The following is a 144179-nucleotide window of genomic DNA, read 5'->3' as shown; positions in this document are numbered from 1 at the left end:
TCTGTAACGAAGCAGTAGATAATTAACACAACTCGCTAAAGTCTATTCCAGAACAGCAGAAAAATGACTGTTGGAGAAAAAAAAGCAAGGCATTCCTCCAATTAAAACCACCCAATGGACTGACCAAGCAGTGGTGCAGCGGATAGATCATCAGCCTGAGATGCTGAGGACCCAGGTTCACAACCCCAAGGTTACCAGCCTGAGTGTGGGCTCATCTGGCTTGAGTGCGGTCTCAACATCTTAAGCACAGGGTTGCTGCCTTGAGCAAGGGGTCACTGGCTCAGCTGGAGCCCCCAGTCAAGACACATATAAGAAAGCAACAAATGAACAACTAAGGTGTCACAACAATGAATTGATGCTTCTCATTTCTCTCCCTTCCTATCTGTCTGTCCCTCTCTCTCTCTATCTAGCTAAAAAAAAAAAGACGCGATGGCGTCCAGTCTCACCTGGAGTTGACCCCCAAATCCTACAATAGGCAATGTGGTCCCTCCTACCTGATCAGGCCCTCTCTGTTCTCTGACTTCATCTCCTGTGAGTCTTTCTCTCATGTCTTTGTTCCACATTGGCCTCCTGGCTGCTTTTGAACATGCTTCCTTTTTCAGGGTCCTTCCACCTGCTGCGTCATCGTCTTGGAAGACCTTTCTCCAGGTAGCCACATGGTTCCTTCACTCCTTTTAATCTCTGTTCCATTGTCTCCTTCTCAGTGAAGCCTTACAAAGCATCAACCATCCCTCTCCCTGGCATTTTCTATCTTCCTTCTGCCCCCCCCCACACTTACAGCATCTTTCCTACATCTTCACTTGCATACCTATGCCTGTCCTGCTCCCCTTCCTGCTTCAAACATCGTACGCACTCAATTTGTCGAATAAATGAACGAACTTCTGGTTCTTTAGCGGTGAAATTGGTATATTTAAAGCTGTAAACGTTGAATGGGAATAAAATGAGGACGGGACCAGGCTCTAGTCAAGAACCATGTCGCAAACAACACATAAATAGCCGGAGGAATATGAATTGCTATTAAAAGAACCTACCATTGGTTACGATGTGGAGCAAAATTATAATTTAATGCTATTGTAAGCTGGTAATTTTTCACATAAAGAAAAAAAATTAGTTTCATCATCGCAGACTGTACCCCTAACCTTGGCTAATCATCTTGCAAATGCCTGTGATTAGTCACAATGGGTAACGCGGAAGACAGTGTCAGCGGCTCCGGCAGCACCATCCATCACCGACAGCGGGGGAATAACTCAAGTTCCGTGTCCTCCTTATGGTGGGCCAGGAGCATCCATTCTGCGTTCAGAGGGCGATCCAAATCCAAGTCCCTAAAACGCACCCAAATTTTGATAACTACCCTCGGATACAGCTAATGTTATCCAACAAAAACAAGAGATTTGACGTCAGAAAAATCCGTAGCCGACGGGGAAAGCAACCAAATTAAGAGCATAAACACCAGTCCTGCGAGGCAGTCGTGTTGATGGGTCCGATAGAACATCCGGATGGATGGCTACTGGAAGAAATAGCATTGTATCAAAAAGTTAGAAAGTCGACTGATTTTTTTTTATGGAAGTTAACAATTTGATTCCTATTGCCCTTCAATACAAACACCCTATAGTATACCTTTTGGACCCAAAAAAGGTATGATATATAGCTCTGTGTGGAAGCACAGGCGCATCAATTCTCGATGTCATGTTTTAACACTGGCAGGTGAACATAAAGGGATAAGAAGAAGCTCTAAGAATAGTCAGGAAGGTAAAGAGCTAAGGGAATTAGGGCATCTAAATACATTAAAGTTGACAGAAAAAAAAATGTCAACTGTTTGGAGCAAGAGAAAAAAATGGGATAGGCCTCCTGTTTAAATACTGTAATGTTCACAGGTGATAGAACACTAAAATATTTCTATTTGGTCTCCTTTAAGTTGGAAAGGTCCAATTAAAAAAAAAAAAAAGGAATTATAGCCCAAGATAGTTGAGGAGATATTGAAAGGGAATATAGCCACTTTGAGAGAATTTAAGTCCCTGAGAGCAAGCAAATTACCTCCTCAGAAGCCGAAGGACTTTGTAGATGGAATCTGAGCACCACGATTTGGAATGAAGACTGGGGTGGAAGCCAGAGAACTGAAGGAAGCTCTATGCTGCTGTTTTATTTTAATGGGAAACATGTTGACTGTCTTTTTTTTTTTAAGTGGCAGACATAGATCGCAGAAAAATCTAAGAGTAGAATTATTAAGCATAGGTATTTTAAACATCTAGAAAATACGGTAATGATGGTTATGCAGTAAAAAGAGCTTCCACACAGAAAGTCTACACTGAACTAATCTGCATTATCATTCTGCTTTTGGTTCACTGTTAGTCTGTTTTCTTTTCCAATCAGATAGTCCAGCTTTGCTAGAAAGAGCTTCCGGCGCTTTGGAGGCAGGAGCTGAAGATGGATGTGGATAGGAGACCCATCACTTTCTTCCTGGAAGATCTTGGAGACCACATGCCTCTCTCTCTCTCTCTCTCTCTCTCTCTCTCTCTCTCATTTTCTCACAATGCCATCTCAAATTGCTGTTATAAAGATCTTTCAGGCTAATCACAGTGGAGCACCAGGCGCACTTGCTGGCGCAGAGTTGACAGTACTGTGTGTTAGTGGCAGTCGCCACTTCTGTAGCTCTGCCTTCCCTCTGAGAGAGACTGAGCTACAGTGAACTCCTGGCTCCAGCCCTCACCCTGATTGACCTTCTCTGTGTACACGGGAGAAGGCGGCAGGCTCGTCCAGCTCCAACCCTTCACTCTTCTCTTGTGGAACCCGCCTAATTACAAGACACACACGTCGTGGTCGCCTGCCCCGCCGAGCAGAAAGCTTATGCGGGCAGGCGTGGTTCCTGCTCAGGCAGGCGTGTGGTTGCCCCCACTGCCTGTGGCCGGATGGGTACAACCGCCTAACGCAGGAGGATGTCAGGAGGCCCTGAGGGCCACAGATTAAACCCCATTCTTCAGTTTACCCACAATAAAGTGGATGTTCTGATCTGCAATTTCTCGGTCACTGTGGCGGGGGGGGGGGGGGAGGATTGGGGTTTGAAGGTGGAGAAAAAAGTGTTATTTATCAGCCAACTAATACCCAATAAGGTGACAAAATGATGATAAAACTATTAAGTCAGGGATAATGCTCAGATATTTTACACCTGGAACTCAGTTCCTTAACTGACAAAATCTTCTATTGCATCCCAATGAAGAAAACGGTTAAATGAATGCAAACCAGGCAAGTAATAAATTACATAATACCAAGAGGATTGATTAATAATAAAGTTCCTTAGCACTTAAAACACCTGAGACACTCTTAGCTATGTTCTTCACATATACTGTCTTATTCTTCTTAACAGCCGTGGGAGGCAGATAGTGCACTGCCCCATTTTATAAGAGGGGAACTTAGAGCTCTAAGTGATTTTCCCACGGCCACAGTTAGCAAGCAGAAAAATAAGGTTACACACAGCTCTAATTCCAGAGCTCGTGTTCTGATCTAGTGGCCAGCAAACTACGGGCCGAATTCCTCCTGTTGCCTGTCTTTGTGAATAAAGCTTTATTGGAACAGTTGTGCCCACCTGTTGACACACTATCTTGTGTGTGCATGACAATGGCAGAATCGAGCAGTTGTGACAGCAACCACATGGCCTGCAAAGTGCGAAATATTTACCAGCTGCCCTTTCCAGGAAAGGTGTGCAGCCCTCTGCTCTGGTGTAAACCAGGACTTCCTGAGGCGCCATTCCATGCCATAAAAAAATAAATGACTCAAATTTGGTTTTTCCCTTAATGCTGGGTGACGAGATAAAAGCTGGGACAACATACATTACACTTTCGGTCAAAAGCAGGGTCACTTGAAGAGAACGTGCTGTTCAAAATCCACTAGTGAAAGTGTGCAGAAATAGCACCTATCACGTGGTATCAAGTGACTTCAGTTATTCACCCAACAGTGACTCTCCAGAGGGCCAGAAACCAGAGAGAGTCCGCATGAGAAATAAACGTGAGGGCAAGAAAGAAGGCCATGCTGGCCATGCCGTGCCAACAGCAGTAGCAAGTATACCAGGCGCCATGTATTACTGAAAGTTCCTACCCAAGAGTTACTGAGACCATTAGAGATTTCTCAGGATTACACTGACGCTGTCTTTTAAAGGTGCAGGCAGAAGTTATAGCAATTGGTCTTTTAAAGATCCCATCACAAATTGGTCATCTGTAAATATTCTCGAAAGCTAGACCTGTAATTTTGCTCTATGCAAAACAATTATAAAAGACCTTGTTGAACGTGGGCTCCTGAAATATTCCCAAACACAGCCTGTGGATAGCACAAGGCAAAGTGTATTGCCTACTGTTTCCAGAGATAACGGGACCTCCACAAAGCTTTGGTTATGTCTTAGTAGGAGAAAAAGTCAGAATTCATTGAGAATTCATAGTTAAAGGCAGGTCTCTCAGTGTAAGAGGGCTTGAGGGGAATTGAATGAGGATTCAGAAACCAACAGTCCAGGATTGTTGAAAACAGGAAGGCAAGGATTTTTGAGGCAAGATGTTCAAAGAATCTTAGGATGCACACTGTGTGTTGATGCTTTCCACTGAAGTCTGGAGGGGTCTTAGGAAAGACACACCGATGAAGACAATGGAATAGTCAAGTCATGTTAAGGTAAACTGCTATGAGGCGTGAGGGGAATAGGACTTTTAATTCTCAAATGACTAAACTGTGGCTAAGGATCACTGGTTTTAGTTCCCAACCTTACTCTTCATATCAAAAATCTTATCTTCAAATAAGCTATAAGGAGGTAGATAAGCTATATAATGATAGATTGATAGACTATATACCTCTACGATTTAATATAATATTCTCTGATGGGATTCAGAACAGACCTCTCTCAGATAAGCTACTGAGATATTTGGATTATTTTTAGCTAAAAGCAATTGAGATTCTGTGGGCTCAAGAGAAGCTTTTACCTCTTCCCTAAGAAATACAAATTGGGGTTCTTGCTCATAATAGAGTTATCCCCAGAAGAACTTTTTTACGACCAACCTATAGGGCAGTACAAACATATAACTATGGAACACCTGTTCTTCCTACCATCCTGTGATGACCTTCCTCCCTCTGAAGCCCTAAGGCACCTTACACCTCATCCCTGAGAACATCCTATATACCTCATTTCCCTTTCTATCTTTGAACTGTCGTGTGTGTGGGGTCTCTGCCCCTCTGCTGTATGTGGGGTTCCCATGTGCACAAATGTAATTAAGTTTGGTTATTTTTTCGTGTGCGTCTGTCCCATGTTGATCTGATTACTAGACCAGCCAGAAGAACCTAGAAGGAGAGAGAAAAATGTTCTCCTCTCCACAAGTCCATATCGTATTTAATCAGTCTATCAGATTAGTGGATAAGATGCCAGTAAAGAGACTCTAAATATGTGTCATTAGTATCTTTCCTCTTCTTCATTTTGGTGTTTTGCCAATCTTTTCTTCTTCTGTCTCCTGAGCAGTGGCCCTACTTAACTCTTAATATCCTTGGAGGCTTTTTACCAATTGCAAAGAACTTCCAGTCTTGGCAGAGAATTTCCTGTCTCTGCATCTGTAATGGTTCAAAGTGCAGATGGTTAATGTAGATGCATCCACTGTAGTAAAAGGTTGCGAAGGAATTTCATTTAATTCTTTCCACCAAATGCTTGCCCCTAGTAATCTAGAACCCAGGTTTTTCCCCTTTGTGTTATGCAGCTCTTCTGAGATGTGTCACGGATACAAACATTATAAAACATCCTTCCAATTTAAAGCTTAGAGTTTAGTGCTTCCACTTCTTAGCTTTAAGCCCATATTTCTACACCATATTTCTGGTACCAACAAATAATAAATTACAGAGGCATTTCGGAAGTTCCAAATAATTTGCTGTAACAGTTGCGTGAGTGGGAAGAATCCAAAAAGTTAAATACCCAGTGTCACTCCCTGCAGTGACCATTTCAATATGGCTAGTGCTCACCCTACTCAAGGTACGAGTCCTGCGATGTGTGTTCCACCCACCCTGTATGTGAAAGGAGAAAGCATTCCATACTTTCTGTAGGTTTCTGGCATTTCAGCTCAGAGTCAAATTCACCTGGAATATTCACTCTCTGAAGTCATGGGAGAAATAACTCCTGAGAGTTGACCCTCACTGATGCCTGGACCACGTCACCATATCCTAGGGAATGCACCTGTCTCCCCCGGTGGCCTCTTACAGTTGCCTTACCTGACTAGCCCAGCGTTTAGCCTTGACAAACACCCCCTGTTAATAGACTATAACTTCCCAATTATCTGACCATCTCTTCTGCGTTAGCTTGTACAAACTCTCAGTCGCCCCAGTAGTCCCAGCATGCTTCCAAATCACTGGTTTCCCCCTGTTCATTCGGTGGCCGCTCTTGACTTGCCTAAGAAACCATGTTCCATATAAGGAGTCACCAACTCTGTTCTTTTCTCGTATAAGGAAACTGCTTGTACTTGTAATAAAATTAAAACTCAGCTTATCCCAAATTGGAAACTCAGGAAGAGTATCTGAAGGGGACAATTCTGTCCTCTCTTTGTCTGTATGGCGGGCGGGGGCAGGCGGAGGGACAAAGAGGAACAGTATTTGCAGAGGAGAGCTGCAGGACTCCCTTTGCTGTGATGCGTAACCTTACAGGGCTGTGGACTATTTTCAGGCAAAGGGCGAGGGGAGATCAGGCTGGGTGTCTCCAAAGCTCATTCGGGTGAATAAAAACCTACCCTCTTTCCAATTAGCCTTTTCAGCTTCAAGTGCTAGTGGCTGCTCTACCTTAAATGCCTCAAGGAGAGTGTCACCAGAAGAAGTTGAGCAAAGGGGAGGATGTGGTGGGTTGAGGAAGAGCGTGTTGTGAAAAGGCTATCCCAACATTTGTCACCAAGGACCTTTCTTCAGCTTCCAGAGTCTGGCTATTAGTCTGAGGTTCGATGTTGAGAATTATTCTTGGAAAGCCTGAGAGTGACAGATCTTTATTGTGTTCTTGTTATCAAGTTCAGAGGGCCCCTAGTTGGTCATGCCTTTCGGCTGATCTCATCACAGGACTGCCTTTGTAGAAGATCGCATTTTCTTCTGTCTCAAGTTAGATAAACAGTGGGAAAATGAAAGAAAGGCTTCGTCCCAAGTCATCATGATGAGTTGGTTTTATAAGAAGGATGCATTTTAATAGAGAAATAGTATAGATTTTCTGAAATGGGGTCGGCAGATCGTCTTGGGTATAAAACATTCAGAAGAAATTTGCATGACCTTATTGGTTAAATTTAGGTCAGGTAGCCTGAAACAAAGACAGATAATAAATGACTTGTACCACTTGTTAGGAATTGTACCACATTTCTGCCTACTTGACATTTTGGCCCAAAGTGACTTCTGGCTAAGGGCTCAGGAAACATTCAAATTCATTTTAAGAATTCATATTGATTTTGCAGGCTGCTACCAAGAAAACTTCTCAGGTTAGACTCCCTCCCAAAATGGCCCTAAGTGCTTATAATTACATTTCAAATATCTGCTTCAACAATCAGCTCTGAGCCAGCTTTGGTTCCCTTGAATTGACAGACACCCTTCCCACCGACAATACTTCTGATTCAGCTTTGGCTCGAGGGGTGAGAATTCGTCTTTGGAAGCCGTATCTGAGCTGTCACCATTATGTCTTATCAACCCCAGGCAAAAAGCCATCCCTGGATGGTGCAGACTACCGAGCTTGCCCGGACTAAGAATGTTGGAAGAACTGGACTCCAATATTTGCCCTATTATTTTGCCCCCATCCCCAGGGTTTAACATTTTCTTTTTCAACAACTGAAAAATAAAGTTTCTGAATTAATTATTGGGTGGAGGGAAGAAGGAGGTGACAGTCCAGGTCAAGGCCTGCTCTGCTGGTTGCACGGAGAGCAGAAGTCAGTCGACCGTCTCCTGTTAGGAAGTCCACAAGCTAAGACAGCTTTCGTATTTTTAAATGGATGGGGGAAAAAAAATCAAAAGGATAACATTTCATGACGCATGAACATTACATGAAACCCCGATTGCAGTGTTCATGAATAAAGTTTAATCGCAACACAGAGAATTGTGTTGAATGTGCCGTCCATCCCCACTTTCAGCATTGCGGTGGTCACAGAGACTGTAGAGCCGGCAAAGGCTGAAATATTTACCATTTGGCCCTTGGTAGGACAAGCTTACTGACCCTGGCTTCGCATTCTAAAGACAATCAAAAGAGAACCAAACAAAACATAATAAAACACTTTCTCTGGAAGTCGGCCCTCTAATTTTACCAAAGGACAAAATTTTGGTGGAGACTTTGTAAAGAATTAGAATATTTAAAAATAAATAAATGGGCAGAAAGCTGCCCCAGTTCAATGACTTACTGGTAAGGTATCCTTGCATTGTGACTGGCTGGCCACAGAATCCTTAGAAAGGCCTTGGGTGCCATCGGGCATGGAATGTTAAGCTCTGTCTTCTAAAAAACTGAGAGGAGACACAGAGAAAACAACCATTCTCTCTTGATTCCTGCCACAGCTGCAGAGAAGTCAGCTACAGTCTCCAAGCTTATTAGTAAGACTCGGAAGCACCTTATAAGAAGCTGCATCAGGGACAGTAAAGGACTCTGTTGGCTCAGGAGAGGGGATGATAGCTTGGGGGGACAGAGTGTCACTGGGTTGGGTGCGGCGTGCAGGACGGCGATCTGGAGCTTTCAGGGCTGGCGTGGCCTTGTTCCTCTGGGCTGGATTGGCGTTCAATTCCTCTGGTGTTTCAGAGGCCACTTAAGAAAGGTTGATGATTCAAAGTAGCTATTGCTCTTGATCAGGGGTCCCCAAACTTTTTACACAGGGGGCCAGTTCACTGTCCCTCAGACCGTTGGAGGGCCAGACTATAAAAAAAACTATGAACAAATCCCTATGCACACTGCACATATCTTATTTTAAAGTAAAAAACCAAAACGGGAACAAATACAATATTTAAAATAAAGAACAAGTAAATTTAAATCAACAAACTGACCAGTATTTCAAGGGGAACTATGCTCCTCTCACTGACCACCAATGAAAGAGATGCCCCTTCTGAAAGTGCAAGGGGGGCCGGATAAATGGCCTCAGGGGGCCGCATGCGGCCCATGGGCTGTAGTTTGGGGACCCCTGCTCTTGATTAAGAAAGATTTCTCCAAATCTTACTTGTCATTAAGTACGGTAATCTCACTAACCGTAAAACAAGAAGAAATCAAATGATCATAGAGATTTATCATCAGTCAGGTATTACGACATTATTAGTTTTTGAAAGTGCCCAACTTGGGCTTTATTTTCTTATTGCCAACGCTTCTTGTTCCTTTTCTGCTACCTGCTTCTCTCCCAACTCTCAAAAGTTTTAAGTTCTTTAGGATAGATGGTACCTAATCCCTTTTCCCATATATATATATATATATATATATATATATATATATATATATATATATATTTTTATTTATATAAAAATATAGTTTTTAACTTAATAAATCTCATTCTCACCTATGCTTCAAATACAATTTTTATGCTCTGACAATGACTATACACACACACACACACACACACACACACACACACACCGTATTTATTTATTTATTTATTTATTTTGTATTTTTCTGAAGTTGGAAACGGGGAGGCAGTCAGACAGACTCCCGCATGCACCTGACCGGGATCCACCCGGGATGCCCACCAGGGGGCGATGCTCTGCCCATCCGGGGCATCACTCTGTTGCAACCAAAGCCATTCTAGCACTTGAGGCAGAGGCCATAGAGCCATCCTCAGCGCCCAGGCCAACTTTGCTCCAATGGAGCCTTGGCTGTGGGAGGGGAAGAGATAGACAGAGAGGAAGGAGAGGGGGAGGGGTGGAGAAGCAGATGGGCGCTTCTCCTGTGTGCCCTGGCCAGGAATCGAACCCAGGACTTCTGCAGGCCAGGCCGATGCTCTACCACTGAGCCAACTGGCCAGGGCCACATCGTATTTTTTGCTCCATAAGACACACTTAGTGTTTTAAGGAGGAAAATAAGAAAAAAAAAAAAAATTCTGAACCAAATGAGGTGATAAATATGTAATAAAATACCGTATTTTTTGCTCCATAAGACGCACAAGGCCTGACCTGTGGTGGCGCAGTGGATAAAGCGTTGACCTGGAAATGCTGAGGTCGCCGGTTCAAAACCCTGGGCTTGCCTGGTCAAGGCACATATGGGAGTTGATGCTTCCAGCTCCTCCCTCCCTTCTTTCTCTCTGTCTCTCCTCTCTCTCTCTCTCTCTGTCTCTCCCTCTCCTCTCTAAAATGAATTAAAAAAAAAAAGATGCACAAGCATTCTCCCCTCTACTTTTTGGGGAAAAGAAAGTGCTTCTTATGGAGCGAAAAATATGGTGTGTGTGTATATATATATCTCCAGATCATGCTGCAAACTTCCAACTATAATAGGGCCATTCACCACCACCAGTTGACTGTTTCAAATAGACCTTGGCCTCAACATGTCCCAACGACGCTCCTGATCCTCCTCTGCAAACTGCTCTTCCTCCAGCGCTTCCTATCTTCATGAAAACATCCTCACACACCCAGGCAAGTCAAAGAACAGAGGGGCACCTGTGACATCTCCCTCCAAACAATCTCAAAAAGGAATCTTGTGGTGTCTTAAGTATTTTATCATTCACATAGACCTACTTCTCTTCATCCCTATTTCCAGTGTCCGAGTCAAAGCTACCGGAATAATCTCTCATCTCTGGCTAGAGATACCTAATTATTCTGTCGACTCTACTCCTGCACAGTACCCCACCCCCCTCCGATTTCCACCTAGGAGCCAAAAGCAGCGCATACAACTGCAACGTGCATTGTGTCTTCCCTCTGCTCTCCACCCTTCCATAGCTTCCAACTGTTATTAAGGTGAAAAACAACCTTCCTAATGAATAAACACACACCCCTGCCAGGTCTTCCCTTTGCCAGATCTTCCTGGTGTCTACTTCACCAACTTCAGCCCGCAGCACAACTCCCCTCCATTGGAATCCCTGAAGAATTGGTCTTTTCTAATCTTCCCAGATGTTCCCTTTTCTCTGCAGCTGCAGGAGCCTTCCACAGGAGGCACTTGCTGAGCTCAGCTAAAATGATCCTCACCGCACAGCCCCCTCAGGACCACTTAAGTCCCTCAGAGAGGTAAAGCCATGAGCCTCAGCAGGGTCCTGGAGCCTCAGGGGGGTCCTGGAGCCTCAGGGGGGTCCTGGGTGGCAGTCTCGTCCCTGCGCTCCCAGGAATCTCCCTGGTCCCTTCACAAACTTACTCACTTGCCCTCAGTGTCCTGATCTACATTTGAAACGATATTTTAAAAGCCTGGTTTTGGTGAACCCCTTTTTTTTTTCAAAGGACTTCCTTAGGGCAGTAGATACTTTCTTGCTTTATAGGTTTTTCACAGGTAGGTCATGTATTTTTTACACTTAAATAAGAGGCTTTTAAAAGAGATTCTTCTTGAAACAAATAGGATTATATTCTGATGATTTGCTATCTACTAATGTCAAAGATGAAAACATATATATATACAATTTTTGCCCTCAGTCTATTTTTAACTCATTCTGTCTTCTTAAAAAGTAAATACATGCATGTCTAGATTTTTTTAAATCAAATATTAAAAAAAGGTATACAATGAAATACATTTCCTCACAGGCTATCCCTCTCCCAGAGTTAAAGTATCCCTTTATTAGGCTTCTTTGTATCCTCCCAAAGGTACTCCACCATATACACAGTACAAATACACACAAAAGCACATACACTTATAGAAATGAGTATCAACTATATTTCTTTTTTCAAATTAACTAGGAGATCATCACCGCACACAGAGATCCTCCTTTACTCTCTCTCCTCAACTCTTCCCTTGAGGAAAAGTGTCATTTCTGGGCCTGACCTGTGGTGGCACAGTGGATAAAGCATCAACCTGGAATGCTGAGGTTGCCGGTTCAAAACCCTGTACTTGCCTGGTCTAAGGCACATATGGGAGTTGAAGCTTCCTGCTCTTCCCCCCTTTCTCTCTCTCTCTCTCTCTCCTCTCTAAAATGAATTTTAAAAAAACTGTATAAAAAAAAGTGTCATTTCTTAGTGCTTTAATGTAATTTATCGAACCCACTCTCTTTATTTAACTTGCTAATAGACATATGCTGTTTCCAGTCTTTTGTCATTACAGAAAACATGCATCAATGTTCCATGAAGTTGCTATATAAAAGGGTATTAATAGTAAATACCTGTTAATCTTTTTGAAAGATGATACCAGATTAGCCTACAAAAGAGTTGTATCCGTAACTTACAGCATGGTGAGTATAGCTAGTAATAATATATCATGCACTTGAACACTGCTAAGAGAGTAAATTTTTAATGTTCTCAGCACAAAGAAGAAATGGTAACTACATGACAGGATAAAAGTGGTAATCACTTTACAATTTATAAATGTATCATATCAAACCATTGTACACCTTAAACTTACACAGTTAATTATATCTCAATAAAACTGGGAGGAAAAAGCAAAAGAAAAACATATATCCATTTGTATTATTCCAACTATCCAACTATGTAGAAGGAAGTTGGCTCTTCTGCCCTAGATGTTACCAAATATTACCTAACTCTTTAATTTTTTTCCAATTTGATGGGTCAAAATTAGTTTCTCTACTCTTGTCTGTGGGTTTGTTTGCCTGCATTTGATAAAACAGTGAGGCTGGGCATCCTTTCACATTTCACACCTTTTATTTTTATTTCTGTAAGATAGCTATTCATATACTTCACCTGTTGAACATTTTCTTACTAATTTGTAAGGTGTTTTTTTTTCCCACATAACATAGTTGGTGAGGGCACTGTCCCGAGGTACAAAGGTTGCTGGTGCAATCCCCAGTCAGGGCACATACAGAGACAGCTAGATGTGCCCCCTCCCCCTTCCTCTCTCACTGAAATCAATAAATAAAAATAAATGTTTAATAAAAATAAATTATTCCTTTACTATATCTAGTGCAAAGTTGTGTGTGTGTATGTGTATGTGTGTGTGTGTTTTAACAACTTGACTTTGGATTGTTTCACATTATTGGTTCAGGCAGAATATAAAATTTTATGAGATAAAATTAACCTATTTGAGGTTTGTGTCTTGTGGTTTATATGCACACACACACATATACACCTACATGGGGAGTTACACACACATATACACACACACATATATGATTTTTAAAACATTTTATAATATTTTTATACTTAAATCTTTGATCTCTCTTTAATGAAAGAAAGGAGTCTGTTGATAAGCAGTGAGTAATAATAGCTCGTAACTTTAAAGTAATAATTATCCTTTGCCTAGGAAATGTAAAGACCTTCACAGCGGTAATTAAATGGGTGCATGCCTATCCTTCTCAGCTGACAAGTACCCCGAAAGTGGTGACCAAGCCTTTTCTACTCATTGAATTTGCTCTCGGCACTGAGAAGAGTACTTTCACACGGTAAACTCAGTAATAGTAATCATTCATTTATCCAATACAAAGAATAAATTCTAAAAATAATCCTTAATTTTAAAATTATATTAGTAATTTATGAACACTCTAAAACATAACAAACATCATAGAAACATAAAGAAGTCATCAACATTGGTTTGCAAGCCTTCCATTCGGGAGAAAACGTGATGAGCGTCTTGTGACCTTGACTTTCGATGTCCCTCCTACGCGCCGGGCCATTCGAGGTAAAGGCGGCCCAGTGGGCAGCTTCTCTCTGCCATCGTGATGCACAGTGCTTATCTGGGGAAGTCACCCATCCTACACTTGTTCCAAGAGGTGTATTTTCAACCCGGGCCAGGTCAGTCAGAGGACTCCCTTGTCCCCATCCTTCCTTCAGGGATGTGACCCAAGACAGGCGAGTCCCAGCCCTCGCTGGGAACACTGGGAGAGGGAGCGACTGTTCTGCAGGGGATTTACAATATGAAGACAATGTAAGGGTGAAGTCCCCAGCGGCTTTCCAGTTACTTGGTGCGTAGTTCTTTCCAGGGAACAAAGCCACAAAGTGCGGAAGAGATGGAGAGAGAGCGAGACAGACCTGGGGATCCAAACGGAATTCCCTTTTGTTTTTAAACCAGTTGGAGCTGTGTTTCTGTCACTTTCACCGGGAACAGTTCTTGACAAACATAGAAATAGTCGGATAGAAATTCATAGTGTCATGGGAAGGGACCAAGAAACAGGTGACTCTTGACTATCCCCTTTTCAGAGTCTTACTATGGGGAGCAGGGGGGGCTACACAAAGCAAAGAAGAGCAAAAGCAGGAGATACAGTGTTCTTAGCTGACGGAGTAACCAATAACCCCTGAGATTCTCAACTAAAGGGCTGTCACAGCATGTACAGGACAGCACCTTAAACAGAAATTGCCCTCCCTCCTAAGACTCTTTATACAAGGTGGGGCAAAATTCAGTTTACAGTTGTGAGTACATGAAACAGTTTATTCTTCTATTATTATTTATCAATTACTGTATTATTTTCCATAAGGACTACTGTCAAGTTAGTTTGCTCTGCCTCTGTGTATTGCCATATTAGTTGCCAGGCAGATGGTTTTGATTATATACTCCCATTAGAAGGGACTGAGTTTTATATAATGAAGATTAGAGAAGCTAATTAAGTGGATTTAGAACTTAATATTCAGAGCTTTTACAGCCAAACAGGCTTCACTTAGATGAGTAACTTTGCATGATAGGAACAGACATTAGAGTCAGAGGGCTGGGGTATTACCAATTACAATCTAGCAATGAGAGTATCAAATATTCAAATAGATTTAAGGCATAAGTGCAAGTATGAGAAATTTCAAAGCACTGTCAAGTGAGCTGGAGAGTTGACCTCATAAAGAAATATTTTGCGCCTGACCAGGTGGTGGCGCAGTGAATGGAGCATCGGACTGGGACTGGGATGCAGAGGGCCCAGGTTCGAGACCCCGAGGTAGCCAGCATGAGCACGGGCTCATCTGGCTTGAGCAAAAAGCTCATCAGCTTGGACCCGGGGTCGCTGGCTCGAGCAAGGGGTTACTTGGTCTGCTGAGGGCCTGTGGTCAAGGCACATATGAGTAGGCAGTCGATGAACCACTAAGGTGTCGCAACAAAAAACTGATGATTGATGCTTCTCATCTCTCTCCGTTCCTGTCTGTCTGTCCCTATCTGCCCCTCTCTCTGACTCTCTCTCTGTCCCTGTAAAAAAAAAAAAAGAAAGAAACATTTTGCTTAAGTTACAGTTACCAAACAACAATTAAATTGTGGTTATTATTTTGGTAGTAGTCATGGAAAGACACACTAATAAATGGAGAAATGCTCTCCATTCTTTGGCTCATTCATTCATTCATTCATTCATCTATTCATTCGACAATACTTTTGGAGTATCTACTTCATGCCAGGTGCTGTTAAGGTGCTGTTAAGGTGCTGTGGATACAGTAGTCAACAAGATAAAAGCTTTGCCTTCATAGACCATACCTCAGGAGCATCTCAGGTATACAGAACTGAACTTAGAATAGCCACCTATTACTCTGTGTGGTGACGGGCATTCCCTTTCCAAGGGTTAGAACAATTGAGGTAATTACCTGCACAAACAGAACTGTGACAGACCCTGTGGAGGTAATAATGGGCTTGCTTCCTTTGGAATTTTCTGTATAATTGCTTCAATTCCCCATTTTTGTCTTGCTAGTAGAACTATCGAAAAATTAGCTAAAAATGTCCACAGCACTTATTTTGGGGGTATTTAGAAATCTAGAGATGAAAGGAGCTGACTATATATGTATAATTGCAATGTAGTGTAACTGAAGATGAAACACGTTTGTAATTTATAATGTTTATAATGACAGGTTAGGAGTATACAGGATGTTTTTCCCAGTGACCGATTCCATGCATTCTTTCTTTACTTTCCAATGTTACCAGAATGTGGGGACAATTAATGGGTTTCCAATTTTTCAGGTAGGGAAACAGATCTTCAGTGGGTGACTTGTTCAAAACTCATGACTACGTTTCTAAGAAAGTCTGATTACAAGTTTATAAGAGAAAACAATTAAACCTGCGGAGTTTTCCCAGATCTCTGGCTCAGGCTTCCACGTGAACCAAGGGTACAACCTCACACACATTCATTTAACCTCAGATCTTGGCTTCTCTCTCTAGAATAAGAGGCAATGAGCTAAATTCGGGCTCAACTATCTTTCACCAGGCACTTACAATGTGAAAATCATGTGTTAGATGCTTTTGATGTTATCACATTAATTGAATTAAATTTTAGATTAAATATTAAATCGAAACTCACAACAAATGAAGAAACTCAGGCACTTAAGAAGTGAACTTGTGTACGGTAACCCAGCTAAGGATTGAGTTCAATATATATATTAATCCAGATATGCTGATTTCAAAAGTCAATGATTTTCCTTTCTACTTCAGCACTTTCCCCTGTCTTTTAGCATTCTACAATGTCACAGAAAACTACACGCACAGTCTGACTTGTTGACATAGAATCTAAAACAATCCTGGTATCCACAATACATGTGACTGAGTGAAATAATAACTCTAAATTAAAATTTAAAAGTTTAATTAATTTACATAACCAAATTATTTGTGACGTAATAATGTTTGAGGATTCTAAGTGATTCGAGTGTGTTTAAAGTGTATTATAGAAATCCTAGAAGGTATTCAGTGTTTTATTACCATACTGATTCAGAGGTTGATTCAAAGTGGTAATTACTTTGTAAGAAATGTATAATTTCAAATATATCTTCCAATCTGTTCAGCTCAACAAATGGATTTTCATGTTAACTGACACTAAAGAGGAAAAAGGAAATGTTTCTTTTTCCTTTTTTTGTGGGTTGTTTTTTTTTTTAATTTAGACTGAAGGGTCATGATTGGCACATCTGCTGCTGTGCCTATCATTACAAGTTACTAGCTGGTTGATGGATATTAATTATTATACTTGTTACATAGAAGAAAAACTGGTAATAACGCAGATAGCTGATATAACAAGACAGTTTATATACACTAATTAGATTTGGGAAATAGACACTCAGGGAATACTGCTTTTTGGAGAAACCATCTACATCTCTGACATGGATTAAATTTCTCAATTTCCCCAAAGTCTATTGTTTCATCTGTCACGTAATATGTTTTCTGAATTATTTTAAAATATTTAATCCTGCTATAAAAATTATAGAAAAAAGGAAAGAAGAGATGACATTAAATAGAGAAGCATATAGCTTGTGAGCCATGGTAAACATAGAAAGAAAAGAATACATGTATGGTAAGCAGATAAAAATAATGAAACAAAGGTAAACATTGCATATAGGTAGAAAAAGATGCAAGGACTATGTATGCACAAATATTTAAGACTCATCACTATGCACAAAGCATATAAGATGCTCAATAATTGTTGGGCTGAACATCAAATTTCCACTGGTGACATCCAACCTGGCTCACTGTGTTCTCTGTTTAAGAGGCACAAATAACATTCAAAGTTGCTGATTAAGCAAGTTATGATTGTGGCCATGAACAAGCTCCCAAGCATCTTTCTAACAGAACAAGTGAGCTGTTGACTCCAGATATACTAAATTTGTTTGGTCAACTTGCTCAAAGTCAACTCTCAGGGTTTGAAACCACACCAGTAGCAGGGAAGTCCGATGTATCTGAGTTAGAAGACAAAGTGGCAGATAGACTGACGTAGGTATTTCATACGAACATTGTATGACCCAATATTAAGGTGGTGTAAGCTCTCATCTGTTTGCATTTTATTCTTTGTGGATACTCCGTCGCTTTCCCTGATTCACACCATGTGTTTCAAATGGATAGAATAAGCTGTGTGATTAGAGCATCTTAATTTGGACTGTGAGCCTTTCTGTTTCACAACCTCTGTGCTAAAATACCTGGTCATACAGTTGGAGACAACAGTGACATCAAGATAATCCCCCATGTGGCACGGCTGGCTAATCTTTGCTTCATACTTCGTCTTCATATTTAAAACTGATGATAATTACTTTGCAGTGGGGAAAGAATATGCCATTTCAGAAAGATATTGGGTCAACCAGAAAGAGCATTTAACTGTCACAGGGATACATTTCAGACACTGGAGGGAGCAGATAAACAAAAGAATTCATGTTTCAGCTGGATAAAATCAGAGCATTTGAAAGCTGGTTCCAATTCAAACTCCCATTCTGTCTGAAAGGTGAGATTTAGTGACATGTCAAAGGTCACTACTGCTGCTAACTAGGAAGCCAGAACAGGAGCTGAGCTGTCTAAAGAGGCTCGGGAGTTATTTGAGATACTATTGCTGTTTCTATCTGGGTCCTGGATAGTGACCAAGCACACATTCTAGCACACGCTACGTAATAACTAAAAATATAAACCACAGCGGTTACAATTAATAGGTTAACATGAAATGATGCAAAAATAAACAGAGAGCCTGTTTATTAACAGGGTTCACGGAAGTGTCACTGAGGCACGTCAAGTGCTACAACTTGCCATTCTTTCTCCTGCCAAATTCATCATGAAGATACTCATTTCCTTTTGCTTCTAGAAGACAAAACTTGAGTCAATCTTCTCAAGTTAGTTGATTTTAGCTGGGAGTTTATGCCTAGTTATCCAAAATATTTAATTCAAAAAAGCTTTTACCTACCAGCTAATATATGTGAAGAACTGGGTTAGATGTCTGGAACATAAAGATGAGTACGATTATGGAAATCAACACTTTGGATTTCCTACCACATGCCAGACACTGTTCTCGGCACTAGAACACCACAGTAACAGTGGTGTAAAACAGAATACCCATCACCAATAAAAGTAAGTCCAGCGGCCCGAATGGCAGCACCACTATGACCTCAGGGATCCCAGCGGCTTGGGTCTTCCCATTTCCTCTGAATATTTTGGGATTTTCCTTTGGGCTTCTTGCCTTGTGGTCACAAGACCTGTTTCAGCTTCAGGTACCATGTCTTCACAATACCACCTCCAGAGCCAGACGAACAGGGGTGGTGAGAGACATCATCCATAAGTCTCTTTTCATCACATAAACAATGTCCATCCTGAGGCCTCCCTACAGACTTCCCCTCCGACTGGTACTGACGAGAGAACTTTCTGTGACGTTGAAAGCATTTCGTCACTTGTGTTGTCGGAAACAGTATCTGCCAGCCACAGAGAGTCGGTGAGCACTCGCGTCGTGGCTAGCGTGTCCAAGGAAAGGAACTTCTAGTTTGACTTACTTTAAATTGAAATACTCACATGTAGCTAGTGCCGACCGCAGTGGACAGCACAATCCGTCTAGTCTTTTGGCCTAGAACTAGGTTAGAGCCACCAGTACCTGGAAGGGAGGCTGGGAAACGGTTAACATCTTCAGTCGCTGAGAGAGAGAAAGTTTGGTAACGGTTCTTTGACAGCATCCCCCAGTGTCTGCCCCAGAGACTGAGTGAGTAAGACAGAGTGTCGTAGAGCTAGTATTGCGGTGGGGGAGGCCAACGGACATCAAAGTGAAAAACAAATAAATTTAAAAAGGTAGATATCTTCAGGTCCAAACAAGTTCTGTTATCTAAACTTGGTCTCTAGGTAATTGGTCTAGATTCTTGAGTAACATAATAGGGAGTGATTGAAGGTGGGAGGGAGTAATTTAAGAAGGGGGTGGTGGTCGGGAAAAGCCTCTAGGGGCTCACAGTGCAGTAGAGAAGAAAGAAGACTGGCATGTACAAGAAATTGTTAATGAATAGGGTGCCAGATATGTATATATACACACACATATACTTATTACATATGGATTCACACACATAGCGATTACAATGTCTACGTTAGGAAGAAAAACAAAGCATCTTTGAGTGTTTGTTTCCCTGGTATCTCCTACAAGCCTTACATAACATAGCAAGACAGGATCTGCAGCATAGACGCTTTGGAATGTGGTCCATCTAGCATCCCAACAGCAGCAGTTGATGCAATGCAGCTTTACTGAACGGTGTGTACATGAATATGGTTACAAGCGATTTCTCAAAACAGTTTCTATGGTGTGTTCGAAAGTGGGACAATCACAAACCCAGTAAAAACTTTGAAGGGAACTGTTAAGTCCTGCAACTTCAAACGGTAGAATATTCTTGACGCCTGAGGGGAGGAACAGCAGCAGATAGATCTGTCCTGCAAGCAGCTGCCAGGGTTGGGGTAGCTTAATGAAAGTGAAGATTTTGGTGTGACCGAGGATGAGTGACAGGAAGTTTCAGACAGTAACATCCTCTGAGATCTTTGTATGTGTGGATTCACGTACCACATCTTATGAACCCACTCTGGTTCAACGTAACAGAGAGTTGTGCACATTCAAAGAACTACAGTGCTGTTCTAAAGCTCTTTCCAGTTTTAATATTCTGCTATTTTGTGATCTATGATATTTAATTTCAAAGATAGTACGAGTGATTTCTTTCTTTCTTTCTTTCTTTCTTTTTTTTTTTTTTTTTTATGGAGACAGAGAGAAAGAGTCAGAGAGAGGGATAGACAGGGACAGACATATAGGAACGGAGAGAGATGAGAAGCATCAATCATCAGTTTTTCGTTTTGACACCTTAGTTGTTCATTGATTGCTTTCTCATATGTGCCTTGACCGCAGGCCTTCAGTAGACCGAGTAACCCCTTGCTCAAGCCAGTGACCTTGGGTCCAAGCTGATGAGCTTCACTCAAACCAGATGAGCCCGTGCTCAAGCTGGCAACCTCGGGGTCTCGAACCTGGGTCCTCCACATCCCAGTCCAATGCTCCTCACTGCGCCACCACCTGGTCAGGCTTGCTTTTTTTTTTTTTTTTTTTTTTTTAGTATGAGAAAGAAGGAGAGGACAGACAGAGGTACAGGCAGAAAGAGACAGACAGGAAAGGAAAGAGATGAGAAGCACCAACTTGCCAACTTGTTGTGGCACTTTAGCTGTTCATCGTTGCTTTCTCATACATGCCTTGACCAGGGGGTTTCAGCTGAGCCAGTGACCCCTTGTTCAAGACAGTGACTTTGGGCTCAAGCCAGTACCCATGGAGTCATGTCTATGAACCTACAATTAAGCTGGCGACCCCACACTCAAGCTGGCGACCTCGGAGTTTTGAAGCTGGGTGCTCAGCGTCCCAGGTTATGGCTCTATCCACTGTGCCACCACCTGCTCAGGCTGGAGGCTGGTATGAGTGATTTCTATGCAAGAATGACTGAAATTATCCATATCATAAAACATTTCCTCCATGTTTCTCTTTGGAGTCATAGTATCACCTGAAATAGCCTTTTTTTTCCTGATAATTCTATGCTTTACATACTCTCTCACCTATAGTGAAGTAGAATGAGGCTATGTACCAAATTGCTGTCAGTATTTGTGATAAACAAAGTTCAAAAGAGACATGCATTATTCAACAATAGGCTGAAATAGACTATGTGAAAACATTCAGATTCTAAGTTCATGTAAGAATTTGTGGCTATGACAATGATGACATGGGTATTAAAATCTCCTGTAGTGCTACAGTAAGAAGTCTTTATCTTTATAAAGAAAACAGATGATGATGATGATAATGATTTTCTTTGGAAATAAAATACTTGAAATATATTCAAGAGAAATGTGACCAGTTTTAGCCACTTAACACAGAAGCACCAGTTTGCCATCTAAGCTTACTAATGGATTGAAAGTTATTTAATGGTGGTGTCTGCCGATCTCCCACTTTTTCTCCTCATCACTATTGAGACCAGCAGTGTTCAGCTTGGTGGGCACGAGGCACCTTGGGCTATTTAAATTCAAATTTAAATGAATGAAATTCAAATTTAAATGAATGAAAATGAAATAAAGTGAGAAATTATGTTCTTACCTCACTCTAGCTTCAAGTGTTAGACAGCCGGCATAGTCACCATATTGGACAGCCCAGACCTAGAACATTTTTATCATAGGACATAGTATTAGCCAGGGTGCTGTTAGGTCTACATAGTTGAATCTAAGAAATGTTGGTCAAATGAAGTGGTATTTAAATTTAACGGCATAGTGTATGTTAAACGAAGGCCATTTACTTACTATTGAGAAAGTTCTTGTCCTATAAATGGATTTCTGTGGATTGGTTCCCGAAATAAACTCTGTAGGGGCCTTAGGTAGTATTGGCCTTGAAGCCTTAGAGTCAGGCAAGGGTTTTAGAGGGCAGTGTCTAGCTCTCCAAGGGAGTGAAAAATCTCCAGGGCCAAGCAATGTGCTCCTCTAGCCTGTACCCCCTTCCTACTTCTAGACCTTGTTCAAGGCACCCAGGACCCTGGAATGCACTGATGAAAAATTCCCAAGGTTATTTCCAGGCCTGGAGCAGGGCTCTTCCTAGAAGTGTCCTCCAAAGTGGAAGACCAAACAACTTGTGTGCGCACTCCTAGGCCCAAGGGGCAGACCAGGGGTGTGGACAGAGTTTGGTCGAGAGGGCTGGGGTGTCCACACATGCAGAAAGCCCCTCTTGTTCACAATGGAGCTGGCACAGGGAGCAACAGTGATGGAAATGCTTAGGTCAAAGGTTGAGGCGGGGTTCTCTTCTCTCGCCATGTTCCAGGGCGGAACTCCAAGGTATCTGAGAGCTCTGTACACAGGCCTGGCCTTACAGGTTCTTATTAAGGTATATTTCTCAAGGCAGGAGAATAGACTATATTTAATGTTAGTTTAATATACTTCTCGTAAATATTTAAACATAGGGTAAGTGAACCCTGATCTTGCAAAGGTTAAGGCGGGGCAGGCAGCCTTACATAGAAGAGTATGTAATGTATTTAGCTGGAGTTTCTTGGCGAGTTTGCTCACTATTGCTCTAACTGGTTACATCTGATATCACTGGATGTCACAAGGGAATTTCTTTTAAAAGTCTGCTGGTTCAGGGAGGCCTCAACGCGTCTTTTGCAGGAGTCAAAGCCAGAGTTAGTTACTGAAAGCCAGAAACGTCTGGGAGTCCACTTTCTTGGCAAGGAACAAGTTCCCAGCTCTGCTGTATCTGGGACAAATGAGACTACTTCCAGTGTGGCAGGAGGTTTGAAATCCCTTCCTGGGAGAGCGGTGGGAAGGAGAGTCCTTCCGATCTAGCTGGTCTGGGACCCTTTTCGCCTGTCCTTTCACTCGGCATAATCAGCCCTGCTCGGCTGCCACACTCAGGCCCAGCCGGCTCCTCGGCCGAAGGGGGCGGCCGGGGCGGCTTTGTCCGGAGGGTGGCCACCCCGCCTGGAGTTCGGACAGGAACTTTCTCCCGCCGCTCCGGGAGTGACCGTCCTCCCGCGGGGCCCCCACAGCTCCCGCCCGAGGCCGGGGTCGGGCCCCAGGGCGGTGGGCGGGGCGGCCGGGCGCGCGCCCCTCCTCCCGGAGCCGCGAGCGGGCGGCTGGGCGCGGGGAGAGGAGGAGGCCGGGCGGCGGCGGCGGGCGGGGCCGCCGCGGGCCCGGGCCGGGCCGGGCGGGAGGCGGCGGCCACCGAGGGGCGGCGGCGCTCCGGCCGAGCTGCAGAGCGCGCTGCGACCCGCGCTGCCGTGAGCCCGCGGCTCCCCGGAGGCCGAGCGCGGCTGCAGCGGACAAAGGAGCATGCCGGCGCCGAGGAGGGCCCGTCCTCCGGCCGCCATGAGGCTCCGGGCGCCGCCGGGCCCGCGCCGCGTCCCCGCCCTCCCGGCCGCCGGCTCGGCCCGCTAGGCGGCCGCTCGGCCCGCAGGCCCGGCCCGCAGCATGGAGCCGCCCGCGCGCCGACGGGGCCGCCGCCGCCGCCGCGCCGCGTCTGCTGCTGCCGCTCGCGCTGCTGGCGCTGCTGGGCGGGGGCCGCGGCGCCGCGGCGCTGCCCCCGGGCTGCAAGCACGACGGGCGGCCCCGCGCGGCCGGCAGGGCGGCGGGCGCCGCCGAGGGCAAGGTGGTGTGCAGCAGTCTGGAGCTCGCGCGGGTCCTGCCCCCGGACACGCTGCCCAACCGCACGGTCACCCTGTAAGTAGCCCTCGCCCCCGGGACGCGCCCGGCGGGGCTTCCTGGTGGCGGCGCCGCCGCTCTGGGGGCAGCTTTGGAGACGGGTCCCGCCGGCAGCCACGCGCCTTTGTATGAAGGAGGCTGCAGGCCAGGGTGCCGGCGGGCGGAGGGCTCTGCCCGGGCGCCTTTCGGGGGCTAGCCCGCGAGGCTGCCTCCGAGCCGCCTTCCGGCTCCGCGACTCTGCAAAGGAAAAGTTTTCGGGTTCCCAGGCGCGGGCCGGGCGAAGCGCTTCGGTCGCCGCGCGTGCCACGTGGGGATTCGAGTAAACATGCAGTTGGCAGAGTTGCAGCCCATTCATCCTGTGCTCGGGCTTCCAGAGCACTGCGCTGGGTTCCGAGCGCCAGTCCTTAGCTCTGTGCACGTTAAGTTACACTCGGATGCTCTTTTGCAACATAAAACAATATCCAAACAACACAGGATTCAGAACGCTCCTCCTGTGTGTGATTCCCCAATCTCCAGAACTATCTTAGTTTTAGTACGATCAAAGAGCACCTTTTAAAATTGAGTTGTTATTAAGGACCAGAAACATTTGAGATGGAGAGTCTTCACTCCCCCGTTTTCGTGTGTAAGAACTCAGGTTGCGAAACAGAGCACTTCGGAATTGAACACTGTGGGGCTGTTATCCTTCCAGCTGGAGGGATTAGTTTTCGGGTTGAGTTGCCACCTGGAAGGGCAAGTTTTTGGTCTGGTAACTTCAGTCAGTGTGCTGAGATTCGCGGGCCAGTTCGCAAGCGTGGTTGTGCGGATTCCAGCCGAACAGTTGGCCACTGTGACTCTTGATTGTATTTTCTGAACCGTGAATTGGTTTGGAAAAGCTTTAAACTGTTACTAATGGATCTTTTATTAAAGTGAAATATGAGTCTCTTGGCTCTTCCCCTATGTTGTTTTGGTTGGTTTTGTAAAAAAAAAAAAAAAAAAAGACCCAAGAACATTATAAAAAACATGAAGTGCTCCAGGGGAGCAGCAGGACCCATGAAAAACTGAAAATATGGTTTTCAATTTAACCCAAATTAAGCAGGGTATTGGGTAAAATAAATAAAATCTCATTACTGACACCTTCATTTCTGTTCCTTTAAATCACGAAAGGTTGAACACTGAAGTGTGTGTGTGTGTGTGTGTGTTTATGGAGGCATGAAAGTGAGTAAAAGTTTTTGTTTTGTTTGACTCCTTTACCAACACTTGAGCATTTGGTAATGGCAGCAGCTGTATTTATTTATTTGTTAGCCAGATTCTTTGAAGTGGAAATTCGGGGTATGGGACCTTAATTACAGCCTTGAGCCAACTGGAGAAAGCGCCCCTGTTGGAGGTCCCCCTTATTGCTCTCAGGAATTAGTCATGGGACATTGGGGTTCTGGATCAATGGCGCTAAAGCTGATTCAAGTTTAGGTCGAGTTTTTCCAAAGCTTCAGCAGTTCCATCTGTATTGATCAACTACTTGTAAATTGTTGATTTTGCTTTACAGACAGGAGAAAAAAAACCAAAACGATAATGTAGAAAAATCACTTTTCAGAATATTAGAAGTTCAACTTTTTTATTGTTTCTCATGAGCTGATGAAAAGATAAATGCCCGTAGAATGTTATTTTAATCCAATATTTTTGCACCTGAAAGTTCTTTAGATGAAATTGAAATTAATAAAATTTACTTGGCAAGAACTCGTAATTTATTTAAGGATCAAGTAAAGCTGACGTTCTGGGTTCTGGATGAAGTTGGTTCCAGATGTATTGGACGGGTGGAGAATCTTCCAGGCCAGCTCCGTCATTTTCTCTAGGGAGTGAATTTGAGGGTCACTGTGAAGAATGACTTGCCCAAGTTCTCGCAGTGAATGAACAGTGTGTGTGTGTGGGGGGGGGGGCGGGGGGCAGGGGTCCATGTCCTGGATTCTCTCCTGTAGCTCTGATGCTTCTTTTCCCTCTTGCCTTCATTTTTCTTCTTCAACCCAGTGTCCGTTGAGCGGTTCCCCTGGGGAGCAAGCAGCATGTTGAGGTTTGGACGGGGTGTTCGTTTCCCAGGGTTGCAGCAAATTACTACCGACGGGTCTGTTCAAACAGATTTCATCCCTCACAGTTCTGGAGGCCAGACGTCTGAGATCGAGGCGTCAGCAGGGCCACGATCCTTCCCAAGGCCCCAGGAGAATCTTGGTTCTTTCAGCTTCTGACCTTCCTTGGATTGTGGTAAATCACCTGCCATCTCTGCTTCTGTCTTCACATGACTGTCTTCCCACTCTGTGTCTCCGATACTCTCCTTTCTCTTATAAGGACGCCAGTTATTGAATTTAGGGTCCACACGAGTCCAGGATGATCTCATCTCAAGATCCGTAACTTAATTACATCTGCAAAGGCTCTATTTCCAAATAAGGTCACTATCAAAGGTACCAGAAGTTAGGACTTGGACATCACTTCTTGGCATACATGACTCAAGTCACTGCAGGATATAAATATAAATGTAGTCTTTCTTTACCAGGTACTTGGGGAGATATTCGGGGAGAAAGATTCATGAATAAGTCCCAGAACATATGGTAAATGCTCTAATATTGGGGTGTGCTTGTAGCAAAAGGAACCCAGAGCTGGGCAACCAAGATCTCTTTGGGGCACAGTTGGAAGGACGGAGGATCCTGATCCAGTTTGAGAAGGATGAGAAAGATAATTGGGAAGGAAATGGTGAGGGGCTGGGAGGTGGGGGACCCCAGCCTGCCTGCCTGCGTGGAATGGGCAGTGTAGTTTGCAGTGCTATGCAGTTGACGTTGCTGGAATGTCAGTGGCCCATGTCCATCCTCTGCACAGAGTGGTCAGAGGGGAGGCGCTAGGGGCCAGTGGAGAACAGGCAGGCTCCCTGGTTTGAGATTTAGTCAGAGGGGAGGCGCTAGGGGCCAGTGGAGAACAGGCAGGCTCCCTGGTTTGAGATTTAGTCAGAGGGGAGGCGCTAGGGGCCAGTGGAGAACAGGCAGGCTCTCTGGTTTGAGATTTAGTCTTATAGGTATGGCCAGTTGCTTTCAGTTGAAAATGGATGGGGTTGAGAGGATGGCAAGGATAGAACTTATTTTAATAATGAAAAATAAGGCCTTTCCTCCATAGCGGATGAAGGGGACTTAAACATAGCCTAAAGCTCAGACTCTTCAATTGTGAACAACGCTCGTTTCCACATTTATAGAGAGTTGGAGCAGAAATTCTTGGCATGACCACACATGTTCTCTGTATCTCATGTAGCCTTTTGGATTAAGGGATTAAACTGCGTTTATTATTTTTGCATACACCTTGAATAAAATCTTTGCCCCACTGAATGCTTTTGTTAGGAATATGGTAAATAATTTAAATTTTCACGTTGTATGTGGCATGCTGCTCAGTATAAGTTTTAAAAATTCTGAGGACTTGAGTGATAGGGCATTTTGCAGATTTAGCCCTTGCTTTTCCAGATGTTAGTGTTTTCCTCATGATGTTACATGGTGATTGTAGACAAAGGTGTTTTTTGTTTTATTCTTTTTTAAATTTATTTATGATTGATCATGTAACTCAGGGACAAAAGCCAGATTTTTTTTTTTTTTTCTCAGACTGCTTAACAGACTAAAATAGTACGTGAGTTTTGGTTTTACTTTGTGAAACTCATGTTTGTTTGCTATGAGAGAACTGGCCGTTGGAGAACCCCAGACGCCCCAGAAAGCCGTGCTTGTGTTGTTCGGAAACTTAACTTCCTTGGGGAGAATGGACTTGCCCCAGAGAAGAAGGCATTTAGGGAACAATTACAGAGTGTCTGTCATTAAGTCGTAAATCCTGCGCTGTGGACTGACTGTTCCGATGCTTTAGGAAGCCTGAGGAGGGGACGGGTGAGGGGGCGGCAGAGGCACCGATGGGTTGTTTTCATGTTTCCGGAGTTAGAACGTGAGCACGGCCCGATTGATCGGAGGGAACCCTGGGCCTGAGTTGTGGGAAGCAGGCGATCCGGAGTGGAGTGCAGCCACGCCTGGTGCCTGGCCCTGCACGATTGGGAAGGTTTCCGGGACCAGTGGTCAGCCGCGGTATTTCAAACCCGGGTCTGGCTGAGGTCCATCCATCCGGCGGGGGCGAGTGTGCGGCAGGCTGGAGGAGGTGGCCGCGGCAGGCAGGGGCACCCTGGTGCAGGGGACGGGCCTGCGAAGGGGCTGCTGGGGTGGCGGGGAGCACCTGGGGTGGATCTGGTCATAGAAGCCAAGGGGAGTTCAGGTGCGAAGACAGGAATGGGCCCCCCCGTAGAGAGGTGCTGAGATTGAAGAACAGTCAGGACCACGGGGGTTGGCAGCCCCCTGGACCTCCTGGACCCCCTGGACCCCCCAGCGCTCTCCCTGAGCCATAGCTGTGGGCCAGCGGCCATGGAAGGCAGGTGCGGGCACTGTGAAGGGAGAACGCAATGAGGTGGTGATCACAGCGCCCTGATGAGGGCGAAGTCTGGCGTGAAGGGAGGGTTCTTAGGAAGGCATGCGAGTGTCGGAGCAGGTCTGCTCGGGAGAGGAAGTGCGTGATGGGAGGTGAGGTGGGCTGGGAGCTGGTGCGCAGCAGAGGGCTTGGTTCTTGGTGGCAGCAGGGACTTGTCATCGCCACAGGCTAGCAGGGAAGGTGGCGAGCGTGAGCAGAAAGGCAGGAGGGCAGGTAAGGGGCGTGCAGGTGGGGTGCAGGGGGCTTTCCGGCCCCGTGGCCGCTACTTCTCAGCACAGAGCGGGCCGAGGCAGGAGGGCAGGTACCGGGCGTGCAGGTGGGGTGCAGAGGGCTTTCCGGCCCCGTGGCCGCTACTTCTCAGCACAGAGCGGCTGAGGCAGGAGGGCTCTGTACGTGGCGGAAGAGCAGTGGGGTGGTCCTTTGGGGAGGTGGGAAAGGGGGCTGTTGGGATTGCAGACATGTCAACAGGGTGGAGTCATGTCCATTTTCGCTGTGTGATCAGACTCGAAGGGAGGTGGTCTCACAGGTGTTTCTCCCCAGCTACGTTCAGCCTAGAGATGCGCACAGTTTGGATCGGCCAGGTTGCTGCTTTGCCAGGTGAGTACAAGAGACAGGAGCAAGTTCGTGAATACCCCAGCAAGCTACTGGGGCCTGAATTCCCACGGTCAAGGGTAAGGTTTCTACCGTGGAATTCAAGATCTTAAGGTCCGACTACTTATAACGCCAGTGGTCATAGGCCAAGCAGGTTCCCATTGGATGCGGGCAGACAGAAGAACCACGGAGCTGAATGGCGTTAACATCATTCCCGTTGATTAGATTCTCACAAGAGCCGGTGAGTGAACTGGAAACCAACCCTCACGGGCAGGATCGGTGAAACCAGCTGGAGGGCAAGTTCCCACAGCCTTATGTAGGACTGGGAGGCACACACACACACGCGCACGCGCGCACACACACACGTGATTTCTTGCCACATGCTCACGTACTACTCATGCAACGTGCATGCAGCTGGAAAACAAGCGAGCAAGCCTCACCACAGCTGCTTGGCCTCCAGTACCTCTGTAGCCTTATTTCCCAACACAGCACCAAGTGTTTCTTTCCCGCATGTCGAGTGTGGTACCGTTATGTTGTGGGCACAGTGCCGAGTGGTAAGGGTTCAGGGGTGAGAGGACGTGATTCTTTCTCCCAAGGACCAGGCTTGTCCACAGATTCTCTGCTTAACCAGAAGGTGGCTCTTGCTGTCCCCGAGCAGTCTGTGCTTTGTGTCCTGTGTGCCTCAGCGACCTCGGCCGCTCTTACCCGGAGTCCCTGCTTCTGTACATCCTGGGTCCTTCACAGGCCAGCTCAACTGCTGTAAACTGGCTGTCACTATTTCTCTGAACCTGGGCAGGGCTTATCGCAGGGGTCCCCAAACTATGGCCCGCGGGCCGCATGCAGCCCCCTGAGGCGATTTATCCGGCCCCTACCGCACTTCCAGAAGGGGCACCTCTTTCATTGGTGGTCAGTGAGAGGAGCATAGTTCCCATTGAAATACTGGTCAGTTTGTTGATTTAAACTTACTTGTTCTTTATTTTAAATATTGTATTCCCATTTTGTTTTTTTACTTTAAAATAAGATATGTGCAGTGTGCATAGGGATTTGTTCATAGTTTTTTTTATAGTCTGGCCCTCCAACGGTGTGAGGGACAGTGAACTGGCCCCCTCTGTAAAAAGTTTGGGGACCCCTGGCTTATCGTCTGCTCTGGTGTCACCTAGGATGCTGACGCTACTTTCGGAACACCCTTCGGCTCGGAGGGAGGACCGTGAGGCCTGTCCAGGGGGTGCCTGTAGTATGTGTGGGAACGCAATTGATCTTTATCGACCAGAGCAACGCTAAGGAAGGTGAAGCCGTGTGGTGGGGAGTCAGGACAAGTGGGGGCTGGAAGAGGGACGCCAGTTCTAATTTCCACCCCGTTGTGGCAGATGCGAGCATCTGTTCATTTAGTTTAGCTCAGTCAGCGTGTCATAGTTGTAGGAACCCCTCACCCCCAGTTCAAGAAGGGGTATATTCACTCTGTTTACAGTTATATATGACCCCTGTGGTCTTATGTGTCTGGTGAGCACACGTGTAAGACAGTATGTTGGCAGGATGCTCAGAAATATTGCAGAATGTTGGGCAGCTGTAGGCATTTGGCTGATGAGTGTAGGTCTCAAGTTTTTGCAATGCTACGAGCACGTGGTGCCTGACCCCGCCTCGGACTCCTGTTGCTTCTTGCCTGTTCACAGTCCTCCAGCATCGGGAGTATATGAGAGAAGCTGGTGGGTTTGGCAGTAACCCAGAAATCAAAATACCAGGAACAAATGAACACAGCAGCGTTGGGAAATTGTTGCTCCAATCAAGTTACAGTGTCTGTAACTTCTTAGGAGTCTGTAAAGATGGCTTAAAAAAAAAAAAAGCAGGTAACAGCTCTGCAGAGTAACTCAGAATGACACAGGGTGAAGTTTCTTTGATAAGCGTGCTCAGTGACTTCCCGTCCAGCTACTTCTCTGCAGGCAGTCGTTGCAGTGCTGGCTGTCTTCCTGCAGAGGAGTCTGAAAGTCCAGAGAACACAACCAGTTTGTGTGCCAGCATTTTTCTCAAACAGATAAAACTAACGATACAGAGTTCTTTACATTTTAGTCCCTGACGAACTTGGTTTTTGCAAAAATTAGGAAACTGTAGGTGCAAACCTACTCAGTTTTTAATTGTTGTCTGACTCAATTTATTTTAACACTCAATACCATTTTAATGCTTTGTGTATGGTTTAGCTTGCATTTCTGCTCCAGTGCAGACACTTTTAGTCTGAAGAGGGAGTTTTTACAAAAGTAAGCAATGCATCTCCCAAGCAAGCTTTTTATTTTTCCTTTCCATGATGAAACTTTTTAAGAAACGTTGCACGTCTAGTGAGGGGCTCTCCTCCATGTTGGAGATATAATCTGCACCCCACGGGAGGCGCGTGTCTGTCGTGGCCACTTTCAGTATTATGTTGAACCCATTGCCAATATGGAGCTTTTCACCCAGGGAAGCATTTATTGTCCTCTGGGTCCTCCTGTTGAGGGCGTGAAGGGAACAAATGGATGGTTTAAGGGATTGTTACAAAGAGAACCCAGAACAACCCCTCTTCCTGCCCCCAACACCCTGGTCTCATCTCCCTCTTTGTCTGCAAGCTGCAAGCCCAGGTTTGAATTGCGCCTTCCTCATACTTCCTCATACAGCATAGACAATCCAAAGACCAGAATTTACTTTGATACATACTCTTCAACAGTGGCATGCTTGATAATTTGTACCCTACAGTTTTAACTGCTTGCTTTTGCATCCATTGTGCAAACAGTTATCCGTTGCTTACGCCGCCTGTTGTGGACTCAGGTGAGCTGATGTGACTTCTCGTCTCTGGGCGTGACTTTGTGTGTGTGTGTGTGTGTGTGTGCGGGGGGGGGGGTGCTTATTAGACCAACTTTCTCCTAGTCTTTTATGCTAGTATCCCTTCCTGGAACTCTGCCTCTTGCCTTCAAGCTGTACGGTATCTGTCAGGCATCTCTCGGGTTGGACTCGAACATCCGGCTCTTTATGACAAGATTTAGCCTGCATCTTCCTCCACTGTGCCCTCCGCTAAGCCAGCAGGGAGATAGGCGAGTAATTGGTGGGCTTAGAACTTATTAAAGGCACTGGATTTCTTTTTTTTTTTTTTTAATTTTTTTTTTTTTTAGTTTTATTTTATTTATTCATTTTAGAGAGGAGAGAGAAAGGAAGAGAGGGAGACAGAGAGGGAGAGAGGGAGAGAGAAGGTGGGGAGGAGCTGGAAGCATCAACTTCCATATGTGCCTTGACCAGGCAAGCCCAGGGTTTCGAACCGGCGACCTCAGCATTTCCAGGTCGACGCTTTATCCACTGCGCCACCACAGGTCAGGCGGCACTGGATTTCTAACAAGCAGTTGGCAGAACTGGTTTAGGAGTCACCTTGCTAAAGGGACTGGTAGAACTCTTTGTTCAGTGCCCATCCTTGCTCTCCCTGCCTGTCCATCAGCTGGGCCAAGAACTGGCTGCTTGGAAGAGGTGAGGGCATTGAGCCACAAATGAAGCAACGCACAGACAGACAGCAGTGTGGTGACTACCAGAGGGACAGGGACGTGGCAGGAGGTACAGGAGGGCAAACTGGGGATAAATGGTGCCAGAAGGAGTCTTGATTTTGGGCGGTGAACACACAGTACGTATACAGATGTTGTATTAATATTATAGAACAGTACGCTTGAAAACTATATCATGTTATTAACCAGTGTCACCCTGAAAAAGTACAAACAAAGCAAAAGAAAACGCAGAACCCTTTTCCCTGCCTAGTATGTCTTAGACGTCCTGTAGCACACAATCTCATCCTCTGCGGATGGCGGGCAGTTCTTTCCAGGACTTCTCACGTCACGACGTGTGCATAGTAATGATGTTTGTGTGGAGGGTGCTCAGGCCCAGTCCCACGGCCCTGGGCCCCGCATCTCAGCCCAGGGGTCAGGGGAGCAGTTCTCTCCACCTTCCTGTAACCTGGTTGGTGAGTTTGATGTTGAGGTTTTCGGTCTTGCATTGGATTACGTGGGAGCATCAAGAGCTCAGATGCCTGAACCAGGGACCTTATGCTGTATTTTATTGCTTAAGATTGGGGCCTGGCCTTTGGTATTTTTTAGAGCTCTGCAGGGGATTCTGATGTCACCTGGGTTGAGAAGCTGTTGCTTCGTAGCCCAGTGATCTGAAGGGTTAACCGTTGTCACCAGTGGTCATCAGCTGCAACAGAGCAGGTAGAAGAAAGCGCAGAGGAACAAATTGAGGGCAGCTGCCTCGTTTGGGAGGGAGGGGCAGTACCAAGCGGAGCAAAGAAGGATCAAAGTCAAGAGACCTTTTTTTTAGGACAGATAGCTGAGAGCTTTAGCATTGGGCCTCACTCATAGGAGACCAGAAAAACGACTCTTTGTAAAGTGGGGAGTGATGTGCTTGTGCCAGATTTAATATCAACGCATGCTGAACGAATTAACTGAACGGGCCCGACATCATCCAGCAGTTGCCCAAACCAGCATTTGAGGTCCTGATAACTTGGGGAGCGGGCAACGAAGCACACATGGCCCCAGCCTGAGTGCAGTCTGCATGTTTTACTTTAGATTGCAAATTGAGGCTTATTTCCTGGTAAAAGTGCATGAGTAATATGAAATAATAAAGAAGTACGGAGAGCCAATGAGAGGTCCAGTTTTCCAAGGATGTGCTTGCTCTGGGAAGGAATTCTTTTTTTCAGTCTTGATACAAGTTTGATAAATAAAAAGAGCTGCTTTTAATTTGCATTCTGACTGTAAGTAAGAGAGTAATATTTTTGATGTGTCCACGGAAGAGTCATTTATATTTGGCAACCTTCTCTGTAAACTTTGTTTCCAGAAGCCACCCCCCACCCCGGTCCTCTTGAGATGTTTAGAGACAGCTCATCATCCAGCAATATATTTCTTTCATTGTTTTCTTGCTGCTTTGGTGGGGCCTTAAGGAGGCGGGGCTGTGGGCATCCTTGTCGTATTCCTTTTTTTTTTTTTTTTTTAAAGAGACAGAGAGTCAGAGAGAGGGATAGATAGGGACAGACAGACAGGAATGGAGAAATGAGAAGCATCAATCATTAGTTTTTCGTTGCGACACCTTAGTTCATTGATTGCTTTCTCACATGTGCCTTGACCGGGGGACTACAGCAGACCGAGTAACCCCTTGCTCGAACCAGCGACCTTGGGTCCAAGCTGGTAAGCTTTGCTCAAACCAGATGAGCCCACGCTCAAGCTGGTGACCTTGGGGTCTCGAACCTGGGTCCTCTGCATCCCAGTCTGACGCTTTATCCACTGCGCCACCACCTGGTCAGGCCCTTGTCGTATTCTTGACTTGAAGATTGGCAGGCCTGTTGGGCAGATGACACAAGAGATGTCCTCTCTGACAAGGCACAACACGCTTTGCTAGGCTGTGAGTTGGCGTCATCTCGTGTCTCAGGCATCTACTAGTTGCTTTTAGCTCTTTATTGGTCCAGGTGACTGACATTCTTGGTTCTTAGTTTAAATAAAACTTAAAAACGGACATCTGCCTCCCTTTTTTCTTCTGCCCATGTTTTTCCTTCTTCAGTTTACATTATATAATATTTGAATAGTTGTGTGTATTTGAAATGTTTAGTTCTTAAGTAATCGCTATGGGGCGGCGGGGGTGGGGGGTTAGATTTGTGAAATTAGAACATTCCATGGGAAGAAGACTGATGAGTAGTAGTCCATTGTCCGCACAATCTCTGCTTTAGAATTGTTATGACATTGTTGTAGCACATTGGTAGTTCTGCTTTGTAAGTGCGGTTCCCAGCTATTCAGGAATGGTACTTGCAGGCTCGAGTGTCTGCCCAGAGGAGAAGTAAGCAAGCTCCCTACGGAGGATCCCTGGGGTAACCTAAGCTCCCCTGTGCTCCCCTGTCCCGCACTCTCCAGCTCAGAGCACACTGCACAGCCTGTGATTGGGAGTTAAATTCACTCCCTATAGGAACACATTTCTGAAGTGGGAAACAAGGTTCCGAAGATGTGACTCGGCCCCATCTAGCATGTCAGTTTTGTGGAGGTCAGAGCCTTTGTGTGCTCCGAGCTGCAACTGTAGCACCTAGGACAGTGATGGGCATTTACACCAACAGACACTTCTGTGCTGGCCTCCTACTGTGGCCAGCTGGACAGCAGGTTGTAAATTGTGTTGGATGACACTTGGGTTTCAACCCTCCTTCGATTTAATAGAAGGACACTTAGACGGGCCTAAGAGGTGTAACAGGAGAACAGATTTTTTTAAATAACAGTTGTTCAACTTTTCTTTCTTTAAGCCTGTTTGAATCCAAGTCTAATTAAATTGATTCGCTTCCCATCACGATAAGACTTAAAAGCATTCTTTGTTTTTATTGTGCAATTCTCCCCAACGCTTTCTCCCGTGAAAGAAGCAGGAAGAGATGGATGGGTGGTGGATTCGGTCTCCAGGACCGTGATTGAGACGGATGTGCTTTCTGTTGGATTCATCTGCTTTTTTAACCTGCCTTTTGTTTGTTTGTTTGTTTGCTTGCTTGCTCTAAACAAGATCAAGCATTTACAACTCTCCCTTTATGGCCAGAACTCCAGGGCTAGGCTGACTCTCAGTCCCTGAGATCCTCTCCTGCCTCGTGTCTGCTTGTATTACTGCAGCTGTCACCCTGTTTGAAGTTATTTATTTACGGGCTTTGCTCTCTTGCCAGATTGTGAACTCTTGAGGGCGATATCTGTGTCCTCAGCGTATAGTACACAAACGCTCAGGAAGTCTTTGTTTAAAGAAGTCCCATTAGCCCCTCCCCCTTTTTTCTTTCCCTCCTCAGATAGGACTGGGGTAAGAATCTTGCATTAATCTTAACGTGCCATGATTTATCTGTCCTGGACAAAGTATCTAGTCTGAGACTCTTCCAAGCTGGATACTCAACCCACAAGGTCTAGGCTTAAACTCCCCCTCTTCATTTGATGGTGAAAAGTGTCTGTCTTTTATTTTTCCCATTTTCTTGATCCAGTTTCCTCCTACTTCTTGAGAAATTACCACTTACCTTTCCAACATTTTAAACTTTTCCCCTCATCTATGATGTTTTTCCTCAGCATACAGAGCTGTGTCCTGTTTTTCCTCTGCTCTCCCCCAAATTCTTCCTGTTAGCACCACATTGGAGTGGCCACCCCCATCCTTTATGATTAAACTTCCGGAAGAGTAGCTTGAATTCATGGTCTTCATTCCTTTACGTCTCTCTCGTTTCAGTTCTAGCCCATCGCTGCCCAGTGTCTGCCGGCCCTAGATCCAGACACCTTTCATTCACCACCACCTGTGACCTCTCCTGGACCTTTACGTCTCTTTCGTTTCAGTTCTAGCCCATCGGTGCCCAGTGTCTGCCGGCCCTAGATCCAGACACCTTTCATTCACCACCACCTGTGACCTCTCCTGGGCCTTTATGTCTCTCTTGTTTCAGTTCTAGCCCATCGCTGCCCAGTGTCTGCCGGCCCTAGATCCAGACACCTTTCATTCACCACTACCTGTGACCTCTCCTGGACCTTTACGTCTCTCTCGTTTCAGTTCTAGCCCATCGCCGCCCAGTGTCTGCCGGCCCTAGATCCAGACACCTTTCATTCCCCACTACCTGTGACCTCTCCTGGGCCTTTATGTCTCTCTTGTTTCAGTTCTAGCCCATCGCTGCCCAGTGTCTGCCGGCCCTAGATCCAGACACCTTTCATTCACCACTACCTGTGACCTCTCCTGGGCCTTTACGTCTCTCTCGTTTCAGTTCTAGCCCATCGCCGCCCAGTGTCTGCCGGCCCTAGATCCAGACACCTTTTATTCACCACTGCCTGTGACCTCTCCTGGGCCTTTACGTCTCTCTCGTTAAAAGTTCTAACCCATCGCCACCCAGTGTCTGCCGGCCCTAGATCCAGACACCTTTCATTCACCACTGCCTGTGACCTCTCCTGGGCCTTTACGTCTCTCTCGTTTCAGTTCTAGCCCATCGCTGCCCAGTGTCTGCCGGCCCTAGATCCAGACACCTTTTATTCACCACTACCTGTGACTTCTCCTGGGCCTTTTCGCTTGGTGGTCACCACATCTGTTACCACACTCACTCTGTGATTGAATTTCGTCCATTTAATGTCATTTGGGCTCAGAAGCTCTTACAAGGTAACGGCTGGCTTGTCTGCACAGTTTCCCTGCTGGGATAGACCTGGGACCCTCCGCTCCCGGTGAATGGCCCACCTTGTGAGAGAAAGCTCTCAGGAACAGGGGTCCTCCATCTGAACCTGTGAGCAATAGAGATTGTCTGCTTGAGTTGATTTTTTCTTTTTTGTGACATAGAGACAGAGATAGGGACAGACAGACAGGAAGGGAGAGAGATGAGAAGCATCAATTCTTTGTTGCAGCACCTTAGTTGTTCACTGATTGCTTTCTCATATGTGCCTTGACCGGGGCGGTGGGGGGGGGGGGGGCTACAGCACACTGAGTGACCCCTTGCTCAAGCCAGCGACCTTGGGCTCAAGCTGGTGAACCTTGCTCAAACCAGATGAGCCCGCGCTCAAGCCAGCGGCCTCGGCGTCTTGAACCTGGGTCCTCCATATCCCAGTCCGATGCTCTATCCACTGCGCCACGGCCTGGTCAGGTTGCTTGAGTTGATTGCCTTCTTACAGAACCCTGCTTTATTCTTCTACTGTGACTTGATTTTTCAGGGCTCCTTGCTAAAACCAGAAGTGTTTGTGCTGCTGTCTCGGGGATGAAGTTGGAAAACTTGTCCCTCAGATCAGCCTAGAAGTTAGCAACCACAGACTAGGGTGATCCATGACTGTAAAACTGACAGGCCTGCTTTCTTCTTTTCATGGCTATTTGCAGTTTTCTGTTTTATGTATTTTTTCTCTTTTTAATTTTTCAACCACAGTTGACATTCTATATTATGTTAGTGTCGGGTAGACAGCGTCGTGGTTAGATGTAAGTGACATAATGTACGAAGGGGTCTCCCCTGGACGTGTCCTACCCACCAGGCACCACCCGTAGTTCTTATGGTATTTCTGACCCTATGCCCTGGGCTGTTCTCGACGTCCCTGTGACTGTTCTGTAATTACCAATCTGGACTTCTCAGCCCCTCCACCTCCTCCACCCAGCCCCCCCCCCCCCCGGCAGTCTGTTCTCTGTATCTGTGAAGCTGTTTCTGCTTCATTTGTTTATTTTGCTCTCTAGATTCCTCTTCTTTCTTAACCTTTGTAATGTCCTCAGGATCTTGTGTTAGTACGTCCATCATTTCTCATCGTAGCAAATCATCAAGGCTTTCAAATCGCAGGTGTCCTGTTGTCCCTGTGGGTCACAGCAGAGGGGGAGGTTATGGGGACCTTCTACACGGTCTTAGCCTGTACAGGGAAGGCAGAGTGTAAGGCGCCCCCGGCCTGCAGTCGATGCAGAGCCGGCTCCCGTTGTGCCCAGGCAGGTGTTTCTGGGAGGTCAGCACGGCCCGCCCCACTCGAGTTCTCTCTTGTTCTTTCTTAATTTCATTGCTGCGCAGCTAGTCTGTGAGAGTTCGTAAGCCTGTGGTCGTGTTTTATTCTGGCTGAGTTTATGTGCCAGTGACGCATTTGTTTTGCTGTGGGAGGGGCTGCAGGGTAGTAAAGAAATCGAAAGATCCTGGCCTTCTTCTCATTTGTTCTTTCAAGAGAATATTCCAGAAAACACGTCTTAGCTTTCTAATGGAATTAACTTGATAGACCTACTCTTTCCAGTTCTGATCTGATCTTATAGGGACCGTGATTGGGTTACGTAGTTAAAAAGATGTTCTTTCTGATGTTAGTTTGACTTTCTCTTAAAATGTGTCTGGTAAATGTGGCGACCTACCATGAGTAGAGAAACCTATGATGTCTGTAGAATTTCTTGGCCTTCAGAACTTTTATTTATAAGTGCCCTTAAAGGGCATAAGTGTTCTAATAACAACTGGCACTCAGATATTTGTTAGGTGCCAGGTACTGTGCCACATACAGCATCACGATTGTTAAGACACCTTCTTGAGGTTGGTATTGCTCCCATTTTACAGGTGTGCCAACTGAGAGTGAACAGGTAAGTTGGTCCTTCTGGCCAGGATTGTGACCTCTTGACCTGTAATTCTCACTGTAGTTATATCCGTAAACGTCACAGACAAACCTAAATGATGCTCCCTGTAGCAGGAGGGTTGGGGTAAACCTTTGTAGAACAGAAGATGCAGAGAACTGTGTGTTGACAGGATTTCTTTCAAGGGAGCTAAGTGATGGGAAAATGGTAATTGAGGATTTTCACCCAGAGTAGATTGTCCTAGTAGCTAACTGTTAAAGGAAAGAATTTTAACATCCCCTTTTATTGTTTGTCAAGTGGTTAGGGAATGACCAGGGGTGTTTACATTTAGGTTTGCAGTGTAGTACTATTAATCATTAAATAATCAGTCCTTTTCTTACCTGTATCCTTGAGATGGGAAATTTTATCCTAGAATACTAAAGGACCCTATCGCAAACCTAGCTAGCTGCCATGTGTAGATGAGAGAGGTAGTCACATCATTGGGGGGGAGGGGACTTGTGTTTTTGGTAGGTCCTTGTCTGAAGTGAAAAGAAGCCATTTAACTCCAGCTCTCTTTAGGGAGGGTTTACTGCTACGAGTCAGCTTTGTGCCGGGTAAGCAGACAGCTGGCATTCCTGTCCCTTACTTGATAAAGGTGATCGGAACGGAGGATACAGAGGGAATAGCCAGGAGACTAGATAGATAGAGGGCTTCCAGTTGGCTTTGCAACAAAGGAGAATTGTGGCCCTATGCAAATCATTATTGATCTGGCCCTCACTTTCCTGAATAGTAAAATGACGTTTTAAACTAGCTAATCTTTAAGGTCTCTGTGCTGAAATTTTGTGATTTTACGTGTCCTACAGAACCAAACCTGGTAAGATAACTGAGATTTTTTTTTTTAAATCCACAGACTTTATAGGGACATTTAATGAAACTTGGGTCATATTATTAGAACTCATTGACTGCATTATAGTAGTTGTAAATGCAAAGGCTTCTTTCTTGGGGGGTGGGGAGTGAGAGGTGGGTGCTGGGTCTCTGTGGTCCTCAGCCCCTGGCCTGCCTGGATCCTGAGCCTGGCCTGTCTTTCCCCACCATTCCTAGTCCTCACTGCCCCACTCTGCCTGCTCAGACCTGCCCTCACTTCCTGGGGCTGATCCCCTGGGCCTTCTGTTCTCCCTCTGCTGACTGCTTTTCTGTTTGTTTGTTTTTAAGTGAGAGGAGAGGAGAGAGTCCTGCGTGCCTGCGGACCTGATCCACCCAGCAGCCCTCGTTGGGGGCCGATGCTGGGCCAGCCGAGCCACTGGCTGCCAGAGCAAGGGTGGGAGAGAAGGGGAGAGGAAGGGGCAGAGAAGCAGACGGTCCTTTCTCCTGTGTGCCCTGACCAGGGATTGAACTCGGAACGTCTGCTTGCTGGGCCAGTGCTCTGTCCGCTGACCCCAATGGCTAGGGCTTTAATTTAAAAAAATTTTTTTTTCCTCTAAGTTTCTCTCTTCAATATCTGAACACTTTGAGGAGCTGTTTTAGCATTTGAACTCTGGCTGTCTCTTTGAAAATCCCCATTTCTTCCTCTGGAATATAGATTTTTAGAACACATCTTCATCCTAGAAATACAGATAGGAATCGAGGTTCTTAACATGCCAGCTCATGGAGCAGACCAGCCTGCGTGACGGAACTTCTGAGTGCCACAGGACTCTATGCTGTGTCCCCAGTGTTTAGAAACAGACCCTTTTTAGCCTAGTGAAGATACCCTTTGTGACTAGATGCACGCAGACACACACACACACACACACACACACACACACACACACACACACACGGTTTCCCCCCTTTTATTTCCACACGTCGTGAGCATCCTGCAGATTCTTAATCACAGTTACTCTTCCCTGCCTTGCCCCTGCCCCCGGCCCTTTGCCTGTGTCATCACCTATTTATTCTGAGGCCTCCACACCGGTGTTCTGGCTGATCCTGTGTCACAGGAGTTCCCTGCTGACCTCTGACCCCTAACTTCCTCCCTCTAAGAGAACAGGCCAGTCCCTGGTCATGATCCCACCACCAGCTGTGAAGGTGCATTTGGGGTCATCATTGGCTATGATGTCACGTCTGTAGTACCACCGGTCCGGCCAATAGATTCCTGGAGTCCTGCACCAGTAGGTCGATTGGGAGGAGCCATCAGGAATGTTGTGTGAGCTTCACAGGCAAGTGCTGGGACTGAGGACTTGGCACTGGACAAGAAGGTGGTGGCCCTGGAAGCCCAAAACTTTGATAGTGACTAGATTGTTTTGTTTTGCTTTTTTTATTTGGTTTTATACTCAGGATCTCAAGGCTTTTTGTACTGTCAGGGTTTTTTATTTATTTTATTTATTTATTTATTTATTTTTTTGTATTTTTCTGAAGCTGGAAACGGGGAGAGACAGTCAGACAGACTCCCGCATGCGCCCGACCGGGATCCACCCGGCACGCCCACCAGGGGTGATGCTCTGCCCACCAGGGGGCGATGCTCTGCCCCTCCGGGGCGTCGCTCTGCCGCGACCAGAGCCACTCTAGCGCCTGGGGCAGAGGCCAAGGAGCCATCCCCAGCGCCCGGGCCATCTTTGCTCCAATGGAGCCTTGGCTGCGGGAGGGGAAGAGAGAGACAGAGAGGAAGGAGGGGGTGGGGGTGGAGAAGCAAATGGGCGCTTCTCCTATGTGCCCTGGCCGGGAATCGAACCCAGGTCCCCCGCACGCCAGGCCGACGCTCTACTGCTGAGCCAACCGGCCAGGGCCCTGTCAGGGTTTTTGTACTATCTTCCCTGTTTGGGAGTTTCAACAGCTACTTTGAAACAGGGCTCAGCCACCTCAATTTACAGCCTCAAGAGACTTTTTACCATTAGAATTATTTAGATTCTACACTTACCAGGAAGCTCAACCTTTCACTCCTCAGTGATAGTTTCCAAAATCCAAGTATCTTCTCATAGAGAGCGGCTCCCGGCATTCGGACCAGCTGCCTGAGGATCTCTGGGAGATTGCATTCAGGGGACAAGCTAGTTCCCATGTAGTCAGAACTCCTGCAAGTTACTAGAAAAAGACAGACAATCCATTAGAATCACGGGCCAACAATAACAGGTAATGTTTGCTGAGTGTGTTGGATCCTGTCCTAAGTGTGTGAAGTCTTGTCTTAGTTACTTCCTGTATTTCCCAGTGAGGTCATCATTAGTATGATCCCTCTTCTGTGCCCGAGGCAGTAGGGCGTGGACTGGACACTCATTAGTTCCCTGAGGGCACCCAGGCCGGAGGTGGTGGAACCAGGATTTGACCCCAGGCAGTCTGACTTCCAGAGTCCATACTCACAATGCCTTTGGCACATTATAATGGCCAAAGGGCATTTCCAGGCCCTCCCAGAAAGGGAACACAACAGGTTATCTCTGTTGAAAAGGTTCTTTCTCTTCCTGTCAGCCTTTTGGATTTCTACTTTTTTTTAAAAAAAATTAAGTTCAGAAACATTTTCCCTGCTCTGTTCATCTGGGGTCAGTGGCACTTAGAAGTGCATTCCTCTGGTGGCACTTGGCACTTAGAAGCATGTGTGCGGTTAGTCATTGAGGTTCCTGTTTGTATCCTTCGTGTCACTCCCAGCGCACAGTAGGTCCTCAGATATAGTCTCAGTTAATGAGTAGTTGGTCCATCGTGAACTGCAGCTTAAAAAATCAAAGATCCTGAAAGAACTTCAGTATGGGTTTAGTAGAAAGCTCTCCATTCATTTAAAATGGCAAAAATTTTGCTTTTATTATATTCGTAAATATTAAGCATCTAGTGTTATTTATGATGTATCCACACCTTGGAAAACGGGCTGCCTGAGCTCATGGAGCTGATTTGTTCATAAGATAAGATGAAATGTTATTTACTGAACAGTTGTTCATTTCTAGCCAGTTTTGAAAGATATCTACTGTAGCAGAAAAACCTTGTTTTTCTTGAGCTATTTAATTACATGTAAACGTACTGTTCAGTGCTAAAGCAGAAATATAGATTATTTCCTTTTTATTTATGAAACTGCCAAATAAACTGAAATAATCATAAGAAAAACGGTTGTTAGAAAAATGTCAGGTCTTTAATAAAAATGTCTGGAAACTTGAAATGTTATTTAGTGAACCATTTGAGTAGTTGCGGGTGACCATGTGCCCAGGTTGACACCTGTTAGCTTTGTGTAGATATTAATGGCACTCCTTTTATTCTCAGTGTCTGTTTGAATATAAATTATATCGTGACCCTCATGTAGTGTGTCAGCTGTTGATATCCTTGACTTGATGCTTCGTTTTACATAATGGTTCACCTTGCAGAGATGGATGTTGGAAGTCCTACTGCAAACAGCTTTCAGGGGGCTGGGGGAGCACGCTGGACTCCACCCTAATTCCCCAAATCTGTAGACAACACAAGGTGGGACAAAACTAGCTTTACAGTTGTGAGTATGGGAAAGGGTTAGGATTGATTAATTAGTCTGATTAATTTTCCCATATGAACCCCACCCGCTATTAAAACCAAATAATAACAGTGCCCGTGTTTTCATGTTTGTTTGGAGAGTTAGAGGGTCTTTCCTTTATCACGAAGTTCAGAAGTTTTACTAGAATAGAACTGTGTGTACGTTTTCCCCCCATTAGCTTGCCTGCTACGTGGTTCATTTCTACAAGTCCGTCTTCAAACTGGAGACATTTCTTTTCTTTCCTTTTTTTTTTTTTTTTTTTTGGTTTTGGTTTATGTACATATCTGTATTAGACATTAGCCTTTTATTGTGATAAAACATACGCAACATTTGTCATTGTGACCATCTATCTGTAAGGGGCTAGTTCAGTGGCGTTCACCGTGTTGTGTTACCGTCATCACAGTCTATACCCGAACCTTCCAAACCTGCTCATCCTCCCCAACATACACCCTGTGCCAGTTAAATAATAATTCCCTGGTCCCTCACTCCCCACAGCGCTCGCTAGCCTGTAACCTCTGTTCTACCCTCTGCAGAGAGATTGCCTTTGTTTCTGTCATTGTAGCCATGTTTGCCCTGTGGAACGCCTATGATTGTGAGTATGCTTCAGATTTGTTCTTGAGTTGCTTCTCAGTAGTCACTGGCTTTATCTACTGAATTTTAAAAGTCAAGTTAATGCCTTTTCACAAAGTTTTAATTTCCTGTGCTGTCATTGAATCTTATCTCTCTCTATTTTTGAGCAGTGTCACCGGTGGACCGTCTCATAGTCCATGTCGTTACAAGCAGACTTGAGCTTGCTCCCTCTCTCCCACTGCTGCTGGGTCCTTGGGGGTGGGCACCTTTGTCTCCCCTCGGGCCTCTGCACAGGTCAGAGCCCTCCGTGCTCTTGGAGCGTGGTGAGCTTGAGTGATGAGAGGGCTCAGTGGTGCCCTCCGCCCCTGCAGGCGGGTGATAGGGGCACTAGGAAAGCCCACCTGGGAATTTAAATAACGTCAGATCCCCATGTCCTGTGATTCTGAGTGAACTGGTGGAGAAAGAGTTTGGTATTTTTTTTAAAGCTCCTTACCTGATTTTGGTTTGCAGCCAGAGTTGAGAACCCGTGCGCTCCGCCGGGAGTGGGCAGACCGTTTCCGTCCAGGCCCAGGGAGTCCGGGCGGACAGTCAGCTGCAGCTGCTCCTCCCGGTGAACATGGCTGTGTACCCTGCAACTTTGTTTCTCACGGCAGTTCACAGCCTGAGTTTGCTGAGCCCTGATCTAAACCAGCGAGCACAGTTACCCCAGGTGTGGATCGCAGCACCGAAGGCGGGAGAGGGGCTCACGTGACGGTTTATCACGGGAGGCGCAGGAGTGGACTCACTGGCCTGCTCTCAGCGACCACACCCACCCGCCGCCACGGCTCCGTCCGCAGACGTGTAGTTCGACTTTCTGCAAAGGGGGCTTGGCAGGCCGTGGCATCGTGATCGCGGTGGGGAGTTGATCGGTTACATAAGTGTTAGAAATGCTCGTATACACTTGAGTAAGCATCTTCAGTGCAGCACGCAGTGTCCTGTCCGAATGTCTGAGAACAGGGGGCTGATAGAGCAGGTGGTGATTTCTTACTGCCTTTGGTCAGAGGGGTCCGTGGCTGGTGATGTTGTTGAACTTCAGTTCTGCTCTGTGGTCTGTTCTGTTTGTGGAAACAGTGGTTTCCCAGCGTTGGACGCGGGTGCCATCGTCCTCACCTGCCGCTGTGAACTACCTGTACTGGGACGGGGACGGTGTTGTCTCAGTTTTAATCTCATTTTTTAAAAAATATTTGTTTTAAACAGCATCTGTGAAGTTACGGGTTTCAGGTAATTGTATTTACTTTAGCAACATGTTAAAGTAGAAATAAAAAATTAGGAAAAGATCTTCAGGAACCCAACAGCTGTGAGTGGACAGTTGGGCGTGGCGGGGCCGGTGCTGTTGGCCTTGTCCGGAGGCAGCACAGTGGCCGGGGTGGCGGGTGAGCAGCAGCAGGGGAGGAGCCCAGGGCTGACCCTCACCCTTTTCTAGCTGCGATGACGTCCAGTCGCATGGAACTCCCCAGCTTGCGCTTGAGGCACTGCGTGCGACATGCATTCTTCACAGAAGCCCGCCGTGTTTTCTCGCAAATGCCCGATGTCTTACAGTGACTCAGAGGCTCAGGAACTTGTCCAAAGTCATGAAGCCGGATCCTGGAGTTAAGATTCAAATTCAGGTCCTTGTTTCTCACGCTCAAAAATTATTAGGACAGAGAGGAGGCTAGAAAGTGACCCCGAACTTGGGTTAGCGTCGCCAGGTCAGGGAATGGACACCCCCTCCCCGCCATGCACAGGCCCAGCCTTGGACGCCCTTGCTTTGCTGTTGGTGGTTGGATGCTGGACCAGGATGACTGTGGCACCTGAGAACGGGTGTGCTCAGGGGCCCCTGACTGTTTTCCAGGGAACCCGGGGCTCTGCCTGTGGTCGACATAGGAAGTGTTCTGTCCTAACAGGCACCCTTGGTGCTCGACAGCACTCAGCTGTTACGTGAACGGTCGTTGAGGTTTTGGCCGATTCGTCAAGACAGCGTTAGCCCACCAAGTCGGCCCCCTCATCCCTGAGCATCCAGGGAGGAGGGCGAAGAGGAAATAGTGCTCTACTTCTGGGGAAACAGCCCTTTACAAACCCCCCAAATGCATATCCACTGAACCACATTTGTGTACTTCCTCTCCTTTCCTTCCAAGAACTCTACTGGAAATGACAGAAAGAGAAAACCGTAAAGATATGAGCAGACCCGTCACTAATGGGGCTGGAGAAGGAGAAAGGCACTCCCGTGGTCCAGAAGCAGTGGGGCCTCGTGGAATCCGTAAAACAGCGGGGATCAGGTCAATGGTGGCATTACACAGCAAAGGATCTCACAGCCCCGTAGAGGCAAAAGCAGGACGAGCTAGAAAAATGAGTTTTTCCTAATGGGATCCTGGCAAGTTCCCAAGATTTGAAGCTATCGGGAGTGGCAACAAAAGCGGGTGAGGAGAGAGCTCGCCCAGAATGAATGAGCCTGAGACGGCTGTTCTCGTTCGGCTTTCGGGGAGTTTGGCCCCGAGGTGCGGCCGGCGGCAGGGCTTGCCTCTGCCAGGAGGACCGTCCAGCTTAGTTTTCAGTAAACTCGGAGGTTTGCCAAGGCAGGATGCGGGGGGGGGGGGGTGACAGCCAGAAGGAGACGTCGTAGGGGTCCCCACCTTCCAAGGATATGCGTCTTCTGAACCTTGAAATGCACTTTCGTTCCACCTCCCTTTCCTACCCGTTCACCGTTATCCTGGTGTGTGCCAAAGAGTCCTTGTGCCACCAGGGTCCTCATCAGTCCAGACCCCCTCGGTAAGTGTAGGCAAGCAACCGAGGGTCATCAGACATTTGAGAGAGAGCACATCAACAGGATGGTTGGCGAGAAGCGAAGACAGGTCTGAGACAACAGCAAATCTGTGGACAAGAGCATCCGTGGGAAAGGCGCCCTGGGAAGAGGAGGGGTCTGAGAAGCTCATGGTGGCCAGGTGGTGACCGGTGACCGGAGGGAGCTCTGACTGGGGCAGGAGATGGGGCCAAGGGCCAAATGGGAACTGGTTAGGGCTTGGGAAATAGTGGTCTGGAAAATGGGGCAGAGTTTCCTCCAAAATTCAAAGCAACAGGTTCAAGCGGAGACTCATGAGGGGAAGTGAGCGCTGTGGAGGTTGGGTCTGGGAGGCAGGTTCCCGAGTGAGAAGCAGATGGGGAGGGAAAAGCAGCCCGTGTTCCTGTGATTCTCGGGTGCCATGGGAGATCAGATGCCTGTTTCCAAACAGCTTATCCAGGCGGGAGCTGAGAGACCATGCGTTCATGAGCTAGCTCGCTTCCCTCAACTGGGTGCTGCTTTTTCCCACACCACGAAATACCATATCTTCAGTACGTCAGTTGACACCCAGCCTTCTCATTCAGAGCTCTTCCAGGTCACTTGACCGTTCTTGTTAATGCATAGTGTCGTTTCCCCACAAAGGCTTTTACGTTGTCCATTTGAAAATAATTTTAAACTTAGGTGAAAGTTAAAAGAATCAGAAAAGTAAGTGGGAGCCCTGTGTAGATTCTGCTGTCACTAACGCTTCATGCCTTTGTTCTCTCAGTTGCTTTGCTGCCTGTGACTGTACGGTAAATATGTTTTAAATCGTTTGGTACTATGATGCATACACCATACCCTACTGAGCTTTTTATAAAAATGACCTTAACTGTGTTATTATTTGCATCATTAGACTTGGTAATCAGATTTGGATATCTGTGAAGTTGGGTTTTGTTTGTACTTTTTACTTGGTTAATTTAGCAAGCCTCCCCCCTCCCCCAATTTAATTTAATCATACATCCCTGGAAGTTGAACGGCTTCCTTTATAATCTCTCTGGCAGCTGAAGAACGGGAGCTGCTTCGGGGATAGTTCTCCGCGCACATGAGTGAGTCCCACCAGGCTCTCCTCGATGGGACATTCTGAGAGATGTAATGTTTCTGCTGCCTTTCATTACGCCGACTGCCATATAATGGGCAATCTTCTGTTATACAACTTTTAATTTCAGCGCTGTTTCGTATGGAACCTTAATGTATAAAGGAACCTTAATGTCTAAACATTAAGCCATAATTAAGGATCCGGAGTTAAAATCCAGCCACAGTTTGTATATGTGCCAACAGTGACAGCCACGCCTAAATTCATCACTAACTCTTTTTCCGAGCAGCTGGGAATTTCTCTTGATATCAGTGTTAGGGTGGTCCTAATTTTAGGAGGGTTAAAATGTGGGAAAATGTATCTCAGAACACTTTTGTGGCGACATTAAAAGAAGAAAACTGGACATGCTCTGATAGAATCTCCCCCCACCCCCCAATTTTTTTTTCCTTTTAAGTTTCAGAGAGAACATTGTACTTCTCATCTGTCTCTGGATGCCAAGACTATCCTGTTTTGTTTTTTTATCAATTCCTTAGAGAGGGATCTTTGACCATACATAGAAACGTTTTGATTTCACTCATTCATTGAACTGACGTTGTGGGTCTCTTGTCAGCAGGATCCTCTGGGAAGCACTTGCTAGGGTGAGGTTCGACGTACAAAATTTTTACTGGGGAAAAGAACTGAAAACACAAAGGACGCTGAGGCAGAAGCGGGTGCGGTAGAAAGGAAAGGGGAAGGAAGGACGCATGTGAGGAATGGGACTGAGACCCCAGTGCAGCTACAGGGAGGTAGTGGCCAGCCCGAGGGGAAGGTCTGGGGCACAGATCTCCCGGCAGGGGGTCTTTACTGGCTGGACCGGAGGGCCTCTCCCCACCGCTGTGCTCAGCGCCTGGGCTGGCATCACCTGCAAGGTGAGCGGCCTCTGCCCGGAACCCGGGGCAGACCCTGCAGATGGCCGCAGGGAGAGCTGAGCCGTGCGCTGCATTGCTGCAACAGCTACTGAAGCGCGGCCACTCTGGGCGTGAACCTGAGGGAGTCGCTTTACCTTGCAAATTTTTGTTACAATTTTTTTTTTTTTTGGAAAAAAAATAAGATAGTACTGATACCATAGGGTTCTTGAGAGGCGTGACTGAGTAGTATATCCTTAAAAAGAAGGGTGGCTGAATGATGGAACCACTCAGCTGCTAACCATTATGTTCTTTTTGTGTGTGGGGGGTGGTGATGGTCAAGGTCTCTCCACTTCACGGGTTTGACCTTGTCATGGAAAGCATGACAAATACAAACATACCGGAACAGAGGTATCTCAGATGATAAGTGGTGCTGTTAAAACCAGACGATGTGACAGAGTGAGGGCGGAACATTTTCTGACACACAAGCACGAGAGCGTTACCACACAGCATTTCTTCCTGCCTGAACGAATGACTAAATGGATGCAGCTGATGGAGGAAACATGGGTGGGCAAACTAACAGGACAGGACAGACTGTGTGCTAGCATGAGGGCAGGTGGAGTTCCGTGTGCTTTTTGTTTTTGTTTTTTTACAACAAATAGATGTTTCTCTCAAATCAATCAATAGATTTAAAAATTAAAAAAAGTGTAAATAGTCTTCACTTGAACACCTCAGGATCAATTGTTTCAGTTATTGATAGGGAATGAGCAGAGAGATATTCTATTTTTTAAATTTTTTTAATTTTAATTTTTTAAAAAAATTTTATTCATTTTAATTTCTTGTGGTTTTAAAATAAAGATGATTGAAATGGATGGGGAGTTTTGGAATCCAGCGGGTACTCTCTTACTCTTACTTGCTAGGAAGAAATACCTTAGAAATCAGGACTTCCGCCAGGAAACAGAAACTGAACTGGGACAGAGGACACTAAAACAGGAGTCGGCAGCTTTTCCCTACGAAGGGCCAGATAGTAAATACCTCAGGCGCCCAGGCCGGTGGGGCTGTCAGAGAGACAGGGCCTGGGGCCACAGCAGGGAAGCCGCCTTAGCCCTCCGGTCCGTAAGGGGCACGGCTGTGTTCCAGTCCTTCTTTCAGAGTGCTGGCCAGTCCCTAACGGGCACGGCTGTGTTCCAGTCCTCCTTTCAGAGTGCTGACATTTGAATTTGATGTGTATCATAAAATACTATTTAAAAAGAAATTTTTTAGCCATTTAAAAATATAAAAAACATTCTTAGAGCTCATGGCCCATCAGGAGAACAGGCGGAGTGTTGGATTTGAGTGCCCTTCGACTAGAATGTTGAAGAACTTGTGGGCGAACCAGTTTGCGTTACTTGGGAGAAGGAAGCGAAGCACTAAGAACTGACTTTTGAGGAGGTCACATTCCTGAGTTTAGCTTATACAGGTGGTTCTAAAGGTTTAGGCCATCCATACGCCCACTGAGGTTAGTGACTCGGAAGCAGAGCCTCGCTCGATTGCCCGTGTTTCTTGTGGTTGGTTGATCGAGAGGGAGCAGGAGCGAGCACTAGTCTGCATGATAAATCTCATACACAGAATCGGATCCTATCACTCCTGTTTGTAGTGCCTGAGCAAATCATACATGTCAAGCGACGGAAAATGCATGCATGCCTCAGTCCTCAGCATGTCTCTGAGCTTTCTGTACCAGTCCCTGAAGAGCGTCCGCTCCCCAATTCTGCAGCCCGTCCCCTCGCGCCCACCTGTATGGTAATCTGTTCAGCAGACAACTCGAATGGATCCCTGAGTGCTGGAACCAACCTAAACATCCAGTTATTCGCTTTTACAAACAATAGTGCAGTGAATAATTTTGTTAAATCATTTTTTGTATAGTTGTTGTATCATTCTTTTTTGCATAATATATAACCACACGGCATTTAACATATTGTGCAAACGTGCAAGTGTATGCTTAGGACATATTTCCAGAAGTGGATTTAATGGGTCAAATGTTATATATGCATTTGCCGTTTTGCTCTCCATGGCAATTGTAGTGATTTATAGAAAAATATGAGCAGCTCTTTCCCTCTGGGGAAAAAAAATTAGCACATTTTAATCCACCCATATTGATTTATGGTATCTTGTTTTAGTTTTAATTTACATTTCTCTCACGATTGGAGTTGTATATCTTTTCACATGATTATGATCCATTAATGTTTACTTTTATTGAACTCTGTTCATGGTCTTTGCCTGGTTTTCTATTGGGGATATTTTTTAAGGAGCTCTTTACATATGTGAAAAATTGTCCTTTGTTTTTGATAGTAGTTATAAATATTTGTAGTTTATTTTTTAACATTGCCGAGGGGTTTAAAGTTTTCAAGAAAAATATTTTTTTTTATTGATTTAAATTTATTGTGTTTACATAGATTCAAGTGTCCCACTGAATACATCGCCCCACCCCCACGTTCCCCTCAACATCCCCCTGCCCCCCTCCTCCCAACACCCTCCCCCCTTCTTTCCAGGATTTGCTTTTCTGCTGTTTGTAACGCTTTGTTATGTGTACATAATCTCACCAGTCTCTTTCCCTTCTCTGATCCCATCCTCTCATGCCCTTTCCCTCTGGTCCCTTTGATCCCACCTCTGTCTCTATTCTGTTCCTCAGTTCACATTGCTCATTGGATTCCTCAAATGAGGTCTATGATATTTTTCTTTTTATAAATTTAAAGTATAGTCCTACTGGCATCTTTCCAGAGGTCTCAAAAATCTGCCCGCCTCCCATTTATCCTTTTTACTCTTTCTGAGTCTTCTTTCCGGCAGACCTCCTGTGGCCTCCGAGTCTTCTGCCTCCCTCTTCTAAGGACACTTGTTCTTGGACTTGGGGCCCGTCGGAGTCCAGGGTGATCTCAGCTCAAAACCATATGCAGATCAAAAATGTTTGGTCTGAATAATTAATGCTCTTGAAGTGTATTTTCACTTTCTCTCAACAGGAGAATTATTCTCTGCCTTCTGCCATGCACAGTGTGGGTGCTGTTACTAGCATGCAATCAGGGACTCCCAGTGATAGCAAGTAAGGGAGAACATGTAAATACTTAGTTTTTATTTCTTTTTGCCCCATAAACTTTGATTAATAAAAAGAACCATGTTTACATTGTCTTACTCCTTTTTTTATTTTCAGCATAGATGATATACTGAACCACCTTGGTGTACGGTGTTAAGTTAGAGCAGTGGACTTCAGAGTTGTCTTACCATGTTAAAATTCAAGAGGCGTGAGCCCAGAATAGTGCCCCTAAGCACTGTCTATAGCTCATGGGGTATTAATGCCATTAGTATAGAACAGAAATGGGCATACAGAAGCTTTATACCTTTCGTCCAGTTTTATATTTTTTTATTTAGTTACCTCCTAGAAAGTTGGAAATTTCAAAAATGTCAGCAAAAATATTGATTATGAATGGGTTTTCAGCTCATAACGATACATGATATTATGCATTTTCTAGTTCTATGGTCCCCTGTCTGAAAATTGAGTATAAAAACTGTCTGCAAAGTAGATTTATTCCTACTGATCTGGTTTTCTTGCACAGAATCCTTAAACGAGACAAGTAATGCGTAGACTGAATATATTAACATGGGGTTGTAAACTATATTTTTAAGGTTACAGTTACAACTTTTTAAGTGTGATGAAATGTCTTTTTTACTCTCCTTAATAAAATCTATCATTTATTGTACTAAAGCCTTTATAACTGAGCGAATGACAGTCTTTTCTGCAAAAGCAGTACCGACCAGGGAGAGTGTAATGTGGTCTCCACCCGGGCGGTTGATCACAAGCTACTTCCATATTTGGGATGTGTTCTTCACTCAGAAACAGGACGCTCGTATCACTGAGATGAGTCAATAGATTGTGTAGCTTTCCTTCTTTTTGGTTTATTGATGATAACTTCTTGTTATCATCACTGTATAAGGTTCGTCAGTTTTGCTCATTAAAACATAAGTAATGATTGGAAATTAAAGGAGGCTAGAAGAGATCTATCTTGATCATTCTGGTCTAATTTTCTTTTTCCATCTTAAACATGATGACTTTGAATTCTACCTGAGAAGTGAAGGGACTGTCGCAAACTGTATCATTTATTGCTGGTGGGGTCTGAGCGAAAGCCTGGGCTCTGGATCTCACACCATCACCACTCTTCTTCGCAGCACTTTTAGTGCCTAGTGAGTTGCAAACAGTCACTCCATAAACGTTTTTTGGAATGTAAATGTGAGCCATTAATCTCAAAGTATAAATAAACTATTCTTTTTTATTGCTTAGATATAGTTGTGTTCAAAATGAACTCAATTTTAAGCTGCCCTTAGTTATTAAGGAGAAAATATTTTATTATCAGCAGAAAATATTTTAAAAGTAAGAGTCTAGCTATATTTAAAAGATACTGTGAGATTATAAAGAATAAAAGAGGAACTAATAGAAGCCTCATCACTAAGATAGTGATCATTTTTCTGTGTTTCTATCAAGTTGTGTGTGTGTGTGTGTGTGTGTGTGTGTGTGTGTGTCTGCCTAAATTCTTTTCAGTCAATGGTATCATTTTGGTTGTTTGCTTTATAATTAACTGATTATATGAATTTTCATTCTAATAAAGTTTCCTTTGAAAGAATCATTTTTAAGGTTGTGAGGTTATGTAACATTTTGTTGTTTTTGGTGTATCACAATGTATTCATCCCTTCCTCTTACATAAACTGACCTCTTTGGAGGTTTCTAGTTTTGTCTGTTATAAATCATGCTGAAATAGGTCAGTGGATATACTTCTTGTCAGGCTTGGTGACGTGTTAGCGTAGGGTTGCTGGCCGTGACAGCCGGTCGGAGCTCTTGGGTGTGCACCACCAGGCTGCTCAGGGGAGCTTGTTCAGGGACCTTTGTGGCCATGTGCCAGTCGGAGTGTGCCTTTGTCCTTGCCAACTTCCTCACTTTCAAGTACCTTTGCGATTTTGACTAGAGAACACAGTATTGTATTTTAATGAGAATGTGTTTGATTGCCCTGTTTTCTTGGTCCCCTTGTGGTTGCTTCAGGAACAGCTTTGGGGAGAGGCCAAACACTACACAGTAATACACTTTGATTGCAGGAAACATTAACATGAGAGAGGATGTGAGTGTTAGAACCAGGGAAACCGAACTAACTTTTAATGAATACTCAGGGAGCGTGTCATGCATTTTTCTAGTTTCCTTCTAGCGTTTATGAGGTAGGTATTTGTCCTTTCCATTTTATGAATGAGGAAACTCTGTTACAGAGAGGTGGAGTGACTTTGTCCAAAATCAGTGTCACTTGAAAATGATTTTAGAGCCGGGTTTCAAACACAGGTGTACTAGACTTGAGAAACTCCTAATCGTCCCACATAATAGGCTCTGAAATATTAATCTGCATAAGCAAGGATTTTTTTTTAAAAAATCACTTATATCAAAAGAGAAATTAGATGTCAAATGGGCATTTTTGTTTCAATATATTTTTAGAATAACGAAAGTAGGCAAAGCGAGAATGTACCTGAAATTTTACGATGCAGGGGTATTGTGTTAACATTTGTGTATACTTAGAATTGTGTGTTGTGGTCTCTGAGGGAGGAGGGTCACCACTCGACATTGGACCCACTGTGAAGGTTGCCCCTGCTGTTGTTCAACACCCAGTATGATGGCGAATTGCTGCCCGGGATGCCAGCAGTGTCTCTCCTGACCAGCGTGGGCATGTATTGGAGAAAGTGGGGCGTGGAGTAGAAGTGCCCTGGGTTCCAGGTTCACCATTTGGCTCTGTCATGTACTGGTGTCGTCCTGTGCCATTAATGTAACTCTTCTATGCCTTGGTTATCTCATTGCTTATCTTGATACCCCCACTCTCCCAAATCAGGTAGATTTAGCACTTTCACTCTGTCTATGGAAACTCTAGTGGTATTCAAGCCAAGTGTGCATAGTTAGTTACAAAGCCTACAGTGGAAGCTAGATCATGGATACATACATAGTCTCTTATTAGACAGATACTGCCACAGGGGTGGCTTGATTATGACTTCTCATACATTTTTGTTTTCAGGTGTTCTTTTTTCATTGTCTTCATACATGAGTATAACATAGTGATACAGCTACTCATATCTCTGTCTATATGAGAGGCCCTAAGGAAAGTACATTTTCACACGTAGGCACATAGGTTTGCATACTGTTAAATTATAAACAATACTCAGCATTATCGCAATGATATCTAGAGGGTACTTTATTTCTTTGTAACATCAATATTTTATAGAGCACCAAACACATTTTTCTATTAAGTTTCCAGTTTTTAAATAACTGTTCAACTTAGGTTGATAAATTCTATAAATGTTTGTCACATTCTTTATTCTTCTGTTGAACTGAGAGCTATTTTGTGTTGACTTCTCTCTCAAAATTTTTGGTTCATTGTGACAAGAACAATTTAGGAGGTTATAGACGTGTGAGCTCTTTTAGGTGGTTTAAAAAAAACACACCAAACTTCCCTCTTTTGTGTGGTACATCTCAAAACTTTGGGGGATAAGAAGAAATGACTTCTTAGAATTCCTCATAAGGGATGTGGGGACATGGGGAAGGGTGTAAAGAGGGACAAATATAAGGTGACAATATGATTTGACTTTGGGTGATGGGTACACAACATAACCAGAGTTCAAATGCTATAGAAACGTTTACCTGAAACCTCTGTACTCTTATTAAACAGTGGCACCCTGTTAATTTTCTAAATAAAATTAAAAAAAAATTCCGCATAAGTTTAAAAATGATGAGCTAAATTACTTTGATATTGATGAGGTACATATATTAAGCAACTTACATTTTATTTTTCTGTTATTTTTAGGATTCTGAGTAACAATAAAATATCTGAGCTGAAGAATGGCTCATTTTCTGGGCTAAGTCACCTTGAAAGATTGTGAGTATTTTTTTTTTTAATCATCATCTCTTACTTGTATTTTACTTAATGCATTTTTATTGTAAATCTAGTACTGAACTTCCAACTTTTCAAAATAAAAATTGAGTTTTTCCAACATTTTACTGGGAGAGATTTCAATAACTGAATTTTAGAAAGTAGCTGGTCATGCTTTCACTGATAGGTGGAGTCTGAAAAACAATATAAAGAGACAAACAAACAGAAATAAACTCAAAGGGACAGAGGACAAACTGACGGTTATCAGATGGGAGGGGGTGTATGGGAGAAGTGAAAAGGATTCAGAAGTATGAATTGCCAGTTATAAACACAGTCACAGAGATGTAAATAAAGTAGAGCACAGGGACTGTATAGTCAACAATATTGTAATAACTCTGTATGGTGTCAAATGGATACTAGACTTATTGGGGTGTAACTTTGTAAGGTGTATAAAGTATATAAATTAGTTGTACACCTGAAACTAATATAATATGTGAACTCTAAGTGAAAAATATATTAAAAAAACAAACTAGTTAAAGCAGAGGTCCGCAAATTTCCATGAACGGCCAGATAGTCAATATTTTAGGCTCCGTGGGCTATATGGTCTCTGTGGCAGTGATTGGACTTGCCGTTGTAGTTAGAGGGCAGCAATAGACAATAAATAAATGAATCGATGTGAAGGGGATATTATTTGCTGTAAAACAGGCCATGGACCCCATAGCTCATTGACCACTGGCTTTTCAAGTGCAAGTACGATTTTGAAGTTCTGTCCTGCCGTGTGTGTGTGCCTCATAAAATAACCAAGCAGAATTAAAAAGAAAACAAAAACCCAGGGGGAAAACTTTTGGATAAACTTGAATTTGTTATCCAGATGTCTCTTAATGTGTTCATTGTGTTTTGCTTATGATCAGCTGGGTTACAAGTAGCTCGCTCTCTGGTTTCTGTGGTGGTTGCTGTTTTGCCTTGGTGAGTTTAGCACAGCGCATATTTAATTTGCTTGTGTCCCAAATGCTGTTCTAGGATTGTGCTTCAAATTCCCTTGTGACCCGTACATTTAGGATAGCGTTCCAGATGACAGGGAACATCTCTTGTGCTGAATACCCAGCTCCCCTCGTTCTCTGCGCTCTGTGTCTCGTGCTTCCCTCTCTCTGTCCCGAGGTGACTTCTCCCTGACCTTCCCTGACCACTTCACCCACCGGCTTCTCCCACGGTTGCACTCCCACAGGGCTTCATTGCGCCCGTCACCGGAGTGTTATTGAAGCACATACGATCTAAGTGTCTGACCCCGTCTCCAAATACAGCCGCAGTTTGAGATATTAGTGGTTAGGACTTTAACACAGGAATTTAGAGGGGAGACACAGTTCAACCTAGACGTTCAGACTATGTTGTTTATGGATGACCTGTATGTTGTTATTAAAAGTTCTAAAATTTAGACCTCGTCTAAATTCTTTCCTCAGTTTTTTGGTACACTTTTTCTTTGTTTTCAGACTGTTTCTAATTGAGAACTCCTGTGATTTATCCATTCATCCATGTAGTCATTCACTCAACCTTCCTCCCTTCCCTCTTCCCTCTTAGTTTTACAGTGTTGTCATTCATTCTTGGGTTGTGTTCTGTACTTAGCAGAATTCAGTGACGCCCTCCTACACCAACATACTGTTCCTAGTGATTCCTGTGACTGAGAAGCCCAGAGTGAGAGCTGGCCTTCAGGCCTGGCTGGACCCAGGGGCTCAGCATTTGTTCTCTCTTCCTGTCCATTGGCTTCATCAGACAGGTTCTTCCGTCATGCGGCCAGAGGATCACTGACAGCTCAAGGCTGACTTCTTGACCCCTAAATCAAATCAGCAGGAATGGCCACTTCCTGACCCCTCCTGTCTCCTCCCCCCGAGTTCTAGGTTTAGTTAGAGTTAGACCAGGTCGTGGGATCATGCCAATTATTAGGGCCAGAGTCTTTGAAAAATCAGGACGGGGTTGATCAAGTCCCACAGCTGGGGTTGTGGGAATCCTAGGCACTGTCTGGTGTGTACCCTGTGCTGTGGGAAAGTGGAGAAAACAAAGGAAAAGGCCGCAGAAACCAAAACTATGCTTACCATGGTGACATAACATCAAATAATTGATAGTGACGATAGCTGTTATCATTGTTAGAGTCTGGGACTTGTTTTAGTTACAATCTTTTATGGGACTGTAGTTTAGTGATAACTTTGAATTGGAATGATATTAGAAGACACCTTTTTTGACATACATTTTTATTCTGTTATTGACCAAAACAAACAGTTTTAGAGCCACATTCCTCGAATTTGAATTCTGGCTCTGGTGTTTCTACTGGGGTGAACTTGATTTATTTATTTGTTTTTCTTTTGGTGTCAGTTTCACCCCCATTATTTTTATAATTTTTGTTTTCTATATGGTAGGTAAGTGCAATGTGCCAAAATATTTGTTACCGTGTTCATATGTAAATAACTTATTTTATTTTTAACAGGGACCTCCGAAATAATCTCATTAGTAGTATTGATCCTGGTGCCTTCTGGGGACTGTCATCGCTAAAAAGATTGTGAGTGTTTGAATTGCTTTGCTTATGAATGTGAACTGTTTCTTTTGTAAGTAACTAGACAAAAACAGGTTTTTAATAATTTTGAGACGTTCACCTGGCCAGATCCATGGTAGGAAGGAAACAGAGTGTTTAATATAAGTAGCTGAGAAGGCGGTTAGTTGGTATAGCAGTTTGCCCTGTTTGGTGAGTATGTCCCTCTTACGCTAATAAAATCATTGCCCACTGGCTTTGCCAGCTGTCATTCATCTGTTTTCTCCAGTTACAATTGCATTCAACCCGGATCTGTGGTGAATGCCATTTCAGTTGAGGTCCCTTTCGTTAATGATTTAAAGTGTTGCGATTGCCATGTAAACTCCATCTGTGTGTTATTATTTCGAAATCTAAAGGCCAGTTTTTGTTCTGAAGCTGAGCACTCTGCTCTCTGTCCTCCTCTTAAGCTGTTGGACAATTGCTCAGAAGTAACCCTGTGCTCGTTGGACAATTGCTCAGAAGTAACCCTGTGCTGAGCCGTGTGTCCTGTCTGTCCCCCACCCTTTCTTCCTTCTACAGGCATTTATTATGTGCTGGCTTCTAGCCATGCTCTGACCTCCCCGGAGCCGCTCACAGGGATCCTGTAGTCTCTCTGGTGTCTGATTTCACTACTGTTCCCCCTGCACTACTAGCAATACCCCTTACAGAACACTGGATTGTTTTTCTGTGCAATAGGTCTCCCTTCGGAAGTCCATCTGTTGACACTTAGGGGTGGGGCAAGTGGATGGATAATGGAAACACATCCTGCATATATGCTGTAAGGGATAAAACAATAATACCCGGCCAGGAAAGGGGCAGGGACCACGTGGGAGGGGAATGGCCTGCCACAGAAACAGCCAGCATTTGTATTTCAACTTGCTTCTTGTATTAAAGAATAACAAAAGAGTGGATATAGGTGTCAAAACATGTCCCCTGGGGCAACAGTTCAGTTCTTTGGCCACATCCTAAAGTAGATCGGGGGAAGAGTGCTGGGAAGTTAGGCCAAGGAAGGACTAGGCTTTTGTAGGCTTTGAGGACTTTCTGACATGTTAACAAAAATTCTAATTCTATTGTTTAGATGAAGGGGGGGAACTAGCAGAATTTTATGAATATGGATTTGTCATGATCAGATTTGTGTTTCTGAATATTTCTGATGACAGTAAGGAGAAACCACTTAAGTGCAGAGAATCAGGGACAAAAGATGTTGAGGAGAGAGACCACCTCCATTCTTGCTTTTTTTTTTTTTTTTTGAGAGAGTTAGAGAGAGACAGACAGGAAGGGAGAGAGATGAGAAGCATCAACCCATAGTTGCGTCACTTTAGTTGTTCATTGATTGCTCCTCATGTGTGCCTTGAAGGCAGGAGGCGCTCAAGCTGAGCCAGTCACCCCTTACTCAAGCCAGTGACCTTTGGGCTCAATCCACCGACCATGGGATCATTCTGATGATCCCACACTCAAGCTGGCGACCCTGCACTCAAGCTGGCGACCTAGGGGTTTCAAGCATGGCCCCTCAGCATCCCAGGTTGATGCTCTATCCACTGCCCCTGTTTGTGTGTCTGTTCTGTCTTTCTCTCTCTCTTGGTTCTGTTAGGCTTTCTTAGTATTTAAGTTTTTCTTTTAAGAGTTCAAGGTACCAAGTATCATTTATGTCTTATTTGTTTTCCATAGTATTTGTATAGTAACACCAGCTATGTTTGCTCTTAGTGATGTCATGACTTACTTAAATGTTGACACTGACCTTCCATCCTTCTACTTTGGACATTTTGTAGCTCTTATTCTGTCATTCACAACCTGCTTATTTTTATAGTCAGTTCCAGTTTTAAGAGTTTCCCATGCTAATTTTTAAGGGTTTCTTTTTTTAATATTACTTTTGTAGGTCAAATTATTATTATTACTATTATTATTGACAGAGAGAGACAGTGTGTGAGAGAGAGGGACAGATAGGGACAGACAGACAGGAAGGGAGAGAGATGAGAACCATCAATTCTTTGTTGCAGTATCTTAGTTGTTCACTGATTGTTTTCTCATATGTGCCTTGACCTGGGAGGGGTTACAGCAGAATGAGTGACCCCTTGCTCAAGCCAGTGACCTTGGGCTTTAAGCCAGTGACCATGGAGTCCTGTCTATGATCCCACGCTCAAGCCAGTGACCCTGCACTCAGCTGGTGAGCCCGTGCTCAAGCTGGCTCAGGGTTTCGAACCTGGGTCCTCCACATCTCAGTCCGATGCTCTATCCACTGCACCACCGCCTAGTCATTCCTGGTAAAATTATTTCAGCTGAAGCTCATTCCTCCAGGTCTCCTCTTCGTTCCCATCTTGGGCAGTCTGAAGGCTCAGGATTCGGGAAGATTTAGAGTAATAGGAGTTAAAGGAGTCTCTCTTAGTCTTGTAAAATTTGAAGTTTCCCCTCTGTAGTAGGGGGCTGATTCCCATGGTCTCACTGCGGTGGGGCCGGTGGCTCCTGGCGTTTACCCGGCCGTGTGTGCTGCAGAGGGACAGGCTGGGGGGTGGCCAGAGGAGATGGGTGGTATCCTTCCTTGCTCATGCCGCTCTTCACTGTTTTCCTAAAGGCTTTTTAATGAAACCAGTCAGAAAAGCGAGCCCGTTTGGGGTCAGTCAGCAGGGCATGGAGACCGGAGATCCAGGAAAGGAAGATAAGACTTGGAGGGTGGTAGGCATGCGGCAGGCCACAGAGAGTCACAGTGAGTCAGGTTAGTTGAGAGTTTGGTGGCAGTCGCATCCACCCGGTTGGCCACACAGAGCGGAGAGACAGCGATCGGCACCAGTCTGGGTGCCCGCGGACTCATGAGTCCATGCCGTGTCCCTGTGGGGCTCCCGGGATGTTTGCAGTTCAGCGGGCTCACACAGCGACCAGAGCCTGGCTGTGGGCTTAGAATCCGCTGACAGAGGCGGGGCCCCGGCCAGAGTCCAGCTGCTAAGGGTCTAGGAGGTTAGTAGGACTCGGCCAGACTGACACAGGCCAGGGTGGGGAGCTGGGCCGTCAACAGGCAGCGACCCCTGCAGAAACTGTCGTTAGGCTGAAAGGGTTGGATTTATAACCGCAGCACTGCCACGGCTCACGTTGGTGGGGCGGACTGACACCGTGTGTGTGTGTGTGTGTGTGTGTACACGGCTCAGTTCGACCCTGTGCCTGTGGACACGAGTCCTAAAGCAGGAATCTGGCAGACTGACACCGTGTGTGTGTGTGTGTGTGTGTGTGTGTGTACACGGCTCAGTTCGACCCTGTGCCTGTGGACACGAGTCCTAAAGCAGGAATCTGGCGGACTGACACCGTGTGTGTGTGTGTACACGGCTCAGTTCGACCCTGTGCCTGTGGACACGAGTCCTAAAGCAGGAATCTGGCAAGTGGTGTTAGACCCACCCTGGCGGAAACTCGGAAACTTGACCAAAGTCACGTCATCTCTTTTAACTGCTCCTCCCAGTGGACCTGATGCTGAAGTGTGAGAACTTCTAGAACAGGGGTCCCCAAACTACAGCCCGCAGACTGCATGCGACTCCCTGAGAGGCCATTTATCCAGCCCCACTGCACTTCCAGAAGGGGCACCTCTTTCATTGGTGGTCAGTGAAAGGAGCATAGTTCCCATTGAAATACTAGTCAGTTTGTTGATTTAAATTTACTTGTTCTTTATTTTAAATATTGTATTTGTTCCCGTTTTGTTTTTTTACTTTAAAATAAGATATGTGCAGTGTGCATAGGGATTTGTTCATAGTATTTTTATAGTCCAGCCCTCCAGTGGTCTGAGGAACAGTGAACTGGCCCCCTGTGTAAAAGGATTGGGGACCCCTGTTCTAGAACATTTGACTGCAGGGTGAGGCAAAAGTAGGTTTACAGTTGTATGTGAAATACAGTTTATTCTTGTATTATTTCTCATGAATTATTGTATTATTTGCTATACATACAACCTGTAACCAATTTTGCCCCATTCTGTTTTTCCCTCCAACGTTTTTTTTAAGGGGAGGGGTGTGACGTCATACTGCCACATAAGATGACTTACGTTTGCCCTGTGTGATCCACACCACTGTGGTCACAGCTCTTTTGGAAGGAAGCTTTTTACTTTATTTTATTTTAGGAAGACTAATGCTAACGGTATCTCCGCGTCGAGATAGAGGCTGAAGAAAACTGGGCTGTTAATCAAAACCACAGTTCCATTAGGATGTTTTAAGGACACAGCAGAATATCTTAGGTTCTCCACCTAATTCTTTTTTTTTTTTTTTTTTTTTTGTATTTTTCTGAAGTTGGAAACAGGGAGGCATTCAGACAGACTCACGCATGCACCTGACCAGGATCCACCCGGCACGCCCACCAGGGGGCAATGCTCTGCCCATCTGGAGTGTTGCTCTGTTGCAACCAGAGCCATTCTAGCGCCTGAGGCAGAGGCCACAGAGCCATCCCCAGCGCCCGGGCCATCTTTGCTCCAATGGAGCCTTGGCTGCGGGAGGGGAAGAGAGAGACAGAGAGGAAGGAGAGGGGGAGGGGTGGAGAAGCAGATGGGCGCTTCTCCTGTGTGCCCTGGCCGGAAATTGAATCCGGGACTCCTGCACGCCAGGCCGACGCTCTACCACTGAGCCAACTGGCCAGGGCCTCCACCTAATTCTTTATCATCCAGTAAATAATTTCTCAGTTACTGCCATCCAAAATACATATATAAATATCTCGTTCAGTAGCATTTGATGTAATTACTAGTCTCGTACCAGGCACTGCCTTAGCATTTTTCATCGCCTTATACAGTAAGTAGTCTCTTGTGTTCTTGCCTAGGAAAGTAATTGCCATTTATAATCTTCCCACTAGAAAATATATTCTTAATTCCAAACAGCTGACTTTTAATTGAACGTACAGAATACAGTTTGCAAGCTGAGAGAGTCTGAGATGTAACCTCGATGTGATACCAAGACATTTTGCATTAGTAACATTTCGTAGTTGCTTATAGATAAAGGCGCTTTCTCTTAAAGGGCCTTAAATCATTCATTTCAATTGTGCATCCCACTTGACAGCTACGTGATAAGTGTTTTTAGAAGTGCACCCTGGCTTTGCTTTTATTTTGTAGATAATTTGAATCAGGAAGATTAAGTAGCTTTCCACAGAATAATAAACTACCAGAAGTAGGTAAAACTTAGATCTACTTGGTGTCTCTTTTTGCTTTATCCACAAATTCAACCTGATTCTCAATCTAAAGGAACACCCATAATCAATACTTAAATACCGTTTTAAATAGATCCGGCTATAATGAAATTGTTTCCCAAAGAATCAGTGGTAATTACACCATTTAAAGCTCAGAATTGAGACAAGAGAATGAATAGACCATGAGAAATGCTTGTTTGAGCAACAATTCACAATTGATGCCTAATTTTCTTAAAACATAGAAATAAAAGGAACATCAGCTGGAATTTAAGGAAAAAGTCTTATACGAATAAATACTTAGCTTTAACAGTCTGAGGGAGCAGGGGAGTAGCAAGAGCAATAAAGACTTGTATTGCTTAAGATTCTCTTATCAGAAGTTGACACAAGAAAGGTAAGGCAGAACTATGAGATTAGGGAATACCAGGATGACCCAAGCAACGAAATATCTAAATGAAAATTTAGTAAGTAGGTTCAAATACTGTCCTTATTATTTCTCATCGGACTAATACATTTTCTTCCTTTGCAAAATACAAAATTTAAAATCCAACAATTTCAGTTGAGAAGTGGGTGGTGCAGATCACTTATTTTTTTTCTGAGTGAGAGTAGGGGGTGATAGACAGACTCCCTCATGTGCCCCAACCTAGATCCACCTGGCAACGCCCGCCTGGGGCCAATGCTCGCATCACCCGAGCTATTTTTGCAAATCACTTCTAAAGAGTGTAACTTGAATGTGTAAATTCTCCATTACAGGGATGTTAAATTCTCCATTATGGATGTTAGAGAAAATGTGATAACAAATGTTTTTGAAAGTTTGGTTTAGAAAGCGTGTTCTCATTCTTTCATCAAAGCTTGAAGTGGTTAATAGTTCCACATCTAACAACTGATAAAAAGAAAAAGATTGTTTTAGGGTTTTCTTGCAGTATGGTTCACTAAGTTTACCGATAAATGAAAGCCATGCCATCATATAAGAAGTTTATATTAATTACCAATTATTATCTCCCAATTAAAAAGTCATCTCCAGATTAAAATGTTAAATTGTGTTCAGTTGTCCTTGGTGTGAAGAAAAACACTGAAGAAAGAATACAATACAGGGATAGGTAAAAGTAGGTTGTAAGTAGTCTTTTATTAGTATTATTGTATTATATTCCCACTGTACACCTACTTTTGCCAAAACCTGTGTTTACTACACATTTCACATAGAAGACAAGGTTTCATGGATTGAGAAGAAAAACACTGAGAAAGTAGCATTTGATCAAAAATATAAGAGTTTAAGAGTGATAGAAAAAAGTAATAGAAAATACTAATTGGGCCATCACCTAGATATTGTTAAAGCATATCTAAGAAGTGGCCCAATTATTTTATTTATTTATTTTTAAAATTAATTATTATTTTTTTGGTGACAGAGAGACAGAGAGAGGGACAGATAGGGACAGAAAGACAGGAAGGGAGAAAGATGAGAAGCATTGATTCTTCATAGTGGCACCTTAGTTGTTTATTGATTGCTTTCTCATATGCCTTGATGAGAGTGGGGGGGTGGCTTCAGCAGAGCTATTGACCCCTTGCTCAAGCCAGTGACCTTCGGCTTCAAGCCAGCAACCCCATGCTCAACTTGATGAGACTGCACTCAAGCCGGCACCTCGGGGTTTCAAACCTGGGTCCTCTGCATTCCAGTCCGAGGCCCTATCTATTGCCCTAATAATTGGTCCGGCCCAATTATTTTTTTTATGTAGACTAAGTAACAGCTCTGTAAAGTCAAAGCTAACTCAGCTGTATTCTCTTTACATTGAAAACTTCGGAGTATTAAAGGAATGAGGTGAGAAAGCATTAAGTTCCAGATGTCTTGAGATAGAAGTTCTGGTGTTTGTTTTGATCATTTGCCCTCTTATCTGTTGTGTTAGATGTTGGCTGAGATAGGGCTCTCTGCCCCCTCACTTTTCCCAGCATAACTGACTGTGCAGGTCATCGGCAGGCTGGTACCGCGGACAGTAAGACAGATGGGGTCTCATTTGTACTTGTCCACTGGTATCTTGGGTCAGTTTACAGGAGTCAGTGTTTGAAATATGAAGGGCATTATAATTACACAGCGTTAGCCAGCAGGGGCCAGAAGTAAGTGAGAGCCGGGATCATGGCCTCTCCCAGAGCCCCCGTGTGTCTCATGAGGGAGGTACGTCTCTCAGCGATGCTGAAAAGGAAGATTTTGTATGATACCTGGCTGCTGTTTTCAAGTAGTGAGCGTGTGAAACCTTCACTAACCAACAGAGCTAACTGAATACATTTCTTTCCCCGTTCTCCTTAGGGATCTGACGAATAATCGAATAGGATGTCTGAATGCAGACATATTTCGAGGACTCACCAATCTGGTTAGATTGTAAGTACACCTTTCTTGCCTATGCAGATATAAGGAAACATTTGCATCAGTACCCAGATATTTATAAATACCTACAACGTGTTGAATATTCAAGTAGTAACTGTTCAGTAGCAGCGGAAGTGGTGTAGGGAACAAGGAGCTGGGAATGTAGTCATGTCATCAGAACACAATGTTTCATTGCTGCACACACAGGGACACACATAGACACAGGTGCACTCTATGCCCTAGGGAACATGTCCACACTGGGAAAGATGATTGACAGCTTGCATATTCTGGGGAAATTTCTTGGACAAGGTGAACCTTGAGCTGATGGCCCAGGAGGCTACAGAGAGTTGGGTCGTTAGGAAGGAAAGCACACTGAGCAAACAGTGCTTGGAGGTGGAAAAAGAGCGAGACCAGTTTGTTAAGCAGGAGGCCAGTGGTACTAGGAGTAAATATCCATTTGAGTTGGGCCTTGGGACCTTGTGATTTGGGGTAAGTTATTTAACTTCTGTGAGCTTTTCTGTTTTTCATCTGTCCATGGGATTTATAGTACCTCAAAGTTATTATAAGTATTCATTACAATTTGAATGATCTATGTCTATATATAGATCTGTATCATTGAATTCATGTATAACAGACATGTAGAATTTTGCAGAAATCATTAGATACATTTTTATTTTTAAAGTGGAGAGGCTCTGTTTGTAAATAACTAGAAATAAGGCTGATTATCTATAATAGAGCTTTATATGGGAATGTATAAAAAGCAGACGGAGGCTCAGAACGGATTCAACAATAGGAAGACCCTGAATGACATTTATGTAGGAAAATGGCATCAAATCATGTTTTAGAGAAGAGCAGTTTGGGAACAGGGTGCAAAGTGAAACACGGGAATGGAGGTAGAATTGTGGTGGAAGGTCTGTTCCTGGTTCTTTCTCTCTGTAGCGTTTCAGAATGTTTCTTCCATTTCGATCACATTACCTGTGAAAAATAGTGAGATTATTTCATCATCTGGAAAGGAGGGGACCTCAGATCAATCGTTAGAGTAGGACAAAGTACTCCAGCTTCTTAGTGAACTTGTAGTATTTTTCCTTAAAAATACTACACACACATCTTTCCTCCCGAATTAAAAGGACACTTTTAATTTCTATTTCTATTTCTATATAAAAGATTGATTTGGTGCACAGCTCTACTCACAACTTGCAATTAATTAAATCAATTGCATTTTTCTATTTTGTAACTGGATTGCAAACAATTTTAGTGCTTTTATTATTTCTTCTTCAGAGTTTTATATGTTTAGTTTTAAGGACTGCATAAGAATTGGTAAAATGAGGCATCCATGAAAGAAATTTTTCTTACATTTTTGCTTAGCTGTGACTTGAGTATTGAAAAAAGGAGTCTGTTTTATTGATTTTAGTTCCAGATGGCTTTATAGCTTTGGCCTGGGTATTTGTTTTGAACCAATAAAAAATGTTTTTTTGTTTGTTTTTGTTCTTAGGCTAAGGACAGGGTGGGACAGTGGTGATGTTCAGGCAGATTACTGTTCTTATGATTTCTTTTGATTTCTGCCTCACAAGCTGCAGTTTTGGGGAGTTCTAGAGTTTGGGTCATTTCTTACTCTTTTTTTAAACCAATTATTTGATACCCGTTGTGAGAATTTACAAGGTCATGAAACACAATGGACATTTATTCAAGGAAATAATTAGCCATAAAAAGAACACTATCAAACTTCTAGTTTGTGATTTGATTGAGATGATTTTGTTTGTAACCCATGGAATAATAAATAGATTACTGTGGCTCTTAAATGTAACACTTTATGTTGTGGCAGGTAAAGAAATATACCTGACTTATATCCTTTGAATACTGTCCCTAAAATAACTTGGCGATTGAGGTGCCTTCCTAACCTTCAGGAATGGGGGTGAGGGCTGGCAAAATGGGGAAGGCGGCCGAAAGTAGGAACTGCCGGTTATGAGATAAGAAAGCCCTGGGACCTAACGTCCAGCCCGGCAACTGTAGTTAGCAATACTGTGTCGTGTATTTGAAAGTTGCTAAGCGAGTCCATTTTCACAGAAGAAAGCGAAAAGTTTTCACAGAAGAAAAAAATTGTAACTATGCGAGGCGATGGGTGTTAACTAAGTGTATTGTGGCAATCATTTTGCATTATAAACGTGTGTCAAATCATTATATTGTGTACCTAAAACTATGCAGTGTTATATGTCAATTATATGTTAATTTTAAAAAAGTGTTTTTTTTAAAAAACGTATTGTTTTAGTGCGACAATAAAAGATAAGCAAAACCACCACCACCACCCCCACCCGACTCCAAAAGAAAACATTCAGGAATTCGTTGTAGTGGAGCTGCTAATACTAGTTTGGGTTGACGTGGTCTAGAGTTCCGGATCGAGACACTTTGGATCCGACTTCTGTGCGGGCTGCTGCAGTCGCCAGATTTCAGGTTCTCTGTGTCCGGTAGTGTGAAGGCTGGTGACAGTGGATACTTCCCACTTGCAGAATACACCCTTTCCTCAGTCTAACGGGGAAAAGAGAATCTGGGCAGTAAGGGGCACGTGTGCATCTCTTAGATTAGCAGTCGGAGAGCTCGCTCCCTTTTCCTGTCACCCACACAAAAAGTGCACAGAGAGGAGGAGACCAGAGGGGAACGCTGTTCGCCCTTTCCGATGCTGCCTCTCCCGCTGAGCCCTCTGGGTCTCCCTGGGATGTGGGCTCTCCTTTCAGACTGACTGGCCGGCCGCTTCCCCAGGAGGCCGCGATGGAGGCCCCTCAGGCCTGGGTGGGACTGTGACCTACAGGCAGACAGTAGTGTTCTTGCCCCGACTGACTTCTCATTGTTTTGAAACAAGTGTTGACTTTGGAGATTGAGGTTAAATATTGAAAAATAAATGTGTCAGAGGCTATGGTGGACATGAGTGTGTTTCTTTTTTTTTTTTTGAGGGGGTTGATTAATTGTGTGTATTGACCTCTTTTGCCTTTGCTGATGGACAGATTGGGTGAAGAGCTATCCTAGAGAAATGAGGCCAAACCTGAGAGGTTCCCACCCGTCCTACCTTTTACAAGAAATCCCTGCTGGACCAGAGATCTGGGGACCAATGGAGACATCTGTCCTTGTCCTTCACATAGTTAATTTACAAAGAAATTGTCAGGCGATCAACAAATGTTAAAGTCTTTTATTTTTCCTTTTTAATAAATTAAAACCTGTATTTCTTCCCTAAGAATTACACCTTTAATATTTTCCCCTTAGAAGTAATTGGTGAGTGATATTTGAAAGAACTTCCTTTATACAATTAAAGAGTTACTAAAGTCTTTAAGTAGTAAAACCATACAGTGATATGAAGGGAAAGCTAAACCCCCTCCATCTCTCCAGACACATCGCTCTGAGAGCCCTGACTGACGATTTGGTACATATATTTTCAGATTTTTCTGCTGCCCCCACAGCTATGGGTGTACACGTGAGGCTTGACATATTTGCTGTATTTGGCAGTTTACACTTTTTAAAGAAAAATCACCAACATACTAATAAATTTTCAGGAGAGTACACGCTGCTTTAGTTTATGCTTGTTAATAGCTACAGACTGTTTCCAGTATAAAACATGATACTGTAGTCAGTTATTTTTCTCTTACAAGAGAGTTGACCGCACTTTCTCTTTCTTGAACGGGTCCGCCCTGGTAACCAAACCCCCCTGTGCATACACAGATGTTGTACCGCATTCATTTCACTTACAGGAACTCAAATAGGTCTGGTGAGCAGCAAGGAAGGAAGGAAAGAAAAGTTCGCCAGGAGAGGAGGAAGTCACCTGCCGGATGGGAGTGGGGTGGGGGCTCATTCGCCGGCCACTGCATTCAGCGAGCTCACTGGGACCCGGGAGCAGTGGCTGTGCCGGCCCCTGGCCGTTCTGTTCCTTTTCCTTTTCTGTGTGTGAGCATCTCACCTGCTGGAGTGGGAGTCGGGTGGGAGCTCATTCGCCTGCCACTGCATTCAGCGAGCTCACTGGGACCCGGGAGCAGTGGCTGTGCCGGCCCCTGGCCGTTCTGTTCCTTTTCCTTTTCTGTGTGTGAGCATCTCACCTGCTGGAGTGGGAGTCGGGTGGGAGCTCATTCGCCCGCCACTCCATTCAGCGAGCTCACTGGGACCCGGGAGCAGTGGCTTGGCTGGCCCCTGGCCGTTCTGTTCCTTTTCCTTTTCTGTGTGTGAGCATCTCACCAGCTGGAGTGGGAGTCGGGTGTTTTAAAATACGTGTAAGTTTTTATGGCCCCTCAACCGAAGCCCATTATTCCATTTGATCTTCCGCCAAACAAAAGAGCAGTCCGTTTCCATCCTGGGGGCAGTTGGTGCGTTTTGGGATTGACGGGGGAGATGTCTGTCTGCGATGGGATTCCCTTCTCCGAGACTATTAAGGGACATCTCCAGCAATACCTAATAATTAGAAGAAAAAGTCCAATAATTAGAAACCCGTGGTCCCTGTAAGATGCGATTATTTTGTTTATACTTAAATTCTGTAGTTGTAGGATAATTTTTTTTTTAATTTTGAAGTTACTATTATGGAATCGCTTTTAAACATAAAACATCAGAGATGATGTGTAAGGAATCTTCAAGTCCTGATTTTCTAGCTTCAACGCTTAGCAGTTCATAGCCAATCTTTAGTTATGCCTCCATCCCTTGACTTTTCACCTGCTTCGTTTTAACAGAATCCTGGTGATTATGATTTCACATAGACTAGCTTCATGCACGTAGAGTTCATTTTAATTGCCTCTAAGTCACTTGCTTGCGCTGTTGCGGTGACTTACACTCCCATCAGCAGTGCCTTCTTCGAAAGTCGCATGCGGTACCCACTCCGACAGGCCACAGCACAGAGGAAAAGGGCATCTCTTCTGTTGTTCTTTTAATTTGCAAATATTCTTTTATATTTGTTTGCTTTCTAAGTTTATAGGCAACTCTGTAAGGATCAGAGTCGTTTTATCCAGTTTTTGATGCCTAAAGACATAATAGTAACACTCATCCAATGAGGTTCTGATTGAAATTCCTTATATATTAGTTTGTGAAGCATTGCCTTTGTGTAATGTGAAGTGAGCAGGAATTCATGGCTGCAGGTGCCGTGGGAACTTCTCCCAGATCGATTCTCTTTCCTCTTCCCACTAGGGAACCCGTCTGCCCCATGGTCACTTTCTCCCCCACGGGAAGCACTTAACCCAGGCTCCAGAGCCCACCAGGCAGCCCCGGACTTCCGGGAGAACTAGAGGTCTGGCTGTATCTGCTCTGCATACCACCCCAGACACAGAACTGATGTGGTGGTGGGTGGATCGTGCTGCCATTCTCTCGAGTGTTAGCAGCCTCCTGAAGGTGGACTCCACGTCCTGAGCAGTCAGCCACCAGCACCGAGCACCTACTGGATACCTCAGCATGTTACTAGCTGCCCTTGGTACCCCAGTAAGTAAGACAGGTCCCTCCTCAGCTGGAGTTCATAGTCAAACATGGAGGGAATACTTCTGTCAAATCATTATGGGTGTAACACACTACTCCGATTGTAGCATGGGTTTTAATTCATATAAAACCCTGCCAGGTTTAGACAGGTATTTCTTAACGCCATCTGATACAAGGGGAAACAATAGGCCCACCCTGAACTCGAGCCCCGGCCTTGCCCTGTAAACCCGGACTCCTGACACTCTGTTGATCCTTGTTTACTCAGTTACTGCGGTTGCTGCTGATGGTCATTCATTCAAGTCATCTGTTGTCTTTTTTTTTTTTTTTTTGTAATTTTTGCTTTCTTAAATGATACTGAGCGAACACAGGAAGCGTAATTTCTGGTTGCATCAAGAGCAGGACTGAAGATTAGTAAGGCAACTTCCAGATTCACGGTATTTGATATAAAAATCCTTATCTAGCTGAAAGAATTTTAAAATCATAATTTTGTTTACTGTTTTATACACGGTTAAGAACAATATTCTTTTTCCAGCCTTGGAGAAGTAGTTACTATTTGTGCCCTCTTTATAAGACTTAGAATAACTTTTATAAATTCTTTGCAGTGTTGAATCATTATAGGACACTTGAAGAACCATGAAAAAATATTAAAAGTTATATTTATTAGGTTTTGGGGTTTTTTTTTAGCAAGAAAGAGAGAGAAAGATAGATAGATAGATAGATAGATAGACGGACAGACAGACAAGCATCAACTCATTGTTCCACGTAGTTGTGCCATTGAGCGCCTCTCACTTGTGCCTTCCCTGGGGATTGAACTGGAGTCTCGGGCTCGGGCAGGCGACCCCAGGATCGAATCGGCGACCTCAGCACTCCGGGGCAACCCCCGTCCACTGTGCCCACACCAGTCAGGCTATTTTGTAAGTGAAATTATTTCCTTTCTTTTTCTCCCCAGAAACCTTTCCGGGAATTTGTTTTCTTCATTATCTCAAGGAACTTTTGATTATCTTGGCTCGTTACGGTCTTTGTAAGTAAGAATTTTTTTCTCCTGTTTTAAATGGTATTTTAGGTTTTGAAAATTAGAAAGGTTTTTTTTTTTTTTTTTTATGATTTAAGAGAGCTGGTGAGGGAAACCTTGTGATTTTGCAGAAATTAGCATCATTCTTGAGAGCTTGCATTTCCATTGAAGAACATACTGTAAACTTAATGGGATGCCTTTCAGAGAGGGACAGCCGTTTCCCCCTCCGAGTGGCACATCAGTCAGATCTGTGGTGTTTCCAGTAACGACGGTGGTAATTCTTCCTCTTTGACTTTGTTTTCAAATTAGAAAATATTTTGTTCTCTAACTAATTAAATCCCAGAAGTGTAAAACATTCCTTCCTCTGAAGAATTTGTGCTTAAGAATTTTTTATACTTTAGGGGTTTAATCTTATCCTGTAACCCCTTTGCTAACTGAATTCACAACTTATTACATTTCTAGGCGTGTTTATGTAGAGTGTCTGCTTTTTGAGGTCAGTGTAAGCTCGTATTTACAGTTCTCTGTAGCTTTAGAATTGGCCATATTTTTTCCCCCAAAGATGCAGTTTTATTAACTGCAAGATTATAATGGTGTTGCTTTTGAACAGTAACTGTTTTTCCAGATAAACATGAATATATTTTAAACATTCAGTCATATGAAAGTCTTTCAGAATCACAGTTGAATAGAATGTTTTTCAAATTTTTATTATGTGCACAGATAAATGTTCTGTTTTTCTTACGTGTACCTCATGGGATTGAGTTTCTTTTCCCAGGAAAAGTTTGTTCTCAACGGGATGTCTCTGTTGTCTCTGACTTCTTTTCTCCCCTCCCTTCTCCTTTCCTTTCTTTCCCAAGCCTGTCATTTAACTCTCATTCAGCAGTTTCGTTGGGCTGTAGCTGCTAGATTAGCATCTGTCTGTGTCCTCACCGGCCCAGGGGACACAGGTAGGTGCTTCTATAGAGAGTCACGTTGGATCAAACTCCAGGTGACCGCTTTTCGGGGAGCACATCATCTCCCTTTGGCATATTTAGTGGGCTCAGGTCAGTCTGGACCATGAAGTTTAGGAAATCAACAGGACTGCAAAGAATGATCTGGCTTTTGAGACCCTGGGCAGCAGAAATATGGGAAGTATTTTCATCCCCAAACTGGGGGACATTGCCAATGTTTTCACTTGGTTGTGCTAGGAAGTGGCCGGGAGCTGGTGTGTAGGAATTAGAAGGCAGGCCAGTCCTTGTTTTGGTTCCTTTTTTTTTTTCCATGTTACTCTCTCTTTGTTTTATCTCGTCCCAACTCCCCCCACCCCCTTCATTTTACCAGAACTGAGGCGAAGCCTGCGCCAGCCGTGGAGTGAGTGAGAGGTACACACGGTTGTATTTGCTCTTTGCACTTGGTCGACGTGTTTGTACAGACCACGCTGCATTCTATTTTAGTTACATTTACGTTTTGTTTCCGTTACATAACGTCCTAGTTGTCAGGAGACAGCATCTGCTTTTATTTTTATTAGCTGTCCCTAGTGAAGTGCATGACACACGACTAGTTAGTGCTTCGTAAAGCAGGTATTCCAGAAATTATTGTGCTTGTGTACAGGCTGCTGAATGTCCTCTCTTCGTTTCATACGTCCAAGTGTCTAACTCTAACACTTCTTGCCACACAGAAAGATAAGTCTCTGTTTCCTCTCATATCAGTGTGAGGTCTTATCTTTAGACTGGTTGAGTCAGCATCCCATAGGCTTGTAAATAACTGTAGTATCCCTGGCACGTAGCTGAAAGTGTCAGAAGTAGTCCCCACCCTCAAGGGACTTGCACTCCAGACAGACAGATGGATGTATCCAAGTGAAGCCATCACATTTTGCTTTATGTTGTGAGAAGTATCAGGAGAGTCTGTAGGCATTCAAGCCAAGAACATGGCAGTGACGGCTGGAAAAACTGGAAAAGGCTTCAGGAGGCAGCACGAGCATTTGCAGACAAAAAGGATGCGTCTTTGGGACTCCAGGACCCTGGGATTTAGGAGCTTGTTGTATGCATGAGGCCTGGTGAGGAGATTTTGTTCGCATACCAGCTTTGGTTGAAAGCAGCCTGGGTCTCCGGACCAGCGGGGGACCGTGCTGGAGTCACACCCTCCGCAGGTCCCTACCGGGGAAAGGGGGCCATATCCAGCTGGCGCTAAAGGTGCTTGACACCCAAAGCACAGGGCAGCGTGAAACCAAAGTGCCATTTCATGTATTCACCATAATCTGTGATTTGTATCGTGTCCGCTACAGAGAATTCCAGACGGAGTATCTCCTGTGTGATTGTAACATACTGTGGATGCACCGCTGGGTCAAGGAGAGGAACATCACCGTCCGGGACACACGCTGTGTTTTCCCCAAGTCCCTGCAGGCGCAGCCGGTCACAGGGGTGAAGCAGGAGCTGCTGACATGCGGTGAGGGAGAAAGGAGAACAGAGAGCTTTCCCCGTGTTTTACCCGCCACTGTGGTTTTCTTGAAAAGCTATAAAATTCTCTTTCCATTTTGATGGAACTGAATACAACCATCTATCTTCAATGGATTTGGTGATGATTGAGTTGATGGCAACAATTAAGTCAGCCTGAGTAAAATACATTTTTTTTGTTTGTTTGGTATTTAAAGTTCTTAGGTCCTGAACAGCTTTATGAAAACCAATGTCAAAGAATAGTAGAGATCTTCAACTTTTCTACCAGTTGGCAAATTGGGAATTCGCTGATAGTAATGAAATCTCAGGATGTGATCAATCACTGTTTGGGGGAACATGGATTGCTACGGTAGAGTCTGGCAATTTGCATCCATGATCTTAGCAAATAGATACAGACTGACCCAATAATTCTGTATGTAAGGGTTTATTCCTAGGAAATGATCAGCTACATGTGTAGCTCTTCAGACTACTTTATATTTAAGCCTGTCCAAAATTCTCAAAAATGGGAGGTTGGTTTAGTTATTTGAATTATGCAGCTATTGAAAATCATGATTTTGAAGAATAACAAATGACTTGAGGAAAATAACACATTTACTGTGCATTAAAAGAAAAAAGAGAAAAGACACATCAAACAAAAGCAGTCTTTAAAATAGAAATAGGTTCAGCTTAGTCTTTGTGTTGGGAAATAACTATCATTTTTTTCCCTTTCCTCTTTATTTTATTATTATTATTATTATTATTATTATTATTATTTTGGTATTTTTCTGAAGCTAGAAACGGGGAGAGACAGTCAGATAGAATCCCGCATGCGCCCGACCGGGATCCACCCGGCACGCCCACCCGGGGGTGATGCTCTGCCCCTCCGGGGCGTCACTCTGCTGCGACCAGAGCCACTCTAGTGTCTGGGGCAGAGGCCAAGGAGCCATCCCCAGCGCCATCTTTGCTCCAGTGGAGCCTCGGCTGCGGGAGGGGAAGAGAGAGACAGAGAGGAAGGAGAGGGGGAGGGGTGGAGAAGCAGATGGGCGCTTCTCCTGTGTGCCCTGGCTGGGAATCGAACCCGGGACTTCTGCACGCCAGGCCGACGCTCTACCACTGAGCCAACCGGCCAGGGCCTCCTCTTTATTTTTAATGTTGTTATTTCGCAGGTAAAATATCTTCATTGGATTAAAATTAAGATTCATGAAAATAATGTATACTTACATCAAATCATTATGATACACACTTTAAATATTTTACACCTTAATTGGTTAGTTTAACCTCAATAAAGAAAAAACTAAAAGAAAAAAAACAACTCATGCTGTACTCATGGCTAGTGGCAAAGACACATTGGTATATTATTTCTTGCACCTTTTTTCTGTGTTTTGACTAAAATATCATATTCTCATGCTTTCATAACCTCTTTAAATTTGAAATAATGTAAACTTATTTTGCAATCATATAAAATAGATCCATACCAATCCATTATATAGATGTAACTATACTTGGACAACTTCGTTATTACTGCATATTTAGGCTGTTAATAATTTCTCCACAAACAGTGCAAGGATTCATTTCCTTCTGTCCATCTTTGAATGCATGCTTTTGGGTAGACTACTAAAATTAGAATCGTTCTGTTAGGCAATGGACTAAGTATTTTAAAGACTTGATATTGTGTACATTTTTTGCATATGTATTTAAAATTTCCCCCTTTTGTTGGCAGGAAATATATCAGCTTTTTTGGCTTCTTTATTTTATTTTATTTTTCGATTGAATGTATTGGGGTGACACTGGTTAACATAATTACAAAGATTTCAGGTGCATACTTCCACGACATACCCCTGTACACTGTATTGTGTGTTCACCCCTCCTCCCACTCAAAGTAATTATAATATATGAGACTTTAAAAATTATTTTACTCTTCTCTTTAAATGTCCTAAACTTTCTGCAATCAGTAGGTATTACTTTATACCCAGGAACCTGTAGTTTAATCAAAGATAATACAGTTTCCAACATGTATTTTTAAATTGTGTATATATTAGCATTTACTTATCACCAGTTCCGTTCTCCAGATTTAAGTATCATTTTGCAATTTTTTTTTTGTATTGCTCTTTGATCATCTGATACTCTGGTGACACCATCAAAAAGGAAGGTTTCTAAATGTCGGGACTGATTACAAAATGGGTTCATCTTCATTCTGCCAGTTTTGTTTTCATCTGGGACCCTCTTATGTTAGTAGCAGCCTTGCTTGTACTAGCATTCTGAAATGCTCGTTGCTGAGGAATATTTGTTTTTTGGTTTTTAAAGTTTTAGTTAGAATTTCCATAACTTATCATTCTGGAGCGTGCATCTGGCATTGTGCTGGTTTACTGAGTCTGTCCTCCTGTCTCTAGATCCTCCTCTCGAACTGCCGTCTTTCTACATGACTCCGTCTCATCGCCAGGTTGTGTTCGAAGGAGACAGCCTTCCCTTCCAGTGCATGGCCTCGTACATAGATCAGGACATGCAGGTGCTGTGGTATCAGGACGGGCGAATCGTTGAGACGGATGAATCGCAAGGTATCTTTGTTGAAAAGAACATGATTCACAACTGCTCGCTGATTGCAAGGTAAACTTTTTAAAATGAGGAATGGTCTCTTTGGATGTTACTAATTGTTTTAGAATTGTAACTTTTGGAATTTGAGTAGCAAACATCTGGATTCCTGATTGTTGTTACTCATCTTGTAAAATTAAATCACTGTCTTTTCCACCCACTTTTATGGAGGGGGGGTGAAGAATAAGATAAAAGAGAAACACTGATAAAAATGTATGGACCTTTTGTTTAAAAGTTTTAGGAGGAAAAATGTAAACTGTTAGTGCCAAGCTTAATTTCTAACCATTTCCTGTGCTAAGTTCAGACTTTCCCTTTTAGGCATCACCTAATATTGACCATTTTATGACTAATGCTACATTTTAAGATATTTCCTCTCTCTACCCCACTAGCATAATGAAATATAATACCTGTGTTGTTAATGTCATGACTTTTGTGAACACCAAAATATTCATTCAAATGAACTTTATAAAGTGTAAGAAACAGAGTAAAATATATATGATATTATCACTCACCAAATGTTTTATTTTGGTTAATTTTAATCTGTAGGCATTGGATTTTCTCTGTGTGTGTCTCTTTGTCTCTCTCTCTTGTGTCTCTTCATTTCCTTCCTACCAATTCCTTAAAGACAGATTTCTGCTTAAATTTTTAAGAGTAGTAAGGCTGTAGTTTCTGAACTCTGCTGGGGCACCCTAAGATAGTGGGGGAGGGGCGGATAGCACAACAGACTCACAGAAGTGACGCTTGAAAGTTATCGTGAAACAAAAGATTCTCTGAGTTAAAGACCATGTCTGGGAATTGTGGGAGCAAATATTCAACTTTTTAATTTGGTTTTCTACTGAGATTTCCTTTCTGATTATTAGAAGTATATTTTCATTTATGTCTTTTAATGTATTTATAGTACATGCTTTTAAATCTTTGCCAGCTAATTTTAGCATCTGGGTCATATTGGAATTATTCACCATTGACTACTTTTCTTTTGAATTTGGCTTATATTCTTCATTTTTCTAAAAAAAATAGTATATGTCCAGGGATGTTGGATTGTATCCTGAACATTGTGAATGATTCACTATAGAGGAAGAGTTGGCCAAGTATAGCTTTGATGTGGGTAGATTTTCTGTGCAGAAGTTTGCACTTATAGTCAGGCACCTTTCTACCTTTCACCTCTGACTGTTCATCAAGTTAGTTTGTGACTTTCTATTTGACTAGGGTATGTCCTTGGACATAAGCCATTAAAAATAATTTTATGATTGCTCCCCAATGCCATGGGGGAGCATGACATGAGCTCTTCCTCATGTCAGCTCCTCTCGGGTTTCTGTTTGCTTTGGATCGCTGTCAGTGTATTCATCTCGTTGTCATTTGGTTATTGTCCAGAGCCAATAATTATTAACTGCAGGGAGGGCAGTTTGATGGGAGCTTCCCTTTGTTAGCACCTCTGAGATTGTTGGAAACAGTGTATCAGGCTTCACGGAGAAGTCTCTCATTATTACAGTCTTTATACTCTGCTGATAATTTCGTAAGTGTATACATGTGTTAAAACTCATCAGTTGAGGCCATTTGGCTCAGTGGTAGAGTGTTGGCCTGGCATGCGGAAGTCCCGGGTTCGATTCCCGGCCAGGGCACACAGGAGAGGCACCCATCTGCTTCTCCACCCCTCCCCCTCTCCTTCCTCTCTGTCTCTCTCTTCCCCTCCCGCATCCGAGGCTCCATTGGAGCAAAAGATGGCCCGGGCGCTGGGGATGGCTCCTTGGCCTCTGCCCCAGGCGCTAGAGTGGCTCTGGTCGTGACAGAGCGATGCCCCGATGGGCAGAGCATCACCCCCTGGTGGGCATGCCGGGTGGATCCCGGTCGGGTGCATGTGGGAGTCTGTCTGACTGCCTCCCGTTTCAGATTCAGAAAAAAAAAAGAACAAAACTCATCAGTTGGGCATTTCAAGCAGCTATATGAATAGATAAAAGTTGGCACATAATACAACAGTCAAGCTTTAAAAATACATGGAAACTTTTCTGATTGAAGAGCTTTGATTAATTGAGAACCCTTGATTTTGATGACTATAAAGTAACTAGATTAACATGATAAATTTATTTCTACAAGTCATACTTTAAACTCTTTATAGAAGTATCCTAAGGATAGCAACCTAGTCTCATATATTTGTTGGTAGGAACACGGCTCAAGTGGAAAACTTTTCTGTGAAGACCGAGAAGTCCTTTACCCAGCCGTAGCCAGCCTCAGAATAACACAGAAGTTGTAGAGAAAGGAAGTACGGTTCTGGAATTGGTTCCTGAGCTACCTCTAGAGTTCATGGGTCTCCTCAGGCACTGATCTGTGCTTAGGGTTAGTAGTTTTCCTCCAGGACGGAACCGAGGCTGCTTCTTTCTCCTCGTATCTCCAAGGGTGCTGCCTTGAGGACGCCTGGACGTTTTATTCCGAGAAATGGCTTTAGACATTGAAGTTACTACTAAAAGTTACCTTAATAAAAGGATAGCTCGGGCCCTGGCCAGTTGGCTCAGTGGTAGAGTGTCAGCCTGGTGTGCAGAAGTCCTGGGTTCGATTCCCGGCCAGGGCACACAGGAGAAGCGCCCATCTGCTTCTCCACCCCTCCCCCTCTCTTTCCTCTCTGTCTCTCTCTTCCCCTCCTGCAGCCGAGGCTCCATTGGAGTAAAGATGGCCCGGGTTCTGGGGATGGCTCCTTGGCCTCTGCCCCAGGCGCTAGAGTGGCTCTGGTCGCAACAGAGCGACGCCCCGGAGGGGCAGAGCATCGCCCCCTGGTGGGCATGCCAGGTGGATCCCGGTGGGGCACATGCGGGAGTCTGTCTGACTGTCTCTCCCCATTTCTAGCTTCAGAAAAATACAGGAAAAAAAAAAAAAAAGGATAGCTCGGTTGGTTAGAGCATCATCCCAAAGCACAGAGGTTGCTGGTTCAATCCTCTGTCAGAGCACATACAGGGACTGATTGATGTTCTCCTCTCTTTCTCTCTCTCTCTTTCCCTCCCTCCCTCTCTCTCTCTCTCTCCCTCCCTCCCTCTCTCTCTCTCTCCCTTCCTCCCTCCCTCTCTCTCCCTCTCTCTCTTTCCCCTCTCTCCCTTCTTCTCTCCCTTCTTCCTTCCCTCCTTCTCCCTTCCTCTTTCACTAAAATGAATACATAAATGTAAGAAAAAAGGTTTACAAAATATATTAGGACCCTATAGCTCTTATTGGGTGTGTTAAAATACCCTGGACACCACAATGATTTTACAGAGGTACTGTGGGATATTTTAAGTTTTGGAGGAAGAATAGCAATATTTGACATCTGTCAGACACCACAGAGCTCCTAGCTCCAGGCTTTTATGGTGTCACCGTTAGATTGTGTTAAATTCCTTTTGCTAGTGTCATACTTTAGGATGTAGGGTTTTTGTTGATTGCTTTGATACAAAGCAAGTACCGTATGAAAATCATTGTGAAACAAGAAATAAGGGGTCTGACCTGTGGTGGCGTGGATAAAGCACTGACCTGGAATGCTTAGGTCACTGGTTCAAGACCCTGGGCTTGCCTGGTCAAGGCACAGATGGGAGTTGATGCTTCCTGCTCCTCCCCCCTTTTCTCTCTGTCCCTCTCTCCCTACTCCAAAATAAATAAATTTTAAAATCCCAGAAAAAAAGAGAAAAAATAAGGGTGTCACTGTCTGATCTGATGTGTGATTAATTTTATAGTCCCCAAAAGGCAGATGCAGGTCATTAGATATAGTTGTTTTTTAAGAATGCAGTGTTTATTTCAAATTGATGTGTGCTATTTTTTCAAATGGCTGCTAAGTTATTATGACGTAAATACCCAGCTTGGGGATTTAATGTCAGAGTCTTTTGTGTCACTTGATCTTGGAATGTATTTATTACAGTGTACTGGTTTATTTACTGACTGGGTAAAGACGATAAACATTTTCTTTAATACAGAATAGTTGTACCTCAGAGTCATTCGTGGAGCGTTTGTTGTGTAAGCCATTGGTGACTTAGACTGGAAAGATGTCTGTTAAACTTAAGACATCGTTTTTGTAAGTTACTTAAAATGACAGTCTATGTCTAATTACTTATCATTTGTATCTACTTAAAAGCAAAGCCTAATTTGTCCTGTTGGTGTGGAGAATAAAGGTTAATTGAATGTTCTGACATTTGCTCTTTAATTAAAAGGTTTTTCATATTAGAGAATTATGACTTCATCTTGCAAACTAAATGTACTGACAGCGATTGAGAAATGGAGCTATTTTGTAAATTGAAGTATACCTTTACATGGAAACTCCTTTTGTTAAACCATTAATTAGTAATTTCCTACTTTTTTTTAAAAAAACTTAACATGTTGTTTCTTGTATAACCCTTCTTCCACAAAATATTTTACCTTAAATGTGTTCTTAATTACGTACTTTGTAATATTCATCCTCCTTGTTCATACTTGAATATTTTCCTGAGAGTCAGTGAAGAAAGGTAGATGTAGCGTAGAAATTTCTCCGCTGGTTGTGATGAAGAATGTGCCAGGGTGTTTCTGCCCGCCCATGCTGTGCCCCCCTGCTGTGCCCGCTCTCCTGCTTCTGGAAGCAGGTGTCTCAGGCACTGTGGACTGTTGCATCTTACTCATACGTCCCTGTCGCTCTCCTGCTTCTGGAAGCAGGTGTCTCAGGCACTCTGGACTGTTGCATCTTACTCATACGTCCCTGTCGCTCTCGCCTGCTTCTGGAAGCAGGTGTCTCAGGCACTGTGGACTGTTGCATCTTACTCATACGTCCCTGTCGCTCTCACCTGCTTCTGGAAGCAGGTGTCTCAGGCACTGTGGACTGTTGCATCTTACTCATACGTCCCTGTCGCTCTCGCCGTAGTGTGTCCAGTCTCTCTACCCGATCGTCCTGACTTGCGGCTGAAGTGCTTAAGTGGAGGGACATTTTTTTAAACGTGTTTTGATCTTAGAAGCACTTGGCCCACAATGTGCGTTCAGACATATTTGCTAAATGAGTGATAGAGGCCCGCGTGGTTTTCCTTTTTTTGCCTAACCATATTTTCTCTCTTTTTAAAATCTTTCTTCATGCAGTGCCCTAACCATTTCTAATATTCAGGCTGGATCGACCGGAAATTGGGGCTGTCACGTCCAGACCAAGCGCGGGAATAATACGAGAACGGTCGATATTGTCGTATTAGAAAGCTCTGCCCAGTACTGTCCTCCTGAGAGGGTGGTCAACAATAAAGGTGACTTCAGGTCAGTGTCATGGAAACGGTTAGAAAAGTCTGATTTGCCTGATGTCCCTTTTTATCCTCAAAGGCACATAATTGGCCTCCTACCCTCAGTAAGAATATTGGAGAAACATTTGTGTATTCATGTTTACATCTTTATATATCTAAGAACCACCCTTTAAACCGTAACTTCAGAATCATTTACAGAGATTTAAAAAACAAAAAACTTTATCTCAAATCTGTTGATTTATGAGTCCTTGCAGGTAGAGCCAGAAGTGTTTATTTTTAACAGGCAGTTTTGTTGAAAAAGTTAAGTACCACTACTGTAGGGAAACATTTTGGAAATTCTGCTAAAAAAGTACAAAATTTAGACAGGCTAGTGCTATTTCCTGTTTCTCTCCAAGCTCTCCTTTATGGATGGACACTGGAGGGTTTTGGATCGCCAAGTCACTTCTAACTAATGGCAGCTTAGGGGACGCCACACTGGGAGAGCCACAGATAGGACTTCCTGTTGGGTTCCATGGCGTTCAAGCAAGAAGAACCAAACGGGAAGAAGATTGGATCTGTGTTTCTCTCTCTGTTTTTTTAATTCTCCTTGACGTGACTATATGGAAATCAGTACTCATTATTGGCAGTGGATGAATCTTCGGGAAATGAGAGGGGTGGGGTGACTGAAACTCAGGGAGCCCTTGGGGCTGGATTTAGTTAACGTAAGCAGAATGACGGAAATGATTTTTTTTTTTTTTATTAGAAAGTTTAGAATTGGTGAGAGGGAACAACTTTTACCTTAGTCCCTCTTTACCTTCAAAGTTGATTTAAAACATCTTTATACCATTTACTTAATATTTTTTAGGAGCAGGAGTTTAATAATGAGTGTGTAGTTGGTATAAAGGGTGAGAAAGAGGTTGCCTTTAAAAGCAGTGTAAGGGTTGTCGAACACCAGCTTGTGCTCTTGACAGTTGGTGCTCTAAGCCCGATTTCTAAGGATTAGAAAATCCTTCATGTTAGTCTTTCAAGTCCAAACTGAAGAAGTGATAACCACATCTTCAGATCCGCTAGTTCATCATTGCTTTGTTCAAAATAAACTTTTTAAAAAAATTCTCCTTGACATGAATATGTAGAAATTAGCATTTATTATTGCTAGTAAGCTGTCTCTTATATGAATTTTTAATCTCTAATACTCATATTGTATACCTTAAAGTGAAAGAGAGAACAGTTGTTATTTCTGCCATATTCAAAATCTTTTATTAAAGAATCATAATACGATGATTTCTGTTTTTGGCAGAGTTGCTGTTTTTACTCCTAGTATTTTTCATTTTTAAAATACAAGAGGAATATAATTATTTAGCTAATTAATGAATCACTCATATTTTGATATGCCTTAAGGTATAATGCAATTAAACTTCCACTCCATTAAGAATTTAGTGTTGCTTGATCTAGTTATGCAAATTTTAGTAATGAAGTATATTTTGATGTGACTGATATTATGGTTTAGCAGTTTCTGTGTTACTGGTGAGCTATAACTTTTATTAAATATGTTTGATTTCAATACTAGAAATGGAGCTCAAATAATATTTTCTCAGCCCAGTTAGTGATAACCTACCCCTGGTCAGCAAACTGTGGCTCGCAAGCCACATGTGACTCTTTGGCCCCTCGAGTGTGGCTCTTCCACAAAATACCACGTCCGAGCGCTACCTCAATAAGGAATGGACCTTCCTATATAGTTTAAGTTTAAAAAATTTGGCTCTCAAAAGAAATTTCAGTCATTTTACTGTTGATATTTGGTTCTGTTGACTAATGAGTTTGCTGACCTCTGATTGGTCCTAGGCCAGCAAGTTTGTGTAGTCATTTGCATAGAGAGGGGCTTCTCCCAGAAAATTTGGTTGTTACACTGTTAGAGGTCTTCCACTCCACCCCCAAGTGCGGACATTTGCTAGAGGACTACAGGACTCAGCATAAAGGTGAAGTGACAGCTCCGATATATGATAGTGATGTAGGGGAGATGACAGGTGGGCTGGAGAGACCCATCTGCAGGCCCCTTCATGCTCCTGCACTCCCGTGGGGCTCCCACGGAGCCTGCGCCTTCTCCTGCCGTGAAAAGACGACCTCTCCGCAGTATTTCTGCCCACAGAAGCCAACTGGCGTCTCAGCACCCCACGTTCTTATTGCTGGTCACGTAGGCACCCTTTGCCTGGCACATACCCAGGTCTCAGCCTTCTAGTAGAAAGCAGTAGTTCAGCATAAACCATATGGCTTGTACAGCTGTCTGGGCACAGTGAGCCACCCTTACCAGTTAACTGTTCATGGCCACTCTTTAAGTTCTAGATTCCTAGACGCCGGTGAAGGGCCCGTGTGGCAAGCAGGCCTTTCTAAGGATGGCAGTCCCTGACCAGCTATCGTAACTTTTTCTGCATGTATAATAATAATATCTCTACTTCTGCAAAAGGCCAAATTCTAATTATATTGGAAAAGATCCTGACCTCCTACACCTAATGGTTATTACATAAGCCAACAATGCGGTAACAGTAATTAAGAAGAAACAGAAAACTCTCTGTTGCACCATTTTTCTTTTTTGCAGCATAAGATGCAATTTCCCTGTGTTTGTAGCAACATTAGAATATTTTAGGAAAATATCCTATTCTATTATGCTATTAAAAGACGCTTGGCTGATAGTTTAAAACGATTTAGTCCGTGTTAATCTTCTTTCTTTTTCTTAAAATCATTATGGCCTTTATTCTCCAGGGAGTTTTGTTTGTTTCTCCTGCTTGATTTTTTCTCTGGGACTGTGCATGCCATGTTCTGACCTGGATTTTCCTCCGCTATGGCTGTGTCAGGGTGGCCTTCTCACTCTGTTCTGTCCAGGTGGCCCAGGACGTTGGCGGGCATCACTGCCTACCTGCCGTGCTCTCGGAACACCCACGGCGGTGGGATCTACCCCGGAAGCCCGCAGGACGAGAGGAAGGCTTGGCGCCGATGTGACCGAGGCGGCTTTTGGGCGGATGAGGACTATTCTCGCTGCCAGTATGCGAACGATGTCACTAGAGTCCTTTATATGTTTAATCAGGTAACTAGCAAGTCTTCTGATTGGCTGAGGGTGTTGAGAAAACAGCGTTCGAGCCAAATACAAATGATCTCTTTTTTAAAAATTTAGCCAGGTGTACAGATTGGGTGTTCATACTACACTGGACTGATCCGTCTGTGGAATAAGGTCTCTAGTCTTCTCAAGTGGTATTCAAGTCCTTCTCAGGCATTACTCTTTCTTTCCTGTCTCTGCCTGACTTTGTGTCTGTGTTTGAATACCTTTATCATCAGTACTTGCCAGACAGAATCGCAACTGTCCTTCACGTCTACCTGGGAAGCCACCACTCGGTGTCTTCTAAAATCCCTTTGTCACAAGCAATCCCTTGTCGTGCCTGTCCCACTCAGATGCCTTCCTTGTCTTTATTTCTTTGTGTCTTTTATAAAACACACCTAATTGTAAACAGCTGGAAGATAGTTTCTGTGTTACACATATTCTAATGATCCTAGGCACCTATGTACGGTTTTTCTAATGGTTGGTGCCACATCATGTGTAAGTCAATGAATAAACAAAGGTAAAACATGACTGGCAGGGCCTGGGGATACAGGTAAGTGCTAAATCAGTGGTCCCCACCCCCGTGCGGGGAGGTACTGATCTACCCCCCCCCCAGCTGGCATACTCAGGGAAGGCTTCACTAAGCAGGTGGGAGGAGTCTGCGCAGAGTGTGGATCAGCAGGAAGGATGAGATGGTGCAGCACATGTATCCGATGTGGTTTTATGCATTATTCTATGTCATCCCAAGTTTAAAAGATAATTCCCCTCAGGTTCATTTGCATCAAAATTTTCCTTCTCTCAGGTTTGAAAAAGCATTTTAAGGAAATCACGGCGAGTAGATGATATACAGTGTGTCCGTAAAGTCATGGTGCACTTTTGACCTGTCACAGGAAAGCAACAAAAGACGATAGAAATGTGAAATCTGCACTAAATAAAAGGAAAACTCTTCCAGTTTCATACCTGTTCAGTGCAGTTCGATGTGGGCTCACACACACATCTTTTAGGGCTCCTTAGGTAGCTATCCTGTATAGCCTCTACAGACTCGTCACTGACTGATGGCCTACCAGAACGGGGTTTCTCCACCAAACTGCTGGTTTCCTTCAACAGCTTATCCCACCGAGTAATGTGATTCCTATGTGGTGGCGCTTCGTTATAAATGCGCTGATATTCACGTTGCACTTTGGTCATGGATTCGAATTTAGCGAGCCACAGAACACACTGAACTTTCCTCTGTACCGTCCACATCTCGACTGGCATGGCCGTGGGCTTCTCCGCTGTATACACGGTATTACGTCATCATCTGCACATGCGCATATGCTGCCACATCATCCTGCAGATACTGGGAGGGTTTTCCTTTTATTGGTGATTTCACATTTCTATCATCTTTTGTTGCTTTCCTGTGACCGGTCAAAAGTGCACCATGACTTTACGGACACACTGTAGTCCAAATTCATGGCAGTGTTTTGAAATGCAAAGGAAAGATGTCAAAAATTGTGCTGATTGATTTGCTAAAAACGCCTCTTTTTGCCTTTTCCCCGTAGATGCCTCTCAATCTTACCAATGCCGTGGCCACAGCCAGGCAGTTACTGGCTTACACTGTAGAAGCAGCCAACTTTTCTGACAAGATGGATGTTATATTTGTGGCTGAAATGATAGAAAAATTCGGAAGATTTACCAAAGAGGAAAAATCGAAAGAGGTATTTTTCTTGTTCCTGTTGGTATTATTTATAACAAGTAAACAGTCACGTGAGAGACTTATGTCTCAGTTTTTTTGTTTTTGTTTTTGTATTTTTCTGAAGTGAGAACCGGGGAGGCAGATAGACAGACTCCCACATGCACCTGACTGGGATCCACCCGGCATGTCCACTAGGGGGCGATGCTCTGTTGCTAGCCAATCTAGCACCTGAGGCTGAGGCCCTGGAGCCATCCTCAGCGCCCGGGCCAACTTTGCTCCAATGGAGCCTTGGCTGAGGGAGGGGAAGAGAGAGACAGAGAGGAAGGAGGGGGGGGATGGAGAAGCAGATGGGCCCCTCTCCTGTGTGCCCTGGCTGGGAATCGAACCCAGGACTTCCACACGCCGGGTCAATGTTCTACCGCTGAGCCAACCAGCCAAGGCTTTGCATCTCTGCTTTTAAAGCCCATTTATGTTTGATATATTTGAACTAAGTACATGCACTTTTCATGCTGCAAATTGTCATGGAGAAACGTAGGCTCTCTCTGTCAGCCACCCTTTGTTGGGAGGACTAGAGAAGAACTGTGTATTCTTGGAGGTTAAGTTCCTGTGATAGCACACAGCCTGCCCCGTCAGTGAGAGAGAGCCGTCCACTCCTCCTTGTGCGGCAGCCAGGGCTGCCTGTCGGGCTTCCCGGCTCCCTGTGACTCACCCAGCCCTCCGTTCTTTCTTCTTCGTCAGCTTTAAGTCACCCAGGTGTGTGTCCGATTGCTTACTTCCCTTTGTCCTTAATGCCAGGTCATCGTAGGAACTTGCCTGAAAATTCAAATGATTAAAATATGCAAGTTGTGAAAATCTTAGTGGCTTTGGAAGGGAGTACATTTTAATGGGCCCTGTTTCCAACTACGATATGCTTGTCCGCATGGATGTCCTTTAGGGGGGACACGGTGGCGGCAGCAATTTCAGAATGAATGAGCAGCGAATCAGGCTATGAGTGCATTTGGAAACGCAGACTGGCATATTCTTAAGCTTCATGTTTCCAGCTACGAGAGAACTTGACATACACTTTCTTTTGTGATGTCATCACTTACACACACATGATTTTCAGAAGTAGAAGAAACCTTGATCAAGTCACAAACTGAAGCCCAAAGCAAATTAAATGATTCATCCGAGGTTCTGCAGCGCGGCTAGGACGGGGCTGGACACAGCAGCCGTTGCGTTGGCGGCCCAATCCAGGGGTTTCCCGCGCTTCACTTTTCCTCTGCCGCTCCGCGGGGCCCTGTGCATTCCAGACTCCTCAGCAGACCGCCGTCGGGAAGTCCCGACAGCTCAGATTCATGACTGTGAAAAGGCAAAAAATACAAGCCTTTTTTTCCTAAAGCATTTATTAAAGACTTTTTTTTAGTTCTTTTGGTAGACTATTAATACCTTGCATTGTAGAGACAAGTTTTGAAAGTGCAGCCACAGCTTGTGAGACACTCGACTTGATACAATGTAGCTATTGAATAGTAACGAAGGAAAGTGGGTGTATGCGTGCAGTGGGTCTCAGTCCTAAGAGACCGTTTTGGTGGTGTTCTCTGAAGGTCAGACTGCAGGTTTGTGATGACCTCTGCAGATCTCTGTGTCCCTGGGCCACAGCCCACTCCCTGTGCTACGTGTTCTCAGCACGGGAGACGCTGTCTGGATCCTGGCTCTGTGGGAATACTGCTCTCCACTGTCGATTATACTCCCAGGTTAGCTGCCCACGTGATGACGCGTCATTTGTGGAAGTGGGATGTTTCAAGGCACTAGAGTAATTAGCGTGGCAATTGGAATGCGGGCACTGGAAAAGATGCTGCCATCATATAGTACATATTTGTTCTCATGCCCCCCTCTGTGGACGTGTGGGACCTTTGCTCACCTCCCAGCCGCGTGGAGCAGTGTGGTGCCCAGAGGCGTACGCTCCACTCTGGTCGCCAGGGTGTGGGACGCACGGTCTGCCGCTTTGCAGTGCGCTTGGGAGAAGTGTTTTATTGATGACTGAGAGTAAATGTGGTCTCGTGGGTGATTAATTACCCAGGGGCCCTTTATTTTAAAAATGGGTATGATCCTTGCCGCGCTTACCTTGCAAGTGAAAATATAGGTAAAATATTTTTGTACTGTACTTGCAAAACTAGGGTGAAATTTTATAGGAACAGAAAGTTTAAGTCTTATGATCCAAAAACTAGGAGTAAGGTTCTTAAAAAAAAAAAATCACCAGAGTTCTTTAGTTATGTCTCTAAATACTTAGGTTTGCTGCGGATCAGTGGTTTTCAACCTTTTTACATTTGGGGACTGGTGAAAATAGAATTATTTTAGGGACTGCTAAGGTAGAAATCAGGCTGCTCATAAGCAAATGTGACTAAGAGCATTGGGTCTATAATCTTCATATAAAATCAGGTGGTTAATTAACTCTTTTGCAGACTGGCATGACATTTCTGATAGACCAGTCTGTCGACCAACAGTTGAAAAACACTGCTGTAGATTGCTGTCACTTTCACCGGTTGACAATTATCTTTAGAAACAAACAATTATCTTTAAAAACAAACTAATTTTTAAGTATAAATCAGAGAATCAGAGGGAAAATATTCAGGATTGAAAATTGAAGTACACATGCAATATTACTCATGACTCAGTGACAGACTTCCTGTCCGATTCTTTGGAAGGTCAGACCGAAGGCCATGGCTTTCACCATTTACTGTAGTAAAACGAAATCATGAGGGTCAAGGGAGGCATCATTTTAAGTTGATTACTACAGCATAAAGTTATGCTAAGTTATCCTAAAATGAACATAACATAATTGGACAAGTAATTAAATTGATTTTTGTTTTATGTTCAAAAAAGTTACTCTGCTGTGGTTAATTTCATAGCTGAAGTAATTGTGAAACGGTTGCGTCTTAACCTAGGATTGAATCTAGTCGACACCAGCTGACCCTCTGTGGTTAGGGTGGGTATTGAAAGCTATCAAACTGCCAGCTCTAGATGGTGTATTTAGTGGGGTCTTTAAAAAGTAGCTCAAGATTGTCTGTCAGGCAGCTTAAGCATCTGTTTCGTATTTCAGAGAGTGATGAAAACATTATGTAACCGTTTCAGGAGATAAGAAGTATTAGAGATTAGATTTCGTTGGGTTATAGTCCCTTTACTGTGCTTCGGTTTTTATACGGAAGTGAGGCGTACACCATCTCTGGTTTACTACAGAGGTAAACTTTTTTAAAAGGCACATTTTTATGTACAGTTTTAAAAATATATAAATTTCTTTTATTTATTCATTTTAAAACATAATCTTTTCTGGCCTGACCTGTGGTGGTGCCATGGACAGAGTGTTGACCCGGAATGCTGAGGTCGCTGGTTCAAAACCCTGGGCTTGCCCGGTCAAGGTGCATATGAGAAGCAACTACTGTGAGTTCATGCTTCCTGCTCCTCTCTCTTTCCTCTCTCTAAAATCAATAAATCAAATCTTAAAAAGTGATCACTTCTGTATTAGCAGTTATGTTTCTTCTTTACTTTCAGTATTTCTGATTTCTTTTTTTCTTGATCTTACTTGTCAAACTTTTCTGCGTTCAGCTTTTCAGAGGCCCGGCTGCTGGCTTTGAGTCCTTTCCAGGACGCTGTTTCTTGCACCTGACCATGTGTCTGCACTGAAGGCTTCGCTACACCGGCTTTGCGGTGGAGGCTGAGAATTCGCCTCTCTCTCAAGTTCTGGGGGACGCTAGGGCAGCATGTCTTTGAGGAAGGCACAGGCTTGGAAAACCATTGTAGTGTCTTCATATTCTATACTTACCGATTTTAATTTTTCTTTTCCTTTGGGTTTAACTTTATAAAAATTTTTGTAAATGTTTTTTGTTGGAAAATTTTAAATGCATAGGATAAAGTGTTTTTATTAATAACTACGTTATACCTTTTACCTTCAACATTTTTCAGTACTTGCCAATCTTATTTTATTCATCCATTTTTTCTTTTTCCTCCTTTTTCCTGCTTTCTCCTGTTTATTCCTGCTTTCTCCTGTTTTGTCTACTTTTTCCTTTTTCCCTCCTTTTTCCTTTCTTTTCCTTCTTTTTCCTCCCTTTTTCTTCTTTTTCCTTCTCTTCCCTCCTTCTTCCTCCTCTTATTCCTCCTTCCTTCCTTCCTTCCTTCCTTCCTTCCTTCCTTCCTTCCTTCCTTCCTTCCTTCCTTCCTTCCTTCCTTCCCTCCCTCCCTCCCTCCCTCCCTCCCTCCCTCCCTCCCTCCCTCCCTCCCTCTCTCCTTCTCTCCCTTTCTTCTTCCCTCACTCCCTCTTTCCCTCCCTCTCTCTCCCTCCCTCTCTCCCTCCCTCCCTCTCTCTCCCTCCCTCTCTTCTTCCCTCTCTCTCTCCCTCTCTCCTTCTCTCCCTCTCTCCCTCCCTCCCTCCCTCCCTCTCTCCCTCTCTCCTTCTCTCCCTCTCTCCCTCCCTCCCTCCCTCCCTCCCTCTCTCCCTCTCTCCCTCCCTCCCTCCCTCCCTCTCTCCCTCTCTCCCTCCCTCTCTCCCTCTCTCTCTCCTTCTCTCCCTCTCTCCCTCCCTCCCTCCCTCCCTCTCTCCCTCTCTCCTCTCCCTCTCTCCCTCCCTCCGTCCCTCCCTCTCTCTCTCCTTCCCTCCCTCTCTCCCTCCCTCCCTCCCTCTCTCCTTCCCTCTCCCTCCTTCCCTCTCCCTCTCTCCCTCCCTCCCTCCCTCTCTCCCTCTCTCCCTCTCTCCCTCCCTCCCTCCCTCCCTCTCTTCTTCCCTCTCTCTCTCCCTCTCTCCTTCTCTCCCTCCCTCCCTCCCTCCCTCTCTCTCTCCCTCTCTCCCTCTCTCCCTCCCTCCCTCCCTCTCTCCCTCTCTCTCTCCTTCCCTCCCTCCCTCCCTCCCTCCCTCCCTCTCTCCTTCCCTCTCCCTCCTTCCCTCTCCCTCTCTCCCCTTCCCCTTTCCTCTTCCTTTGTCAATGCTGGCTCATTTCATGGTGAATTCTGATGTCATATTTTATCTATAATTTTTTACATTATAAGGAACTTATTAGACCACGATCTTCTTATTTTGTCACCAAAGTGAGCTCTCGGCCCTTAATACCATCATATCTAGTCAGTGGTCAGTTTTTCTTAATTAGGGTTTACTTACAAATGTAGGCCTTGTATGTGAAGACCTGTGGAGTTTCTCCATATCATTGTGCAGTTGACCTGTGGGATTCTTAGTTATGTCACCAGCAACTACCAGTTTTTCTGTTCCTATATTGAATGTTTTTGCTTCCCCCCCCCCGGTTATACATTGGTGAGGACATCAGAACAATGTTGAGGAATGCCGGTGATAAAAGTAACAGGTGTGACACCTGCTTGCTGCTGCCCAGTGCCCAGTGCCCGGGGGCAGCAACAGCAGGGTCCCTGTCCCCATGGGGTTCGTTCTCAGCTTGAGGTTTTTCAGACCCTGGGAGTCATGTGAAGTCTGAGCTCCGTCCACCCTGTCCATCCCGGAGTGGAGGCAGCTGGTGTTTGCCGGTTGCCAGGGAAGAGATTTCTTACCCCGTCCACCCTGGGCCAGGGTTGGGGCAGGCCCGTGTGAGGGGGCCTTGCTGGGCTCTTCCTGCTGCGAGCCTCTGTGTGCTGGTGTGTTCTGACCTGGAGCTGCCCCGGCCTGCCAGCTGGCGCGGTGACCCTCCCCGGGGGGGCCTGTGTGCGTGGCCCCAGGCCCCGTGTGGACGGCGGGACACTCAGTGCAGCCACGGCCAGCAGAGCTCAGCCACGGAGCTTCCGGATCCCATTGGTGTTTGCGGCCGGCTCTGCCGGAGCCTTAGCCCTCTGCCTGGCCATTGGTGCATTTAAAGATGATCACTTTTTCTCCTGCCGCGGTTTTTCCTTTTTAGCAGGAAAAACTCCCGAGGACTGACTTCTATAGTCAGAAACAAACTAAATGCGCTTCCAGGGGAGGCTGGAGGGACCTTGGAAGGGAAGCTCTTCCACTTGCTGTAGAGGCCGGCTGATGTCGGCACCTGTTAAATCCCCCTCTCTGGACTGGTGTGCCTCCTCTGTTCCTAGAATTTGTCAGAAAAACATCTTCGTCTGAAGGAAAGGTTCCCTTTTCGGTTGGCAATTATAAAGTTACCCTCATTGCTGTGACTAGAAACATCAAGGATCAGCTTCCCCCCGAGTTCCTTTCTGGAAGGTAATGAAGAATAAATGCAGTGTTATTCTCAGCAGTTTTCTCCTCTTTCTTTCTCACCTGTTTTCCCAGTTCCATCATCTTCCTCCCCCTCTTCCCCCTCCTCCTTCCCTCCTCCCCCTCCCCCTCCCCTTCTCCCCTCCCCCCTTCCCCTCCTCCTTCCCTTCTCTCTCCCCCAGCCTCCCCTTCTTCCTCTTCCACTTCTCTCTTCTCTCCCCCCTCCCCCTCCTCCCCTTCCCCCTTTTCCACCTCCCCCTTCTCCCCCTCCCCCACCTTCCCTCCTCCTTTCCCCCCTCTCTCCTTCTTCCCTTCTCCCCCTCCTCTTCTTCCCCCTCCCCTCCTTCTTCCCCTTCATCTCCCTCCCCCTACCTCCTCTTCCTCCTCTTCTACTTCTCCCCCTCCTCACCTTCCTCCCCCTTCCTCCTCCTCCTCCCCTTCCCCTTTTCCTCCTCCCCTTCTCCCCCTCCCTCACCTTCTCCTCCTCCTCCCCCTTCTCTCCTCCCCTCCTCCCCCTCCTCCCCTGTTCCCCCTTCTCCCCTCCCCTTTTACCCCTCCTCCTCCTTCTTCCCCCTCATCCCCCGCCCCCTACCTTCTCTTCTTCCTCTTCTCCCCTCCTCACCTTCCCCCCTTCCTCTCCCCCTCCTCCCCTCCCCCCTCCCCTCCCCCTCCCCTTCTCCCCTTCCCCCTCCCCTCCTCCCCTCTTCCCCCTCCCCTCCTCCCCTCTTCCCCCTCCCCTACTCCCCCTCCTTCCTTCTTCCCCTCCTCCCCTCTTCCCCCTCCTCCCCTCTTCCTCCCTCTCCCCTTCTTCCCCTCCTCTCCTCCCCTCCCCCTCCCCCTCCTCCTCTTCCCCCTCCCCTCCTCCCCCTCCTCCCTTCTTCCTCCCTCTCCCCTCTTCCCCCTCCTCCCTTCTTCCTCCCCCTCCCCTCCTCCCTTCTCCCCCCCTCTTCCCTCTCCTCCCCTCTTCCCCCTTCTCCCTTCTTCCTCCCCTCCCCTCTTCCCCCTCCTCCCTTCTTCCCCTCCTCCCCTCTCCCCCTCCTCCCCTCTTCCCCCCCTCCCCTCTTCCCCCCTCTCCCCTTCTTCCCCTCCTCTCCTTCCTCCCCCTCCCCTCCTCCCCTTCCTCCTCTCCTCTTCCTCCTTCTCCTCCTCCCTTTCCCTGTCCTCTTCCTTTTGACCTCCATACCACAGTAAAACAAGAGGAGTAAATTTGCCATAGGTCATCACAGTGAGACCTCTTCTTGCCCGAATATTGATGGGTTAATCAAGCCCGCTGCTGAGAAGCCAATAGTGGGATCCTGAGATCCTCAGGACACTGAGCTAGTTAAGAGTGACATAAGTCCACTTTTAAACCTTGACTTTCACAGTAGAGCAGTTTGTTCATTGAAAGTCATGGTAATGACACACTTTAAGATGAGAGTGCAGGATCTCAATATTATTCATAATTTGTAACTAGGAGAAAATCACAAAGAAGACTTGGACTTGAATAATAATGATACCAGCTGGTATTATTAGTAGTAGTATTTCCTCATGTTTAGACTACATGTCAGTTCCTGTAGTTCCCAGTTCCTCTTAGCTGTCCCCAAACGCCTGCCTAGCTGGCTGCCTCACTCACACTTGCGTCTCTAATTCTTGCTCTTCTGGCTATTAGAATCAATAGGGGCACCCTGCTGCTCTGTGCTTGAGAACAGAAGTGTCGGGAGGGGCGAGACCCCTTGGCACCTCTCAAAGTTACGAATTGCTTAATGAAGATACGTGTCTTCTGTTTTATTCTTTTCTTGCAATTTACTATGGAATGGGGTGTTTCGAGCACTTTTCCTAGGGCTCTTGATCTCATATTAAAAATGAGCAAACTGAGTTTTGGAGAGGCTAAATATTTGCTCATGGACATTAACTTGTGACAGACAGAGTTGAAATCTTAACCTAGTAGTATTGAACTCTCCGACACAAATATTCTGCCTTCAGTGTTATATCATATCCCTAATACGTAAAAGTGAAATAGTAGGAAGTCTAGTTCATGTAATAATCTTATGTATATCATATGCTAACATATGAAATTGATGAAATTTGCAGATGGTTTTGGTCTAATGTAGATCAAAATTCCAAACATATATAGAATTGAGAGGAACAAGAACTATTCTGCCCCTCCTAAAACAGATGACATTTAACATGTTCGTAGTTATTAATGTGGCATTTTCATTCTTTACCCTTGATCTCCCGTAAAGTATGTTCACACGTATTTTCATTTGATCCTGAGCGTTCCGTGTGACAGGTGCAAGAGCAGGTGTGTGCGTCCTTCTGACCCTCCTGTGGCTGCACCGGCTGCCAGGAGTGAGGTCAAGGGCACGTGCAGTGCCTCCTCGTGCCGGCTGCGGCTTGGCCGGACCGGCCTGCCGGGAGCGAGGTCAAGGGCACGTGCAGTGCTTCCTCCTGCCGGCTGCGGCCTGGCTGCACCGGCTGCCGGGAGCGAGGTCGAAGGCACGTGCGGTGCTTCCTCGTGCCGGCTGCGGCCTGGCCGGACCGGCCTGCCGGGAGCGAGGTCAAGGGCACGTGCAGTGCCTCCTCGTGCCGGCTGCGGCCTGGCCGGACCGCCTGCCGGGAGCGAGGTCAAGGGCACGTGCAGTGCCTCCTCGTGCCGGCTGCGGCCTGGCCGGACCGGGCTGCCGGGAGCGAGGTCAAGGGCACGTGCAGTGACTCCTCGTGCCGGCTGCGGCTTAAGCTCGCTTTGTGTGTCAGGTTTCATAAATAACTTTTTTACTCCGATGCAATTTTTCATGCACTGTTATCACTGCTGTGAAGGACTCAGGAATGCTTCTGTGACCCACGACGCGAGCATAGATATTTTTATGGTTACCTGCTCTTGAGGAGATGTTGGCATCAAATCCTGTTCCTCGGGTCTTAGCCATCGAGAATGAAGTAGTGAGAAACAATGCTTTTTCTCAGTCAAGGCAACCACTTGCGTTAACTCTGTCCCTTCTTAGAGATCGTTTTCTTTACAATTATTAACACATTAAGTTCCGTTGCTGGCCATTATCGCGAGAGCCACAGCAGTAGCTCTTTGATCATATAATAATCACAATAGTCATAGTTTGTCAGTGAGAGACGGTGTGCCTCTCGGGTCTCTGGTAGGGTCCTCATAAAAGCTGCACGTTTTTAAAAATTTTAGAAAAGTATAAAACAGCAGGTCTACTTGTAATTGTGCTAATTTGCAAATCTCTCCTTAGAATAGAATCAGTAATTTCCTGTCGTTTGTCTTTTAAGTTTGTGTGGCCAATGGGAATTTCTTTCCTGAGAGCCAGAGAGCCTGTCTTATCATATCATGCCTTTTACCCTATTTATTTTTGCATAAAAATTCAAAAGAACAATAGGTAAGAATAATAGGCAATAACTTAGACAAAGTATTCCATCTACTCTGAATTCCCATTGAGAGGTGGTGGTTATTCTAATTGCTGTATAAACTGCTGGTTGACGCACTCCGTAATTGACATGCCAGAGTCACCAACCTTGTCCATAGCTTCAGAAGTAAGGGCTTCTGTTGGAATGAAACGCACCCCCATACCTGTGTGTTAGGCGTCAGTACCAGGATGCTAGTGTTCCCTGAATTGTGCCGAGTGGCTCAGGCATCTGCAAAGCATCACTACAGGCTCTTCCCAGTTTCTGTTGGTTTTTTGGGTTTGGGGAGGACATGCCCTGTGAGAATGTGGGAGTCCATTAAACTAGGGTGTTCGAATTAAAGTTCATTACTCTTCATCCTGCCTTACTGTGCCCATTTCCTTCATTGCAGTTATATAATCTAAATCACTTTTTGAAAATATATGTATTCCATGTTTTCGGGACTATATGCTCCAACACGGAGCTGTGTGTCCCTTTCTTTCCCTGCTGTGCCCCCCTTGTGCAGGATAGCACCTGGCTTACCTTGGTCCTCGGTAAACAGTGGTGAGTGAGTGAATATCGCATACCTTTCGGCTCTTAGTCCAGCGGTCACACTGGTGAATAAAGGTATAAGTACCAGTAGGGCACGGAGCAGCCCCTGCCCTCGAGGGGTTAGGACAAAGGTGTGATACGCTTTGTGAAGAGCTGTGTGGCGTCAGTGAACTATTTCTGCGGTGGGATGAGGTTGGCAGGGATGAAGAGGAAGAGGCAGTTTCGCTGGACCCATAGGTCCTGTGTATGAATACAGACTTTAAAAATGTGCCCTTCCTAACACTTCTAGAGCCTGTCCCCTTCAAAGAGGGGGTCTGTGTTGGGATTCAAGTGGTAAAAAAAAAAAGGAGCAATAAAATTACAAGGAGAGCTCACAATTTGTGTGTGTGTGTGTGTGTGTGTGTGTGCTTGCCACGTGCCAGGTATGTGGTTTCAAGAGCCTTATATGTATTATTGGAACTTAATCTTCACAACATTCAGAACAGACAGGATTGCTATTGTCCCCATTATTCAAATAAAGGAAGATCTGAGAGGTTAAGTAGCCGGTGCAGCTACAGCGAGGGGTTGGGATTTGAAGTCCTGTTCTTCAACCCTGTTCTTACTGTAGTTATTTCACCCAATCATTCTAGGATTGGTATCTGGTGGGTTTCCAGAGACCTGTCTCTGTGACGTGGAGCCTGGTGGGACAGTCTGAGTTTTTCCCCAAACCCAGCTCAGTCCTCGTAATTGTCCATCCCGGGAAGAGTGGTAGGTGCAGAACAGGTTGGACAGCTCACCTGGGATCCTCTGCGATGATCAAAAGACATTTGCTAAAATAGCCTGAGCTTTCTGGCTCGGCTTTGGGGCCTCATGCCTTTGATGCTTACATCTTGATCAGAGAACCAGCCAGCTACCAGATCCCCTGATCCCACCTCTGGGGTGCTTCCGTTGTTCTTTCTGCCCTAGATCGCCCTCTCGTGAACATTTTGCTCAACACCAGCCCCCCTGACGCCGGTCTGTCTCATTAGCCCTGCGCATTCCGTGCACTTTCCTGACACGGGACGTCCAGGTCGGCGGCAACAGTAGCCAGTGGACATTTCACCGGCGTTGCCTGACACGTGCTGACATCTGTATGTTATGAACTGAGCTGATAAAAAGAATTCACTCGCTGCATGCACTAGCTCAGCTCACAGCTTAATAAAACAGGCAGTGCAGAGGGAGCACCACTGGTTTCCTGGCACGGGGTCCTAAAGCGTTCATTGAGCTGGGGGGAAGGGAAGGGCAGGGCAGTTCATCCGAGGTGGAGAGGTGGAGGGAGCTGCGTGTGCAAAGACGCCTGCAGTGGTCCTGACGGATGGGGGACTTCCTGGTTTTGGACATGCCTAGAGTTTCGAACATGACTGGATACTAAAGTGCTGGACAATGGGTATTTCTTAGTAATAGCACTGAAACTTACACAGAAAGAAGTATTTGTAAATGGTTTTCCAGACAAAGAGTTTAGGTCTTTTTATTTGGGGATCCTGTGATGTCTTTCCTTTGCTCTTGATTAATTGCCCCCTCCCATTTGAGTAGCACGTGTCAGTCTTTCCACCAGTAATTTGTTACTTACACACACTGTTTTGACGTAACTAGTACCAAATGGCCGTAATCGAATGCGCTGTTCATATCTGAAGAGGTTTCAATGGGAAACAAGTACTGTGCCTGTTGGGTGGTCCTGAGGATTCCGGTGACGTGCAGCAGCCTGGGTTAACTGTCTCTCTTCCCTCCCGGATGCCTGCCAGCTGGGTGACGTGATGGTTGACATCGCAAGCAACATCATGCTGGCGGATGAGCGCGTCCTGTGGCTGGCGCAGAGGGAGGCGAAAGCCTGCAGCAGGATCGTGCTGTGCCTGCAGCGGATCGCAACGCACCGCCTCGCCAGCGGAGCTCACGTGTACTCCACAGTAAGCGCGCCGTCCTCCTAGAATTCTAAGGGAGAAAAGGTCCTGTGATTGAAGGAAAAAAAATTTTAAGTGGACTTTGTACATATGTGGTACTGAGAATGGTGCCTTGCCTGCAGAGTAGGCGTGAATGTAACCAACCTTAACAAAGGAAAGGAGCACTGTATTGTCCTTAGACTTAGCAGTAGCCCCTGTCACCTTCCTGGGCGTGAAAGGCTACTCACTTCCTGGGCGCTGTCCGGAGCGGTTGTGACAGATGGGAGAGACAGATGCTGGCGGTCCTCCAGACGTGGGGGTGGCGGCTCTTATATCAACATGTCCTACGGTTGGGCGACCCCTGAGTTCAGTCTCACTCTTGAATTTCTTAAAATTGTTGGGGCAGGTACCATCTATTTCAGGTGATTTTTCTGGCTTAAATTGAGCATCTGTTGATCTACGACTAGTTAGCCTACTACCTCCCCTTCTCTTTTCTTTCTTTTTTTATAAATATTACTTTTTAATTGACTTTATTGGGGTAACATTGGATAATGAAATGTATTTCAAGCGTACAATTCCACAACACATCATCTGTACAGTGTATTGTGTGCTCACCGCCCCAAGTCAAGTCTCTTTCCATCACCGTCTGTACCTCCTTTACTGCCTTCTCTCCACCCGCCTTTCCTTGCGGGAATCGCTGTACTGTGGACTATGTCTATGCATTTTTTGGTTTTGGTTTTTGTTTAATTCTTTTACCTATTCACCCAACCTCCCCTCGATAGCTGTCTATTCTCAGTATAATTTTTATACAATTTTAAATGAGATTGTTTTCTTCGTTTTTCTTTCTGATAGTTCATCATTATTCTATAAAAAATGCAGCTGATTTTTGGCTATTTATTTTATATGCCGCTACTTGACTGATTTCATTTTTCAGTTCTAATAGTTTTTTGGTGGAATCATTAGGGTTCTCTATATACTGTGTTATCAGCATAATGACAGAGCACCTTTGGAGTGAGTCCACGTAAAAATTTTTATCTGTACAGCTGAATGCAAAGAGTTAACTACATTTTTCTGTAAAGGAAAAAAAAAAGTTAAAATGCTGAACGAGGCACCTTTTAAGTGTGTGTTTCTCCAGCCCCTGTCACTCTCCTATTCCGTGGTCACTAACAGAGGCCATGGAGACCACCAGCCGACTCCTTTTATAGACACTTGTTTTAGCTTACAGTTTTCTTCAATGCTCTTCAACTCATTTTTCACTGACTTTGAATTTATGGCTGATCCTCCACACTATGGTGCCGCGCCCTTTTCCTCTTCTTTGGTGTCTGTTTTGGGACATCCTTCTGTTTCCAATGGTTGTGTTTATTTGTTTGCTTATTTTTTTTATTCTGCTACCTAACTACATAGTGTCTTTGTTTAGTAAGAACCCAAGTGTTCTCTTTAATTTATGTACAATGTTTTGTGTTTGAAAATCCTTTGAAAGTGCTTTTCCTCCATATTATACATCTTTTCGTAACTGCTGTTTGATTGACTTTTGCAGTATTCACCCAACATCGCTCTGGAAGCCTATGTCATCAAGGCCACGGGCTTCATGGGGATGACATGTACCGTGTTCCAGAAAGTGGCAGCCTCCGACCGGTCAGGACTGTCCGACTACGGGCGGCGGGACCCGGACGGGAGCCTGGATAAGCAGCTGAGCTTCAAGTGCAACGTGTCCAACACGTTTTCAAGCCTGGCGCTGAAGGTGGGTCACAGTCGCGAGTCCTCCGAGACCCTTTGCAGTTAGATTAGAACACTCAAAATGTTTTGCTTTGCTAAAGAACCTTTATTAAATATTATTTGTGGGGAGCAGGTATCAGTATTATTTCTGCTGTGGTTTTAAAATCCGTTCGGACCAGGAAGGGACAACATTACGACTTTGGTGGGACCAGGCATGTTTGCCTTTGGACTCCTTTCTCCACACAAAAATATCAAAGTTACATTGTACAACGGCAGTGGTAAAAAGGTGAATATATTAATATTACGTATTAAAACATGTTCATTGACCTTAAGTTTTATTTTCATTGCTCCTGACTTTCAAGACAGAGCGTCTTGTGCCCTTGGCTCTGTGCCTACTGGTCCCAATGGAAGACCGGCCTTGAGACGGAGCCGTTAATCAGGAGGCCTGGGTATCAAGGTTTTTGGCAAAGAAGTCAAACGTGATAAGTCTTCAGAAAATGTGTTTTTTATTGCAACAAGCAGAATTCAAAGTATTTCTGTTGATTTTTACAATTTGGGTTTTAGACATGTTTGCTCAAACGACACTGAGGCAGGTAGCGGAGGTGTAATTCCTGCCCCCGGTGGAACCACATTTTCCGACGTCGCTTGGTGTGGCCACGTGGAACCGTATTCTCTGTGCGTTCTAATTGCTTGGTACTTTCTCTGTTCCTGGCTTGCTTCTGAAGTCTGTCACAAACAGTGTTGCAGTCATTTTGATGGCTGCATAATAATTGATCAAATAGGTGTTAGCTGTTGGTCCTCTCAGTAAACATTGAATGGATGAGTGAATGAATGAAAGGGTGAAGAGTTCATGTGTTTAGTCACACCTTACCCTGGTGCCCTCCCCAGGGAAAGCCAATCTGCTGAGTTTACAAAGAGCCCGTTTCCCCCACCGTCCAAGACAGTCTCAGCTGGGTCAGAATGTCTAATGATCATGGATTGAGCTGGTACCTTACACTCAGAGGGAAATTGCCAAGAAGGATTTGTTATTCTTGGTTCTGGGAGAGTAACTGATGTAGCCAGCATTGCTACTGTAGACCTGCTCCTCTCCTTCTCGGGTGTTTTGTTGGTAAAGACATACCACAGAAGGAATAGAAACAGCTCGCACACAAACCCACAAGAGAAAGGTGTGTGTCTTTGAGCAGCGCTTAAAATTGATGAATCCTTCTGTCTTAAAGGATCATAGTTGGTAGAAAGGGATTAAAAAAATGGTGAAACCCTGTGCACTTCATGATTTTCACCACTTACCCCTCTGGGTAAAAGAGCTCCTACTTGCGAGAGCGGAGAGTTTTCAGTGAACGCTCAAATGGGTCCGTTTCGTACTGTTCTGTCTTTTTAAGATCGTCTTGTGGCCAGAAACCAAGGGCACGTCACACTGTTATTCATGCTTCATATACGGACAGGATTGAACTGAGCGAATGAGGAACATCCCTTCATGACACAGAATTAGTCACACATCTTCATGTCGACAGCTGAAAATACTTTAGCACTTTAACAGAAATCTTCCTATTTTAAACTTTATACGAGGACAGCATATACTCGTCCATATGCTTTTTTTTTAATACCTTAAATACAGCACTAACTAGCCATGCCTGTATCCAATAATTGACTGTATTACCGTTCAGTGGGAAAAAAAAAATACCAGCATATGAAGTTAACCCCATAAAAAATGCCAGCCCTGAGCAATACAGGAGCCTTCCTTGAATTGCTTCCTCCGTGTTCCTTGAATCTCTGTCCTGTTCTGTTTACTTACTGCCAGAGCCTGGTTTGCATGGACTTCCATCCTGTGCTGCCCGAACCACTGTTACCTATTTAGTCTCTGTTACTGCAGGCCCTTCCTTAAAATCTCAATCTTCTCCTATGCATTAGTCAGCGAGTACCGATACAACCGTGCCAGTGAGGACAATACAGAAAGACTTCCTCCTGTGCAGCAGTGCCTCCCCCGCCCTGCTGGTCCTTCTGCCGGGGCCCCTCCCACATACACCTGGTGCCTGTATGGCAGAGGGCGCCTGGGAGCCTGCCCCCGCTGGAGAGGCTGTTCTCGTGGTCAGTGTGTGCATCATTGCAAGGCGTTCAGGTTGTGAGCATGATCCTGATCTACCCAACATGGAAACTGACCTTGGCCCTCCCCGACACGTACTTCCTGTCTCTCTGGAAGCGGGCCTTTGGGTGGCTTCCTCACTGGGTGTTTATCCCTTGCTCCCTGTCTCTTCCTGCCTCCTCTCCCTTCTGTCCAGTGACAGCGCACTTCCTCTGGTTGCTCTCCCAGCCACTGGCCCTTCATAGACAGGCTCGCGCTCGTTCTTCTGCTGGAGTTTCCTCCTCCTTTCCCCATCTCCCCAGCTCTGTGCTTGTGTGTTATCACCCGACAGATATATCACCTTCAGGAAGTCTGAGCTGATACCATCCTGTCTGTCCTCACCTCTCCTGTCCTTATTCCCTTTACTTCTCTACCTCAGTCTGCCCCTAACACTCTGCCCATCTCTCTGTCACTGCCTGTCACACACGGGAGCCAGGCGAGTGTCTCATCTCCTACCCTGGACGCCTGGGGGTTGTACGAGGGCAGAGCTGGTGCTCGATCATCGATGATCCCGGCTGTTTGGCCCGTTGGAGGTTGAGTTGTCATCTGACTCTTAAAGCACCTAATCTGATCATTTTCATAACCAAATGCTTTCTCCCACTGTTGGCACCATAATTGAGACACGTTAGCATCACAAAATATTACCTGTTTTCGCTGAAGTACTAAAAGCTTTTAGAAATTTCTGGTGTTTTGAATTCAGCTGTATTGTAGCCAGAAGGAACTGGTTTGTTTAACCTTCGTGGACTGTAATTTAGAAACCAGTTTTTCTCTGCGTATCTCCTATTTCCCTCATCTCAGACGTCTAGGGCTTTACCCCAGCTGAAGTCCTTTTAATTTTCCAGACCAAATAAATACATCCTTTTGCTTCCTGCCTGGGTTTCTGCCCTTTTTCGTGCCCTCAGCACCACGGCTGGCTAGTGAAATTCCTGCTACTGTCCCTGTAGGACGTGGTCACATGGCCCCGGCCATTTCTTCCTCAGGATTTGTCACTGCCTGCTAGTCCCATGGTGCTTTGTTCATTCTCCAGAATAAGTAGAAGCTGATGTGAGCTGAGTTACAGGGAGAGAGGCCGTAAGGGATGGTGACTACGAATGTGGGCTGTCTGCAGCCAGACAGCATAGATTCACAGTCTGCTGCCCCAGTTAACGGCTGTGCAAACCCGGGCAAGTACTTAACCTTTCTGATGTCAGTTTCTCATGTGTTACACAGGAATCAGGAAATGGTACTGAAAGGATTGTTGAGAGGATTGAATGAGGATAATGTGTAGACATTTATAACGGTGCCTGGCACAGAGGAAGCATATGATAAACGTTAGCTCTTACTATTACTGTTTTATTATTGTAGTCTCTTTCTTGTTAAATCACGGAGATTTGAGGACAGGAACCAGGCTTGTTTTATCGTGTGTTTCTAGATGCTGCACAATGCCAAGCACAGAGTAATGCAACATTCAGTACATGTTGTTGAATAAAAATTAAGAGCCACACTTATTAGCAAAGAAAGTCAGTTAAAAATATTAATCCTAAAGGCAAACATAATCCCCATTGATCTTGAGGAGATAATGAAAAGGTGGTATGTAGTTCCAAACAAACTATGTACAAAAAATAATTAAGATCTGCCATCCTATCTGTTTAAAATTGAGTGTGCAGGTAGTCAAGAAAACATAGAGAAATTAGTACTTTATTTTTTTGAATCAGATGATTCGTTGACTCTAATTTTAGTGTTAAATTCAATGGATTTAAACAAATTAGGATTTTAGGAAAATGTAATTAATTTAATTTAACTTATTTAATTTATTACATGGTGGTGGAACTCCAGATATATATACACACACACACACACACACACACACATTGTTCACAAAAATTAGGGGATCAGGGAACATGCAGACACTCCAGTACTTTCAGCCTTCTGTAGAGTGCATTTTCACCAATGATATAAAAGATGGTTTTGCATCTCATTTGTGTAATCAAACAACTTTCTTTGACTTGTCGTTGGCTTTTCTGATGTTCTTGCTTAATAAAAAAAAAATCAAATGCTTCTTTTTTTTATTGCTTCATATTCATTTTGAAATATCCCCTAATTTTTACAATTTAGCAGATAAATTCATTATAAGAGCTCTATAGTAACATTGATTTCATGTGTGTTCATCCTTTGTCAGTTTTTAGTATTGAAATTAATACGAGGATTGTAGAAGTAAAAACGTGATGAGGTTCTAGATTATGTGGAAAATCAGCCTGCAGATAATGATTTGCCACCTGGTGGCAGTAATAATAATACAAATACCAACCACAGTTCCATCGCCCTTTGTTTCTGTCGTGGTCGTGGTCCCGTTTGGTCCTCACCTCTCTGATAGAGGGATCACCAGCTGCTTGGCAGCTGAGGCGGGGGGAGGGGCATAAGGCCGGGCGGGCCATGTTAGGCAGCTGCTCTGTCCTGAGCCTGGGCCCGAGTCCTGGTTCCTTGCTTCAAGTCCCCTGTCCATTTCCCCGTGGTGGCATATGAGCTTCCGATAATAAATGTTAGACACTGGAAACATGTCTTCCCAAAGGATTTTCAGAACGAGTCTCCTCATTTGTTAGCTATAATCCATGTGTTTACGTCTATTTCTATTGCTGCAATCCATACTTTAAAACACAAATATATATTTCAATGAAATTATAAACCCTGTGGTCCTTCAGGCCAAGTTTCGCAAAAGGTTTTATAATCATGATAAATGTAAAAAATTAAATACATGTGTCTCAGTGATTTTTTTTAAACTAGGTTTTTAACTTTTTCATAATAAATGATCAACACTTCAAAAAATTAAATATGCAGGCATTCCATTGTTACTATAAAACTCTCAGTATTATCGATGAAGCTGAGCTTTGCCTTGCCAAACCTCCAGGCTTCCCTCTCTGCGTCACAAGGAGCAGGAAATTAATGGTTAGTAGTGTTCGGTATTGGACTCGGAAGGGTATCGTCGAAGCCATCAGTATGGAACAGGTAATTAATGGTTAGTAGTGTTCGGTATTGGACTCGGAAGGGTATCGTCGAAGCCATCAGTATGGAACAGCCTTGAATGTAGTCCTCATTTCTCAGTGATCTATCCGTCTATGTCCTTGGGCTTTTTAAATTGTTGTTGTTGCTTGGTTGGTTTTACAAGTTTAAACATGTGAAGAAAAAGTTTTTGTACTTCTAGAAATTATACATGTTATTTCCTTTTTCAGCTCTCTTTTAGAAAATATTACTGTGATTTTTAAAAATTTTGATTTACATAAGTAATACTTTTCCAGAGAACTGTGCTTTGTTTTCAGTTCATTTTGCATTCAAGAATTTTATGAATTTGTTGATATCTTTCCTTATTTGAATGCCTCATTTTATACTTAAAAGAAATTTATACACTTAATAGAATTTTACTGGATTAGTGAATGAGTTTAGAATACACATTGTTTCCCCACTAGATTATATTTGTGAGAATTTTAGAAAACTTTTTATGCATTTCCTTTGGTGAAATATTTCTAGTATTTTCTTGGCACCTTCTGTTTGAAAGTAAGATCTAAACCGTCAGTATTCAAACTTTCGAAATACTTGTACTCAACATATTTATGAGTATCCAAAACTGTGGGTATCCGATGTGTTCTAACATCGTTCTAAGCACAGCAGCCAGACTAATTCTAAAAATTATTTACTTGCTTAAGTATTCCTTTTTTTTTATTTTTTATTTATTTATTTTTTTAAAAAATTTTTTATAAAGATTTTATTTATTCATTATAGAGAGGGGAAAGAGAGAGAGAGAGAAGGGGGGAGGAGCAGAAAACATCAACTCCCATATGTGCCTTGACCAGGCAAGCCCAGGGTTTTGAACCGGCAACCTCAGCGTTTCCAGGTTGACACTTTATCCACTGTGCCACCACAGGTCAGGCAACCTTTTTTTTTTTACATAAAGATGTCACACAGACTTTTCTTAATTTTATAAACAGTGGGCTACTTGGATCAAACAGGAGTGCCAAGGAACTATTATTAACATGAGGAAGAGTCTAGAAAAACAAGTGAGATTGTACCTCAAGTTCCCCCTGTTGTAGCCGGAGGAGCAGAGAGAGAATAAGGCACACTGGGAGATGCAGGTGTTAGCTATGCTGTGCACGGGCACAGAATGTTGCATGAGTCTAGAAAAGGGAGCAGTATACTGAGGACACATGCAATGAATCGTCCAAAACAAAAGAAAATAAGTCCAGTTTGAAGGACTTGGTAGCATCCTTCTCTTGGCTGCCAACCTCTCTCCTCTTGACCCGGTTTTTACGATGCCAACAGAGTTGTCTTGCTAAACATCAGATCTGGCTAGTTTGAGTATGACCAGCAGAACAGTGGAGCATTTCAACCCGAGACACTGGCTGGTGCAGTATTCACAGCGGCATACAAAACAGATGCGAGCTCAAAAAAACAGAATTTCAGTGTGGCCAGAGTATAGGTTGTGGAATAGGGAGTGTTAAAAGCTGAATTTGAGACACAGATTTTATCCAAATGTTATGGTGCACTTAGGATTTGGGTCAGTATTCTCTAATCATTAGAGAACCAAGGTGTTATTGAAACTGAAACAACATGATCAGATTTATTTCTTAAGAGGAAATTCCACTGGCAACGTGAACCTTGGATTGGAGAGAGAGAGGTCTGTTGGTGCCAATGGAAAGACTGTGATAAATTCTTAAGATAGGGAATTTTATTTTAGATAGATAATTATTTGCCTCCTGGGTTTATAGATTTATTTTTTATTGAGTGCTGAATGATTTATAATTTTTTAAAATTCCTAATAAAGGCTGAAAAATAATCAGCGACCAGCCAGCATCTTCTGTTGTTTCTCTTCATTACTATGTTTTTCTAAACGTAATAATATGTTTCTTAGTCTCGGGGAACTTCTAAAACAATTTGCTGTATCTAAGCTTCTAGTATATTTGTATAATTTCTTTCTTTTCCTGTTTGACTGTTTGAATCCATCATAAATCACCTTAAAAGTTTCATAAGCCCAAATTAATTATACTCACATTTGTGATATGCTATATTTGGACTAACTTACCAAATTTTGTCATTGTAAAACTGATATAAAGAGTGACCAGAAATTCCTGATCTGTTTAATGCTGTCGACTTCAGCAATATATGTTATCATAGGAAAATCCACTCTATTTTGAAATTATCTCGTTTACTTCTTTAACTTTGAAATAGAATTGCATTTCTTCTTATTTTAAAGGTCTTTGCTTCTATGCTGTTATGTAGTGTGCAGACATGTCAGTTAACTGATAAGTTGTTTTTATCAAATTTTGTGTATACATTCTAAAAAGTATTCAGCATGTAATTAGAAGACATTTGTAAGTATCTAAAAATGTTCTTCTTGGTTTCTACATACTAATACGGCAACCTTTTGTTGTTGTTTTTAAATGTTTTCAGAATACTATTGTAGAAGCTTCAATTCAACTTCCACCGTCCCTTTTCTCACCAAAGCAAAAAAGGGAAGTCAGACCGGCGGATGACTCTCTCTACAAGCTTCAGCTCATCGCCTTCCGCAACGGCAAGCTGTTCCCGGCCACCGGGAACTCAACGCATTTGGCTGATGATGGGAAACGGCGGACGGTGGTTACCCCCGTCATTCTCACCAAAATAGGTTTGTATGTGGCCTGTGCTAGCCTTTCGTCCCTGGGCAGTGCGACTTCATGATTTACTGTTCCTTAAAATGCTGCTGCTGCTTGGGTTTTTTTTGTTTTTTGTTTTTGCTTTTTTTGTTTTTTGTTTTTTGCTTCTTGTTTTAATGAGTCACCAGCGGAGACAGATATTACACAGTACCTCGTTCGGGTGCGGGTGGACATTTCATTGTTCATGAGGTTTGCTTCTGAAATACATTGACGTCCCGCTTTCTCCAGATGGCGTGAACGTGGACAGCCACCGCATCCCCGTCAATGTGACGCTGCGCCGCATCGCGCACGGAGCGGACGCCGTGGCCGCGCAGTGGGATTTCGACTTGCTGAACGGACAGGGAGGCTGGAAGTCGGACGGGTGCCACATACTGTACTCAGATGAGAACATCACCACCATTCAGTGCTACTCCCTGAGCAACTACGCGGTTTTAATGGTATGGCCGGTGTCACTCTGCATAGACATGAAGACTTCTCATGTGTTCCTTATGCATAAACTCAACTGGAAAAAAAATTTGTCTTTTAAAACTTTTAACATAAATGGCGCCCTTTTAGTACAAGGTGATGTTTGCTGTAATTCTCATTTTAAAGGGAAATTGAGTTCCTACCAAGTGCAGTGTATGGGATTGAAGTTAGTATAGGGATTTTCAGTAAACTTTTGTAAGTGAATCAGTTCACCTCGACTTTGACCTTCAGATTTGGAGACATCTTTATAGTCCAACTGTCAGCCCATTAAGTGACTCATTTGCCCAAAGATAAACAGTGAATAGAGAGATTTTTCTTGGGTCTTCTTTTGAATTTAGAGTAATGGCGATAATTTCAGTTTAGTCACACTGCAAGTAACAAAGTGTTGAGACAAGTCATGTCTTTGCAGTTCTAATGCTAATCAAGCTGATGCTTTCTGTTATTTATCGTTATTAATCTTCACTAAAGTAACTGTAGCTTTTAAAGTATCTAGGGACAGGTCTTTTCACCAGTGAGTTATTTATGTGAATCTGATCTGTGACCTAATAATTATCAAATTAGTCATGCTAATTTTTATTTTATATTCCAGTTAGTATTAGATATGAACACCCTGGAGTATCTATACATGTATTTAGAATATGGTGGAGGGCATTGCTAATGAACCTGGAAGACAAGTCTCGGAAACAGCCGGAGGCTCTCCCGGATGTGCCGGCACCCACGTTGATTTCTGCCTCCAGCTCTGAACCTGTTGTCTAGACAATAGTTTGTGAAAGTATTAACTAGCCTTAAATTTGATACATTTTGCTTTTTGTGATTTACTCTTTTCTTGAAAAAAAATTAAAGGCTCTTTACTACTAGAAATGGTCTTAAAAGAAGCTGGAATAGGAATAGATTTTTCTCAAGCCTGTTTTGTTTTTTTCTGCTCCTCAACCTAGTTATACCCGGCCTACCTGTCAAACAGGAAGAGTAAACAGGATACTTAGCAGGCTGTGCGGCTTGTCTTTTCAGTGACATCCACTTACCTGTTATTAATCCCAGGGGACAGTGGGCAGAGGCTCTGCTATTCAGACTCAGCTGTATTTATGTAAGTCCTTTATCGTCTTGGATTTCAAGTTTGTGTTGATAGTTTAGGAATTTCCTTACAATTAGAAAAGGTTTGATTTCTGTAAGAGTGAGTTTAGTTTCTACAAGTTCGTACTTTATTGGTAGTAACCTTTCAGAATAAAGCATGAAGCATTTCTCTTTCAGTTTGAAAGTATTTTCTAATTTAGGTTTTGATTACAAAATAATGAGAAGCAATGAAGTACTGAAGGAAAAATAATAGATACAACTTTGTCTGAAACTTATCTAACAGAGAAGTAGAAAAAGTTGGAAAAAATAAATGAAACACAAAAAAGGAATTTTATAAGCTTCACTGGTAGTGACATACTTGTACCATGTGAAACTTTTATTCTTATTTCATCCAAGACCAGTTTAAAGCATCTATTTTCGAACATCCTAGCTGTTCTTCTAAACTACTTAAATTAATGTAATCCCTTTTCAGAAGAAATAAGCTATTCTTTTATCTTTCATACTTTAATCTTTTAAAAAATGGCAATACACAATTCTTTTAAGCTAAAATGTAGTACTAAGATTTTTTTCTATTTTCAAAGCATATCCTTTCTTTTGCTTTTCTTAAATATAACTGTGCCACCTAGAGGCAGCAATGAGGAACATACCTAAAATTATTGACAAAATTAAAATTATATGTGGGATTTTTAGAGTTGCTAATTAAACATTAATGGAAGTTAAAGGAAACCATACCTACTTTCAGATATGTCTAAAAAAGCAATTCTTTTTAAAAATTGGAAGTCAACATATTTTCCCCTACTTGACACTATTTTGAATAATAAAGTTCTGTTTTTCTGGAAAACTTATCTTGGTTTTATATAGCAAGTCAAAGAAATTTCTATTTTAAAACATGGGACAAAAAGAATATATATATTTGTAATTCTCGAACAGATACCACAGTTTGGTTCAGTAGCCATCCCAGAGTAACCCATCGTATCTGTCAGGTCTCCGTGGGATCCAGAGCAGAAATTGGGTCTGTTTGAAATAGATGACTAGAGATAGCCATTTGGGTCAGGAGGGATTCTGGGATTCTAGGAGCTGGCCAGTCGAAAACAAACAAAAAAACAACCCAGCAACCTAGATAGCGAGTAGGTAAATAAAGGTCAGGGTCAAACCATGTATGTAGTTTAACTGGTGATAGTGGTGAAGGTATGATATAATAATTTCTACACCCTGCGTCCCCTTTGCTGTTGTGTTCACCCAGAAATCCATGAAACTGAAGGGCACTCATGTGTTTCTACATCTCTCTAGGGTTGCTTTTAAATATTGTTTACGTAAAACTTGCTGGATTTCTCAAACTTGGGCTTCATTTGCTACATAATTGCACATGAGCGCTAATCATGTTTCTGTTTACACCATATTTTACTAAGTTCCTATTCATCAAACCTTTTAATTATTTCTACACATGAATGGTGAGAACTTGCCTCTCACCCCTCTCCCTTCACTTTCTCCATAAAACAGCAGGTAAGCATTAAGATTCATTTCTTGAATATTGTCAAAGAGATTTTCAGGTGTATTGAAACCATAATAAAAACACTTTCTTCCATTTTTTTCTTTCATTTTTTTTCATGAATCCCCATTTTCCCAGCATGGTAATTTCCATAGAGCAGTAGACTTTATAGTGATGAGATCTTATGGTGAGAGGATGGTGGTGATAATGATGGCGGTGATGGTGATGGCGGTGATGGTGATGGCGGTGACTAATTTTCATTAATCATTTGTGTAGTAGGCACTCCTCTGAAGTCTTCACATGCATTAACCTAGTTGGTTGTCATAACAACATCATGAAGTATAGTACTGTGACCATTATCCTCATTCTACATGTGAAGAAAGTCACAGAGAGATTAGGCACCATGCCTTGTTTACACATTTAGTTAGTGTTGGAATTGAGATCTGAATTTAGACTCTAGAAATTTGTGCTCTTGATCCCTATACTAAATCTCCTTTCTGAAATCTCATATCAGTGCAAAAGAGCTTCCTTACTCTTCTTTACCCTTGAATAGGTCCCTGTCATAATTTATTTAGATATTACTCTCTTTTGTTTCCAGTAACTTGCATATACAATATTATCTTCACATTTAATAGAAAATCAGCAGGATTAATTACCAAGTGGAATTGGTAATCAAAGGGGACCGACACTTTCTCCTTTTTTTTTTTTTTTTTTTTTGCGATATTGAGCAGAGTATGCAGATCTTGAATGAATGGTGTGCTGAAAGTTCTATGCTGAAAACAAACATTCAGCTACCATCAAAATCAGGACCCACATTTGAGCTCTTGGAAGCTCTTCGTGTTTCTAGTTCACTCCCAGCAGCATCTCAAGCCATCATCCTCTGATGGCTGTCATGATAGATGAGTTTTGTCTTACTTAATTAGAATCGTACCGTCTGTTCTTCCTGAGGGTTTGGTGTCTTTCTTTCCCATGACTTGATTCTGTGAGACTTAGCTTTGTCTTGCATGTAGCGGCATGCCTGCATACTAATCCATGTATGACAGTACCCCGACTTGTGCCTTCTACTGTGTACATGGTTTTTGATGGAAGCTAATTGCTGGATAGTAGGCTATCCCTATATTTAGCTTTAGTAGATACTACTTTATAGTTGACCAAAGTGGTTGTGTTGGTTTACGGTCTCACCCATAATGAGAGTTTTATTTGCTTCACATTCTTGCCAGTGCTTGCTATTCTAAATCTTTAATGTTAGTGTTTCGGTGGTGGTATTATGGTATGTCATTGTGGCTTTCATTTGCCTTCCTCTGGTGACTACAGACATTGAGCACCTCTTCATTTTCTTATTGTCTGTTTGGGGACCCCTTTTAAGATACTCTTACTCAGGTCTTGCCCTTTTTTCATTATCTTTTTTTTTTTTTTTTTTTAGATAGAGGAGAGGAGAGGGACAGACAGGGACAGAAAAACAGGAAGGGAGGGAGATGAGAAGCATCAATTCTTCATTGTGGCACCTTAGTTGTTCATTGATTGCTTTCTCAGATGTGCCTTGACTTGGAGGGCTACAGCAGACTGAGTGACCCCTTGCTTAAGCCAGCGACCTTAGGCTCAAGCCAGTGACCATGGGGTCGTGTCTGTGATCCCACGCTCAAGCTGATGAGCCCGCACTTAAGCCGGCTGAGCCCGCGCTCAAGCCGGTGACTCCGGGGTTTTGGACCTGGGTCCTCAGCATCCTAGCTGACACTCTCTCCACTGCACCACTGCCTGATCAGGCTCTTTCTTTTCATTTTATTGAGATATTGACATTCAACTCTGTATAAGTTTAAGGTATACATCATAGTGACTCGACTTACATATATTTTGAAATGTTTACCATAAAAAGTTTAGTTAGCATCTATTAGCTCATGGATTTAAAAAAACAACAACAAAGTTTTATTTCTTGTGATGAAAACTTTTGGGATTTACTCTTTTATCAACTTTTAAATAACCACGCAGCTGTGGTAACTATATTCATCGTGTCGCACATTCTGTCCCCAGTGCTTCCTTGCTGTATAACCGGGAGTTTGTCCCTGCTGACGCTCCTCACCTTCCCACCCTCTGCCTCTGGTCTCTTTTCCTATGAAGTGTGTTTGTTTCTTGTTTGTTTAAGGTTCCGCATGTAAGTCTTGGCCTGGTTTTGATTTGTGGACTTGGTTGTCTCTTGCTTCTCCTGAGTTACTGGGATTGTGGATGTGGTTAGTGCTCAGGACCTTCCCGTAAAGGATTCGTGCGTTGCAGGGACCGTCTCCCAGTCCAGCCTGTCTTCTCCCACGCGTTGCGGGGACCGTCTCCCAGTCCATCCTGTCTTCTCCCACGCGCTGCGGGGACCGTCTCCCAGTCCAGCCTGTCATGTCCCACGCGCTGCAGGGACCGTCTCCCAGTCCAGCCTGTCTTCTCCCACGCGCTGCGGGGACCGTCTCCCAGTCCAGCCTGTCTTCTCCCACGCGCTGCAGGGACCGTCTCCCAGTCCAGCCTGTCATGTCCCACGGGACCGTCTCCCAGTCCAGCCTGTCTTCTCCCACGCGCTGCGGGGACCGTCTCCCAGTCCAGCCTGTCTTCTCCCACGCGCTGCGGGGACCGTCTCCCAGTCCAGCCTGTCTTGTCCCACGCGCTGCGGGGACCGTCTCCCAGTCCAGCCTGTCTTCTCCCACGCGCTGCAGGGACCGTCTCCCAGTCCAGCCTGTCATGTCCCACGCGCTGCAGGGACCGTCTCCCAGTCCAGCCTGTCTTCTCCCACGCGCTGCGGGGACCGTCTCCCAGTCCAGCCTGTCTTCTCCCACGCGCTGCAGGGACCGTCTCCCAGTCCAGCCTGTCTTCTCCCACGCGCTGCAGGGACCGTCTCCCAGTCCAGCCTGTCTTCTCCCACGCGCTGCGGGGACCGTCTCCCAGTCCAGCCTGTCTTCTCCCACGCGCTGCGGGGACCGTCTCCCAGTCCAGCCTGTCTTCTCCCACGCGCTGCGGGGACCGTCTCCCAGTCCAGCCTGTCTTCTCCCACGCGCTGCGGGGACCGTCTCCCAGTCCAGCCTGTCTTCTCCCACGCGCTGCGGGGACCGTCTCCCAGTCCAGCCTGTCTTCTCCCACGCGCTGCGGGGACCGTCTCCCAGTCCAGCCTGTCTTGTCCCACGCGCTGCGGGGACCGTCTCCCAGTCCAGCCTGTCTTGTCCCACGCGCTGCGGGGACCGTCTCCCAGTCCAGCCTGTCTTGTCCCACGCGCTGCAGGGACCGTCTCCCAGTCCATCCTGTCTTCTCCCACGCGCTGCGGGGACCGTCTCCCAGTCCAGCCTGTCTTCTCCCACGCGCTGCGGGGACCGTCTCCCAGTCCATCCTGTCTTCTCCCACGCGCTGCGGGGACCGTCTCCCAGTCCAGCCTGTCTTCTCCCACGCGCTGCGGGGACCGTCTCCCAGTCCAGCCTGTCTTCTCCCACGCGCTGCGGGGACCGTCTCCCAGTCCAGCCTGTCTTCTCCCACGCGCTGCGGGGACCGTCTCCCAGTCCAGCCTGTCTTCTCCCACGCGCTGCGGGGACCGTCTCCCAGTCCAGCCTGTCTTCTCCCACGCGTTGTAGGGACCGTCTCCCAGTCCAGCCTGTCTTCTCCCACGCGCTGCAGGGACCGTCTCCCAGTCCAGCCTGTCTTGTCCCACGCAGGCTGCTGAGTCAGAATTCCACCTACTGGGTGTTTATAAACAACAGGAGCTTGTTGCTCAGAGCCCTGGAGGCTGCATGTCCGAGATCAGGGTTCACTGTCTAGAGGGGGCCCTTTGTGTCCTCACGTACGTGGTAGAAGGGACAGGGGTCTCCCTGGCGTCTCTTTCATGTGGGCAGTACTCCCGTTTGTGAGGACTTGCCTCTCATGACCTAATCACCTCCCAGAGCCCCCGCCTCCTAATACCATCACACGGGGGAATAGATGTCAGCACGGACGAGGGGAGCAGGGTGGGGGCACCGGCATCGAGCCTGCAGAAGTGCCTTGATTCCTCTTCTCTTCATACTGTCTTTTTATGGACAGAGTTTCTTAATTTTCCTGTTCTTTTTTAATACTACTTATTATGTTCTGTTTGTTTATTTATTTATTTATTTATTTATTTATTTATTTTTACAGAGACAGAGAGAGAGGGATAGACAGGGACAGACAGACAGGAACGAAGAGCTAAGAAGCATCAATCATTAGTTTTTCGTTGCACATTGCGACACCTTAGTTGTTCATTGATTGCTTTCTCATATGTACCTTGACCGCGGGCCTTCAGCAGACCGAGTAACCCTTTGTTCGAGCCAGCGACCTTGGGTCCAAGCTGGTGAGCTTTTGCTCAAACCAGATGAGCCCGTGCTCAAGCTGGCGAACTTGGGGTCTCGAACCTGGGTCCTAGGCATCCCAGTCCGATGCTCTATCCACTGCGCCACTGCCTGGTCAGGCTTTTTTATCTTCTATTTAAGAAATCTTCACCCACCTCAAGATCTTAACGATATTCTTCGTTTTCTTCAAAAAGCTTTACTGTGTTTTATCTTTCACACTGAGGTGCATAACTCAACTGGGAGAGGCTTTCTGTCTGGTGTGAAGTGGGGAGGGCGCAGTCTTCAAGTTACTCTTTGTTTCTAAGGGGAAATATAAAAGCAACATAGAAGTCATAGTCTTTTTTTAATATATTTCTAATATCAGATCTATTTTTAATTCAGTGGTAAACTTTTTATAATTCTATATATTCTGACAGAAGGTACCCTAATATATCTCTCTACTTTACTTCCATTGTTCAGTGTGGTACATTAGATAATTACTGATTTATAATTATCCTTGTTATTGATACGCTGCTAATGAATTCCTTAAAACTGCCAGTCACTTAATATATAGTTATTGTCGGGCTAGACGGAACTTGAAAATATGTGCATTTTTGTCTGTCGAGGAAACATTTTCAAGAACTCTTCTTTCATTTATTTGTGCCCTTAATAATTCTCATCATAGTGACTTTTACCATGTTCTCTCAGGTGTTCTCATACTGCTTAGCATCTGTGGACAACCTTACTTTTCACTTCCTAGCTCAGATTTTTCTAAAACCGTGTTCCATAGAGAAAAGTGACCTGGAGCACGTTTAGTTCTGAGCCGAGCCGTTGTCCTGTGAGCCAGGCGGGCAGAGACCTCCTGTCTCATCTCCGACTGCAGTCATACTCGACTGTGAGCGAGTCTCCCTTTTTCTTCTCGAGGGTGTCTCCTGGTGGCCCTTGTTGGACAGTGTAGTTAGAGACGTTTTGGTTATAGTATCACAATGTAGCCTATATTCGTTTACCGGTATAATGAAAAATGATCTTCCCATTTCTACTTCACTCTTCTTGTTCGGGATCTTTAACAACTTCCTATCCTGATCTTCTCAGTCGTCTTAAAGAGTCGTATGCTCTCAGTAATTTTGTGCTATCAAGATAGGCTTTTCATATCTTATTTGTTCTCTCCACTCCAGGGGCCGTAAACCCTGGCAAACATTTGACCCACAGGCCCAAATCAGTCAGTAGTTGTTTGCTTTAAATGCTGGAAAGCTAAGAGTGATTTTAAAATTCTGTAATGATCAGTGATTGACAGGGACCTGCTAACAGCCTCGGGTTGCCTGTTGGCACGCAAAGCCTGAAGTGTGCGCTCTCCGTCCCCTTGTCCCGGGCTCGTTTCTCAGCAGGGGCGCTCCTGCACTGGGGACAGGCGGGTTTGTTGGGACACCAGGAACGCCCCTGTAGAAGCAGTGTCCTCTGTGACCTGTGACAGTAGCACTTGTGCTTTCTCCAGTCGTGACTTGGAACTAGGAGTCATCACCCTCCATTTCCAAATCCAGTTTCTGTCTTGTGGTGGGCCATACTCACTTGGCTTTGGAAAAAGACTGATTTCTTTTCAACGTGAATATTGCATTCAGCATATAATATATTTTGGGAACTGCAGTGGCGCTTGGTCTGATGTCTTATTAGATAATGCCCAGTTCTCTGTGCTGAATTACTTTCTGCCAAGGACCGTGGAAGGCACGTTTATACATCCCACTCTGGCCCTTACTCCACACCCGTCACACGTTGGTGGTGTCTCCTGTTGTTATGCCCCAAAATGATGTACATAGGTAGCAACAAAGTGGCGACGTGTTACTGAACAGCTCCTCAAGGGAATGTGCAGCAGCCGGTGCGTAGAAGGAGCGTGGAGTCCTAGTCGCAGACATGGAAGGCTTGCCCTCTGTTAATTCCTTCTGCGCTGGTAACGGTCGCTTCTCATACCGATTGAGTGGGAATGTGTCTACTCCTCTTAGTATCTAACTGGTTCTCATTGCCCCAGTATGGATATATGTATATTTTTACTTTTCCCACTAACAATCTGGACTGTTAGCAGAATGCAAGTACTTTAAGACCACAGACTAATCTTGTAGGCTTCTCACAGGGGCCTGTTGTTCCTCATTCCTGGTAATAAGCTTCTCCTCTTGTATTTTCCTGTGCGGGTACTTAGTATACAGCCTGTCAAGCCCTCGAGGGCTGGGACTACATCCTGCGTTTCCCTGATTATCCGGTGCTTGGCATAGTGCCTGGTGATGGTGGGCACTCAGTTAACATTTGTCAAATAAACAGCTGAGTCATAGGTTTGTGACTCATCAGTGTAGGGAGGGCTCAGGCTGGAATTCAGTTTTCCGTGTTGTAGCTTCAGCTTCCCATTAACTGTGATTTGTGTCTGGCTCCGTGGGTCTCTGTTGTCATTCGTTACAGCGAGGGGCTTCTTAAGGCGCTCTGATTGACCAACTTAGGTCTGTGGTCACATACTGTCCCCGTGCGATTCCCTGGTGGGGACACCGTGTCCTGCTTTCCTATACCGTCGAGGCCAGCGTCAGTGTTCCTGTCTGCCCTGCGCCCACTTCCGGTGTCTCATCAGCTTTCCTCCTCGCAGGTCTTGTCTCCGGCTCTCCGAGTCGGTTTACAGAGGTGACCCAGTGACGGGGTCTGGTGGGTCTATAGCTCTGCCTCCTGCAACCCCAGCTTTCTGGCACGGTGGCTCTGGCCAGAGCGGGGGCCCCTTCCCACCTGCTGTGGTCCTTTGCAAGGAAGGACGCCTTGAGACGTTTCATTTTAGGAGGTGCCATCGGCACTGCATTGGGGAGCACAGACCTGGCAGCCACTCCCCTCTGGATCTAATCTGCAAGCACCTAATGTCTTCATGCCTTCGATTTTTCAGACTATAAAATGGGGCTAATCCTGTATCTAGCTCGTTACTCTGTATAAAATGCTTGCCCAGTGCCTGGATCGTGGTGAAGGCTGTGCAAGTGACTTGCTATGATTGTGCGATTGCTCTTCCTGATGGTTGAGCCCTTTGCGTCCGTAACCGCGCTGCCCTTACCCCCGTCAGACCGTGTTGTGGTCTGATGGTGCGCCTCTCTCCCCTGTGACGCTCAGCTCTTCCAGGGCAGGAACCATTCTGTCCCCCGGGCCGTCCTTGCACAGTGTTTGGTACATTCGTATTTGTCAAACTTATTTTTTGCCTTAGAGCTACTGCTGCTGTCTTCTGTTGTATCAGCCGGTGAATGTGCAGAGGGATGAGTAGGGTGAAGGAGCATTAGAAAGGGTGATCCCTGTGGTCAGCCCGTCTCTTCAACCCCCATGTGGTCTCCTGGGCTCTCTGCGCTGCCCTCGGCAATGTCAGCATTCACATTTCAGAGCAGATGCAGGACAGGACCAGTCTAGGGTAGAACAGAAGTTTATGTGTGTATACACACGCGTGCGCACGCGCACACACTTCACGGTATATGTCCCAGTGTTAGGACGGCAAAGTGAGGTAGGACGAACTAGCACAGAGCGTTAGTCCCTGGGTAAAACGAAGAACCGTAGGACCGGAGTTTTGTTGGTCCGCGTGCTTCCGCCCCTGGAGAGCGTCTCAGCGGTTCCGCGTCCAGAAAAGCACGGCTGGAACGATGCTCTCGTTTTCCCCTCAGGATCTGACGGGGTCTGAGCTCTACGCCCCGGTGGCCAGCCTGCTGCACCCCGTGGTCTACACCACCGCCGTCATCCTCCTCCTGAGCCTGCTCGCGGTCGTGGTCAGCTACACCTACCACCACAGGTACGCGGAGGTGGCGCGACGGGGTGAGCCTGCGCGTATCCCACCTTTCAGTAGGAGGACACGGAGTTTCGTGCCGTGCCGACTTTCCAAAGGGAGAACAGTGGCTTTAGCGTGCATTCCGACTATTTGGGACATGAATAATCGGCACACAAGATGGTCAGTTCACCTTGTGTAGCATCCCGCGGTTTCCCGGGTTTGTATATGGGAGCGCGTGTGGGAGGGAGGCCGGTGTTGGGGGAGGGGAGGGGGAGGGCAGGGGAGCCGGCCCAGGTGAGCTCAGGTGGAGATCTGTTACCTCGGAGAGGCGTCTTCCAGAACCGGACTCTGGTACTGTTTCTGGTCTATGACTTTTTTCCCTGATGGGATAGTCTTTATTTTATAGATGGCCTTTGTAAAAAAGTTTCTGGCATTTAAGCACGGGATGTGATTTTGTTAATGGAAGGCAGAGCTACAGAAACTTTTAAGGATGGAAATAGTGAACGGAAGGGATTTGCTAAGCAGAAACTCACTTTATAAGAGGTTTTGCTAGAGTGTATTTTCCTATTTAAGCTGGACCTGTTTGGCATTTCTTGACATTTAGTTAAGAAACAAAAGGAGATTTTGATGTTAAAATAAAAGAGAAGAAAGAAAGACTTCAACATTTTATTAGGAAAGGCCAGAGAAGTGTGCCAGGCAGTTGTAGGTCAGGGAAAGGAGACTACGGCCTTGCAGAAATCTCCAGGAAGCAAAGTCTGTCATAGACATCGGCGCTAACAAAAGCCAACATGTTTCTTATTATGGAGAATTTCATTAACCTTTAGTGGGGGCAGTAGTTCCATATATGACTTGGTTTTTTTTAGTACATCAAGTTAAATGTTAAAAAACTGTTGAGTTAAATGAGTTCTCAAAAACATACATGTGTGCGTGTCTGTCTGTCAGATCGTGTATGGTTTTTAAATAAGATGTTTAAGCATTTAACTTTGGTGTTTTATGCTACTGTAATTGTTAACTTGAAGGTGAATATTGTAGTGTACTGCTTTAGATGTGCTAGCCTGCATGTTAACATTCCTCTTTTTATTTTAACAGTTTGATTAGGATTAGTCTCAAGGGCTGGCACATGCTTGTGAACTTGTGCTTCCATATTTTCCTGACCTGCATCGTCTTTGTGGGAGGAATAACCCAAACCAGAAATGCCAGCGTCTGCCAGGCGGTGAGTCCGAGGGAAAACCTGAAATGCGGGAGAAGGACCGTGTTCCAAAGGAGTTTCAGGTGGAGCGTTGACAGTGGAAAGGGTTCCTGTTGCCTGAAAGTTTATTTTTCTTGAACTAAGTTAAGCTGAGCGTCTGTCACTTCAGCTCGCCGGGATACTTCGGGTGTTGAGTCATCGTTTCATAATGGAACGTGTGACGCGAGGAGCTTGTCCCTTTATCTTTGGGTCCATGCTGCTTGTTACGTGGGCGATAATGCTGAGCATCTTAAACAGTTTGCCAAGTCCTGACTTTGGCTGAAGGAGAAGCAACATTTTCTGACAGTAGGATTTTAAAAATTATTTTATTTCTTGATGAAAACAATAGGAATTAGAAAAATATTTAGGCCCTGGCCGGTTAGCTCACTTGGTTAAGAGCGTCGTCCCGAAACAAGGTTGCAGGTGTGGCCCCTCTCAGGGCAACCACGGGGAGCAGCCGAAAATGCACAGCCGAATGGAACAACAAGTGCTTCCCTTCGCCCTCTGCTTTCTCTCCCTTCCTCTCTCTGTCTCTTTAAAAATCAATAAAAGTGAAGTGCTTGCCAGACAGCTCTGGAGCGCTGTCCCGGCGCCTGGAGGCTGCTGGTTTGATTCCCCGCTCGGCTCATACAGGAGCAGCTCATCGTTCCTGACTCTCTCCCTGACTCTCAAAAAAAAAAAAAAAAGATTTAACAGTAAGATATAAAAAGAAGCTTCTTAGGGTGGTAAATAGAATTAAAAAATATTTATTCCTGGCCTGACCTGTGGTAGCGCAGTGGACAAAGCGTCAACCTGGGAACACTGAGGTCGCTGGTTCAAAACCCTGCACTTGTCTGATCAAGGCACATATGAGAGTTGATGCTTCCTGCTCCTCCCCCTTTCTCTTCTCTTCTCTTCTCTTCTCTTCTCTTCTCTTCTCTTCTCTTCTCTCTCTCTCTCTCTCTCTCTCTCTCACTCCTCTCTAAAATGAATAAAATAATAGATAAGTATTTATTCCTAATTTTAAATAAATTATTACATATGTAGCCTTAGTAAATAGTATTCTTGCAGAATAAGAGTATATGTGAATAGAAAGTACAGAAACTTTTATATCTCTGTTTGCATATTTTTTTTATATGCATGATAGCAAGCAACATAGTAATTAGGAGTTCAGACTGGGCCCTGGCCAGTGGCTCAGTGGTCGAGTATCGGCCCAGTGGGTGCAAGTCCCGTGTTTGATCCCTCTGCTTCTCCACCCCTTCCCCCCCCCCACTCCACTGTCACCTCCCCTCCTTGTCCTCCTCCTCTCCTGCAGCCATGGCTTGATTAGACCTAGTTGGCCCCGGGCGTTGAGGATGGCTCCATGGCCCCCACCTCAGGCAATAAAAAGTGCCTCTGGTTGCAACAGAGCATCACCAGACGGGCAGAGCATCGCCCCCTAGTGGACTTACTGGGTAGATCCCAGTCGGGGCTCACACAGTAGTCTGTCTATACCTCCTCTCCTCTCACTAAAAAAAAGAAAAAGAGAAAGAGTTTAGACTGCCTAGATTTGGATATCAATCAGTTCTGTTTTCTAACTGTGTTTTAATGGGCAAATGATTTAACCTTTTTTTTTTTAATTGCAAAAAACCGTAATGAGATCTATCCTCTTCACAAATTGTTCAGTGTACGGGGGGTGTTCACTGTAAATATACGGGTGTCTAGAGCTTTTTCCTCTTGCATGGCCGAACCTCTGCCCCCGTTGAAGAGCGGCCCACCGGTGCCTTTCCCCAGCCCCTGGAAGCCGCCACTCACCTTTCTGGCTCTGTGACCTCGACGGCATACTTACCTCATTTAAGTCGAATGATACAGTGTTTTCCCTTCTGTGACTAGCATATTTCACTGAGTGTAATGTCCTCAGAACTCTTCCATGTTGCTGCCTGTGACAGGATTTCCTTCTTTCTTTTTAGTGGCTGAATAAATATGCCATTGTACGTGTATGCCGCGTTTTCTTAACCATCTTTCCTTAGCCGTCCGGTTGCTCCTGCGCTTGGCTGTGGTGAGTGACGCGGTGGGGTGCAAGGGAGCACAGGGAGCTCTTTGAAGTCCTCATTTCAATATCTAACGTTTCTGTGTCCCAGTTTTCTCACCTGTAATTTAGGAATAATAATTGGGTTGTTGTCAGGTGACTTGCTTATTTATATAAAAAAAAACCTGAAGTAATTTACAGGATATATTTGATACAATAGAAATGTTTAGAAAAGAGTGGATGTAAGTTCATTATACAAAAGTTTTCTGATATTATGCAGAAATGCAACTAGGAGAAAACAATTAATGAGAAGGTAACATTTTGTGTGTGTGTGTGTGTGAGAGAGAGAGATAGAGAGAGACAGAGAGAGGGACGGATAGGAACAGACAGACAGGAAGGAAGAGATATAAGAAGCATCAATTCTTCATTGCAACATCTTAGTTGTCCATTGACTGCTTTCTAATATGTGCCTTTTGGTGGGGCTACAGCAGAGCAAGTGACACCTTGCTCAAGCCAGCAACCATGGGGTCATGTCTGTGATCCCACGTTCAAGCCAGCAACCCCACACTCAAGCTGGTGAGCCCATGCTCAAGCCAAATGAGCCTGCACTCAAGCCGGATGAGCCTGCATTCAAGCTGACAACCTCGGGGTTTCGAACCTGGGTCCTCCTCATCCCAGTCCGACACTCTGTTCACTGCACCACTGCCTGGTCAGGCAAGAAGATAACATTTATATGGTATCAAAGAATATCAAGTACTTAGAAATAGCAAAAGATGTTCAAGACTACAGGTTAAATTTTAATAGGTATTAAAGAAGACATAAATGGAAAGCTATACTAGGCTCAAGGATAGGAAGAGTTACTATCAGGAAGGGACAGGTTTTCCTAATATATACATAAGAAGAGAATTTTTCATGAACCTCAATAAAATGATGTTCAAACACGCAGACCAGAGAAAAGCTCGAGACACGTTTGTGTGTGGAGGGCAGGAGAGACGGGAGAAACAGCCACCCCAGTGTGGCCAGTGTGGCATTTAACAGAGATGATTAAGGGAAACTCACCTACGAGGCGCCTCTTGGCAGCTGTGAGACGGCTTGGATACTCCCCACACCCCTTGGCAAGTGCCAAAGGACGATAGAGAACAGGACAGGAGGGACAGGGCTGCTGGTCAGTGACCAGTCCCATGTACAGAAGGATGCCTTCCCTGCTGGCCCAGGTCGGGACAGCGAACGGCCTGATCCCAGAACCAGCATGCCAGGGGCACACAGGAGAGGTGCCGGTGTAGGTCAGCAGCAAAGCACCCAGTGTGGTCAGTCTCCGAGGGTGCTTATCGGAACTGACCTCCATTCTGGCCCGGGTCCGGCTTGTGGGTCCGACAGTCATCTCTGGAACAGTCTCTCCTTTTCACGTGGTTCTAAGGTTACCTAAAAGTAAAAGATTAAAGATAGCCAGGACAGCCTGACCAAGGTGACACAGTGAATAGAGCGCCCACCTGGGATGCTGAGGTCCCAGGTTTGAAACTGTGTGGTTGCTGGCTTGAGCGCAAGCTCATCCAAGTTAAGTGCGAGGTTGCTGGCTTGAGCATGGGATCCTCAACGTGATTCTCTGCTCTCTGGCTTGAGCCCGAAGGTCACTGGCTTGAATCTAAGGTTACTGGCTGGAGCAAGGGGTCACTGGCTCAACTGGAGCCCCTGGACAAGGCACATATGAAAAGCAACCAATGAACAATTAAAGTGCCGTAACTATGAGTTGATGCTTCTCATCTCTGTCTCTCTGTCCCCATCTCTCTCACTTAAAAAAGAGAAGAAGAAGATAGCCAGGATATTTCTGAAAAAGAAGCTAGAGTAGGGAGGTTGTCCTAGTCATCAGGGCTAATTAGGCTGTTGTAATTAAAACTCTAGTGTTTGGCTTAGGGATCAATAAATTGACCAACATAATGCAATAGGGTGATCAGGAGCAGACCTGCATGGAACTGTGCTCTAAGACAGAGGTTGCGTGCCTCGTCAGTGGGTACAGCGAGACCCCCTATTCAGTAAAGGGAGTTAGGGAAAGTCCTTTTGGAAAAAGATGAAAATGGATCTATACCTTGTGACATATTTTTATGAAGTCAACTCTTGAGTATATTAAAAACTTACATGCCCAAACCAGAATGTTTAAATTCATATTAGATATCCCAACTCTTGGGATAAGGAGGCATTTCTTTAATATGGCACTAACCTGGCATTGACTAGAAGAAAGATAAATTTGACTAAATTAAACATAAGAACTTTTATTTGTTAAGATCTCTTAACAAGTGAAAACACAAGATGGCATTCTCAATATATAACCACTGACAGTATTAGAATAAAAAACATATTAAAAAATGTGATCAATGAGAAGACCACTGAAAACCCAGTAGAAAGAAAAAAATGGCATGTGATTAGGCAGGCATTTGTAGAATTGTAAGTACGCGGGGCCAGTGTGCACCTGAGGAGATGTCCAGCGTCACCAGTGGTCACAGAGAGCTAGCATTTGATGCCTTCTCTGTGGGCAGAAGCCTGCCCTGATGATGCCAGCTGTGGAGCGGGTGGGTCCACAGACCCTTTTTATGCCTCGTGTGTGGGGAGGGGAGGTACGTGGATGACTCTGGGAGGCTTTGCCTTCCTCAAGTTGAGCGTTCATGTGACCTGGGACACGGTCCCACTCCTGGGCTCGGAGAATGCGCCTGCCCATATGTGACAGTGGGGTGCGCATGGGTATGCATGTGCGCATGAATATTCATAGCAGCACCACACACAGTAGCACCGTACTGGAAGCAGCCCAAATGCCTGTCACCGCGAGAGTGAATGAATAAACTGTAATATTATGCGAGAGTCAAAACTAATGAATTACAACAATGCGTAACTATGTGTCTCAGCACCATAAATTACATTTCCCCCGTTATCTTTTTTTTAGAAAGATAAAAGTAAGTGAAATGAAACAGTACACTTCTAATGAAGTGTGCAATAAAACTGTCAGAAAAGGAAGGCGCGGGGATGATAAACGTAGGGTACCCGCTGGTGGTTTTCTTGGCTGAAAGGGATCCCGTGTTTCAGGATGGGTTTTTGTTTTTCAAGGTCTTACCTTTCATCTTGCTGGTAAATTCTTGAATGCTTACCGTTAAAAATAACTAAGTAAATAACTAAAGGCAGGCAGGCCATGGGTGGCCCCGCGTTAACAGGTGCCGTGCACCAGAGGCAGATGATCTATCCAGTATTGCGTATCTGAGTGTAATTCAACGTGGGAGCACGTGTGAGGACCGTCGAGAGGATTCGGTGAGCACCTGGCACACACCGGCACACACCGAGTGCTCAGTCGTCGTTCGCACGTACTATGGCTGTTCACTGTGGAGAGGATTCGGTGAGCACCTGGCACACACCGAGTGCTCAGTCGTCGTTCGCACTTACCACGGCTCTTCACTGTGGAGAGGATTCGGTGAGCACCCGGCACACACCGAGTGCTCAGTCGTCGTTCGCACTTACCACGGCTGTTCACTGTGGAGAGGATTCGGTGAGCACCCGGCACACACCGAGTGCTCAGTCGTCGTTCGCACTTACCACGGCTGTTCACTGTGGAGAGGATTCGGTGAGCACCCGGCACACACCGGCACACACCGAGTGCTCAGTCGTCGTTCGCACGTACTATGGCTGTTCACAGTGGAGAGGATTCGGTGAGCACCCGGCACACACCGAGTGCTCAGTCGTCATTCGCACTTACCACGGCTGTTCACTGTGGAGAGGATTCGGTGAGCACCCGGCACACACCGAGTGCTCAGTCGTCATTCGCACTTACCACGGCTGTTCACTGTGGAGAGGATTCGGTGAGCACCCGGCACACACCGAGTGCTCAGTCGTTGTTCGCACTTACCACGGCTGTTCACTGTGGATGGTATGACCTCCCAGCTGGGCGGGGCGCTTCTCCGTTTTAGACTGTTCCTGTACGTGTGAAAACAACCCTGTTGGGAGCCGACAAGAAGGCAGGTAGCTGTCGGTCTCACTCATGTCAGCTTATTACGTGTAGAGAAGCCGGATCCAGTTTCCTGTCCTTTCTTCCTCCCTCTTCACGGGGCCGCCTCCCACTAAGCGTGCGGGTCTGGCTGCTGTCCTGTCTCAGAGTCCCTGTCTGTCCCCCCCTCTTCACGTGGCCGCCTCCCACTAAGTGTGCGGGTCTGGCTGCTGTCCTGTCTCAGAGTCCCTGTCTGTCTCCCCCTCTTCACGTGGCCGCCTCCCACTAAGCGTGCGGGTCTGGCTGCTGTCCTGTCTCAGAGTCCCTGTCTGTCTCCCCCTCTTCACGTGGCCGCCTCCCACTAAGTGTGCGGGTCTGGCTGCTGTCCTGTCTCAGAGTCCCTGTCTGTCTCCCCCTCTTCACGTGGCCGCCTCCCACTAAGCGTGCGGGTCTGGCTGCTGTCCTGTCTCAGAGTCCCTGTCTGTCTCCCCCTCTTCACGTGGCCGCCTCCCACTAAGCGTGCGGGTCTGGCTGCTGTGCTGTCTCAGAGTCCCTGTCTGTCCCCCTCTTCACGTGGCCGCCTCCCACTAAGCGTGCGGGTCTGGCTGCTGTGCTGTCTCAGAGTCCCTGTCTGTCTTCCCCCCCCTTCACGGGGCCGCCTCCCACTAAGCGTGCGGGTCTGGCTGCTGTCCTGTCTCAGAGTCCCTGTCTGTCTCCTCCCTCTTCACGGGGCCGCCTCCCACTAAGCGTGCGGGTCTGGCTGCTGTGCTGTCTCAGAGTCCCTGTCTGTCTCCTCCCTCTTCACGTGGCCGCCTCCCACTAAGCGTGCGGGTCTGGCTGCTGTCCTGTCTCAGAGTCCCTGTCTGTCTTCCCCCCCCTTCACGGGGCCGCCTCCCACTAAGCGTGCGGGTCTGGCTGCTGCCCTGTCTCAGAGTCCCTGTCTGTCTCCCCCTCTTCACGGGGCCGCCTCCCACTAAGCGTGCGGGTCTGGCTGCTGTGCTGTCTCAGAGTCCCTGTCTGTCTGTCTCCTCCCTCTTCACGGGGCCGCCTCCCACTAAGCGTGTGGGTCTGGCTGCTGTCCTGTCTCAGATTCCCTGTCTGTCTGTCTTCCTCCCTCTTCACGGGGCCGCCTCCCACTAAGCGTGCGGGTCTGGCTGCTGTCCTGTCTCAGAGTCCCTGTCTGTCTCCCCCTCTTCACGGGGCCGCCTCCCACTAAGCGTGCGGGTCTGGCTGCTGTGCTGTCTCAGAGTCCCTGTCTGCCCCCCCCGCTCTTGATCCTGGGGTGCTTATTTAAATTCCGGAGTGCCTGCTAAACTCTAATTGGCCAGTGCTTTACCTGTTGGTTGTCTCTGGCCTCTAAGCTGTGCAGGGGCAGGGACTGCATTGATTTGATCACAGGACCTGACTCATAGTAGGTGTTCGGCAAATGTTAGTGGGGTGAATGAACAGAAAGGCCTTTGTTTGCAAAGAGTAGAAATCGTTCAACCCTGAGAGCCATTTTTAGCATCCTCTATTAGGAGAGGACTTAGCGCACCATGGTAGCAATGGTCTTAATTCTATTGAAAAAAAAAATAGTCATTGACTTCTTGAAGTAGGCACGTCCATTTCTCTCACCAAGGACATGCATAGAAAGAAAGCATTGTAAAGATGACTGCCTTTCATTGTCCTGAATGGTATTGTATACCTTCCCTAGAAAGAAAAGGAGAAGAATTGCAGTGGGTTTTCAGGGGCTAAAACAAATGTTCATTTGTTAAAAATGTATTGTATATGCCAAGGGAAAGGCAGGTCTATGTGTTTCCATTCGTCCTTTTCTGCTTTTAGAATGGCTCCCCTTCTGTGAAAAGCACAGCCTCACTCTCGGTATTTCTGACTCAGACATGACTTGCTTCTCTTTGCTGATGAAATTCGTACTTAGTCCCGTGGGTGGGCAGCCGGGAGGGGGAAGGGAGACGCAGAAAGGAGCAGCCTGGGGTTCCGGCCACCAGCAGGTGGGTTCTGAGTCTGTGTCTTCCAGAACAGCCTGCATGGCTGGTCACTTAACCTAGTGGGGGCTTGGTGTTTCTGCTCTAAAATAGTAGCTTGGGCCAGTTAAGTCAGATGACCATTCAGGTTCTTCCATCTCTAAAACTGAACCCTAAAGTGCACGTACGTGACGTGCAGTTTGATATGCGCACACAGTTCCTGTAGTCTTGTCTCATCTCCGTTCTGAAGCATGCATACCTTAGGAACAGTGTGAGCAGGTTCTGATGCTGGTTCCGCCCCGCAATAATCGGGTGGGGTCATGAAAGGTGCCACCAGGCAGGTATTTCTCAGTGTCTTGTCTCATCTCCGTTCTGAAGCATGCATGTCTTAGGAACAGTGTGAGCAGGTTCTGATGCTGGTTCCGCCCCGCAATAATCGGGTGGGGTCATGAAAGGTGCCACCAGGCAGGTATTTCTCAGTGTCTTGTCTCATCTCCGTTCTGAAGCATGCATGTCTTAGGAACAGTGTGAGCAGGTTCTGATCCTGGTTCCGCCCTGCAGTAATCGGGTGGGGTCATGAAAGGTGCCACCAGGCAGGTATTTCTCACTGTGGCTCTTAAGTCGGTTCCAGGTGACACCTGGGGTACTTTCTAGAAGCTTTAACTGTCTCGCAAAAGGAGCTGAGTGAGTGACAGAGGAGCAGGGCCTGCTGTCGAGGTTGGAAGGGATCTGGGTTTCGGGTCGTGATGTACCGCCAGATAATTGCTCAACCGTTAATTTTCTGGTCCCTGGTTTCCTTAGCTACGCAGTGAGAGGATTTGGCGGGATCTCATTTAAGTGACCTTGTTGCTCTACCACTCCATGATTTCATCAGCTAAATAGAGTGCCAGCTGACCTTCTCAGGTGTCCTCTTCTGTCTGTTATCTAGGGGACTGCAGCCGCGGTGTTATGAGGCGCCTTGGGAAAGTTTAATCAGGGAATAGCAGGAGCTTGCTACTTGCCAACGACTGCAAATGTGTTATCTTCGTATTAACCCTCGAATGCCCTTCTTCCTGATATGCTCCATAAGTACGTGAATGGGGTCTAAGGGACCTAACTCCATGCCTCAAGGCGCGGGGGCTCTTGGGTGGCAGAGGCATACCTTAAATGCCGCTCTCGGGCTCGGAGCGCCCCTTACTCCCCGTCGCTGGCTTTACCAGGTAGGTAGGAAGTACCAGCGTGGCATAATGGAAGGGGCACGGGCCCCGGGAACCCACAGACTCGGGGGGTCTGAGTCGTGGCCCGAGCTGAACGATTCACTTCTCCCTGCCTCAGTCTCCTAGTCCGTGCCTCAGGGGCGTTAACAACCACTGGACGACGATGCTCCAGTTTGCACCCCCACCAAAGGTGCACAAACTTTAGGAATTCTTAGGAAATAGAGGGAAGAGGGGTTTAGGGGTAGTCAGAATAAGTAGGGGGTTAAAAAGGTACACACTTCTGTTATAAAATAAATGTCGGGGTTTAATGTACAGCATAAGGAATAGGGAATATAGTTGATCCCATAGTAACTGATGGTAGAAGGTAGTTCCTAGACATGCCGGGGCCGTTTTGTAATGTCTGTGAATACCGACTCGCTGAGAGAGATCCCTGAAACTAATAAGACATCGTATGTCAGTTATACAACAATAGAAAGAGTTTTCCATCTTGCACCTCCTGTGCTGGAAACCGCTTCCTCGTCTCGCCCTTTGACCTCCGCGCCGGAGGAAGCTCCCACTGAGGTGGGGCCGCCTGCCCTTCAGTCAGGACTGGCCTTTCCTCGTGACTGTTTTGCTTCCCGCGTGCCAAATTTCCTTGTGCTATTTTTACTGCCAGCACTTGGGACGACGCCAGACAGCTCAACGTGTTATTTTACGCTTTTCGTCCCACTTCTGTCTGTAAATTTTGCTTCTGCAGTGCGGTCAGTGAAACCAGGGAACCAGGAGCCGCTGTTGTCCCTGAGACTGTAACTCTGACTTCCCTCGTGTGGCTGGGCTGGGCCCACCCTGTCAGCACTCGCAGGGTCCTTGCAAGGACAGTGACGCTCCCCCGGCTGGGACGCCCCTCGTTCTGCCCTGCAGAACAATACTCACGCTTTCCTGTCACCAGGTCTCACCTGCGGATTGGTTCCCATTCAAATGAACTTTGGGCAGCAGTCTAAATGCTTTCGTTATTAACCTACGTCTGATAATGTCAGTCAAGTTGATTTTCTTGAGATTGGAGAGCCATCCAGTTAGAATGAAAATTCCTTTTCTTGGAGATTTTTATTAATAGAATTTTAGCTATAATTATAAAAGAAAAAAAATGATCACAGAGATAGGAAGTAATTAGTCAGATAAGAAAACTGAATTATATCCTTGATGCGTTAATGACACGTCCATTTATTTTTCTTAAAATAGGTTTTAAACCTCTCGGCCTCGTAGAGCTCTTCCTCTAGAATTGTATCCTTAACCAGGGTTGTTTCAAACACGGGTCATACGGTATGCACCCCCCCCCCTCCGTACCCTCCTTGAAGAAACTTGATTAGTGCATTCATTTAAATATATTACAGTGATCCACTGTTTATTGGCCACTACTATGTTCCAGATATTGCCCATTCAATCCCTTTAAAAACCCCAGGGATAATTTTGATAACCCCCCCTCCCACTGTTCAAGTGAGGAAAGTTACTTATAGAGAGAGAACATTTTCATAGCTCTTTTTTTTTAATCAGTCGCTGCCTATGTAGCCGGCAGTGTGCTAAATGCCTTTATAGCATTGAATTGAAACCTCACCGTGCCTGAGATGTTGTGTGACTTGCTAAGGTGTGTGACTTGCAGGTAAGGGGTGGATCCGGCAAAGCTTCCCGACCCCAGATCCCCCCTCCTAACCACCAGTTGTTCATATTGCTCTCTGACCTTGGTTGTGCATCAGAGCTCCGGATTAGAACTTGGGTCTCTAACTCTGAAGCTTATTTTGTGTGCTGTGACTTTTGCCTTGCCTTCTATGTTACTCCTGAAAATGGGCTTTAGACTCTGAACTCTAACTTATAACATTGCATCTATGAGAAGCGTGTCTTTGATCCACTGTTGTCTGGTAACCCGTTCTGTGGTGTACTAAGGGTCACCTTGGGTATCCCTTGTAGTCTGTGGGCCTCCTAGGTCCAGCTGCTTGTTTGCTATGAGAATACATAGTCCTCTCTTCCACGGCAGTTAGAGTGCTTTTTTTGTCTCATTAGCAGGCAAAGGAGTCAGTTGTTCATACTGTTTTTGAATCAGATCTTTTTTTTTTTTGAAATTTACCAATTTTTAAAAAAATTATTGATTTTTAGAGAGAAGGGGGAGAGAGAGAAAGAGAACCATTGATTTGTTGTTCCGCTTATTCACACCATCATCGGTTGATTCTTGTATATGCTCCGAGCAGGGATCGAACCTGCAACCTTGGCGTTGTCAGGTTGACGCTCTGACTGACTGAGCTACCCGGCCAGCGCCTCACCGGTCTTTTTGATAAGCCTCACTAGCAGCTATTACCCTTTATGTTTGAGAAGGGGAATTCTACTTTTCTTTTCAGTTTATGTGTTTTTCCATCTTCTTTCTAGGTTGGGATAGTTCTTCATTATTCCACCCTGGCCACGGTCCTGTGGGTGGGAGTGACAGCTCGGAACATCTATAAGCAGGTCACTAAAAAAGCGAAGAGGTGCCAGGATCCCGATGAACTGCCTCCCCCACCGAGACCGATGCTCAGGTACCTGACGCCTCTGTTTACTGCGTTATGTGAACGGTGAAACTTACTGAAGCATCGTGGTAACAGAACCGCGGAGTGAGTTCGGACAGTAGAGAATGGATGGGAGCTGGGCTTCCTGGAGTGGAGTACTGGCTGTGCCCCCTCCAGACAGGTCCTGCATGACGTCCGGACCCCTGTGCCTTTCTGTCTCACCTGTGAAGTGGGCCCGAGGGAGAACGGCGTGCCTGGAGCACTAAGGGAGGGGCTGGCTGCATCACGGGCTCCGTGAGAAGTGAGCTGATGTTATTTTCCTGGGGTCAGGCCATAGGCTTTAATCGGCTCAGGGATGCATTGGCTTCATCAGCTTTCTTTTTTTTTTTTTTATTTTTTTGTATTTTTCTGAAGCTGGAAACGGGGAGAGACAGTCAGACAGACTCCCGCATGTGCCCAACCGGGATCCACCCGGCATGCCCACCAGGGGCAACGCTCTGCTCACCAGGGGGCTATGCTCTGCCGCGACCAGAGCCACTCTATTGCCTGGGGCAGAGGCCAAGGAGCCATCCCCAGCGCCCGGGCCGTCTTTGCTCCAGTGGAGTCTTGGCTACGGGAGGGGAAGAGAGAGACAGAGAGGAAGGGGGGGGTGGAGAAGCAAATGGGCGCTTCTCCTATGTGCCCTGGCCGGGAATCGAACCTGGGTCCCCCGCACGCCAGGCCAACGCTCTACCACTGAGCCAACCAGCCAGGGCCATCAGCTTTCTTATTCTCTGCAAAAGACAGAATGGTTTTAGAGTTAAGCCCTTTTTTACCCATTACCATTAGAACACTGTTAGTGGGTTAGCAGGATTGGTGAGTAAAAGTTGACCGATGTCTCTCGAGTTTATTGAATGCTGGGTATGGACTTGGCCTGAAGAAACCCTCCCGGCCTCAAGGACTTGACTACAGTCTTAGCGGAGACAGGCGCGTGAAGAACTGACTGTTGAGGGTATAAGAAGTATAGTGGAGATACATTTTTTGAAAATACAACCAAAGCAGCCATTGATGGGGAAGGGGGCTCTTATGAACTGTGTGAGCTCTGGCGAGAGCCTTCATCAGTGATCGGAGTCAAGGGTTCGGGTGGCACTTCAGCTAGAGGACTAGGTGGTGAGCTGAGGAGCTCAGAGCACTGAACTTGGGCTGGAACCGAGGTCGGTGACATACAGACACAGGGATTCGGGGTGAACGTGAACGCTGAGCTTCAGGCCTTTGGGGGCCCCGTCTGAACGTGGGCAGCCACTGGAGGATTCTTAGCTAAGGAAATATAGCTTGAGTAGGTGACTTTTTAGAAAGACAGCCATGCGTTAGTCTAGAATCTGAGTTGGAATGCTTGGGAAGAAGGAACTTCGCTTAGGGCACTAGGGAGGGGGGGTTCCCGTGAGGCTGAAGCCAGAGAGTGGCATAGAGAAGAGAGAGGACACGCTCAAGAGGCTTGAGGAGGCTTCTCTCGGGTTGGTGACCACCTGGGTTTAAGAGGTGTATGAGGGAGAGATGTATAAAGATGGCTGCAAATATCTATTCCAGGAGCTGGGACTCAGTGGTCTTCACTTTTTTACACTTAGAGACTGGTAAAAATAGAATTATTTCAGGGACCGCTAAGGCAGAACTCACCCTGAGCATAAACGAATTCAGCTGAGGTCGTTGGGTCTATAATCTTCATACAACATCAGGGTGGTCAGTCTTTCATCAGCCAGCTTGAAGTACCAGGTGGTCGTCTCAGCAGATGGTGCTTCCATTAATTGAAAAAAATCATGTAAGAAACATAAATGGGGGGGTGGAGGTAATAGGCACAGGGGAGGTAGGCTCACCATTCTTTCTTGTGGAAAGGTGGCGTTTTTTGAATTCTGGTGCTCAACAGGGAAAACGAGGCAGGCATCCTGTAGATGGGGCAGATGTTTCCAGGTGGGGTCACATAAACAAGACCCCCCAGGGAGAAGTTAGTCAGGACAAGAATGGTTCCTGAGCCATGTCTGTGATTTAAGAGGTGGGCCATGGAAAATAAAAAGAAGAATCATGAATCACAGAAATGTACATTGGAGACCTATATAATCTTATTAACCAATGCTACCTGAATAAATTTAATAAAAGAAAAAATTTTAAAAAATAAAAGTATTCTGATGTTTAAAAATAAAGAATTGAATTGAAAGGAAACACCTGGAGAACACAGAAGATTGGGGGCGTCCAGGACAGGGGCGGCAGCAGGGCTCGGCCAGAGTTGGGTCAGAGAGGACGGGGCCGGCCACCTCTGTCACTTGCATGACGAGAACTGAGGTGGTGTTTGGCTGAGAGCCTGGGAGTCCTGTCCTCAAGCAGCGGTTTCCATCTGTTGGGCTCGCAGGAAAAACACCCAGAGCTGAGTAAGAGCCAGCCTGGGCTCCCAACCCCAGGCGGCCTCTGAATGACCCCCAGTACCCCTTTAGCTCTAGACAGTGCAGGCTCCTCCCCCTGGGTCCTCCTTCCCTGTGACAGTGACAGTGAGATCCGGGGAGCCCCCGCAGCCTGGCCACCTGGTGGGGGTTGGGACAGGGGTGCCTGAGACTTCTGGTCTCAGAGACACGGTTCCAGGAGCCTCGTGTTCAGGTGTCAGAGGTGCAGCAGGTGCTGGCGCTGGTCTTCCCGGGAGTCTGCACTGCAGGGAGAGAGGAAGGCGGCAGGCTGGGGAGAGTTTGAGGAGAGAGAAAACTTGAACAGAGGATAGGCTGAAAGTGAGAGGCGTGGGGAAGATGTAAAGCTGTCCAACACGGGCTAATTGATGATAGCAAGTCCTGGCCGGGGGGGGGGGCGGGGTCAGAGGTCAGAGGGGCGGAAAGGGATGCAGAACCGAAGAATAATTTAGGAGACGGTGCCTTCTCAGGGAACAAGCAGGTGGGAACCAGTATGGTAGGCGGAGCGGAGGGTTGTGGGTGTTGGCCTCCCTCTAATGTGAGAGAGAAGACAGGGCTCTGGTTGTATAATGTAATTAGCTGTCTCTTTCTATAGTGCTAATAACGTATTTAAGAATTTTAGTACCTGTGAACATGACTAAGAAACAGTCTATGGAAGAAAATGTGTTAGGCGTATTGCCTTTATCCAGCCCATTCAGGATTCAGGCTGTGCCTCAGGAAGTGGCAGTTGCAGACGTGGGACCCTGACCGTCCCCAGGGGGACCCAGCCAGGGCGGAAAGTTGCCTGTTTCTCATCTCAGAGAGCTCCAAGAAGCTCTGGCCCAAAAAACGTTTCTGTCCCTGGGACCAGCACCCACTCCCCTCCCCGCGCCCCTCTCCCCAGTCTCCTTCCGTTCTTGGTGCCCGTGTGGAGCTGCTGGGAACCTGGGACCTTCCCGGCCTGATCTCGGGGACTGGGAATGAGCACACACACACTCGAGTGTCCAGGAAGTGCAGGCTTAGCCAGACATCCATCAGTAGTTAATATGTCGTTACATGTTTCGTCTGCACGAGGGCGCAGTGAAATCTGGAAGTCCCTCTGGACTTGACCAGTTCACCAGCTGAATCTAACAAAACACACACACACACAGACAGCACGGTGCCCCCTGTAAGAGCAAGTATATAAACTGAAACTCTCCCGCGGTAGCTGAGTGTTCCTCTGCCTGTCCACAGGGTGGCAGAGCATGACCAGCTTTCCTCAGCCTGGAAACTTGGTCGGCCTTGTGTTTAGAGAGAAATAAAAAAAAACACATCTAAACAAAACTTGTTTAAATTTAAGAAACATTATGCTAACACAGCATCCTGTACAAGTTAACCTGCCACTTATTCTTGGAGTGGGAATGATGACCTGTAAGGAAAGACTGGGCCGTCATGAAATGTGCGCACCTTAAACTCACTGGCTGATGAGCGGTGGCTTCCTGTGTCCCCTCCTAGGTTTTACCTGATCGGGGGCGGGATCCCTGTCATCGTCTGCGGCATCACGGCGGCGGCAAACATCAAGAATTACGGCAGTCGGCCACAGGCGCCCTAGTGAGTGTTTTGCGTTCTCTGCGTCCCGACCCGGTTGCTTCTCTTTTAACCGTTTCTTGGGCACAAAAGCTTATTGCTGTTCCGCCAGCAGCGGGTTGACAAGGGGGCGCTGAGCTGCTTGCTGTTTTCTCTCCTAGTTGCTGGATGGCGTGGGAACCGTCCCTGGGAGCCTTCTACGGGCCTGCCAGCTTCATCACCTTCGTCAACTGTATGTACTTTCTGAGCATATTTATTCAGTTGAAACGGCACCCCGAGCGCAGGTACGAGCTGAAGGAGCCCGCCGAGGAGCAGCAGCGGCTGGCGGCCGGCGACCACGGCGAGGTCCACCCGCAGGACTCCCTGTCCCTGTCTCTGATCTCCACGTCGGCGCTGGAGAACGAGCACCCCTTCCAGGCGCAGCTGCTGGGCTGCAGCCTCACTCTGCTGCTCTACGTGGCTCTGTGGCTGTGCGGGGCCTTGGCCGTCTCCTTGTACTACCCCTTGGACTTGGTGTTCAGCTTCTTTTTCGGAGCCACCTGTTTAAGCCTCAGCGCGTTCATCGTGGTCCACCACTGTGTCAGCCGGGAGGACGTGAGACTCGCGTGGATCATGACCTGCTGCCCCGGCCGGAGCTCGTACTCCGTTCAGGTCAACGTGCAGCCCCCCAACTCCGGAGGGACGAGCGGCGAGGCCCCCAAGTGCACCAACAGCAGCGCCGAATCTTCGTGCACGAACAAGAGCGCGTCGAGCTTCAAAAACTCCTCCCAGGGCTGCAAACTGACGAACCTGCAGGCGGCCGCAGCTCAGTGCCACAGCAATTCTCTACCTTTGAACGCCACACCCCAGCTTGACAATAGCCTGACGGAACACTCGATGGACAATGACATCAAAATGCACGTGGCGCCGTTAGAAGTTCAGTTTCGGACAAACGTGCACCCGAGCCGCCATCACAAAAACAGAAGTAAAGGACACCGGGCAAGCCGACTGACAGTCCTCAGAGAATATGCCTATGACGTCCCCACGAGCGTGGAAGGCAGCGTGCAGAATGGCTTGCCGAAAAGTCGGCCGGCCAATAGCGAAGGCCACTCGAGGAGTCGGCGAGCTTACTTAGCCTATAGGGAGAGACAGTACAACCCGCCCCAGCCAGACAGCAGCGATGCTTGCAGCACCCTTCCCAAAAGCAGCAGGAACGTGGAAAAGCCCGTTTCCACTGGCAGTAAGAAAGATGCCTTAAGGAAGCCAACTGGGGTGGAACTTGAAAGTCAGCAGAAGTCTTACGGCCTCAACTTGGCCATTCAGAATGGACCAGTGAAAAGCCACGGGCAGGATGCACCCTTGCTGGGCACGGACAGCACCGGCAACGTCAGGACTGGGTTGTGGAAACACGAAACGACTGTGTAGCGGTGCCGGGCTGCCTGGGCACAGGTCCTGCGAACTCTGACCGGCACATTCCTGTAAGCTATGAACATGTCAAGACAAACTGTTTACAGTCACCTTAGGGATTCGAAAGAATTTTGAATAAACTTCCAAGTTTGGGATTTCACTTATTTTCTATCTGCCAGTTGTTTCTTTTTGATGAATCAAAGGGAGGGAGGGAGATAGGAAGAGAAAGAAAAGCAGGAAGGAAGGGGGGAGAAGGCGAGAAGGAAAACCTCTAAAGCATTGTTTTAGTTGTCAAGGTACCAGCGGGACATGTTGGGGTTCTGAAATGTGATTTCTTGAGATTTGTAATAGCAGCTTAACATTTCAGACTTGTATTTGATACAATAAATAGGTGCTTTTCATTGTGTCCACCTTATATTTTTCTGTTTGACGATAGAAACATCTCGTTCCACTTTAATGATGCTTATACATCGGGGTAGTTGAAGGAGATGCCTGCACACAACAGTTATCAGATTTTCACAGGGTTACGTCTCTGATTATGGCGTAGAATCAAGGGGCTCTTGGATTGCTGTATTTTATAAATGTAACTTTTAATGCTGCAGCTTTTTAAAAAGCTGTCACAGAAAGTTTTTCTGAAAATGGAAATGCCTAAAAGAGCTCTTCCTAGATTTTATTACATTTGCCGTGTAAATTTGATCCTATTCATACTACTTTTACTACTCTTAGGGCTTCTCAGAGGCTTATTTTGGGGTTTGATTTTCTTATTGGGTTTTTTTTTTTTCTCAGCGTTTTATTCTTGGTTGTAAATGAAGAGCCACTGTGTCAGGCCCACATTCACTCATTCTGGACTCTTCAGTACTGCTCTGGCGCTGGCTCTGACTTGGTCCTTAGGTTCATGCTGAGGGACTGCTGTTGAAATTCCATTGCAGGTTTAAATTTCATAGAAGCAGGACTGACCTAAAGTGAGCATCGGTCATCGGTGCTCTACAGCCTTCCCCATCTCCAGTGCGCAGTCCCACTGGGGCCCATTCCTGGACTCGTGAAAATTAGGCTGGGTCTAATTTCCTGGACTCCTTCAAGACTTCGGTCCCTTTGCTATGCAGAACAATGCCTGTAAAGACGGGCACAGCTCAGGTCTGGTTTTTGTTTGTTTGTTTTAATTTATTGGGGTGGCACTGAGGAATAAAATTACGTAGGCTTCAAGTGTGCAGTTCTATAATACATCATGTAGGCTGCATCGTGCGCAGATCTGTTTCTGACAGCAGTCCGAAGGCCTAAGCGGGTCAGATTCAGAGGCGTACATTGGAGAAATGCTACAAGAGTCAAGGCTGCCCTGATACACCTTAAGATCTAATTTACGGCTTGTTTTTAGAGGAATTCTCCCAGACACCGTGAGATCGCCTGTTAAGAGTATAACTGTTCTTTTCATGGGGTGACTGCGTTAGGAAGAAATCATTTTGCTTGCAATGACGAAACTGGTAGTTCTAGTTAAGCCTTTTGTCAGGTGTCAGTTTCAAAGACATGCTTTTTGGTGGGGGAAGCAAGGCGACTGGATGGATAGATGTGCCCCTTGTATACCGAGCCACTGCCTGGCCCAGGGGCTCCTGGAAAGTTGATGCGTATGTGCAGGATGATGTATAGAAATGACAAAGATACACCAATGAGCAATGGAGAGGATAATTATCGCTATTTAATTTGGCTCTGTTATTTTATTTTATTTTATTTTTTGTATTTTTCTGAAGCTGGAAACGGGGAGAGACAGTCAGACAGACTCCCACATGCGCCCGACCGGGATCCACCCGGCACGCCCACCAGGGGGCGACGCTCTGCCCACCAGGGGGCGATGCTCTGCCCCTCCGGGGCGTCGCTCTGTTGCGACCAGTAATTTGGCTCTGTTATTTTGCAAGACATCATTCCAATGATTCACCTGCTTCTCTGGCCCACAGGTCAATACTACATAGAGTGAGAATTTCTTCCTTTTTTTTATCCTACCTCTCCACAGGAAGTGATGCATTTCCCTTCCTGAAAATACCATTCATTAAGCATTTAATTTAAATATAACTTCCTGTAGGGAACACAAGGAAGAGAAGCTTGCAGCAGAGAGTAGCAGACTGGACAAAATCTCAAATACTTGTAATAAAGTGAAGATTCCGCTAAAATACTCCGTGTTTTGATACCTAAAGCAGAGAAAGTGGTGAGCAATGATTTTATGCATTCTGTTAGTATTGGATGGAATTAAAATTTGGCGGCCCTGGCCGGTTGGCTCAGCGGTAGAGCGTTGGCCTGGTGTGCGGGGGGACCCGGGTTCAATTCCCGGCCAGGGCACACAGGAGGAGTGCCATTTGCTTCTCCACCCCCCCCCCTTCCTCTCTGTCTCTCTCTTCCCCTCCCGCAGCCAAGGCTCCATTGGAGCAAAGATGGCCTGGGCGCTGGGGATGGCTCCTTGGCCTCTGCCCCAGGCGCTAGAGTGGCTCTGGTCACGGCAGGGCGACGCCCCGGAGGGGCAGAGCATCGCCCCCTGGTGGGCAGAGCTTCGCCCCTGGTGGACGTGCCAGGTGGATCCTGGTCGGCCGCATGTGGGAGTCTGTCTGACTGTCTCTCCCCGTTTCCAGCTTCAGAAAGAAAAAAGAAAAAAAAAAAATTTGGCACCTGCATGTAGGAAGTAGCAAATTTGATCTCCCATCTTTGTCATTTATGATTATGGTTTGTGCTGGTTGAGGTTTCTCTATTTTTCCTAGAATTTAAGAGATATTTCAGTTTTCTTAGACATGGACTCATTTTCCTCATTTAAAACTTTTGGCAACAGTGGTCCAAAGAATTTCTGACAAGCGGAATGTGCTGTCAGGTCATGCCTCACGGAGGACCGGAACTGTTTGCTGATGTCGCGGCCGTCAGCACGCATCTCATTGTTTCCTGGAGGCATTCACTCATACTCTTTAGTGTTTCTTATCTATAGCAGTGGTCCCCAGTCCCCAGGGAACTGGGGGCCGGTACTGGTCCGCAGAGAAAGAATAAATAACTTAACATTATTTCCGTTTTATTTATATTTAAGTCTGAACGATGTTTTATTTTTTTAAAAATGACCAGTTTCTCTCTGTTACATCCGTCTAAGACTCACTCTTGACTCTGGTCTCGGTCATGTGATACATTTAGCCGTCCCACCCTAAAGGCCAGTCCATGAAAATATTTTCTGACATTAAATCGGTCTGTGGCCCAAAAAAGGTTGGGGACCACTGATCTATAGTTTACTGAACATTCTTCTCAGCCCCCTTATGTTGTTTGAGTTTAATTTCATAATGAGGCATGACATAAAAACTTGCTTGATCATGTCATTATATGCTATGTAATGTATATAATGTCCACATATTATATTCATAACTTATGTTATATGCTCACCTGTGTTTTAGATGATAATTAAAAATCAGGTTTGTGCATGAGTACTTTTGTAACTAGATTTATAGATGTGTGTAAATGTGTGTTAATAATTCATGTTATCAGTAGGCAGCAAGTATACTCATAAAAATTAGATATTTCAAAATGAATATGAAGCAATAAAAAAAGCATTTGATTTCTTTTTCTATTAAACAGGAACATCAGAAAAGCAAACGACAAGTCAAAGAAAGTTTTTTGTTTATGCAAATGAGATGGAAAACCAACTTTTATTTCATTGGTGGAAAGGCACTATACAGAAGGCTGCAAGTACTGGAGTGTCTGCACGTTCCCTGAGCCCCTGATTTTTGTGAGCAGTGTAATTTCTAAAACTGAAACTGAGCACATGGAATTTGATGTAACTTGACTCCAGGTTCCATGTGTTTATGTAGATATAATCTTCAAATCAGATGCCACCTTATCTACAGATGCTGACGATTCGACTGTGCTCATTGAGAAATAACAATGTTCAAACATCTATACCAGGGTCTTTCAGGCATTGAGTTCAGAATGCTCCAACCGGAGTCAGCTAAGACCAGAAAAAAATGAGGAAGTAAAAAATTAACAGAAAGTACTTAATGTAAGAATTAGACTAGATCATCAAGGAAAGTGAGTCATACCACATGAATCTAACATTTAAAACAAATGTTAACTTTGTTTTCTCAGATTCTTAGACTCATTGAATTATTTTAGTATACCTCCATGCTCTTATCTAAGAGATGTTTTGATCTTCTTAACTGCTTGTGATGTTTGCCAAGTTTGAGTCATTCCAGTACATTTTTGTCAACTTTGCCGTATTTTCCCTAACATTTATATTAATAGTGTCATCTGGATCAACTCTTTTTTCACTGAAGTTTAAGTAACAATAAATCCAACAGATGTATTTGTATATATGGAAGCAAACTCTTTAAGGAGAAATTTGTAACTGTTGATAACAGGTCGCTACTAAAAGCCTCTGATTACATGGTGTTTGGCTTTAGACAAAGATGGGATTGCGGTCAATAAGTTTCTGGTTTTTAAGTTTTGGTGTTGACTGTCTTGAGTCTTCTTCCCAGCCTCCTCTGGCGCCCCTAGTCTAGAACCACATCTTATATTAGTGGTTCAAGTTCCTAGCCAGTGGTGATACAGCAGCGCAGGAGGCTCTGACTGAGGAACACAACTCACAGGGCAAGCGTTGGAGTCCCTGAGTCACTGTGCGCTGATTGTCCTGTCTCTCTAGCTTCCCTGGTGTTCCCAGCTCGGTGTGCAGTGGAGCCCCAGGCGGCCAGCTGTTGGTTATAGCTTCTTTCTGGCCTCCTTACTCCGGATGCCAGTCACTCGGGGGCGTACTCAGTGTGGTACTAAGAAACCCCCATTTATGTATCAGTGAGGGACTGAGACCTTCACTTAACTTTTGGCCAAAATCTCATGAGGTTTTTGTTAACTTCTGCTTCATGTTGTTTGCAGAATGTGTTGTCCTAATTGTGACATGTTTGCAAAATGTTAGAAGATTGAAAAGAGAGTTTAATAATGTTGCCACCACCTAGTTGGAGAATGACTTTTAAAAAGTCATCCGTGTAGTTGGATGGATGACTTTTATTAATGTTCCGAGTATTTTTAAAATATTGAAAATATCTTTCGAGGGCTCTTCAGGTACACTTCAAGCTGGGTTGTTCCAACAATGTAACGAATCCAGCAAATCATGTCTCCATTTTCGCAATCTCGTGTTCAGTCTGTCTTGCCAATGTCATATTTTAATGAATATTGGCTTGTATAGTGAAATTTAGGGTGTTCAAATGAGCAAATACATATGCTAGATAAGGTTGCCTGCCAAAGCCAGGTGTGGTCACGTGTACCGGCTCGGGTTGAAGATGGCGTCCAAGAAGACATTCCCCGTCACAGGGTGCTTCTGTTACCAGTATCTGTTCCTTTATAAAACGGAGTGAAAATAGTGATCTGGTGGTCAACTATGATTAACAATTTTGGTCCTGGCCAGGTAGCTCTGTTTCTTTGAACATTGTCCCAATATGCCAAGGTTGTGGGTTCAGTCCCCAGTCAGGGCACGTACAGGAATCAACCAATGAATGCATAATAAATACGTGGAAAATTGACATTTTTCTCTCTCTCTCCCCTTCCTCTCTAAAATCAATGAACTTAAAAAACAAAATAATTTTTACTGCTTAGTTTTGTGTTTTTTTAATGTTGACTCTTGGTAAACTTTTTTAAAATGCAACATTTTAGGGTTTGAACACAGTAACAGTTTCTTGCTGAAGTAATGGTCTGGCCTGTGTGCCTCGCCTGGCAGCTGTCCCCAGGTGTTCTCAGCCTTCTGCCCTTGTCTGCTTCCTCAGAGCATGCAGGACAACAGGTGTGGAAGGTTGTGCGGATGGAGCCTAGATATGGCTTAAGTTATTTCTACCCATAATGCACTAGCCTGAGCACATTTATGGCCAACCTAACTGGAAAGGAAGCTGGGAAGCATAGTCTGGCTGTGTGTGGAAGAAAAGAATGGGGATGATGTAGCAAAAACATCAACTGGACTGCAAAAACCAGATTCTCTGTAAATACAACTGTGAACTTATTCCCACCTAGTCTTCATTACACCTTTAAAACCTTAGGTGTAAGCATTGATCCGTTATGGGTTCCAAACAAAAATTCTAGGTTTCATGTCAGTTCAAATTTTGTGATGGTCAGTATTCTGAAAAGAATACAAATACATAGGCATTCGGTATTCATTTTACTGAATTCCCTAGGGTGTGGTCAAAAAGTACTTTGTTTAACGTTTATTCATTTCTGTTTTTATCCATAATATTCTCATCTGAAAATTAATATACTGGGAATTCTCACTTGCTGAAGGTTAAATATATTAATAATTGTGCATCAGTCTCCTGGACTTTTTGAACTTGCAAAGATGAAACTTCATACACCCATCAGACAACACCCCATTTTCTCCACCCCATCCAGCCATGGCAACTACCCTTCTAC

General features: G+C 45.2%; 1 protein-coding gene across 1 annotated transcript; it reads left to right on the top strand.

The window, feature by feature from the left end:
- Positions 1-23512: 23512 nt before the first annotated feature.
- ADGRA3 (adhesion G protein-coupled receptor A3) lies at positions 23513-138192 on the top strand. The gene is given in 20 exon segments (XM_066384744.1): positions 23513-23683; positions 23685-23896; positions 55551-55622; positions 58093-58164; positions 65609-65680; positions 72045-72116; positions 74368-74528; positions 76906-77119; positions 82151-82315; positions 85153-85354; positions 86905-87060; positions 98874-99035; positions 100546-100749; positions 108262-108475; positions 108732-108940; positions 119486-119610; positions 120676-120799; positions 132314-132459; positions 136329-136424; positions 136562-138192. Coding segments are annotated over 20 exon segments (3957 nt in total). The 5' UTR covers positions 23513-23647; the 3' UTR covers positions 137805-138192.
- The last annotated feature ends 5987 nt before the right edge of the window (positions 138193-144179 follow it).

This window comes from Saccopteryx leptura, chromosome 5 (assembly GCF_036850995.1).
Source record: "Saccopteryx leptura isolate mSacLep1 chromosome 5, mSacLep1_pri_phased_curated, whole genome shotgun sequence".
NCBI classification, from domain to species: Eukaryota; Metazoa; Chordata; class Mammalia; order Chiroptera; family Emballonuridae; genus Saccopteryx; species Saccopteryx leptura.
The sequence above is the reverse complement of the archived record's forward strand: the minus strand, read 5'-3'. Positions and strand labels throughout refer to the sequence as shown.